The 113,655-nt window shown below is 32.7% G+C and overlaps 13 protein-coding genes, 1 long non-coding RNA gene, 3 other non-coding genes and 3 pseudogenes across 18 annotated transcripts; 10 read left to right on the top strand and 10 right to left on the bottom strand.

The window, feature by feature from the left end:
- The first annotated feature begins 10,060 nt into the window (after positions 1-10,060).
- On the top strand, positions 10,061-12,274 carry LOC106374905 (LOB domain-containing protein 12-like). The gene is made up of 2 exons (XM_013814826.3): positions 10,061-10,543; positions 10,790-12,274. Exons 1-2 carry the CDS (start codon positions 10,379-10,381, stop codon positions 11,195-11,197), a joined length of 573 nt encoding a protein of 190 aa, XP_013670280.1. The 5' UTR covers positions 10,061-10,378; the 3' UTR covers positions 11,198-12,274.
- Positions 12,275-18,745: 6,471 nt separating this feature from the next.
- LOC106373864 (zinc finger BED domain-containing protein RICESLEEPER 2-like) lies at positions 18,746-20,255 on the bottom strand. The gene is made up of 6 exons (XM_048778199.1): positions 20,249-20,255; positions 19,570-20,075; positions 19,319-19,492; positions 19,080-19,241; positions 18,915-18,993; positions 18,746-18,834 (listed from the first exon to the last, which is right to left on the bottom strand). The coding sequence occupies exons 1-6, from the start codon at positions 20,253-20,255 to the stop codon at positions 18,746-18,748; spliced, it is 1,017 nt and encodes a 338-aa protein (XP_048634156.1).
- Positions 20,256-24,615: 4,360 nt separating this feature from the next.
- LOC125608062 lies at positions 24,616-25,273 on the bottom strand. Its single transcript, XR_007339113.1, has 2 exons — positions 24,965-25,273; positions 24,616-24,875 (listed from the first exon to the last, which is right to left on the bottom strand). It is a non-coding gene; the product is annotated as an uncharacterized LOC125608062 (long non-coding RNA).
- Positions 25,274-26,452: 1,179 nt separating this feature from the next.
- Positions 26,453-29,002, top strand: LOC106375129 (mavicyanin). The gene has a single exon (XM_048777861.1). It carries the CDS (start codon positions 28,336-28,338, stop codon positions 28,912-28,914), a length of 579 nt encoding a protein of 192 aa, XP_048633818.1. The 5' UTR covers positions 26,453-28,335; the 3' UTR covers positions 28,915-29,002.
- A 152-nt stretch (positions 29,003-29,154) lies between these two features.
- Positions 29,155-31,612, bottom strand: LOC106376992 (subtilisin-like protease SBT1.7). Its single transcript, XM_013817134.3, has one exon. The coding sequence runs from the start codon at positions 31,561-31,563 to the stop codon at positions 29,290-29,292; it is 2,274 nt and encodes a 757-aa protein (XP_013672588.1). The 5' UTR covers positions 31,564-31,612; the 3' UTR covers positions 29,155-29,289.
- Positions 31,613-43,174: 11,562 nt separating this feature from the next.
- Positions 43,175-44,148, bottom strand: LOC125608063 (annotated as a pseudogene).
- A 205-nt stretch (positions 44,149-44,353) lies between these two features.
- On the top strand, positions 44,354-44,932 carry LOC111215375 (annotated as a pseudogene).
- A 641-nt stretch (positions 44,933-45,573) lies between these two features.
- Positions 45,574-47,272, top strand: LOC106410026 (mavicyanin). The gene has a single exon (XM_048777862.1). The coding sequence runs from the start codon at positions 45,831-45,833 to the stop codon at positions 46,407-46,409; it is 579 nt and encodes a 192-aa protein (XP_048633819.1). The 5' UTR covers positions 45,574-45,830; the 3' UTR covers positions 46,410-47,272.
- On the top strand, positions 47,264-48,857 carry LOC106350581 (annotated as a pseudogene).
- A 225-nt stretch (positions 48,858-49,082) lies between these two features.
- On the top strand, positions 49,083-50,564 carry LOC106434854 (mitoferrin). Its single transcript, XM_013875706.3, has 2 exons — positions 49,083-49,994; positions 50,080-50,564. Exons 1-2 carry the CDS (start codon positions 49,221-49,223, stop codon positions 50,284-50,286), a joined length of 981 nt encoding a protein of 326 aa, XP_013731160.2. The 5' UTR covers positions 49,083-49,220; the 3' UTR covers positions 50,287-50,564.
- A 519-nt stretch (positions 50,565-51,083) lies between these two features.
- Positions 51,084-51,154, top strand: TRNAG-GCC. Its single transcript has one exon. It is a non-coding gene; the product is annotated as a tRNA-Gly (tRNA).
- Positions 51,155-51,426: 272 nt separating this feature from the next.
- On the bottom strand, positions 51,427-52,212 carry LOC106352050 (E3 ubiquitin-protein ligase RHA1B). Its single transcript, XM_013791740.3, has one exon. It carries the CDS (start codon positions 52,131-52,133, stop codon positions 51,654-51,656), a length of 480 nt encoding a protein of 159 aa, XP_013647194.2. The 5' UTR covers positions 52,134-52,212; the 3' UTR covers positions 51,427-51,653.
- Positions 52,213-54,290: 2,078 nt separating this feature from the next.
- On the bottom strand, positions 54,291-56,779 carry LOC106348411 (malonyl CoA-acyl carrier protein transacylase). The gene is made up of 10 exons (XM_013788149.3): positions 56,429-56,779; positions 56,142-56,227; positions 55,987-56,053; positions 55,718-55,860; positions 55,411-55,459; positions 55,167-55,304; positions 55,003-55,083; positions 54,751-54,927; positions 54,571-54,657; positions 54,291-54,478 (listed from the first exon to the last, which is right to left on the bottom strand). The coding sequence occupies exons 1-10, from the start codon at positions 56,711-56,713 to the stop codon at positions 54,416-54,418; spliced, it is 1,176 nt and encodes a 391-aa protein (XP_013643603.2). The 5' UTR covers positions 56,714-56,779; the 3' UTR covers positions 54,291-54,415.
- A 1,788-nt stretch (positions 56,780-58,567) lies between these two features.
- On the bottom strand, positions 58,568-61,096 carry LOC106352049 (laccase-3). The gene is made up of 5 exons (XM_013791739.3): positions 60,773-61,096; positions 60,501-60,652; positions 60,175-60,419; positions 59,013-60,098; positions 58,568-58,933 (listed from the first exon to the last, which is right to left on the bottom strand). Exons 1-5 carry the CDS (start codon positions 60,869-60,871, stop codon positions 58,803-58,805), a joined length of 1,713 nt encoding a protein of 570 aa, XP_013647193.1. The 5' UTR covers positions 60,872-61,096; the 3' UTR covers positions 58,568-58,802.
- A 13,141-nt stretch (positions 61,097-74,237) lies between these two features.
- LOC106415680 lies at positions 74,238-76,779 on the bottom strand. Of its 2 annotated transcripts, none has more exons than XR_007339114.1 (6): positions 76,197-76,779; positions 75,842-76,118; positions 75,125-75,458; positions 74,949-75,038; positions 74,674-74,876; positions 74,238-74,592 (listed from the first exon to the last, which is right to left on the bottom strand). It is a non-coding gene; the product is annotated as an uncharacterized LOC106415680 (transcript). The 2 variants fall into 2 exon arrangements; XR_007339115.1 differs by having other exon boundaries at positions 74,949-75,059; positions 75,170-75,458; positions 76,197-76,771.
- A 3,850-nt stretch (positions 76,780-80,629) lies between these two features.
- On the top strand, positions 80,630-80,748 carry LOC125608430. The gene has a single exon (XR_007339326.1). It is a non-coding gene; the product is annotated as a 5S ribosomal RNA (ribosomal RNA).
- An 809-nt stretch (positions 80,749-81,557) lies between these two features.
- LOC106352047 lies at positions 81,558-82,422 on the top strand. The gene has a single exon (XM_013791734.3). The coding sequence runs from the start codon at positions 81,672-81,674 to the stop codon at positions 82,209-82,211; it is 540 nt and encodes a 179-aa protein (XP_013647188.2). The 5' UTR covers positions 81,558-81,671; the 3' UTR covers positions 82,212-82,422.
- Positions 82,423-85,003: 2,581 nt separating this feature from the next.
- Positions 85,004-90,552, bottom strand: LOC106352046 (cation/H(+) symporter 13-like). Its single transcript, XM_048777864.1, has 4 exons — positions 90,094-90,552; positions 88,982-89,986; positions 87,905-88,300; positions 85,004-87,243 (listed from the first exon to the last, which is right to left on the bottom strand). Exons 1-4 carry the CDS (start codon positions 90,349-90,351, stop codon positions 86,410-86,412), a joined length of 2,493 nt encoding a protein of 830 aa, XP_048633821.1. The 5' UTR covers positions 90,352-90,552; the 3' UTR covers positions 85,004-86,409.
- A 194-nt stretch (positions 90,553-90,746) lies between these two features.
- LOC106348410 (probable WRKY transcription factor 25) lies at positions 90,747-92,672 on the bottom strand. The gene is made up of 5 exons (XM_013788148.3): positions 92,244-92,672; positions 92,050-92,166; positions 91,539-91,972; positions 91,292-91,453; positions 90,747-91,211 (listed from the first exon to the last, which is right to left on the bottom strand). The coding sequence occupies exons 1-5, from the start codon at positions 92,460-92,462 to the stop codon at positions 91,073-91,075; spliced, it is 1,071 nt and encodes a 356-aa protein (XP_013643602.2). The 5' UTR covers positions 92,463-92,672; the 3' UTR covers positions 90,747-91,072.
- A 10,927-nt stretch (positions 92,673-103,599) lies between these two features.
- On the top strand, positions 103,600-106,105 carry LOC106350580 (protein NUCLEAR FUSION DEFECTIVE 4-like). Its single transcript, XM_048777865.1, has 2 exons — positions 103,600-104,799; positions 105,086-106,105. Exons 1-2 carry the CDS (start codon positions 103,694-103,696, stop codon positions 105,516-105,518), a joined length of 1,539 nt encoding a protein of 512 aa, XP_048633822.1. The 5' UTR covers positions 103,600-103,693; the 3' UTR covers positions 105,519-106,105.
- The last annotated feature ends 7,550 nt before the right edge of the window (positions 106,106-113,655 follow it).

The raw sequence follows: 113,655 nt of genomic DNA on the forward strand, positions 1-113,655 counted from the left end.
ATATTAGTGTTTTTTAACCAAAATTACTTACGTTTTGAAACCGATACTAAACTAGAGATGAAACTCTAAAGTAACTAAGATGAGGCGGCAACTGCTAGAGTCCAAGTCACGGAGTAGCACGAAGCTCTGATGTTTTAGATTGCTTCTTTTTGTTTCTTACAGAATCTCACAGTTACACATTAAATGTCTTATAAAATGGTCTTTACTTTGGAATTCTGACAAAACAGAAAATCATTTTCACTCATTCAACGTTTACACACAAAAAAACTTTCAGGTATTTTTTTCCACCTCTTCAACATTGAGACTTTAATAATTTTACTGAACTCGTCAAACATTGCTTCTTGTCTCCTCAACGTTTTCAAAGATTTTAATTTTTCTTTTGGTATGGAAAAAAAAAACAAAAGAGCAAATACCGAGAACCGAATCTTCCATGTCATCTCGTAAAGCATTTAATGATGTGCATCGAGTCTCACATGCTTATTTTTCTCCGAGGTGCCCAAAGATGTCTGTTCTCTCTTCTTTATTTCGTTTTTTTGGGTTTTAATTTAATTTCAATTTAGTGATTTTTTTGTTCTTTCTTATGAATGAATCCAAATTACATTAACAAGAACCACTTCCCAATGTGACAGTTCTAATTCTAAAATATATCCCTTCATTAGCACCTAAACTATTTATTCATCCTATGGAGTGGTCCTATTAATAGATGTAGAATGCAAGAAAAGTAGAAAAAAACTCTCCCATTAAGTATATAAGGATTGTTGACAAAAATAAGTATATAAGGATTTTATGTTTCAAATTTCAAAATATATTTTCATTCACGTACGAGTTTTTGTGGTTCCTTACTGTAAGAACATAGGGAAAAACTGTTTACCAAATTAGGCTTGTAGTAGACCTCAGTTTTACTTAACACTTCTTTAACTTTACTCTTTCAGTTTCTTATTAAAATTCAACTGCTTTATTATGCTACTGTAAAAACTAAGACTGAAGTCAAAAACCAAACACTGAGATTTCAATTAAAAAAAATCATTTCGTTGACAATTAATGTTGGCAATCAAATCGAAAATTTGTTATTCAACTACTAGGATATTCATTAGAAAAGATCTGTTGATCGACAGGTGGAGTGGAAAAATGACTGAGGGCCTAAGCTAGGGGTTGATTGTGATTTGGTCACGAACCACTTCTAGATTAATTAAAATATGTTAGTACGGCTTTGGATGCATTTATAAGTTGATATCATTTTGGAGGGGAAAACAGACAATTCTTGATAAATCTGATGCATCATACATTGATTGTGGGTGCCTAACACATCCAAGTTGATAGATGTTCGTAAATAAAAACTACTCATTAATTAACATACATTTATAAAAATATATATGCAAAATCATGCTATCAAGCGAATAACTTAGTAAAGATTATCGTGGGCGATGGTCACAAACTAGTCAAATGGTTTTTCATGAATGTCCCCGGCATTTTAGGGTTAAAAACATTCCTTAGATGCATCATATGAATTTGGTATATTTATTAAGAATCATGACCTCTTTAGAACACTATGGTTTCTAGGGTTATGGTATGGAGTATCTTTTCCCTCGTACGTAGATGAAACTTTATTTTTAAACAAAATAAATATTGAAAAGTTGTGCTGATTGGGTACGAGCTCAATTTTTGTTAGACATATATTTTACTCATCGAAATATTTTACTCACTACGAGCTCAATTTTTGTTATATACGTGACGATTGCAATATTTTTGAAATTAGTATGGACTGATCATACTATTTCTTATAATGAAATGGACAAAGAAGATATAGTAACTTACTTACTTTGTTCCTAAATGTAAGATGTTTAAAAAAATTAGATGTTTTAATGTTTTCATATTTCTAAATAAATTTTAATTTTATGAAAAATTATGCTACCAATTATATTTAATAATTTATTTGTTATTAGTTAAGTTGTTTTTAATTTATAGTTAAATGGTTTTTGAATAATTTTTTTAATATGTATGTTTTAACTAAAACATTTTATATGTATGAACTAAACGAGTAATAAGTAAGACATACTCTCTCTGTTTTAAAATATTACATATTTTAGATTTTTTAAATATTTTAATTAAATACATTAAATTTACATAATTTTTTTCATAATTTTAAACCAACAAAAATTTAATAAATGTAATTAAGTTTTTTTAACTTTGTAATTAATTTATAAAATAAAAAAATATTTTTTTTGAAATAATTTTTCTCTCTAAAATATGTAAATTTATGAAACGGAGAATACTTCTTCATATAACGAAGGAGAAGAATGAGCCAAAGGAAAGCTACGATAGTAAAAAGAAGAGTAACATTTGGGAAACAGTGGATTAGGAGCTTGGACTCATGTGGTATTCATTTATTGTGATGGTTGAAACTTCTCTTGAGGCTTTTATCAAAAAAAACATTTACTTTAAGAATCTGTACAGACATTAATTAGGGGTTTCTTTAAAAAAACTCTAATTAGCTTTGTGTCGGATCTCGTTTCGTGGGTCTTGCATTAACTTCCTCTGGATTTATGTTGTTATTTTAGTTATATCACACTAAATATTCCTTAGCTAATTTCTCTCGACATCAATATAGTTCGTGTATCTTCGGTTTCCTCACTAAGTATGTATGATATGAGTAAATCGTTGATGACTAGTCCGAAGCTTGTTAGTTACAAGCATACCATATGCAAATTCAGACTAAAATTTAGAGTCAACTGTCTCAACAAATGTGTATATGTTTTGTAGTAGCCGTATCTGAGAGAGGAGAATGGCCAAACTTATGTATCGCTCCAATTTGGTGGTAACTGCGAAGTTTTTTTATGGTTTTGAATTATGATTGTTCCAAATTTATAGCAACTTCCAAGTGTTGTTCAAAAAAAAAAAGCAACTGCTAAGTTTTTGTATGACGTTTTTAAAATTTAGTTTCATCTTTGAACATATTTTTGCTGATATATATGTCTAAAGATATAAAACAATTGAATAATAATGTTAATTTAGCCATGTATATAATTGGGAACTACAAAGAAGATATGTGAACTAACTCGTCCTGTTGGTCGAAATCACATATCAAATTCCATGGACTACATTTTAATAATTTAAATGTACTATATGTTACATTGTCAGGATTAATATGTGAATTAGTTACGGATTTTCCCGATTATAGGAAAACATATAAGATATGTTTATTTGTGCTATGTATGATTGATATAAACATATACAAGTTTGCTTTTGTTGTACATGCCATGGCATATGAAAACAAGTTATTAAAACATGAACCTCGCCCAAAGGAAATAATTCGTATAACACAATGACTTTATAAAACCATTAAACTATATCTAACAAGGAAAAAAATTATCTAGCAAGGAAAAAAATATTAATTCTTAATGAGAAATAGTCACTTTTCTGTTTGTTCTAACCAAACTAATTAAATAAATATATCAGCTAAATAGTTTGTGTTTTTTTTTCACTCTAAATTGATAAAACATCTTATTAAATTAGCTTAGCGTATAATACTACTGTTTTCCTGTATCGTTACTAATTACGTCGGGTAATTATAACATTTACAAAAAATATTCAAAATGATACCATTTTGTGCTGTTGACAATAAGATTTAAATTGTAAAATAGTTATCAACACAGTATATATTCTTATTTCTATTGACAATGATCTTTATGTCTTTGGTACATTGATAGAGAGAAGTAATATTGGTCTCGGGTAGAAAATCGAAGAAAAAGTGCACACATACTTGTTCTTCTTGGATTCAAAAAGGTTAGGTCTTTGAATACTGTGTAAAGAAACTACATCTACAACTTTTGGACGTTAATTAGGTTATTAATTAGGTTGTTCAAAACAATGTTCGAAGTCTGTCTTTTTGCGAATTCTTTTATGGATTAAATATTAGTCCCCCATGTCCCATTGTGTTTATCAGACCTCTATACTCAGGGCCGGCTCAAAGATATCATGGGCCCTTGGCCAAAATAAATTTAAATATTTTTTTTACGTGTATTTATCGATAATTTTAAAAAATTTGGGCCCTTATTCCTAATTTTTTTTTAAACTAGACCCCTTTTCCAATACTATTTTTGCAAAAAAAAAATTGGGCCCGGGGCCCACGCCCCTTTGCCCCTACCCTAAAGCCGGCCCTGTCTATACTTCACATCCGTATTATTAACAATGGTGATAATTAGGTCGACTGGCTGTAAACATTTAGCTTTAAAAATTTAGTTATAGGTAAATTGGTTGCATTTGCATGTGTAAAGTTCTTATTGTAGCTTTTTCTTGCAGAAACTTTTAATTGATTTAAATTTGTTGTAACTGTAAATATTTTAAAATAAAATATGTCAAATATGTGATGTATATATAAAATAATAAGTATTTTTATCAATTAAAATAATTTATATTAATATATATATATTTTTATAAATTATCAAAGTTTACTATTATTTAAAATTTGATATGTAAATAATATTTATGTTATTTGAAATATTTGAATAATTTTAAAAACACCAAAATTTAAATTAAAAATATATAGATGTTTTTATTATGATTATCTAATTTATTTGATATTATAGGTAATTGTTTTTTTTTTCATTTTACTATTCTGTAGCTTATAAAAGAAAAGTAGGTTTTTTGCTAAAATACAAAATAAAAAAGTTTATTTTTTGTTGTTGTGCAAGATGTTTGGTAAAATTTAATATAAATTCTATGTAATCTTTAATTTTTAAAAATAAAGCTATATCATAATTGGTAAAATTTAATGATTTAAAAAATAAATAAAGCTAAAGAAAAGAGATAAAACCTAACTAATCATCGTGAATGTCATTTGACCCGCATAGGGTATTTTGTATTTTTTCTTTCCCTAAATAAATATAGAACAAAAGAGATTATAATATTTTTCACCGAAACAATTGTCTTGGCTATTAACATGATTAAAAAATAAGCACACTTATCAAAAAAAATCATCGAAACAATTATTCTATCCGTTTCTTAATAAGTGTCATTTTGACTTTTTTCGCACAGATTAAGAAAGTGATTGAAATATATTTGAATTGTTATTAATTACACCTCTTTGACCAATAGTATTTTAAATAAATAAAATTATTTATAAAATCAGTACAATATATAATTAATTTTCAGCTAAAACTAAATTTAATTTGCACTGAAATTCTAAAGTGATATTTTTTGTGTAACAAAAAATGTTAGAATGACACTATTATAAAATAGAGGGAGTATCTGATTTCTGTTTTTTTTTAATCATTTGATTATGTATTATAATGAACTTTTCAAAACATTTTTATTGAGGTGATGATTGTTTCAATAGTTTCTAGTTTTGTTTTTTGTTTTTATATTTTAGTTTTTGGTTTTTAGATTTGGTTTTTGTTTTCAGTTTTTGGTTTTTAGTTTTTGACTTCTAGATTTTGATTTTAGTTTTTGGTTTTGCTGTATTTTTTTATTTTTTTAAAATTAATTAATACAGTACATTACTTTAAAATAATACAACAAAATAACAATAAATATTTAGATTTACAAATAATTTATCAAAATATTGTGATTAATTATTAAAATAAAATACAATAACATATTTTAAATATTATATTAAAAATTATATTATAGAATATATATATAAAATTACACAAAAATAAAATATTTAAAATTTTGAAACTACTTAGAAATTTTTCTTATATAAATTATTTTATAGTTTTTAAAACTTGAATAGCGAAATTTTTATTATATAATTACTATAAATTATACAAATAAAAATACTCAAAATTTTGAAACTAATTATAAAATTTTAAATTATTTAGATTTTCTTAAAGATGAACGGTTATTTTTATTTTTCAAGACTAATACAATATTTTGTATGAATAAAACATATTATGTTGTTTTCTAATTTTTAGTAATTTTTAATGTGACTAATAATTATTAAATATATTGAATTATTTTATTTTTAGAAATTAATAAATATTAAAATTAATTAATATTATTTATAAAATATATAATTTTATTTTAGAGATAAGAAACACAAATAAATTATTTCACATTATTATTTAAATGATATCTAAAGTACAAAAAATTGTATGATAATTTTATATTTCTACAAATATTATTAATTAATTATTAATTATTATTTAATTAAAATATAGTAGTTTCTTCAAAAAAAAGAGTCAAAATTCGTTTTTTCATAAAAGCTAACAAAAGTTAGTTTTTGGTTTTTCTTCATAAATTGGTTAAACTTTTTAAAAACTAGTTTCTCTAAATTTTAGGGAATCATCTATCATATGTATCAGTGTGGATCAGTTGGTTCGTATCATTGACAAGGCGATACGAAACATAATAACGTCACTCCGGTACAGGGCTGATCACAAGTATGCCGGCTTAATGCAGAGATGGTTTGTTGTTTCGGACAACACCTAGATAGAACTTCTATTTGCAAAATTTGCCTTGTAAATCTTATAAAAGGGCACTTTAGAATTTTGTAAATGTTCATTCTTTTTACAGTATCAATAAATTTCAAATTTCATCAAAAAAATTTTTTTTTTAGGGAATCTATTTGTTAGAAATCTTGATTGACAAATGAAATGGTTTTTACAAAAACAAAAATTAAAAGGTAAAACTTGATTGGAGGAAAATAGTTTTTGAGAAAACAAAAATCAAAAACTAGTCTTAAAACTACAAACAATCAACCTCTGAAAAATGACAGAATTTCCAATCTGACAATATTTTTTTGACTATCAAAATTTTGAGCTAGAAACATAAGATATAATGTGTTATTACGTGATTCATATAATTTATGTAGTTTTTAATACATTACTTTTCTTTATATATATGATGTTCATGTAGCTGGTAATTATTATTAATTTATGACCATTAATATAATATATCTTTCCAACTATTTATTCATAAATCGAATGATCTTGTGTGAATCATATTGTGAATAAAGTTAATTAAAGTATTTCAAGTGTTAATCAAATGATATCACTAAATGTTTTTATGGTATTTGTCAAACGTTATCCAAAGCTTACCAAATAATAGTATTTCACTATTTTCATACGTATTTATAATCCTGGAATTATTTCGTATAAAAACTAAACTATTTATGTTTGCTAAATTAGTCTATGATATTTTCATCTAGCTTTAGTAAATCGATAAGCAAAAATTTATGTGCAAAAATTCAGTCTTGTTTTCAAGCCAGTGGTAAAAGCAAGACCACTTTTTGACTACTATCGTGCAACAAAACTTTTGTTTTACTAGAAATGTGTGAAACCACACTCATTCGTTAATGCCTACATAAACATTATTTAATTAGTTTCATTGTGTGGTGCCAGGAAATAAACATTAGTCTGTTACAGTATATTCGTATTTTGTTTTTGTTTTGTATCTTAGACTTATGGAAGAGTCCATATTAATCTCCAACGAGATGTGCAGTTCATGGCTAAACCGTCTCTTTAGATATTCAAACGGATCGAAAGCAATGGTACATATCCATGTAAGGTATCCCGATAACATGTGATTTAATTTCGTATAACAGATGGATCAAACCAGAAATTGTGTTGATATCTTAAACTCTTCCCTTTACCACTTGACCACAAGCTCTCAGACTATTTGTATTTTGTTTCCTTTCTGAAAAACTTTTTAGTAGATAATTTTTTTTCTATTTTTCTAAAAACAAACTCTATTTAAAAAAAAAATCCATTTTGGAGTTTTTATATGTATTAAACATATTGAATTTTAGTTATAAATATATGATTTTTTGTGAGTATCTACTTATTACAATATTAAATTAAAAATTTCAGTTGTTATATAATGTTTTTAAATTAACAATATGCCATTACTATTAAAAATGTAGAAAAATATAACAATAGATCTTTTTATTTTTATTTTATAAAACATGTATATTTCTTAAAAGGGAAAAATATATAACAATTGTTTACCATAAGACTTGTCTCACTTTGGTTTTAGTTAAATAAGACAAGGTTTATCGCCAAACAAGTGTTGCTTTCAGGCATTGAAGTCGCTGACCTAAGATGCTTTGCAGAGATTCTATCCCGATTATTATATATTTTCATTTTAAAATCAGGGGAGAAATAATGATAATTATCCCAAGTTTATAATTTAATCAGTGTCTTCCCATAAAAACACGAGCCTCTCCAACATTATTATTCTCATAATCACTTTACAAAGTTTAAAATAGTGTGAGTGTCTCGGTCCAACAAACATTCACGTTGGAGGTCATTTCTAAAGGAGTCTCGGTCCTAATTAGGGTTTCACGTCATTCTCACTTCCATAGTGTATTATCCTAACATTACACGCGCACACACACACACACTCTCTCTTAACTATTACTTTTATTTTATTTATATAATTAATAACCTAATAAACTTTTTTTTGTTTCATTTTTCCGTATGTGATAGAAAAAATCAAACATAGGCCGCCATAGGATTTTCTCCAAACCATATATATATTTTAATTGTTGTGGGTGTATAGAAGGTGGATTTTCTTTTATACTACACAAAGAAATAATGGTTTTAAAAATTGTATATATATTTGAAACACCTACTAAAAATATGTAAAGTCATGTTGCTTATATATGGTTGGTTCTTTTCACTTTTGATGTAAGATTTCTAACTCGTTTTCCAAACGATAAACATTGAATATTTCTTTCATTTTAAATCGTGTACCTGTTTGGACTATGATAGTATATGATCTATGGTATATTAACAATTTTTTATTTATAAAAGATATGGAAGTAGTATATAATCTTTATGAAACAGAATATATATATATATATATATATATATATATATATACAGTTTGATTTTCCAAACGATAAACATTGAATATTTCTTTCATTTTAAATCGTATACCTGTTTGGACTGTGATAGTATATGATCTATGGTATTACCAATTTTTTTATTTATAAAAGATATGGAAGTAGTATATACTCTTTATCAAACAGATATATATATACAGTTTGATTGAATAGTATCTGTTCAAAAGCCCTTAATCACGATATAGTAAAGAGACATAAAGGGTAGTAAATATCTTTCCTTGTAAACCACCCATCTCACGTCCTCGATTTTGTAATCTTTGAAAGAGAGAAAATTGAGACACCGAGAAACTGGTTAATATTTTTGACAACTTATTTTATAAATACTATAAGGAATAAAGAAATATAAGAGATTCGTAATATACGACTGTCGTGTGAAGGGAAGAGTCAAAGGACAACGTGGGGAAACTTCTCAAACAGCATCGGACGCCAACCTATCACGCGCATGTGCGGTGCTCACTGCATTTTTCTAATTTACCACATTGCTCACCATTTTCAGAGTCAATAACGTCTTTGCAGACGTCTATTTTGAGACGTTTGATTATTTACCTGTAATGTGCATGTATTCTGTATAGTCCAAAATATGGACTTATTTACGCATGTTATGAACATGATAAAATACAAAGTATATTCGAAGTCTTCATAAATCAGTATAATTTGTTAGATTTAAATGTGATATTGCATCTCTACTAAGCAATGTAATGTAGCCAGATCTGAGATTTTGAAGATATAAGAATTTACTAAAAATAATTTTTTTAAAAATTATCTTTTATAATTTAGAAGTTTATGTATATAATGGCCAATATTTTTTGGGAGCCAAGATCAATATTTTACTGGATTATGCTCTGATCCGGTCTTTGCTACTTAACAAAAAACGGGTTAACCATTTTGTTACCATGAGGTCCATGATGGTAGTAAACCCCAGTTATATCTTCAAATTTATAAGAGTTACAAGATAAATTAAGATTGATATGAAATATTTACTCTCAAATGATTTTTCTCTCAATTGTTGACCAAACTTTTTGTAAAAATCTGTGAAGCATAGTAAAAATATTTAATAGAATTAGATAAATTAATGAATCGGATATTCAAATCTTAGAATTCATAAAATTAAATTATAAAGTTAATGTAATTGTTAAAGATAACCGAAAAATTTCTTGTTTGACCAAAAAAAAAAAGATAACCGAAAAATTATTAATGTAAATTGTAACACAAATACGGAAGAATATTGGAAGGAATATGGCTAAAGGGATTCAATAAACTTGGTCGTGAGAATGGTTACAAAAAATGTCGTCAGAAAAAACCCAAGGCTGGTTGTTTTCTTGATTAAAGTTAGAATTAAATGAACACATGTGAACACCAACCTCGCTCTCTCCAAAGCCTTCAAAAACCTATTATAAATACAGAACTCTCTAACTCTCTCCCTTTAACACTAAGCTTTTCTTTCTTCCTTCTATATTCTCAAACTTAAGAAAACTCTATACTTAGGTAACAATTCAAATTAATAAGACAGGTGTGGTCGTGATCAAAGCAGAGATGGGCGGTCCAGGATCATCATCACCATGTGCTTCGTGTAAGCTTCTTCGACGACGCTGTGCAAAAGATTGTATCTTTGCACCTTATTTCCCTCCTGACGATCCTCACAAATTCGCCATTGTTCATAAGGTCTTCGGCGCAAGCAACGTCAGCAAAATGTTGCAGGTTTCATTTTCCCCATAGCTACATTATATTTAGTATGTGTTTGGTCAAGTATCGAACTTTTTACACCCATTTTCAAAAAAAAAAACATGTGCGTCCATGATATACATATCTAACAACCCTTATTCACTTTGATATTATTATGAATTGGTTGGCTAAATATGCTTGGAAAACTATATGAACATATTAATAATAACAACTTCCTTATATATACAAAAATGGTGACATTGTTGGTATAAATTGTCACAGGAACTACCAGTTAATCAAAGAGCTGACGCGGTGAATAGTCTGGTTTTTGAAGCAAACGCACGAGTTAGAGATCCGGTATATGGCTGCGTAGGAGCAATCTCCTACTTACAAAACCAAGTCTCACAGCTTCAAATGCAACTAGCAGTGGCTCAAGCCGAGATTCTCTGTATCCAGATGCAACACGAGCAACCTTTACAATCTCATCATCAAGTACTTGAACTAGACCAAGACGAAAAAGCTCTCTTGCTAAACAACAATAATATCAATAACTGCAACAACGACAATAACAACTTGGGTTATGCCATGTCTTCTGGGCAGTTTAACTCTAACTTTGCTTCTCCAAGTAGTATAATGCAGATGCAGATGCAAATGCAAGACCCTCTTAAGCAAGAATCTCTATGGACTTGACTTAAGCCATTGTTATAAAATTAATCATCGTTGTTTGGAAAAACACAATGAAGACTCGACAAGTTTGCTTCTTGGCTATGTTTAAAAAGAGAAAGATGGGAACAAGTTTCGTGTAAGCAAAGTAATATAAGTCAAAAGCTTTAATGCATGCATGTGGTGGTGATGAGTTGTGGTTAGAAGCTTTAGAATTAGAGATCTGTTTTTATTTCCCTCTTAATTTGGTTTCTCACTGTATTTTTCTTTTTACATCGTTTGAACAGTGAAATTAGATCTAATTCCAAACCCTGTTTAATTTTCTTTCAAGTCTAAGAATTTCTTTTTTGGCTGAAGTCTTCAAGAAACTGCTCTATCCACACACGCTTTCATTCCCAAAGAACCGACTCAAAACGGTTTCGAGTTCAGATTAAGAGAAAATTTACCCGGTTCAATGGATAAGTTTAAAGAAGAGAGATGATCAGTATTTTAAAATTACATTGCTTAGAAAACAAAAGCAAGTTTGCTTTACCTGGAATATATTTATATATACATATATAGAATATCCTAGAAAGCAGTAGATTTTGTTTCTACTTGCCACAAAGTGAAGTCGAAATCGAAGAAAAATCAAGTTGAAATCGACATTTTATTCAAAAACAAATCTACATGATTCAACCTTTATAATTCGTTTGACATACTATATAGATTATTAATATTATTTTGAACATTAAGTTACTATATATTTATTCGACCGACTTGATTTGATTAATCATAAGCAACACGTTATAACGTAAAGTCGCATGTACTGTTGCTTTTGTTTAGCAAATAATTTTTAATTCATAAAATTCAGTTAGAAAAGAGGAGGTGGTGTTGAATTTGATTATGTTATCTCCATTGCTAGTGTTCATGTGATCAGTAGACAAAAAAAAATCAAAATATTGCCTGTCAACAGGGGAAAGAATCTTTTTTCTAACAATAATCTATGAATCTATCATGTTTTTGTCACAATTTTTATTTTGTGAAATTGCATCTTGTATACATATTTTTTTTCCTACTTAGATCAATACTTTAAATTCCACACACCATGGTGTCTTCGATGATAGATATAAAACTTATCCATCAAAAGTAGTTGGCTAATTTCATCGTTTTTAAACAATTCAGTCTTTAATTTAATTATTACAATAATTAAATTAAATTAAATTAAAGACTGAATTGTTTAAAAACGATGAAATTAGCCAACTACTTTTGATTACAATTCAGTTTTTAAACAATTCAGTTGGAGTGATGGATATTACAATAATTAAATTAAAGACTGAATTGTTAATGAAAAGTAACTCTTCTTGTGCGGGCTGGAAGTAACTTTTTTTAATATAGTCCTTGTTATATTGTGTTTCCAAAAAGAATTCTTACGATCAATTTAGTATCATCTATGCATTGTCTACTCTTGAATATATAAATATATATATTTCTGAACAATTAAATATTAAAATATTTTAATGGTATAATTTAAACTTGGGTCTCTAGTCAAAAATCAAAACTTGTTTCCAATTTATATAAAGAATATTATTTTTTTGAATGAGCAAAGATTTAAGGATGGTTATTGTTTTAAGAACATTAACTTGTTATTTCTGAACAATTAAATATTAAAATATTTTAGTGGTATAATTAAAACTTGGGTCTCTAGTCAAAAAAACAAAACTTGTTTCCAACTTATGTGAATAATATTATTTTTTTGAATGAGCAAAGATTTAAGGATGGTTATTGGCAAATAAATATTTGAGAACTTTAATTTTTTTTTTTGAGATTCTACTGCTATAATAGTTTAAGGGTTTTTTTAAATATTACTAACTAATTGTTATTGATTCGGAAGATTTTCAAATTTCATCAAAATTCTTTATTTATTTACGATAATAGTTTTTCATTCTATTTTAATAAAATTTAACGTTATTAAAATATAATTTACCTTTTTATTCATAAGATACAACTTCCAAAATATTTTGGAAACTAAAATAATGGATGTAAGATTTAAAATCCGCTATGTAATTTATTATTTGAATATCACAACAACAAATTACATAGCGGTAGAGTTTACGTTTTTTTAGCTTTAAGTTCTGAGATTATTTTTTAGTGTTTAGGGTTGGTAGAGTTTTAGGGTTAGATGGAATTTATGGTTAGGTTTAGGTAGGGTTTAGGGTTATTAGGTTTGGGCATGGTTTAGGGTTAGCAGGGTTTAAGGTTAGGTAGGGTTTAGGGTTATGTAGAATTTTTAGGGTTAGGCAGGGTTTAGGGTGGTTAGGTAGAGTTTAGGGTTAGAAAGGGTTTAGGGTTAGGTAGGGTTTAGGGTGGTTAGGCAGAGTTCAGGGTTAGAAAGGGTTTAGGGTTAGGTAGGGTTTAGGGTTAGAAAGGGTTTAGGGTTAGGTAGGGTTTAGGGTTCGGTAGGGTTTAGGGTTAGGTAGGGTTTAGGGTTAGTAGGGTTTTAAGGTTAGGTTTGGTTTAGGGTTAGAAAGGGTTTAGGACTAGGTAGGGTTTAGGGTTAAGTAGGTTTGGGTAGTTAGGGTTTAGGGTTAGGTAAGGTTTAGGGTTAGTAGGGTTTAGGGTTAAGTAGGGTATAGGGTTAGGTAGGGTTTAGGGTTAGAAAGGGTTTAGGGTTAGTAGGGTTTAGGGTTAGTAGGGTTTAAGGTTAGGTAGGGTTTAGGGTTAGAAAAGGTTTAGGGTTAGAAAGGTTTTAGGGTTAGGTAGGGTTTAGGACAAGGTAGGGTTTAGGGTTAAGTAGGATTTGGGTAGGTAGGGTTTAGGGTTAGGTAGGGTTTAGGGTTTGTAGGGTTTAGGGTTAGGTAGGGTTTAGGTTAGTAGGGTTTAGGGTTAGTAGGGTTTAGGGTTAGGTAGGGTTTAAGGCTAGAAAGGGTTTAGGGTTAGAAAGGTTTTAGAGTTAGTAGGATTTAGGGCTAGAAAGGGTTTAGGGTTAGAAAGGGTGGGTTAGGCAGGGTTTAGGGTTAGGTCAGGTTTAGGGTTAGAAGGGGTTTAGGGTTAGGTTGGGTTTAGGTGTTAGAAAGGGTTTAGGGTAGGTAGGGTTTAGGGTTAGGTAGGGTTAAGGGTTAGTAGGGTTTAAGTTTAGTAGGGTTTAGGGTAAGTAGGGTTTAGGGTTAGGTAGGGTTTAGGGTTAGGTAGGGTTTAGGGTTAGTAGGGTTTAGGGTTAGGTAGGGTTTAGGGTTAGGTAGAGTTTAAGTTTAGTAGGGTTTAGGGTTAGTAGGGTTTAGGGCTAGAAAATGTTTAGGGTTAGAAAGGTTTTAGGGTTAGGTAGGGTTTAGGTTAGGTAGTGTTTAGGTTAGGTAGGGTTAGTAGGGTTTAAGGTTAGGGTTAGGTAGCGTTTAGGGTTAGGTAGGGTTTAGGGTTAGGTTTTAGGTAGGGGTTTAGGGTTAGGTAGGGTTTAGGGCTAAATAGGATTTATGTTTAGGGTTAGGTAGGTTTACGGTTAGAAAGGTTTAGGGTTTAGGTAGTAGGTAGGGTTTAGGGATTAAGGTTAGGTTTAGGTAGGGTTTAGGGTTAGATAGGGTTAAGGTCTAGGTTTAGGTAGGGTTTAGGGTTAGGTAGGATTTAGGGTTTAGGTAGTAGGAAAGGTTTAGCGTTTGGTTTAGGTTGAATTTAGGGTTTGGCTTAGAATAATGATTAGGATTATAGGGTTTTGGATTTGTTTGTTTTTTTGTTTATGCATTTCGTGCTGAACTTATTGGATAAAATTTTATATTAATATTATTGATTCATAATTTTTTCTAAAATGTTAAAAATTTTAACATGATTTTTAATGTTCTTAAAACAAAGTATGTATTTTTTTATTAAGTTTTTGTGACAATAAGTTGAATATATCTTAGACCACAAATCATAAATATTCTGAGTCTTATATATTTTGTTCTTCAAGTTATTGTAACTTTTATTTTCTTTTATACATTTCTCTTAATATTTATCTATGCATCCTTAATATTTTTTTAAAATGATTTTTCATTAACTAATGTATTTATTGTAGTTTTAAATATATTATAGTTTTCGTGCAATTGATTAAATTGTTTTGGCGTTGGTGGTATTTGAAGTGGTTGAGAACCTGAATGGATATTTACTTTAATAAAGTTTTTGGTGTATGTTTAAAAATAAAAATTTGTAAAGGTTTTTGAAATCGTATGAATATAATATTCAACACACTACTGGTGACTGTTTATATACTTAAAATTCTGACGTATGTAATTGCAAATTTACTGAATTCATAGCTTTGTTGCTACTTTATAAATTATCACAGGATGATGTACATATGGTAAATATTGCTTTGATGATAATATAACGTCTGTATCGTAATGTGTGTTTTTTTTTGTTTTATTTACTATGTATTAAGAAATAATTAACACATTCAATAATATTAAAGACTAAAATGCTCTGTCAATTGTTCATAATATAAGCCTAAAATTAAATTCAAGTTCAGCCAAAGAAATAAAACCCAAAGACACGTGTCGACCTGTCAGAGAGTAACTTTCCACGTGGATAACTTAGAAGAGAGGCAAACATAATTTATATATATAGATATATGCAGATTTTGTCAGCTTCGGAAAACATAGAGCAATCGTCTGTTATAGGCTAACGTATTTACCACTTGGGCCGAACTCCAAATTCATATTGGCGAAATAGTAATAATTTAATTCGTGTGAATAGTCCAATTTATGACTAACATGGATACATACAAAACCCTAAAAAATTACCACTATACTATGACAACTTAGGAGGTGTTATTGGTTTATGTATTTTTATTGATTTAGAAATACAAATTTTCAAATTTTCTCGGATTAGTATTTACAAATTCGGAGGTTTTCCTTCGGATTTGGGCCTTTGTATTTTTCACAAAGAAATCCATGCAAATCCATTCAAATACATTATGAAATCAAATATATTAGTAAATCCGTATGATTGAATAACACTTGATTTGAATTAGAATTTATGAATCATTAAACGAATAACACTTGATTTGAATTAGAATTTATGAATCATTAAACGAATAACACATGATTTCAATATATATTTTAAAATTATAGAACCAATAACACTAGATTTAGTTTGGATTTTAAAATCCATCAAAATACACCAACCAATAACCCCCACTTAGTTAACTAGAAACTGTCCTAAAGTTCTTAAGCATATAAACAGGTACGTTAGACCATGTATATATCTTGGCCTTGATTGGTAACATCAATAACTGCGGATTGGAAAAATTAATTAAAATGTGGAAAATTTAAATCTGTTTAATGAAAACGTATAAAATATTTTTGTATGATTGGAATATTTTTCAGAATGGTAGAATATAAATTATATTAAAACTAAATTTTGATATATTATTTAATCAATTAATAAATATTAGTAACTACAACGTTATTATAATATAAAATTAATAAACATTAATAATTAAAATAATTATTATAATACATAAATTATCATAGAATTAACTAATATGAAAATAATATTTAGTACTCCCTCCGTTTTTTAATATAAGTAGTTTTACTGCTATGCACATAGATTAAGAATATCATTAATTTCTTATATTTTCTAAACAAAAATAGCATTAATTATTTACCTAACCACAATTCAACCAATATAAAAATAGAAGATATATTATCATTGGTCAGACAACATCCCCTATATATTATTTGAGAAGCATTACAATATTTTTTTGTAGTCACGTGTCATCACTAGAATGATTCTTAGAATTCTTAGAGAAATATGTTGGTCCATATAAATATATAATAAATTTTTTATTAAACTAACCATAAGTACACTATTAATGTTCTTCATTATTTCCTGAAATAAAATCACGGAATTTCTTAATATGGCTAAAGTATATATGAAAATTAATGATTTTGAATGATAAAGATTTGATAAAAATAAGTGTATATTATATTATATTTGTTTAATTTTAAACTATAAAAATAAATTAAACAACCATAGTAACCATATAATAAACATTAAAAAATTCTTTATATGTTATATTTGTGGTCCATGGTTTAAATTTTTTGTTATGATATGATACAAATGATTAAGAAATCATATAAGTTGAAGTCTCATTTAATAAGTATTAAAAATAAAAGATATATATATATATATATATATATATATTTATATATATATCATTTTAAGTTAATTTATATGCCATATAAAAAATACATAAATATCTTAATTTTGAAATTTAGTTTGATCAATTTTTTAATAAAAAATTTGAAAATATATTGACAACTTAATTTTTTAAAATATTATAAATTACTTAACCTATTAATCCTACAGTGAAAATTTTGTTATCAGTAATTTTAATTTTTTGCTATAACATATACAAATGATAAGAAAAACATATGAGCGAAAAACATCTCATAAATATTAATTTTAAATATACTATATATATGTTACTATCATTTAAATTTAATTATATACCATATCAAATAGAAAAAAATATTTTTTGGATTAATAAAATTTATATATATATTCGTACCAATTTAATTATATAAGTATTAGTTACTATATTTTAATTTATTTAATATATCTTTGTTATTTCATAATATGTTAGAAACATATAATATATATGAAATAATTTATATATATAACGTTTATCCCGCGCAAGGCACAGATCTTAACCTAGTTAATTATTAATAGATGTTACATAGAAAACCAAAAACGACATATAATTTGGAACAAAAAAATTTCTCTAAAACGACTTATATTGAAAAACGGAGTGAGTAGCTTACAATATTCATTATTATATAATTAAATATAATGAAAATTTGATTTTACAAGCAATCTAATAAAACCTTAATTTTCACTTAATGATTTTTTTTTGTATTTTGTCAGCGAAAACACAAAAAATTTCTTTTTTATTTTATTTCACAATTTTTCTAATTTGAAATTTTTTCATGGAGTCACGTTTTTAGATGTAATTAATTTCATCAGTCCACATTTTACCAATCATATCCCTTAATAAATTTATATTTTGGCCATTTGTAGTGTTGTCAAACGGGTTGTTCCGTCCCGTCCCGGCCCGGACCGCTGCGGGTTTTCTCTTGTGCGGGTTACGGCGGGTCAAGCCCGCGCGGGATGCGGTCTCCAATAGCTCGGCCCAAGCCCGCCCCGCCGAAATGCACAGGCCTTTACAGGTCGTCCCGCGGGCTGCGAACCATCAGGTGCACCAATGGACTTCTAAACGCTGTGTGCTGTTCCATAACACTTACTGACGCTGCATGCTGCTCCAGGAGACCAGGACACTTCATCTTCGTGTTAAAGATGTACAATTCAGGCTTTTATACTACATATCTAAATTCATTTTGTCCTTGTAGTCAAAATTTCAATTCATATAAGTTCTTGAAGTCACTGATGATAACCAAGCTCGAGTTATTGATGATAACTAAATCTTATAGTGCATGTAGAAGATGAGATTTTAGTCTTAACAAATTTTAAATAAAGAAAAACACCAAATCAAAGCAGTCAAAACAAAACCAAGCAAGTAAAACAAGATGTAGCAGATTGTAAAAAATAAAAACACCAAATCAAAATAACAATTCAAGCTTCCTCATCTTCATCTTCCCCATTGACAATGGACTGAAATGATGGCACTTTCTCTTCTTCACCATCACCATCGATTTCTTCATCTGTAAATATCAGAAATTTCATTTACTTAGGACTAAGGGATAATGATACTCTACAAGAAATAATAATGTGAATTAATTACCATGTGCATAAGATTCGTATCCCTTGATCCAATTTCTAGTGCATATCAAAGCTTGCACATTTTTGGGAGAAGACGGCTCCTGTATTTGTTAAGAACTCTAGATCCAATGCTAAAAGAGGACTCTGAAGCCACTGTTGTGATTGGAATACTTAGCAGGTCACATGCCATTGCAGGCAAATCCCCATACCGATGGGCATTATCCTTCCACCAATCGAGGATGTCCAAGCTCTGAAAATTAGTAATGTCCAGAGGTGGTTCATCAAGATAAGCTTCTAGAGGTGTTTTTCCAGTCGCAACCCCACTGACTTTGCGAAATGCAAAGAAATCCTAAGAAGGTTATTTAGAAAAAAATTAGAAATGAAAAGAGAGATGAACAAAAGGTTTAAAAATTAATAAACACTCACACCGTAGTTCTCAAACAGTCCCATTGTCCCTGCTCCAGAAGCTTTTTGTGAAACAGTCTCTCGTGGCTCTGTAGACGGTGAGCTATTCTTGGATTTTTTGTCATACGACTCAAACAAAATACTAAGCTTCTCACGCAAGTTCTTTAGCTTTGCATCACGTGTACTCATGTCAAGCTTTTCCAAACAGCATTCGACAATGGAAAGCTTAAACCTTGGATCGAAGACTGCTGCCATTGCAAAAGACCACTGACTTCATCCCAATATTTATCGAACTTCTCTTTCATCGGTGGCACCATGTATCTCACAATCTCATCTTCGCTTCCCTCATTGATCCGAAGCCAATTATGGATCTGGAAAACCTGATAGAAATACAAGTTTGAAGTAGGATAGTTCGAACCAGACATCAAGGTCGTGATTACAGCAAACGGACCCAAGAAATTGCAGATATTCTCAGCTCTTGTCCATTCCTCAGCAGTGGGAGCCATTTTATAACCCTTCTTATCAAATGTCTCCAACTTGGCAAAGGCTCGACGGTACCTGATGGCTCTTTCAAGCATAAAGAAAGTGGAGTTCCATCTTGTCGGAACATCGAGGAGTAGACCCCCAGTTTCTACTACACCCGCAGCCGCAACGCATTTCTGGAACAAGTTTTCACGTGTTTCCGATGACAGTACATACTTAACACTCTCTCTTACTTTGTGCAAAGAGTCTCCAATTACCTTCAACCCATCTTGTACTATGAGGTTAAGAATGTGCGCTGCACATCTCACATGGAAAACCAAGCAGTCCAAACCCAAGTAAATTATAAATCAGAAGGAGTCTCCAGATTAATGCTTTGACGACAGTGGCAGAAGCAAATTATGCTTACATACTTGACACATAAATCCACACCCGTCGGTGCTTAATTAATTTATTCAGACTTCGACGAACTTTCCATTGGAGGGATAACGAAATGTTTGTTTGCTTGAAGACAGTCGAAAGACAAGTTAGAAGAATTGATGTGTGCATATTTCTTGGCTTTTAGCCATGTAAATAAAGTGTGGTAGTCCTTTCTCATCCACTTTATTTATTTATTTATTTATTTTTGAATTAACCAGTGACCGAATTAAAGTCAACAGACTAATCTGTGGATCCCAGCAATACCGACATTTGTAAATCTTCTGATGATTAGTGGGAATCGAACTGCAAGTTCACCATAATGAGATTATCCCTTAAGCGTCACTAGCCAACTCCATTGGTTTTTCTCATCTCCTTTAGAGTCTGAATTAAGCAGTTTGCATTCATTTTCTCCATGTTATCCATTTTAAAGTCTTAGTTGCATTTCATGAAATTTTCATATAGTCTTTGAGTCTTGTTTAGGTCTTCTTAGAGTTATGCAAGAGTGGAGAACTTGGAATAGTGGAGAGTTCATATGCAGAATCTAGAATCTATACTTGAAAAATTAACTAAGATGGTCTTAAATATCATTTATGAGGTTCACCTTTTGGCACAACATAGGAAACTGATTAAGAGTTATGAGTTCTTACATTTTTGTTTTTTGAACACCAAATATATTAAGAAGAAATCATCCCATGACTAGGATGAAATAGCAGTAGCGGTACAAAGAGTAGACTTAGCAATCAAATCAGCTAAGGAGTTCAAAAGCTTTGCAATAAACTTAAAAGAAACAGGGTAGAAAAAACGGAGATAGATATTCAATATCCTGGAGATAAATATTCAATATCCTGGCGATAGAGCTGTCAAATGGTCCGTGACCAATTGGACCATTTCAATTTTGGGTAGTAATGGGTGGTCTATATTAGACAATGGTCCAAACAAATGTGCAAGACCAATAGAGACCATGTCCAAATGAGCATGCCCATGGACACCCAATAGTATTTGTAATTATTTTTTCGATTATTAGTTTAGATTTTTTACTCTCTATAATTATGTTTTCTCTTCAAAATTATAAAATACCTTCTTCTTGCCAAAACCGAGAAATCATGTTTTCCTGCCAAAACTGAAAAATTACGTTTTCCCGCAAAAACAAGAAATTTATGTTTTTCGGCCAAAACCAAAAAATTACATTTTCCCGCCAAAACCGAGAAATTACGTTTTCCCACCAAAACCAAGAAATTATATTTTTTTGCCAAAACCGTGAAATTACATTTTCCCACCAAAACTGTAAAATTCATTTTTTCGTCAAAAATGTGAGATTATGTTTTCCCGCCAAAATTATAAAATTTCTCTTTAAAACTGTAAAATTACGTTCTTTTTGCCAAAATTTTGAAATTATGTTTTCCGTCAAAATCGTTAAATCTTGATTTCCCGATAAAACCGTTTTTTTTTGCTAAAATTGTAAGCTATGTTTTTTTTTGGTTAAAATCATGATAGTATGTCTTTAAGAAGCCCATGGACACCATTGTCCATTTGGTTTTTACCTAGTTGCACCATGTACCAATTGGTCTTTTGTCCAACTGGACCATTTATTAATTGGACGAATCCATATCCCGCCAAAAATGAATTAGACTGAGTTAGCCCAAGTCAGCCCCGCCTAGTTGACACCTATACCTGGAGGATCCCACAGAGGTCAGCCGGAAGAGATTTCGAAGAAATTGCTACTAAGAGCGGTTGATAATCTGTGATGAAACAAATTCTTGAGTAGCCCCGTGTTTGGGCGGTGAGTACTGCACAAAGCAGTGCTAGAGCTTCGGCGATGAGACTTGTCTTTCCACTCGAGAAACCTTGTAGATGATTCACCCTTCTTTATTTTTAAAAATACATCCAAATGCTGTTATGTTGCTTTCCTTCTTCCATGCTGCATCTGAAAAGCAGAGTACTGAATCATCCAAGTTGGGTATGATCAATGACTGACTGCATTGGTGGGTTGGTGTAGGCAGCAGGGGTTATGCCATCTTCCATTCCCGTGCATTCCTTATGGTTTTGGACAGTGTTTCCTCCGGTGAAACTAGCTTATCTTCGAATATCATTTTGTTTCTCGCTGTCCATAATTCCCAGCATATCCAAGGATAGATATCAGAGGTAATACCATTAGGGGGGCAGGCATGTAACCTTTTTTACATATATTTAAAGCTTCAACAAAGTCCGAGCTTTTTTCAGGATTTAATTTTGTAGCTTGAAAAGAGAAGTTGCAAAATCACAGCGAAGGAATAAATGCGTAACAATTTCTAGCTCTCCGCATCGAATACAAGTAGTTTTATGCAGTAGACCTCTTGTTGTACGTTAGCTCCAGTGGGTAAAGCTCCTTGTGTCGCTTTTACATGTCTAGTCAATGAAAATTGATGTTTAAGGTATTTAATGGTTATTAGGACATTAGATTATTGTTTGCTCATATTGTGATATTAATGGAATTGGTGTTAAATTCATAATTAACATATGGTTAGTATGATGGAACTGGATAAGGTCAAATTAGTGATTTTACTTAGGGATGGACGCAAGGCGAGTACTTGTTTTTTATGTATACTTGATATTTGGGTTGCTTTAAAACGAGTAATAAATTTTTGGATTTGTACTTGACTTGTCGAAAACAAGTACTTGTTATTTCAAGTACTTGTTTAAAAATATTTTACTTGCAAGTTATTTGCCTCGTTCGATTACTTGTTACGCATAAGTATTTATAAATTATTTGGACATATTTTTAAGTTTCTGAGAATTACTTTGCATATAATTTTATCAGAGAATGTTATGAAAATTCATTTTGTTTACTCTGACTTGGAAAAAAACACAAGAATTATTTTAAATAAAATATTTGCGCCTAATATAAAAAAGAATAAGAAACAAAATACATAGATTTTTATAAGGAAGTTCAGTAAAAAAAGTTTTTGATAAGAAAGTATTTCTTACATCTTACAACAAAGAAATATATGTTTTAGGGCTTTGGTTTTTCTGGTTTAGTTAACAATTTTCAGTAATAAAACAAGTAACGAGTAATATCAAGGCGGGTCGTTAATTGTTTTTGCGATACTTGTTACTTTCCTTGTACTTGCAAGTAGCAAAACTTAGTGACTTGATACTTGACAACGACGAGTACTAGAAAAATCGAAGCGACTATGGACCAAGTAACATATATACGGCGAGTAACGAGTATTTATGTCCAGCCCTAGATTTTAGACCTAATATTATCATTCAATGATTGTATTGAGCATCTTAGATTGACCTTTGGTCACCCAAAGTCAATAATCTTGATCCAAATTTTATAAATTGATCAAATTTTATAACTAGATCAAATTTTACTAATCATTTATTCTTCAATTCCTTTTAAGTTGAATGAAACTTAGAAGCATATGACCTAATAATAACAAAAACGTGTAGATATATGTGTACATGCAAAGATTTTGTTACTTTTGTCAGGGATCATTATCATGTTAAAAAAAATATTTAATAGAATTTCTTTTATTAACTCAATATTTTCCCATTTTTACATCTCATATCTACATTATTATTTCTGAAATATTTTTTTTTGTATTCGAGCTTTCATGTTAAAAAAAAATAGAGTGGTAAGTCGTTGTTACACTTAATTAATGAATAATTTATTTTATTATTTAAATAATCGAGTAATAGTTTTTATATTTAGGTACTTTCTGTTTTTATTAATTCTGGATAATAACACAATAAATAATAATTTTAGATAATAATAATACAATAGATAATGATAAGATAATAATAAAGATTGTTATTATAAAATCAAAAATATATATTATATCATATAAAATGTTCAGAAAATATAAATATATTCTATTCATACACTTTTCCATGATAACCAACCGTTTCACAAATTCTAATCACGTCAAATTGCAGAAATTATATCATATATTTGTGTACATATAATACAAAAATTAACATACTATTGTTTAATATTCTACTGTTCAAAACTAAATAATAATGCGTTCACGTAATTACTTCTAAAAAATTTAAGTCAAACAAAAATATACAGTATAACAATGTCTTTCCAAGTGTTCGACAAGTGTTGGTTCTTTTTTTTTGTCAACAACAAGTGTTGGTTCACTTAAAACATATTTGCATTGATTAAAATATCTCTAACTTATTATATGGATAAAATTCCAATAATGTATAAACTATGACAGATATTCAGTTGTGATAAATTTTTAGTTTTAAAGTTATATCTTCTATGAATATTTTTTGCTGATTTTTTCCTTCATAGATGGAGATAATAGCGTTGAAATGTGATGGTTTTTCAATTGATAATGATGTAATAATAAATATTTATAAAATGATTATTTCTGTATGTGCAGATAAAACACTTAATTATTTAAAATTCAAAATAAAATAATTCCAAATTAAAATAAATTAGTAACTTAATATTATTTATTATTTTCATGCAGTAAATAAGCCCTTTTAATACATAAAGTTTACTATATACTCTAAGAAGAATGAGGACGAGGACATTTTGAATCACATGCGGCTTGGTCGGGCCAACAAGGATCACCTTTTAAGGCTACACAACACCAACCCCATTTCTTAAACCATTTTGTACGCATACAATTTGAGTCTATGATTAGTTTTGATTTATCTATATCTCTAATATCTGTCCTTGCACCTACACATAAAAATCACACATCAACCAAACGTTAACAAGATAAAAACGAAAAAAACATAAGTACTATAATTGCAAAAATCTATACATACACTGATGTAAAGTAAATAGGGAGATGATGAATATGCACATGAGAGCTGTATGTATCTTCATGATTTTCTTAAACAACAATGTGATGTCCTTAACTTGTTTAGTAGTCTTGTTTCAAAAGAATGTGAATTTTGTCTTCTTGTAATTTTTTTTTATAAAGTGTGCTATTAAATGAAAATTTAAAATATCTTGTGTAATTTAATAATTTTAAAGAAGTAATATATATGTAATCATTAATTATTAACTAGATTTCACATGTTTATATTTTATCCAAGATATGTGTGTATATATTTCTTGTTATAATTATTTAAAAATATTCCTATTAATATTAAATACCAGAAAAATAATTAAGGAACAAAAACAGAAAAAAGTTTATATGTTTATAAAAAAATGATAACATTTGTATGGCTTTAATAAAAACTAGGTTAAGATCCGCGCCTTGCGCGGGATGAATATATATAAATTATTTTCAAGTATTCTATATTTTTTACATATTATGAAATAATAAATATATATTGAATAACTAAAAATTTATTAACTATTACGTATATAATTAAATTGGTACAAATACTTAAATAAATTTTATCAATCCAGCCAAACATTTTTTTTCTATTTTATATGGCATAAAATTAAGTTTAAATGATATTAACATAGATATATAGTACATTTTTAATATTGACATCTGTTAAAAAATATTTTGTACTCATATTATTTTTGATCATTTGTATTTATTTATAAAAAAATTAAATCAATGATAACAATAAAAAAATTGTGGGATGTTTAATAGTATTAGTAATTTATAATTTTAAAAACATTCAATACAAAATTTAAAATCTAAATATTAAGTTGTCAATAACTATTCAATATGTTTATAAAAAAAATTCAAAGCAAATTCGAAATTAAAATACTTATGTATTTTATATGGTATATAATTTATTTTTAAAAGCTATTAATATACATATATATATAATATTTATTAAATGAGACTTCCTACTTATATAATTTCGTAATCATTTGTATCTTGTTATAACATAAATTTTAAACCATGGATCACAAAAATTTCTATGTGAGATTTTTAGCAACTTAAGTCATTTATATTCGTTTTTAAAAATTCAAAATATATAATATACGAAAAAATCTATATTTTTATTATATAGTTAATGTGGTCGTTTAATTTATTTTAATAAGTTAAAATTAAAAAAAATGATAGAGAATAGACTAATTTTTATCAAATCTTTATTATTCAAAATCATTAATTGTTATATATATACTTTAACCGCATTAGATAATTCCGTGATTTTTATTTAAGGAAACAATGAAAAACATTTATGATTAATTTATGGTTAGTTTAATAAAAAGCTTATTATATATTTATATGGACCAACATATTTTTCTAGGATTCTAAGAATGATTGTGGTTATGACATGTAGCTACAAAAATATTTTGTAATGCTTCTCTTTTAATATATAGGGGATACATATAACAAATTAGTTATTATATTTATTGTTATATGATGTATAATTTATAATTTTTTGAAAATATAGAATAATGTTTTAATAAATTATAGAGGTTTCTTACATTTCACCTAGTTTTAACTACTTACGGTCATCTAGTATATTTTGGATTTTATATTTGTTCTATTATTACTAATCTATGATTTTAATTTTTAATTTTTTTATTGTTGTAATAGTCTAAGATTAGAGATTTAAATTATAAAAATATTTTTAATCATAATATTAGTTTTTTTATATTTATTTTGAATATATTTTATTCTCTTTCAGTCTATGTTAATTAAAGTAATTATCATAATTAATATATATTAATTTTGCATTAAATTAAATTTAATATAAATTTTCACATAATTTAACTATTATTATAATTTGATATCTTTAATCTTTTCTATTACTGATTATTTATTTTTAATTTCTGTTCACATTTTACATATTCTTTACTTTCTGAAAGTTAATTATAAAATTATTTTAATGATATAGTATTTTCATAATACTTAGATTTATTTATTTATTTTGATAATTCTTTACTCTTTAAATTTATATATCTCAGGCGGGTTTTCTTTAGGCTGAGGCTCAGTTGGAGAAAATATTGGGATTTGGGAGGAGTGAGTGACAGCAGAGTCAGGTTCCTTTGGGTATCTCGTGGAACACGCGAGTCAAGGCTGAAGGAGGCTATTGAAGGTAGTTTGGGTGTTGTAGTAAGCTGGTGGGATCAACTGCGCGTGTTGTGTTACGCAGCTATAGGCGGGTTTTGGACGCATTGTGGGTATAATGATTAACGAGACATTGGAAGGGATGTACTCTGGAGTACCAAAGCTGACGTTTCCTTTGGTTTGGGATCAGTTTTTGAATGCTAAGATGATTGTTGAGTAATGGAGGATTGGGATGAGGATGGAGAGCAAGAAGAGTACGACAGAATTGTTGGCAAGGAGAGACGAGGTCAAGGAACTGGTGAAAAGGTTTATGGATGGAGAAGACTGAAGAAGGGAAAGATATGAGAAGAAGGGCTTGTGAGATCTGTCGTGGAGTTGTTGCAAAAGCCGGTTCTTCAGATGTTAATATCGACGCTTTCATTAAAGATATGATCGTGTGAGTTTGATGTTGTATTTTGGTTAACAAGAAAATAAACAGAACTCAACGAGTTATATCAGTGACGATGAATTAAATAAACGAAACAAAAGCACTAAACGAATAACTAGAGAATGCTTAGTGCTGATGAGGTAGCATACGCTTGAGTAATTAAACTGGTCCACAGGTGCGACTACTAATGGAAGCTTAAGCCCATCCTTACTACAATGAGCGGCCGTTGAGCTAATAAATTAAAGTAGTGGATTCCAATTATAGTGAGCTTGACAAGATCGTGGCCCCGTCTTGTACACAGCTTTTGGAGAAGCAGGGTCGCAGGATTTGAATTCAAGGTTCTTGCTTGGAGGTGGTGGAGGAATCAGACGTTACGGTTCATTCAAAATGATTCTACTATTTTAAAAAAATATTAAGCAAATAAATTAATATATCATCATTTAACAGGAATTGAAAGGGCAGTTTACGACAACAAACAAGAGAGAAAAGGGAAAGCTGAAATAATACAATTTAATATTCGATTAAAAATATATGAGTATACTTTCAAAGTTTTCAGTCTGTAATTACTTGAGGGAAAAGGTAAGTAAAAACGAGAAATTGCATTAACCTAAACGAATAAGGAAAATAAGGCGGTGCACCAAATCCTCTATATAAACACTCTACCACCCCCTCTTAATTTCCATAAAACAAGCTCAAAACTTCAACAGATCTCTCTCAAACTGTTGTCCTTCACATCGTTTAATTCTTTTGTTCCAGAAAAAAAAAGAACCAAAACATCGATCATGGCTTTGATTAAGAGCAACACCTTCTTCACTTCTTTGATGATTCTTCTCGCTCTCTTTGGAGTTGCCGTTGGAGGAACAGTGCACAAAGTGGGCGACTCAAGCGGATGGACCATGATGGGTGTTAATTATGAAGCCTGGGCTTCTTCAAGAACTTTTCAAGTCGGAGACTCTTTGGTTTTTGAATACAACAACGGTTTTCACGACGTTACTGAAGTCACTCACAATAATTTCGAGCTGTGTGAACCGTCTAAACCATTAGCTAAATATCAAACAGGATCAGATACGATCAGTCTAACAAAACCGGGATACCAAAACTTCATATGCGGATTTCCTAGTCACTGCGACATAGGACAAAAGCTTCAAATCCTCGTCCTACCGGCCTCGTTGGGTCCCGTTGCAGCTCCAGTTCCTGGACCAGTTCGATCACCTACTACCTTCTCGTCATCTCTTTCACCGGTTAATAATGTTCCACAACATCAGATGGGTCCACCACCAACTCCACATAGCGCAGCTGCAACCTCTAGTGTTTGGATCGGATTCCGCTACTTTCTACTTTCTCTTTTCATCTTAGTTTGATAGTCATTCACGTACGTTGTGATTCCTTTAGGTCATATTTCTAACTTTAGTACGTTTGAGTTGTGTTGTCTATTTATGTATATATAAACTTGCACTGTTATAGTTTGAAATCAATTTTTAATTAATTTATCATATTTATTAATTTATCATTACATAATAGTTTACCTAGAGACCAAGCTATTGATGTGGCCGGAGAATGTTTATTGTTTTGTAATAGAGAAGAAGTAAAAGCGAAGAAAGTTTCCAAAACAAACTAGATTAGCCCTTAAAACAGACTGCATGTGATTATGCTAAACAGAACTCTTATGAAAAAGGAGCATTATAATATCGTTGACTTTCTTCTTTTTCAAGAGCAAAGTTTGTCATAAAATACCACTATGCCCAGCTAATCGCCACGGGACTGCCCACCACGTGTATTCCGTCTGACCATTGGATGCTCCCGAAGCTGTTAGACCCAGACGCCTTAGATGAGTCTACATTAAACGTTACTGAATACGATTTCTTCTCGTTTACCTCTTTGAAATTCAAAACAGCTGGTACGACCGATATATTGACTATAGTTGTCTCCGAGGTTACTTTAACCGAGTATGATCCAGCTTCTCCAACGTTCGTGACTGTGCGCGTGTACGTGTACGCGCCGGATCCCTGGACGTTAAGGGCGAACGACGGATAATTTAGATTACCTACAGAGTACGTTTTGCTTGGATCGCAAGTGTAGTTGCGTCGCGATACTTTCATGATCTGCGACGATGTGTAATTCAATGCGCAGAGGAAATCTAAATAATCCACAGTCAATATGTCGTAAATAAGTCCTGGATTGACGGCCATCGTCGGTGACACGTGTCCTGCACCGTGATCGAACGGAGTTGAAGGTTTTCCCGTTGCGATGTCGATTAACGGTTTCCCGTCTTTGTAGGTACTGTAAGCGGTTGTCATGAGAGCCGATCGAATTGCCGCCGGACTCCATTCTGGATGCACAGACTTGAGAAGAGCTGCTAAACCGCTCACGTGAGGGCAAGACATCGACGTTCCTGAGATGATGTTGAACTCCACGCGGCGTGTGTCAGAAGCCAGTTCGGTGGGTCCCTTAGCTCCGGTCCACGCGGCGAGGATATTGACCCCCGGAGCTATCAAATCCGGTTTGAGAATGTTTGGCGTTGTTGGATTAGGCCCTCGCAAGCTAAATGCTGCAACTACTGGAGATGGCTGGACATTGACAACAGTTCCTTGTGTCAAAATCGAAGCAGTGGGATTCGGATGGGTGATGACATAATGCCGGATGATTTCTCCGGCTTTCTCTCCAACAGCGGTCGCGGGTAACAAATGAGCATCCGCCACAAGCTCTTCTCCGTTCTCCGCAGTATTAGCCAGAATCATTCCGAGTCCACCAACAGCTTTCACCACCTCCCCTTTCTCAACCCTAAAGTTCACTCCCCTGTCGCACATCACGATCTTCCCCTTAACTTTCTCCGGAATTAGGGTCCCGGAAACACAAAAGTTTCCATTAGTAGCGTTACTAGCATTCCCGGCGTAAACAAACGGCAACAGTTCAGGAAGAGCATCTCCTTTAATCAACGAAACTCCAGAATAATTATTACCGTTGCCTAGAATCACTAGTGCCGGAAAATCCCGATCTATAGTACCAGCACCTACAGTAGTAATCCACGGAGCTACGTTCGATATATCGGAAGATCTGGGACCAGAATTACCCGCAGAGCAGGACACCAGAATCCCTCTTTCCATGGCAGCAAATGCTCCAATGGCAATATCGTTTCTATAATAATCCAACGTTAAATCGTCCATAGATATGGATAGAACGTTGACGTTATCGTCGATGGCTTTATCAATTGCAGCTAAAACATCTGAATCGAAGCAACCACCTTTCCAACAAACTTTGTAAACTGCCAGTCGAGCGCCTGGAGCCATCCCACGAGCTGTCCCATTAGCGAAGCCTAAAAAATTAGCTCCTTCCACGACGGATCCTGCCGCGGTTGATGACGTGTGTGTTCCGTGACCGTCATCGTCTCTAGGCGATCTCGATTCTTTGGATTCGTCGATTGGTCCCTTCTCTGCTTCGTAACCACGAGCAAAGAATCTAGCTCCGATCAGTTTTCGGTTACAGAGCGAGGCTGTGAAGTTAGTCCCAACCTCACATTTGCCTTTCCAGGTAGACGGAATGGGACCGTATCCTTTGTCGGAGAAGCTTTTTCTCTCTGGCCAAACACCGGTGTCGATAACTCCGACGACAACGTCGCTGGACGCTTCAGTTTCAGGGAATAGATCTCCGTTGTGTACGTCCAGACCGAGGAATAGTGGAGTCCGGGTGGTGTGTAACTCGTACTGTTGCTCTGGTAGAACCGAGATGACGCCTGGTTGAGTCATAAGCGAGTCAGCTTCTTGGGGAGTAAGCCGAGTGGAGAATCCGTGAATCGCGTTGTTGTAAGTGTAGAGCAACTCAGCGGATTCTGAGACGGATTTGAGTGAAGAAGCGTACCAGAGAGAGTGGAGGTCGAAGCTCGAAGGCATCTGAGATTTTGCCATGTGAACGATGTAAGTTGCTTGTTGAGCTCCATTGGACACGTGGCAGGAACCCAGATAGAGAAGAACGATAAAAAAGGATGCAGTGGAGAATAGAAACGAAGAAGACATCTTTTGTACTTTTTGTGGTATCTCCCTGAGTTGAAGAAAAAAGTGAAGATGTGTGAGAGTTTATATAGAGAAAGAGGGAGGATATATTGAAGGGGTTAGATTTCGAATGTACCGCCACTCTTCTGTTTTGAAAGTTTAGTATAGTATTGATTTTGAAAACTATCCTATGTGTTTATGATACAACATATAATCAATATTTTAATTTATTTTAGTTAAATTTTGATGTTAAATAATTAAATTGATCCATTGATCCCTTTCGCATTGATCAATTTTTTTTTACATGTTTCATATAATAACCTCTAAAAACTATAATTGTATAAATTATAATGGTAACACGATCCACTCTATAATTAAATGATATATGTCTTTACTAATTTTCAATATTTTATTTTTGTCAAATTACTTAGATAAATGTTATAATTTTTCATAAAATGAAAATGATGATTTTAAAGTTAAAATATCAAAATATATTTTTATTTTTGTATTTTTATCTACACAAAATATAATGATTGTATTTCCAGATGAGCACAACATTCTTATGCACCCATTTCCATTAAAAAGTTTAGGATCCATAAAGAACAAGAACCAAAATATCGAGCTGTTATTTAACGAAAAATGTCTGAAATATTTTGTTGCAATGAATATTATTCAGTAAATAAATAAAAATAAAATAATAAGTAATGCATTGACATTTTGAAAACTATATTTCAAATATGTGTACAGTATTTACAAAGTAAAATACATAGTATATATTATATCTATTATATATCTATTTATATTATAAACTTTAATTTTTCGTTTTAAAATTCTGTAACATTATTATTTTAAAATATTTTAATTCCCCCTGAATTATATATTAATTTAAATATTTTATAATATTAGCTTTTTAAAATTATGGTATTTTAAACATAAACTAGATTTTGAGTTGCGCATTCAAAGTGCAGAATTTTTTTTTGTTGAAAAATTAATTAAACTGTTGTTTGTTAACAAATATGTTTACCAATGAACTTTCGATTTTCAGTTCGGTTCCATTTTTTTTTAGGTTCTCCTTCAGTTGTATTTTTGACTTTTTGGTTATTGTTCGGTTATTTATGAATATGAGTTTGATTCAGTTCGGTTACTTTGGTTATGAGAACAAACATTAAAGTATAATAAACTAGGATTGGCTAGCCCTACGGGCGAGATATTAGTTAATTTGATATTCACTAAATGCTCGAGTTGAAATTTTTTTTAAAAATTTAAGAATTTGGTTATCTGTTATGTGTTACTTATTAGTATGCAGTGGTATAGTTGTCTTTCGATTATTTTTGCTTTGGTATTGTATCAAATTAACTAATTATCCAACTCATAATTATAGATGTACAAATGTGGATTTGTGATAAAGTTTGATGACAACACTGTTTTTTTTTAATTTTTATTCATAGTGGAGTGTGCATGTGTCAGAAAGAGACCTATATTAACTTTTATGTTTTTGTGTATGGATTTTAAATATATATTATTTTGTATAATGCATACTTGCTTTACAACATTTACTTGTAGACTAAAAAAATTGTTTTCTATATTGTTAAAAGAGAAAATATTTAGTCTAGAATATAACATGGACATATGTATTGACTATATATAGATGTTGGGTGTTATTTTAAAATGACATATGTATAGATGTTTTTCAACCATTACTTCATTGGCACAAAACATTTATAACTGCAAATACCTTCTTTTAAAAGCAAAACTAATAAAAGCGTGTACAAAAAATGTATTTTGATATATATTATATGCATCAAGTTATAAAGGTTGGAAACATTGCAAAACTGTTTGGAGCAAAGTTTTTAACTTCACGATCTTCATCTTGACGTCAGTTCAGTGCCGGCCCTGGCCACAAGCAGAAAAAACATGGGCTTCCAGCCGACACGATAATAAGTATTCTCGCGGCCACATATTTATAAAAAGTGACTTTAGCCTATTGGTTCTAAGAGAAATTGCCAGTGCTGGAAGGTGCTGGGTTCAATTACCCCTGACAGCCTTTTGTTTTATTTTGGCCCCAAATATAAAATGGGACACATGTCATTCCCATAACGCATGACTTGATGACGTGGCATCACATGAGTGAGAGGAACATATTTTTATATATATAGATTATGTGATTGTTATTATGGCTTTTTGTTTTGTTAATGGATCATGGCTTTTGATATAACTAAAATATTGCTAACACCAAAAAATCTCTTTTCATTATGTTCCAATGCGAGATTATAAAATATATTATATCGAATATTATTAAGGGTAATATTGACTTTAACCGCTCTAACTTTTAACGTGAGAGCTCGAATCCGAAAAAACTATTTTGCAAATAGTAGTATTGAAGATTCATTAAAATTAAACTGATGTATTATAATATGAAGGTTTTAGCAATATTGGTTTAACTTAGTTTTCGAATGAAATATCAAAAGAAGAATTAGTTTTTTGAATGAAATATGAAAAGAAGGAATTAAAAACTATGTTCTACGAAAGAGAGCATCGAAGTGAGATCACTAAAACTGAGATCTTGAAAACCAAGATGAGTAGGGACTACTAACGGCAAGCCAACGACGAAGAAGACAACATCAAAGACAGCTAAATCTGATCCAACCCAAGGAGATGCAGTCCCTAGCATCAGCCAAAATCTAAGGTAAAAGAGGAGTGGCCAACATTGAGCGGAACATACTACAACACAATGAGAAACAACCACACAAATGTGAACTCATAAACCGGATCTACAATAAATACCAGATAATTTCACAAGAGAAGAAGGAAAGAAAAAATAAGAGCACATAGGTGAGTCTTTTTCGGTGATGGTGAGTAGCATCGCACACCGAAAAGGTAAATGAAATACAGAAATAGTGATGACTCAAGGTCAAAATATAGGAAGAAGAAAAAAAAGATCTTAAAATAACAATATACAAAATTTTGAAAAATTAAAATATATTGACGCTGAAACCGTAAATCTCAGAATCAACAAATGTCTAAATTCAAAGTTATTGAAATTCAATATGCTTTACATCATAAGCTTACTTCACCACTGATTAGTTTTAAATTAATTAGGAAAACCGTGTTGAATATTGGAGAATTTTCATGTTTACTATATTATTGGTACTATTATTCATGTTTACCTTCACTAAAAATACATTCTTCGTTAAGAGGTAAAAAACTCTTATACTTGTTGCTCTATATATATATAATAAATAATAACATACAAAAATTAAAAAAAAAATTAAAAAATATATGTTTTCAAATTATGATTTTTCAAATTCGAACTTTTTTTATCAAAAAGAATTTCTAATTTTTTTTTGCAAATTTTTTTTTCAAATTTTTTTAAAATTCGAAAATTCTCTTTGGAGCATTTTTTAAATTTTAAATTTTTTTAAAAAAATTTAAGTATTTATTTATATATCTATTAGAATCTTAAACTCCACATTTTAAAAACACTACTTCACCCCTCAACTCTAAACCTATGTCTAGATTAGTTTATAAAAATATTTTATAGTAATTAAAAATATATTAAATTATTTTAAAATAGAGATTAAGTGATTTTTATAAGCTATTTAAAAAAAAGTAAAAGATATTACAAAGTTATTACATAAAAATTAGAGATATTTCTTGAAATATGTTAAGTTGCTACCACTTTTCAAAAATACATGTGGTGTTATTCAATTACTGATTTCAAATCAATTATTAATGTTTTATAATCTATCAAATTTTAAAATTTTAAGTTGATGGATTCTAAAATCTCTGTAGTAGACCTTATATTTTGAATTCATTCACTTGTTCATGAAAATCCATAAGAGATGACTTGAAATCAATTTAAAATATAAAAAAAAAATTAAAATCTTTGAAAGTTGAATAACACTAAATTTTAAAAGCTATATTTAAATCATTCACTGAATAACACTAGATTTTAAAATAGAATTTTAAATCATCATTTGAATAATAGTGAATTGTGTTTAGATTTAAATTCTATTAAAATACATGATTGAATAACACTACTGTAATCAAAAATATCCTAACATTTGGGCTAAGGATTTAATTATTATTATTATTATTATTATTTTATTATGTAACTGAACCACAATTATATTTTGGTAGCAACAGAATACGAATGTAACGGAAGCTGCCACTGAGAAGACGCATAAGACTAGATTTGGATCTAGGTACTCGCCACTCTCTTCTATTTGTCTGTATATATGCAATATTTACCCATGTCCACTGTGGGATAGCAATTGGGTCCACATTAGACATCATCAATCCATCAACATGTCTTTATGTATATATTTCCCATCAAAACCGTATGCCACGGTTTGTCCAAAAAAAAAAAAGCGTATGCCACGGTCCGTGGATAACTTGAAGTTTGGTTCAGCAAGTTGTAACTTAAGATGTTAAGCAAAAAAAAAAAGTTGTAACTTAAGATGTTAAGAAAAGTAAAAGTTTTGAATTAAGATTTTTGTGGTGGGTCCATAATACATTGATTACGTACATAATCATGATTTATGTTTGGTAACTTATAGTTTGTTTTATATTCCACGTCATTTAATTTAAACTAGATTTTGACCCGCGCTTTGAAATCGCGGGATTATTTTTATTTATAAAATTATTAATCTGTTTGTTAGTTAAAAAGAAAAATAAAAAAAAATATTTGTTCAACCAATTGTCACTTGATAATTATTTAGTATATTCAATGAAATAACCTGGTAAAACGGTAATTGAAAAAATGTCTAACCATAAATTGCAGTTTTTTTTAAATCAACATTATTTTAAGTTTTTAAATATTAATTTAGAAAGAATAACATTTAATTTAAAAGATATCAGATAAAACTTATTCTAGTAGGTTTATCATTTTAAATTTCATAATATTGTTAAAAAACTTGAAAATTTTGAACCGTATTAATTCTAGTGATAAGAACCATGGCTACGGCGACCACATTTTCCTCTCCCTCAAATAGTCTTCCATTCCATATCTTGGTATTTAATAGGAAGTTTTATCTCTCTCCCACCTCTTGTCAAGTTGAGCGAGCTGGATGGCTCTCTCACAACTTCATCTACATCACCTAACACTTCGAACCGAGAAGGACTCTCAAATGCGCAAGGGTTAGATGATGTGGTTAAGGGATCAACAACTAAAGTTTCACAAACCTTAGTGTTGGTAATGATTGATGGAGGAGACTCCATAACAGGTGTTGTAATGGGAGTAGATTGTAAATCTACTAATATGGGTAAAGTGGTGACAGAGTTTGGCAAAGCAGTGGAGTTCTCCTGCTCTAAAGTATGTTGCAAAGCCGGAGTGATTTCAAGTTCATATATGAGACCTTCAATCTCTGTAATATGATTCTGAGGATCAGGGGCATTACAATCTGGAGTTGGAAGAGAGAGCTTTGCATTGGGATGTATTTCTTTTTGATGGATAGCTGCTGAAGATGAGTCAACATTATCCTTTTGCTGAAGGATATCAATATCCACTATAGGGACCTCAGAACATGTGTCTATAGAAGGGGCAGCGAACTGAGCAGTTGTAGAAGGTAGGAGAAATCTCTTCGCTTTGTGCCCTAGATTACCACACCTCTCACACATAGATGGAATCCATGTATACTCAACATTAACAAGAAAGATGTTACCTTGTTTATCATCCACGGCAATAAGCTTTGGAAAGTCTCTATCCAGCTCCATCTCAACTAAAACCTTTGCTTCACCCATACTAGTAGGATCAAGCCAGGGTTTATGCGTAAGAATAGGTTCTCCAAGTCCTGAAGCAACATGACTTATTCCTAATCTTGAGTAGCAACAATCAGGAACATTCTTCAAGTTGGCCCAAACCGGAAGCATAGAGATTTCAGGGATATTAAAAGAGTCTTCTGGAGTCCATGGCAGTACGAAAAGTAAGCAATCATCAATATGCCATACACCTCGCTGAATCACCCAATGACAAGTAGGTTGGTGCGAGATATGAAACATGAAAGCCGAATGGGTAGAGAACACTTATGAAACTTGCCAAAAATATACTCATCCTTATTCTCCGGACCTAACCTAAGCACTTTCGAAGGAATGGATACCTCAGGTGTACCATCAAGTCGATACGTTGGTGTGGCTGCTCGGTAAATATTGACAACTTTTAACCAAAAACAAAAATTGACAACTTAATATTTAAATTTTAAACTTAGCCTTGTACTTTTAAAACATTTATAAATTGTTATAACTATTAATCACATAATAAATTTTTTGTTATCAGATTTAAATTTTTTGTTATAAAAATATACAAATTATCAAAAAACTATATGAGTCGAAAGCATCATTTAATATACATATCAATATTAAAAATACACTATATATATGTTAATGTCATTTAAATTTAATTATATACCTTATAAAATAGAAAAGGTGATTGTTTGCATTTATGAAATTTATTTATGTATTCACACCAATTTAATTATATATATAATAGTTACTGACCTTTTAGTTATTCAATATATATTTATTATTTCATAAATATATAAATGAACATATAATACATAAAATAGTATATATAATGTTAATCCCGAGCCGTCTTAACCTAGCTATGGTTTATATTTCATATTGATAAAACCGATTGTACTATGTGTATATAAACTAGGCCTGAAACTTTTTATCCAAAATACGGATTCGATCCGGATCCTATCCGAAAATCCGGATATCCGGAGGGGCCGAATCCGGATCCGGATAATAAAATGTTGGATCCGTCAAATCCAGATCTGGATATTTTAATTTTTTAGTTCGTATATCTGGATCCGTAAGTTTTATTAATAACTATTTCAAAAATAGTAATATCTATATATAAACATTAATTTTATTTAATATATTTTCAATTTTATAATAGTATATATAAATTTTATGTAAACTTTGTAATATTATACATAGAAATAGTTAAAAACATTATATAGATTTTTATTTTAAAATTATTGTTAATATTTTATATATATTGATATTATTTTTTATTTATTTTAAGGATCCAAATCCGGATCCGGATATCCGTCGGATATTACAATTTTTAGAAGGATATCCGACACTTAGATATCCGAAAACCCTGGATCCGGATAAGGATAGTAAAATTATGAATCCGCCGGATAAGGATCCGGATAACTTAAAATTGCTCGGATACCCGATCCGTCCCAGACCTAATATAAACACATTCTCTTCATGAACTAAGAAAATAGTTTACCAAATATCTAAATCTGTTTCCTGATTAGGGTATCAGAATTTATTATATAAGAAAATATTATTTTAATTAGTTTTTGGTTTATTTGGTAAATAATTAGAATTGACAAAAAAAAACCTTTTTTAATATTAAAATCAACCCATAAAGAGCATAACGGAACAAACTTCCGGTTAGCCATTGGATAAACAGTAAAACTCGATAATAGACTAGGCTTATCACTAAATACATGGAAAAGTAAACGAAAAAATAGTGGGAGGGAAAGAATCTCGGCTCAAGGAACCTGTCACCAATCATCGCCAGAGAAAACCTTTTGTTTTTGATTCTTATATAAATTAAATGACTATTTTGCTTTTAAACAACGTCATTACATCAACAAATTTAACGGGTGTAGGCTTTTGCCAAAAAAATTCGAAATCAAAAGTTTTATTTACATAATATTATATTTGATGTAAATTAAATATGAACATATTTTAAGTATGATTTGGATACAGTCGTGGATAACTTAAAGTCTGGTTCAGGAAGATGTTAATAAACTTAAGATTTTTGTGCATCATTCATTACAAATACAATCATATTTATGTTTGGTAACTTCAAATTTGTTTTATATGTATTTGTAGTATTTCAAATAGTTTGATTCACACTTCATTTTCTGAAAAATATTTACAGAAAGAAATGGAGATCTAAAATCCATTTCATCGTTGTCCAGTCACGACAACCGTTTTTTTTGGTTGGCACCATAGTGGCCTTGTGATTAAGTATTAGAGTAACATTATTAATTAGGTTCAAGATTTTTCTAGCCCCTTTTTATATGTGAAATTTTCATAGCGGCTCCTTTTTTTTGTGCATAATAAAAACAATAAATATATGAAAATTATAATGTCATTATTAATTAATTCCGTTTTTATTGGAGACTAAATAAATGGACTAAACTAGATTTCTTAGCTTATACAAAGTTCTAAATAGATGCTATTTTTTTATTTGGATTCTTTTTTTTGCTGAGCAGTTTTTTTATATCAAACAAACCTCTCCAAAAAGTAGAATTTTAATAATAGTTTTTATACATATTAAAAATTAACTTTTTGCAAAAACTTCTTAATACTTTGATTAATGTGATTATATACCTATTTTCAATAACTATAAATTAATAATATTTTGATAACTTTTCTTAGTTTTTAACCAGGTTTCATAAGAGTCATAAAAAATAATATAAAGCATATCTTATATATCTTATATCACAACACAACTTTCTGTATAATATCATATGGATTTTTGTATAAAAATAAACTATACCATAATTTTCTTCTGTTTATGGGTAAAACAAATAATGTTTTTGCTAATGATAATTTCCTTTTAAAAATATCATTCTTCTATAGCTTATTAGTATAATATAGATGAAAAGCTATATTTGCCTTTTTAAAAATAGTTTTTAGCTTATTAAAATAGCATTCTTTTACTGTATTTATTTATTCTTAATTCTTATGGCTTTGCATGTATAGAACTTTGTGTTAGGATCTAACATGAAATTAATTTAAATAGTGTCACAATTTTATATAAGTTTTGCAGATAATAAAATGATTATTTATTAAATTATTGTTGGCTATAGTTATATAAAAAACTATCACATAAAATAATGTATTTCTAGTTAAATTAAAATTTTTAAATAGTGGGAAAACTTAAGATCTTATATTAATCTGAAATAGGGGAAACAGTAAAACAAACTTTAAGTTATCAAACATGAAAACATTAATTATAACTATGTACGAAATCAATGTACTAACCAATGGTGGTAGTCCAGTGGCGCTTGAGAGAAATAAACTCAATACGGTAAACCCTGGTTCGAACTCCGATGGCCACACAGATATGGATTTTCGCTTTCGGCTCATTTAAATGTCTAGAAAAGAGTTTATCTGTGGGTTGGTTAAGTGTGTGTTTTTAATAAATTCAGGTTTAATCCGTTTTTTTTAATCAAAAAAAAAGTTATCAAACATGAATCATAACTATGTCCAAATCAATGTACGCTCCACAAAAAAGTTAAGTTAATATATAACTTGCTGAACCAAAATTTAAGTTATCTATATGGACCGTGGCGTACGCTTTGATGGGAAAAATATACAAAAAAAGCATTGGCTCATAATAAAGTGAGTACATAGACATGTATGATATGGACCTGACCAAAGGACAAGCTACCCAAATGAGCGATTATGACATATAGTTTGAAAGGATATATTTTTACTTAAGTTTTCATATTTTTTTAGCAATATTAATATGTAGACAGAAATTATGATTCATTTAATAATAGTAATATTTTAAAGAAGTTTTAACACTGTTTATAAAACCTTTTGATAAAAATAAATTTAGTAAAAGTATTGTTAAATAATAATTATTTTTAAAAGTGAAATTTTGTATTACTTGATTATGGTAAGATTATGATTGATTATATTCAAATGTTTATGAGAACATTGACTAACATTACTATACAATTAATTCCATGTAGCTATCTTCATTAATAGAGTTTTCGTAGTTTGAATTTTTTGACTCTTATTATAAATATATATATATATATATGATATTAGATATAAATATAAAAGATGTTGAAATTTTGCTTAGTGCATCCAAACAAGTAGAAGAGAGTAACGAGTACCTAGTTCCAGGTAAATAAAGGAACTGTTGAATTTATTGGATTAAGAGCATCTCTAATATATTTTCTTTTTTTTAAAAAGATGCATTTTTTGTGTTTTAGACATATTAAAAAGTTCATTTAAATTATAAATACAACAATGATTAATTATTTCTTATAATTTAAGCCAATTGAAATGTTATAAACACAATTTATTTTTGTGATTTTTAAATTTTTACGATAATAAAATGTGTAATTTTTTGTTGATATACCTTATTGGCTGATCCGGTCAGTATCAAGAAGAATGCACTTAGTGATATAGAGTAGATTAGCTATCACATTGTCTGATCTGAGTTTAGAATGCCTTTTGACTAATGTCATAAGGTGGATCGATCATCTGTTAGTCCACAATGTCAACCGCATGTGTAGAAGCCCAACCCAGACTAGCGGAGTAATGATAATTTAGTATATAAAATATAAAAAATGCATAAATTATAAAAATATATTTGAAAACAATTTTCGAAAACATTGATCTTTCTGAAACAGAAAAAAATTCCTTTATTTTTTTTGAATATGAGAATATCATAATAAAAATGTGTTTGTTTCCAGTGTATTTTATCTCTAATTTCCTATAAAAGTAATACTTTAATATATTCTATTGTCATTATAAAAAATATTTTTTATTTATAAAAGTTGAAAACTAACCTCATTATTTTAAAATTTTGCAAGAATTTTATAAAATTATGATATTTAAATAAAATATTTCTGTAAGAGATTATTATGTAAATAAGAGGCGTGACTCTATTTCATAAAATTGTATTCTCTAAAAATATTTACTATAATTATAATTATAAGAATGTAAAGCTTCACGGATCATGTAGAAAATAACAAATGTGTCTCTATGATTGAAAAATGTTGTGTTTTCTCTAAATTTGAGGAAAAGAGAGAAATCTCTATTTTAGAAAAGGAAGTAGAGGTGTATTGAATATATTTTCTTCTATCATAGAATTTAAAGGTGAAAATAGCAATGAGTTGAAAATGTCATAAGTATTCGTCTTTGAATGGTTTTATTGAAGTAAAGCATTCTCTCATTCTAGGCAGGGCCGGCTCATTGGGGGGGACAAGCGGTGCGACTGTCCCGGACCCAAGCTCGTGTCCCCCGTATAATACTAATTAAGGGGTTCAATTTTTTTTATAAATCTATATTTTTATATATAAAAAAATATAAATATAATAAATAAAATTAAAAAGGGTCCAATATTATTTGATATGTATATAATTTTATTTTTATTACAAAATACAAAATATTAACGATTAAATTTTAAAAATATTTTAAACATTATATGTATATAAATTTTAGAAGGTAAATTTTTTTTTTCTCTAGGGCCTTTAACACTGTTGAGCCGGCCCTGATTCTAGGGAGGGTTAGAGTCTAAGATTTAAAGAAGATGGTAGTATTGGCTTGGAGAGATGATTGTGAATTTAAGATAGGAGAAATATCAAGAGTCCATCAGCATGAGAAACGAGATGCTGCTAGTTCGACGGAGAACAAGACACGGAGAAGATCTCGGAAGCTGCGGGATCTGGGGAACAAGAAGAAGAGAAGAAGGATGAGAATAAAAGGGAGGAAGGCGCAGAGAGGAGGAGACATACGAAACCCTAGAGACGTAGCACCCTAGGTACGACCACCACTACCTCGAGCTCTCATTCTCTCACTCTCCAAACCTTGTTCTTAGTTCTTATTTCTTGTCAGTTGTAACCATATCTTTCTATAGGGTAGATTTTGCATGAACTACATCATGTAGATAAACTTGAACATTTGTTTGTAACAAAAACATTTGGCACATGTTGTGTCATATCGGCTTGATAGCAAAAAAGGAGTGATTTCACTGCCACAAGTGATTTCAGATACGCTTTCTTCCGTAGCACCTTTATCCCTTTCAGAGACTCTTTGATGTTTTCCCAGCAAGTATCCACAATGGCAATCAGTCCGGTTGAGCTGCGCAAGGATTTTTTGCTCTTTCTCAAACATGCCCATGCACATGTGGATTATAGCTTCTTTGCGTCCAGCGCGAGCGGCAACGGAGAAGTGATGGAGAGCAAGAAGTTACTGTCAGAATGAAAGTATTTGAGTATACCTCTGATGTAGTGGGCTTCTGGGTTGTTTTTTGCCAAGCATCTCAACATCAAACCGGTGTATCGGGTTGCTAGTAATGGTTTCTTAACCAGTGGTGAGAAGCTTAGATTTTGGCAAACATGGTAGTCCTAAGATGAGAGGTATAATTGGGAAAAAAAAAGATGAGAGGTATAATTCCTTGCATGAACAGGTTGTTGTGGCAATTTCTTTTTTTTTTTTTTTTTTTTGTTGTGGCAATTTCTCCAAGCAAACCTTGAGGCAGTGCTTCCAGCCGGCTCATCTCCGCCTTGTTTGGGTCCATGGTGCGTGAGTGTTTAGGTTTCTTCAATTTTGTTATCTGTATTGTGATGATTCATTTATATAGCAATATCCACAGCTGTTCAGACTCCTATATACGCGTAGCCACACAATGAAATGTAGAAAAGTGTCTTTGAACCTATGTTACTTAGCAATCCAAAGCTTGTTCTCTATAAAATGTTAGTATCTACTTTGTTATCAATCAGTATACACTTAACGACCTCTCAACTTATTGTAACAGACTAGTTTAGATGCTTATACGTGTACAGAGACCACACACTCACCTAGATTAAAGTATTGTACATTCTACTTTTAATGTTAATGAGAAAGATACATTCGATTACTTTCTATTATTTGTAGTAACTTTCAGAAAAAAAGCATTGAATCTTGCCACGTAGTCAAATCCCCACCCACACCAAGAGTCGAACATTGTAAACAAGCACCACCCAATGACCAAACATTTGACCACATTTGTTTGTTTACCTTAACAGTTCGGTGAGCATTAGTATCACATACTTCATACCACATGGATCCAATTTAACCTCAACTATTCAAATTTCAGCACGTGGTGGCCATGCCTTGGCCAGGAAGAGGCCACAACCTCTGCAAACGCCTCGTCCGGCGAGACCCTAACCTCCAGATCACATACGTTGTCACTGAAGAATGGCTCGGCTTCATCGAATGCGACCCGAAACCCGACCAAATCCATTTCTCCACTCTCCCCAATCTTATCCCTTCCGAACTCTCCCGGGCCAATGACTTCTTCGGCTTCGTCGACGCCCTCTAGACCAGATTGGAGGAGCCGTTCGAGAGGCTTCTTGACCGCCTAAACTCACCGCCTCCCACCGTAATCATCTCCTACATTAACGTCCGTTGGGCGGTGAGAGTCGCCACACGAAGGAATATTCCGGCGGCATGTTTGTAGACTTCGTCGGCCACAATTCTCTCAATTTTCCTTCACTCCGATCTACTCACAACTCACGGCCATTTTCAGATGCTGACGTTTCCTTTGGTCTGGGATCAGTTTTTGAATGCTAAGATGATTGTTGATAAGGAGAGACGAGGTCAAGGAACTGGTGAAAAGGTTTATGGATGGAGAGACTGAAGAAGTGAAAGATATGAGGAGAAGGGCTTGTGATCTCAGTGAGATCTGTCGTGGAGCTGTTGCAAAAGCCGTTCTTCAGATGTTAATATCGACGCTTTCATTAAAGATATAACCATATGATCGTGTGAATTTTATGTTGTATTTTGGTTAACAAGAAAATAAACAGAACTCTACGAGTTATATCAGTGACGATGAATTAAATAAACGAAACAAAAGCACTAAACGAATAACTAGAGAATGCTTAGTGCTGATGAGGTAGCATACGCTTGAGTAATTAAACTGGTCCACAGGTGCGACTACTAATGGAAGCTTAAGCCCATCCTTACTACAATGAGCGGCCGTTGAGCTAATAAAGTAGTGGATTCCAATTATAGTGAGCTTGACAAGATCGTGGCCCCGTCTTGTACACAGCTATTGGAGAAGCAGGGTCGCAGGATTTGAATTCAAGGTTCTTGCTTGGAGGTGGTGGAGGAATCAGACGTTACGGTTCATTAAAAATGATTCTACTATTTTTTAAAAATATTAAGCAAATAAATTAATATATCATCATTTAACAGGAATATTGAAAGGGCAGTTTACGACAACAAACAAGAGAGAAAAGGGAAAGCTGAAATAATACAATTTAATATTCGATTTAAAATATATGAGAATACTTTCAAAGTTTTCAGTCTGTAATTACTTGAGGGAAAAGGTAAGTAAAAACGAGAAATTGCATTAACCTAAACGAATAAGGAAAATAAGGCGGTGCACCAAACCCTCTATATAAACACTCTACCACCCCCTCTTAATTTCCATAAAACAAGCTCAAAACTTCAACAGATCTCTCTCAAACTTGTTGTCCTTACATCGTTTAATTCTTTTGTTCCAGAAAAAAAAAAAAAGAACCAAAACATCGATCATGACTTTGATTAGGAGCAACACCTTCTTCACTTCTTTGATGATTCTTCTCGCTCTCTTTGGAGTTGCCTTTGGAGGAACAGTGCACAAAGTGGGCGACTCAAGCGGATGGACCATGATGGGTGTTAATTATGAAGCCTGGGCTTCTTCAAGAACTTTTCAAGTCGGAGACTCTTTGGTTTTTGAATACAACAACGGTTTTCACGATGTCACAGAAGTCACTCACAATGATTTCGAGCTGTGTGAACCGTCTAAACCATTAGCTAAATATCAAACAGGATCAGATACGATCAGTCTAACAAAACCGGGATACCAAAACTTCATATGCGGGTTTCCTAGTCACTGCGACATAGGACAAAAGCTTCAAATCCTTGTCCTACCAGCCTCGTTGGTTCCCGTCGCAGCTCCAGTTCCCGGACCAGTTCGATCACCTACTACCTTCTCGTCATCTCTTTCACCGGTCAATAATGTTCCACAACATCAGATGGGTCCACCACCAACTCCACATAGCTCAGCTGCAACCTCTAGTGTTTGGATCGGATTCAGCTACTTTCTACTTTCTCTTTTCATCTTAGTTTGATAGATCATTCGCATAATATTTTTTCCTTTGTCATATCTCTAAGAATCTTTCTATTTTTGTATTTTCTTGATGATTAATAATAATTATTTAGTTTTATATGGTGTGAACAAATTTTAGTATCCATTAAAAGTTATTCAGATTTAATTTAATTTAATTTTTACTATTCATATAATAAATTTTAAACGATACCATTCATGTTAACGATTAGGGATAAGTTTGATGTTAGATTATCTTATCGAATTTCATAGTCTATATATCATTGTGTTTGTGTTAAGAGTTAATAAATCCTATAGTTAGTCATCTCAGGTACTTTAATTTTCTCATAAACGGCGTTGGTGTTAGGTACAATAGGGAGATAGATGCTCAAATATGTCATGATAACAGCACACCAAGTTACTCGTTTGCTTGAGTTCTTTACAACTATAGCAGTTTCTATTTTTTCAATAAACTTTTTTTCAACTATAAGAAGTATCTGTTAATTACAAAAGATTTTCTATATTGTTTTCTATTTATAGAGAAATATATTTTCCACAAAAAAAAAGAAAGAGAAAAGGTTATCTATACGGCCGGATATAATGAACAAAACAGTATTTTTAATGGATGTTTGGCCATCAATATTAGTTAAAACTTTATAAGATTTCTACTTCAAAAATAATATTAGAATGATATCTATGAATGTTATAGTGAGAAATATTAGGAGAGGTTCTCAAAATTATATAAAAAAAAAATTCAAAGTTGTAGTCTCTTTCTCTCATTCTTTTTATTTTTTTTATTTATTTATGAGAAACTTTTCAAAAAAAAAAAACTCATCAATGAGAATGCTTTATCCTTACAACTTGATTATTTATTCCCTCAGCTCTATGTTTGATCAAGTTACCCTAAAAATTTATACATAATATCTTACTGTATTGATATTAAGTAACTTGAGTGAAAAGGAAAATTAACGGAAAAGGAAAATTGTTAAAAGCGCTACACCAGGATCTCTATACCTCCCTAACTTACAAACTCAAAACTTCAATTATCTTTTCAACTCGTGTTCGTTCGTTGTGGTTAATTAATTCCCTCGTATCGCAAAATATATAAGAACTTACAACATTGGTTAATATGGCTTTGATCAAGAGCAACGCCTTCTTCACTTCTTTGATGATTCTAGCTCTCTTTGGAGTTTCTTTTGGAGGAACCGTACACAAAGTAGGCGACTCAAGCGGATGGACCATGGCGAACGTCAATTACGAAGCTTGGGCTTCTTCAAAAACTTTTCAAGTTAGGAGACTCTTTGGTTTTCGAATACAACAATGATTTTCACGATGTCATTGAAGTCACTCACAATAATTTCGAGCTGTGTCAACCGTCTAAACCGTTAGCAATATACCAAACCGGGTCTGATAGGATCAGTCTAACCAAACCAGGATACCAAAACTTCATGTGGTGTTCCTGGTCACTGCAAAATAGGACAAAAACTTCAAATCCTCGTCTTTCCGGTCTCAATGGGTCATGTTGCGGCTCCAGTTCCTAGACCGGATCACCTAGTACATCTTCGTCATCTCCTTCACCAGTTAGTAATGGTACACAGTATCAGATAGGTCCATCACCAGCTCCACATAGAGCAGCTTCAATATCTATTGTTTGGAATGGACTCAGCATATTCTTTCTACTTTCTCTTCTCATCTTAGGTTGATTAGATCAATCACAAACGTTTTATTTCCTTTCTTGTTCTACTTGATCCTTTTATGTCTACGTGTGAATTTTAGGTTTTCTTTAACATAATTTTGGATAAATTTTATATTTATCTTATTACATACTCTTTTAAATTTAAACTGAAAACATTATTTATAATTAAATTTAGTTTTTCCCCTACTCACCTTCTAAGAAACGACTGTTCTGTCGATTAAATTTTATAGAATTCATTAGTATTCTTGATCAAACAACTGAAGATTCAATTAGAAAATTATTATATTTATTACATTGAATATTTAGAATTTGATTTCGTTAATTAGAGAATTATTTTAATGAAATATTAAAAATTTAGATATACTAAAAATAAATAAGACAAATTTGTGAATTTTCACAAAAAACAATATTAAATTTAATTTAACTGAATTAGATTTGTCATATTTAAATTGGTATGGATCAGTTAAATCATATTTTAAGAAATTGTTTATTTTTATAGATTTTAATTTTTTTTTGTGATTTGTCACTAAAACCAAAAAAGTTAGACGACACCTAAAAGTATATAAAGTTATTTATTTTGAATTTTTAAGTTTTTCTGTTATTTTTAGTTAATATTTAACATGATTCCAAATATTTATTTTCCTCATTTCTATATGTATTATGTTTACTGTTTTTCGCTATTCATAAATTGATTCCTAAATTCTTAGTTGAATTATTTATATTTTAATAGAGTAATTAGACACTAGCTAGAACTTATCTAGAAACTGTATATATTAAAATATTTTAATTAATATTTTATTAATTTAAATTTATTAAAACCAGCTATGTATAATAGTATTTAAAAATAAATTCCATAAAAATTTGGGATTTAAGTCAAAAAAATAAATTAGACGTTCTAGATTAATAAACAAGCTTTTGATTAAAAAAAATATAATAGACATATTTTTGTCAGTTTTCCCTTTGTTTTTTCTCGTTATCTAAAACAAATTAAGACATAATAAATCCTTAGGGGAAATAAAAGGGATGTAAAAGCCCAAACCAAGTTTTAGTTTACCCGCCGCCCCCACCTTCCTCTTTGTCGGAGATTTCAGTTCTCCAATCTCCAGATTCGAGAACTGATCTCGGAACCCTAATTCAACAATGGCCACAACATCATCCAACGACCTCCGTCCAATCCCCCAACCACCGGATTTCCACCCCGCCGTCATCGTCCCATCGCAACCCCACGGACTCCGATTCTGGCAACTCATGGTCGCCGGCTCAATCGCCGGCTCCGTCGAACACATGGCGATGTTCCCAGTCGACACCATCAAGACCCACATGCAAGCCATCCGCCCCTGCCCGATCAAGCCCGTCGGAATCTCTCAAGCTTTCCGATCAATCATCAAAACAGAGGGCCCATCTGCTCTGTACCGAGGCATATGGGCCATGGGCCTCGGCGCCGGCCCAGCTCACGCCGTCTACTTCTCCTTCTACGAAGTCTCCAAGAAGTATCTATCCGGCGGGGATCCCAACAACTCCGCGGCTCACGCGGTTTCCGGCGTGTGCGCCACCGTGGCGAGCGACGCCGTTTTCACTCCGATGGATATGGTTAAGCAGAGGCTGCAGATCGGGAACGGGACTTATAAGGGAGTTTGGGATTGTGTCGGGAGGGTGATGAGGGAGGAAGGGTTCAGCGCTTTCTACGCTTCGTATAGGACGACGGTGCTTATGAACGCTCCGTTTACGGCGGTTCATTTCGCGACGTACGAGGCGGTTAAGAGGGGGTTGAGGGAGTTTTCTCCGGAGCGTGTTGGTGGCGGAGAGGAGGAGGAAGGGTGGTTGATTTACGCTACGGCGGGTGCTGCGGCTGGTGGGTTGGCGGCTGTTGTCACTACGCCGCTTGATGTTGTTAAGACACAGTTGCAGTGTCAGGTAAAGTTGAAACCTTTGTAACTCTGAAGGACTGGTCTATAGAGTTTATAGGTAAACATAGTTTTGTCTGTGGTGATGTTTTCAGGGTGTGTGTGGTTGTGACCGGTTCAAGAGCGGTTCAATAAGCGATGTGTTCCGGACAATATTGAAGAAAGATGGTTATAGAGGACTTGCTAGAGGGTGGCTGCCGAGAATGCTATTCCATGCTCCAGCAGCTGCGATCTGCTGGTCTACTTATGAAACAGTCAAATCATTATTTCAAGATGTTAATGGCGACTCGAACACAGCTTGAAGAAGATATAAACATGAGTTTGGCTTATATTTGCTTGCCTGATTCAGGTAAATTGATTCTTCATAGAGCTGCTGGTTGTTGTTAGTGTTAACGCACTCGCTCGTTAGAGAGTAGTATCTCTGTTTGTATAATGATTTGTTTTGAAGCAATAATAATGTTATCAGATTAGAGTCCCCATGCTTTTTCAGATTAGAGAGATCTTTGTTTGTATTTTTATTTGTTCTTTCTATGAGATATACTAAAAGGAATAGATAAAGAGTCAAATTTTCTGATGAAAATGTTGTGTGTTCTTTTGTTGCATTGAATTGCTTCACATGCCATTATGTTAAACTGCTTGAAGAAGTAAGTATGTTGCAGAGGCATGTAAAGTGACAACATATATATTTACCGATGCATCTAGATAGGTTTGAGCAGGCCCTTGAGAGCTTAGTTGGTAGGGACAGTCAAACTAGTATTCTTGTGGAGTAGTCGAGAAAATGATCGGACTGACCTGCAGAACGAGAAGTAATCAAGATCTCTTACTCAAAAGGCTGAACATGAAACAAAATAGCATCTACAGATGTACAAGAGAAAAGAAAAAAGAAAAAAGAAAAGAAGATTAAGTCCACAGTCTCCAACATTGCCTATATTCAGAACACCAACTTCCTCAAGCATGGCTACAATACTACACCAATAACCGCAACATCGAGCTACCCAAGAAGAGACGACAAAACAACATTCCTAGATAAACAACAAAGATGAGAATAATTTAAATCTGATATGTACTAAAACGTTTGAAGTAAACATCCAAACATCTAGCACCAGTGGTCTAGTGGTAGAATAGTACCCTGCCACGGTACAGACCCGGGTTCGATTCCCGGCTGGTGCAATAATTGTAGAAGAGCTGTGATGATTATTGGCTTAGCAATGGTTGGGTCCTTTGCATTTCTCTGATATCTCGGATGTCATTGCCATGTGATTGAGCTCTTACTTTTTTGTTTAATTAAGATGAAATATCTTTTTTTTAAAGCTTGTTTTCTGATTTGCTTTTTCAGATTAGAGAGATATATATCTGTTTGTATCTTTATTTGTCTCTATGAGATTATATACTAAAAGGAGTAGATGAGCTTAAACGAGTCCATTCAGAAGGATAAAATTCAATTTTTCTAATGAATTCATCTGTTATTTTATATCACTGAATTGTTCACATCACGTTTATACAGTACTAGAACATATCACGAAGACGTGAGAAAATTTTACCATGAAACAATCTACTTTTTTCTTTTGAACTTTTTGTTAGAAAACTAAAACTTAACACAGAATACTGAAAAAAAAATACACAGAATACTGATCAGATACCAAGATCTGAAGAACAGATGCAAAGGTCTTTATAGTAGAATATTATTACTTTCCGATTCTTCAATGTACCAAACCGAACCAAAACCGGAATTTATCCGCGCGTAATATTCGGCCGGTAAGAACCGGTCTCGACAAATCGGACATGTGATCTTGCGGCAGTCGACGATCCAACGGTCCATGCAACGTTTGTGGAACACGTGTCGGCAGTTCGGAAGCTGTCTAACTTTATCATCGTATGCAAAGTCGAAGAGACAAACCGTACAGCAGTCTTCGAGATCGGTCTGAAGATCCGAGAAACGAACAACCGGGGAAACCTCGTAAGCGAGAGTCATGGCCGTGTTGTCGGGTACGATCGGGCCGGGTCGAGGAATGCCATCGTCTAAAAAATGGGGTAAACCGATGTAAGGACAGAGAGCGTTGATCATGTCTCTGAAGAAACCGATGACGTGAAGAATGTTAAATATGTAATCCGGAATCTCAAGCTCCTTTATACCCGTCGGGAAACCCATCGCAGAGAGAGAGATAGAGAGAAGAGATGGAGCAAGAGATGTTTACGGAGACGAAAATATTTGTAAACATAGATGCTTGGATTTTAACTGAAGACGGCAAGTAAGGCTATGAAATGAGCAATTGGGAGGGGGGGGACCAATGATGTGTGGGTCTACGACAGTAATATACTAGTATAATTTACTACTTTCTGATTATTTTTTATTGTCTTGGTTAGGTGGAATAGGTGTGTAGATCAGATGGTAGAGCTCTCCTTTGTTGGCAAAGAAAAAGAGGGTTGAGCTCTAGTTTAGCATTCACACTAGATTATTCTTTTTTGTGGATCCTAAATCCACGCTAGGTAGCTTATTCTTTTGTTTAAAATCATTATGTGATTATATAGATTCAAATTCTAAGAGTATTTTTCAACAATCCCTTTGTTTGAAAAGAAAATACCTTTAAAATAAAGGGTTAAAGAGGTGGCTCTCCAACGATTTTTCTTTAATTTTTTATATATTACATTTTATTCTTGAATATTATCACTAATTAAATATAAATATAATCATTAAAATTTCAAAAATCAATAAAATATACTATTTGACATATATTAAAATATAATTTTTTTAAGAAATATAATAATATGTAGTAAAATATAACTATAGATAATATACAAAGTTTCAACAATATATTATTAATCAAAATAGTTTAAAAAAATATATAATGATAAGTACTAAAATATGATATATAAAAAGTTATTCATACAATTATGAGACATATAAATTGTAGGAATATTAAACAGTGAATAATATTTTAAGAGAATCAATAGTGTGCTTTCTTAAATTTGAAGGTATACTATTTACCTCTTTAAAATTTAGTAGAAATGGATTATTGAAATGCTAAATTCTATAAAAAATAAAGGGATAAAAGAACTATTTGAGATCTAAACAAGACCATCAATGCCTATCGTTCATGTTCCAATACCGCATCTTCTTTAGTCACTAGTGGTTTTAATTGATTTAGTAGAATTATGTAATATGTTTTGGCGTAACGCTAAATTTCGACTTCTTCTATCTATAAAACAATTTAAGAACTTATGCTACTACATGTTAGTTTATTATTTATTTCCTATAAGAGTTGAACTGAATGTGTATTTGTACAACAGTACAAGCTCGCTAGAAGATTATTTAATTCTATTAAGACGTCTTATAACTTCAAGATTATATGCATCACACCTGAGGTCTTGGTTAAGCTCTCCGGAAGATACTATAGCTTTAACTTCGAGGTAACTTCGAGATTATCTGCATCACATTGAAACGTTTTCCATAGTTTATTATAGCTTTAACTTCCAGGTAACAATGCTGTATTATTGTTTAGAAACCACGGCCACATATGTCTGTCTTCCAATAGTTTACTTTTGGTTTTTACAATGGAAGGGTTTTACTTAATTGTGACTTTCTTATGTATCCTGATTCTCTTTTCAATTTTTGTCGGTGGTTTTTCCTTGATATAGTTTCACTTTCATGGTTCCATTAGTTCAGCCGTGACGGAACTTCAGCTTAATATGTTGGCTTCTGTATTGTCGCTGCTTGCTGTTAACATGTGTCCCCCACATTTTATCCTATGCTTATCTTGTCTTCTCTCCTTCCCGTTCCCATGTCTTTGTATTAAGTAACCACTGCTTTAGCTAAATAGTAGTCTTTGTTCAACTTCAACCTGTTGCTGTCATCTTAAGAATTGTTGCTAGATAAAAATTTACGTAAGCACCAAAGCACCAGTGGTCTAGTGGTAGAATAGTACCCTGCCACGGTACAGACCCGGGTTCGATTCCCCGCTGGTGCAACATCTGTTGTCGAAGAGCTGTGATGATATTGGCTTCAGCGTTGGTTGGGTCCTTCGCAGCTTCCTGATAGTGGAGATGACATGCCATGTGACTGAGCTCTAAATTTTAAAATCTTCTGTTGTTATTAAGTTTTTTTTTTTTCAATTTTGTAACAACATTGTTGAAGTGTTGCCCTTTCAATCTTTGAAAAAAATGGTATCGTTTCAATCTTTTAAAGGTGGAACACAGTTTCTATGAAGTGTTGCCCTTTCAATCTTTCATCAACTGAAACTTCAAATCAAAATATTTCAAACATATATCGTGCTAACTGTTACATATATATTTGATACAAACAAAACTTTGAATTCCAAACAATGAAAACACCAGAGAGATTCCACATACATAATAAGACTTAATTTACTTATTATTAGTTTATTACTGATCCTCAACTCAAAATACAACATGAACAAAAAGCTAGCCAGAGTCTCAAGCATTGATATTTTCAACACTGGCGCTTTTATCCACTCTCTTGAATATCCCAGCAATCACCTGCCGTTTTAAATGCAACACAACTTAGACGAAAAAAGAAGCTTCAAGCTATAACAATCTACGAGGCTAGAAACAAAAACAAAAACAAATACCTTTCCAGGTCCCAATTCATAGCTGCTTTTAAGTCCTTTGGATAAGAGTGTCTTCACTGTTGTCTCCCATTGCACTGGAGATGTAACCTGGCGGTTTTCAACACCCTTTTGAGTCTTTGTTTTTATCTTTACCCACCACAAGAAAATAAGTAAACACAATGTATTGATTTTTTTTTATACCTGGCGTGCAAGTATCTTCTTGATCGTGTCTGGATCTGCATGAGGCTGTGCATCGACATTAGAGATCACTGGGATCCTAGGACTCCTGATCTCTGTTGCTGCCAATGCAGCTTCTAATCTCGACACTGCTGGTTCCATGAAACTCGTGTGGAAAGCACCCGCAACTGCTAGACGAACCTACACACCCAACAACCATGTTTCTTATAGCCTCTACATTAAGATAATGGAATAAGAGAGAGGGGGAGAGGTTACCGTCATTCGTGCCTTGAATGACTTAGCTTTGGCTTCAACAACTTCGATTCCTTTGAGACCTCCAGAGACTGCGTAGTTACCCTATAATACCAGACTCCATTTATGGAATGGTGCAGTTCGTTTTTTACAGGTTTTAAATGCAAAGAGAGATGGTATTGGATTACCGGACATAAGTAATTTGCGATCTGAACTTTGTCAGCTTCGTCTACTTCTTGATTTGCTGCATCACACAACTGCTGAACTTTCTCTGAGTCCAATCCTATGATACTAACCATTGCACTCTTAGCAGCATCCGCAGCAGCCTGAAAAAAAGGCAATTTATTAAGAACTAAGAGATTAGTCATTACAACCACAACATCAACCTAAACTTGACATAATTAATGAAGAATGAAGTTTATAAAACCTTACCTGCATGGCCTCTCCTCTAAGTTTTACAAGCTTTAACCCATCCTCAAAGCTTAAAATAAATAAAACAAACAAGAACTAAGGTGGATGGTTCACACTTCACACAGATATAAATGAAAAGAACAAAACTTTTTCTTGAAATATCATGTTCTCAATCAAGGATATCATCTCCAACAAGCCCACATATAAAAATACTAGATTTTGAGTGATCTGTTTACAATTAAACATATGGATTAAGTTGAAACCTTGTTGTCTACCTCATAAAACTCTCCTAATTTTGGTATCTTTTGTGAGATGAGTGTTAACTAACCTGAAGGCTCCAGCAAATGCGAGGGCAGTGTACTCTCCTAAGCTGAGACCACAAGTCACATCAACAGAGTTAATTATTTGTTCGCCGCCTTCACGAACACGAAGTAGTTCAACTGCTGCTAGACTTGTGACATAAATAGCAGGCTGAGAAAAATGACAAACCAATAACTTAACAACCATACATAATTTTACATACATAAATGAACATCATAAAATACTAGATAAAGGATTCAGTTATGCTAGATTTAAGTGACAAGAAGAAAGATGTACCTGGCTAATGACAGTGGAATCAAGCTTCTCTTTTGGTCCATTAACACAAATGTCAATAAGATCATACCTATAAGCCACCATTTAGTTTAAATTATTTAATCACTAAATGAAAAAAAAAAAAAGAATAGTTAGTTACAAGCAAAGGGAACATATACCCCAAGATATGGTTAGCTTTGGTATACAAGTCTGCAGCTGCAGCAACACTCTGAGCCTCTTTGCCCATCCCTATCGCTTGAGCTCCCTTATATATTAGTATATTTCAAAAAATCATTACACGACAACGTTACAGGTACAATATCTGACATGGTTCTGTCTCAACTGAATTTTTACAATCAGATTCATTAGACAAAACTTTCAGTGTAGGGGCATCGCAGAACCGAAGAAAGTCTCGACATTTCGAACTTTTTTCTATTAAAAACTCAAACTTTCGATGGTAGCATACCTGACCAGGAAAGAGAAAAGCAGAGGAGGGTTTGTAATGTGCGAACAAAGAGTCGTTGATCGCAGTCTGAGACTCAGTGGAGAGGCTCATTGAAACTCTAGATCGCGTGACGGAGAATCCGAGGGAGGAAGCATTTCTGGAGCTGGAGAGTTTGTTGAGAGATACGGATGGGAAGAGCAAGGAAGAGGAGGAGGAGGAGGAGGCTGTGGCCATGGTGCGCAGGTTTAGAGAATGAACCGGGAGAGGAATGCGTAGGATAGCAGGTTGGTGAAGCAGTGAGCGCATTCAGACAAGGGTTAAGTCATAAAAGCTCAAGGCGGAGCTAACCAAGGTTGTGCTAGATGGAGAATCAAATATATTTTGGTTTATTCAAAAGTATATAAAGTAAAAATTAACATTTGTACATATTTTATTTTTAACTAGATCTTGACCCGCCCGGTCGGGCGGGTATTAATTTTTTCGTATATTTTTTTGATTGTTTGTATTAATTGTTGCTATTATAAAAAAAAAACAGACGGTGTACATATAATTTAAGGTACGTATAGTATACATAGGAAACATAAAGTTGAATTTGGAATTATGATCAAATAAATAACTAATAGTTAGCATGATACAAACTATAAATAAAATATCCTTAAATTTTGAAAGGTATAAAACATTCTATTTAATAGTTAGCATGGTGAGTATTTTCCTTTACCCACACCGGATACCTTAAAGTTTTCAATCACACGCCACTTTCCTATCATAAGGTCTCGCTGGATCCGAAACATGTGTGATCTGTTGCATGATGCATGGATTTTATGACCTTGTAAACAAACAAAAATCGATTAGAAACTTTAAGTATAACCAACATTTAAACAATGTAGGTAAAACTTACAGTCTTATCAGCCAAAACCATTTCGACTGTTTCATCAGCATAGGGAGGGGTTTGTTTTCTTGATTAAATCAGCTTCACCTGCACACACCATTTACTCAACCTTGGCTTCAAGTAGTTTAACAATGTAAAACTCTTGTTTGTTGACATTATAACCTCTAAGAAGCGAACTAAAAAAATTGTTTAGGAGCTATTGAGGTGATGTTGAATATATATATGCAAGGTACAGTATATATATGTATATATAACGTGATTGTAAAACCCTAACGAAGAAAATATACCTAAACACTTTACACGATAAAATCCCTTGATTTGCAACAATTAAATTGTTACCAAAATATCTCCTACTATACGCAAATATATTCAATTGTTTGCAGTTGAAATATTTACAAATAATTTAATTAATGTTGAACTCTTCCGCAAGTTAGCAAAGAAAAATTGATAGGGAAATTTTTTAATGATAATTTATTATTCACCAAAATGTAGAAGTTAACGAAATTATAGGATACAATTTCTATATTTTATAGGTAAATTAAATATTTGAGAGTGATTATAGGTTAGAACTTAATTATTATCGGTAAAGATTTTTTTTTTCAACAAATGCAAAGATATTCTGTTTAGATTTTGAATTGATTGATTTGATTAGTTCAGAAAGATTAGATCATCGATTGGTATAGCTGATTTATATTTTATAAGTCATGTAAAATCTCTATTAAATAACTTCCTTTTATCTATTTTATTAATAATATGTATGCTGCTTTGACTAACGTGACTTCTTTTTATATGTATTATTAATTAGATTCATGTATGAAAGAATAATTGGATTAATGATTTTAGTTTTTTCAAAAAAAAACTAAAGTTATAATCCATCGCTATCTAAACAGGAATATCAAGTTCTACGTCAAGAAGAAAACTGCAGATTAAACTAAAGTTATAATCCATTGATTTACTTTTGAAGTAATTTGATTCATCTCATTGTAGGAGAAGAAGAAATTTTTTTTCGTTACAGTGGTAAGATATATTTATATTTGCCTGAGATTTTTCATGTAATTAAGTTAATTCACATATGTTTAACGTTTGAAGTTGTTTCCGTTTTTAATGCATAAATTAAAATGAGGAAATATGCATTAAATGATCGGAAAAGACAAGCTAATTTTAAAGAAAGAGTAATAATAGTTTCAGTGGCATTCAAAAGTAATTAACATTGAAAACTCAGGGTTAGTTTAATTTTGTACTCCTGTTTTAATAGATTAGATGTGCATAACTTTTTGTTGAACTATAATTATGTGACTTTTTAGTTATTTTTTAATAATAGAAAATGGTGATGTTCTATATAACGTGGAAAGTTACAAGCAAGAGTACAATGGAAACCATAAGATGAACTTCTTTTCAATAGAGCAGTTGTTGATCTTCAACAACAACACATAACAAAGACCCTCAAACCTTTTTGATTAAAATAAAAACAAAACAAAACCCCCCACAAATCCTTAGAGATCTATATTAGCATCTTGGAAGATCCAAAGGTGGAGCCTGCACAGATTGCAACTGTCCTCTTCCGTTCTCCACCAGGAAAACCATCGCTAAACCCCATCCCAAATGTGAATCAATGTGACAATGCATAAACCATGCTCCTGCGTTATTAGAACAAAGTTATATGGTTTAAAGGTTGAGGCTAACTCGCTTAATTCATAATTTAAGTAAATTAATTACCTGGATTATCAGCGACGAACCGGATTGCAACCCAACCACCTGGAGGTGTACCAACGGTGTTCCTCTCCGGTGGGTCATATAGGTTAAACCGAGCCGGGTCAGTTCTCGGGTTAAAATTCCCGAAACCAGACCCGACAACGTAGAATTGGTACCCGTGAAGATGCATGGGATGATTCTCAGTCGTGACAATACTCGTGTCTTGTAAAACAATCTGAACATTAGCTCTGTACTTAAGCTTGTAAGCTTTGGTTCCTTTCACGGGCTGCCATAGCCCGCGGCTAACGTTACCGGTGTAATCGAACTGGACTGGTGGAACAGGTGGGAAGTCCGTCGTGAAGATACCAGGCATGCCTTGGTAATAAGCTTGCATGATGGAGTTTCTTCGTGGTAGCACGAAGGACTGGTTGTTTATGCTGGCCGCGAACCGGGTCCCGTTTGGACCCTGGCAACGCGGACTGTTGGGGTTGGAGCAGTTGGTTAGCCCCAAACCAACGGTGAAAAAGAGGTTCTCGTCGACCTGGAGCGGTACTGGAGCTCGCTTCCAGTACCGCAGACGGTTTGTGAAAGCGGTTGCGGTTGCGGTGTCGTTGAACCCCGGAAGAACCGGGAAAACTGGGGCGATTTGACCACGGCCACGACCACGTCTAGTTGGAGCATTGACGTACTCCAAGATAGCAGTTGTGGTTGTGTTGTCGAAAGGGGCGTTTGCGCTGTTGTAGGCACGAGCTGCCATGTAGTAGCGGCCGGGTCGCTGGTTCGCGGTGAGGAGGACGTTAGTGGTTTGTCCGGGACCGATCATGATGACACTAGTGGTGAATGGTTTTGTGTAGGCGGAATCGGTTTCGACAACTGTGAGCTGATGGTTGGCGACTGAGAAGAAGAGCTCTTGGTTCAGTCCAGCGTTGATGACACGGAGCTGGACCGTCTCACCAGGGAAAATCGGAAAACGGACTGTTTCAGCTCGCGAACATCGGTAGAGATCTCCTGGTTGGCCGTTGATTGTGTAAGCGTCAGAGACATTAGCTGCTGCTCCAGTGAACTGTGCTTGCCTCAAAACGTCCATTGGGTTTCTATCCCACCATTCCCCTGTGTTCCCATGACAAATGTTATTAGTGATCATGAAAAATGATATATGGAATGATTAGAAGTTATAAAATATTACCGAGAAGAATTGGTATGTCACGTTTAGGCATAGAGAAGGGATAAGGAGAACCGAGACGAGGGTAAATGATAAGAGCACCGTAGACGGTGGCTCGGAGCCAGCGGCTATGAGCATGCCACCAAAGAGTACCTTCTTGGTCTTCGATTGTGAATCTGTAAGTGTAGCTTTGACCTGGACGGATCGGACACTGTGTTATGTACTCTGGACCATCAGCCCATGGATTCCTTAGCTGTCTGATTCCATGCCTGTCCCAAAAACAGAGTATAAAAACAGGCAGAACATAAACATATGTTTGTTGATAACGGTGATGAAATCATTTTAGTTACCAGTGAATGCTAATGTTGTAACGAGCTCTGTTGATGACGGTGATTGCTAGAGAGTCACCGTTCCTGACCTCGAGCGTTGGACCAGGGAACTGACCATTCACCGTGATGCTTTGGTGAGTTCTGCACAGCCTCTTCACTGGTTTTGGCTCGATCTAAAGTCATCCACAACGGACACAACACAAAAACATCAAGTAAGTTTGTATAAAGTACGTTCATTAATGCAAAGAACATAAAGAGAAGCTATAATAATGTAACGAGAACAGCCAGCTTACCACAAATTCACGGACGTGAAGTTCAGCTGAAGCGAGAAAAGCAAAGTAAGCAAGAAGGGCGATGAAGGATACAAAGGAGAGTCGCTGGAGAGACTCCATTGTTGATGTATTGAGAAGCTCTGTGTAGGGATGTGTTGTGTGAGTTTAGAGGAAGGGGAGGAGTGGTTTTTATACACATTAAGCGGGAAGCAACAGAGCTATTTGTGAATTCGTTAGCAATTTGACAAACTTATATTATATTATACTATATGGTACTGTTATTATACACAGGATTATACACAAATGGTTTAGTTGATTTGGTGCACCCACTGGACTAATTTGGTACTAGGATCCTCTAATTATTATCAATGATTCTTTTGTTTATTTGTTTTTATGCCATGCATAAAAATTTGTAAATTACGTAAACATAAACGCAATATATGTCACCTATACTCCAGTAAGTTTTAGGTTTTTTTTTTAAGTTTTTGGGTTATTACTGACTTTAAATAACATAACGCTCTAATCATTTTGCCACTCAACTTGCTTGCTTACAGGAAGCAAACTGGCTTTACACTTTCCATATAATTGTCTTTGGTAATGTCTGATAAATTCATGTAATTCTGTAGATTTACAAAAGCTTTTTGACTAACCATATGAAATGATCCATGCTAAATATGAAAATTTATAGAAGAAACATAACAAGTCGCAGCTAGAACTGGACGTGAAAAATATGTTTAAAAGATTATGGTATTTTTACGTATAAAAGCACTTCAAATTGACAATGGGGTCAGCTAATGGAACCAATAATGTGAAGATCAAACTAAGAAAGAAGTGGTTCGATGGGAGTTGAAATTTGTGGTATGGATTTGGTATAGAAATCCATAACTAACCTTTACCGATATTATTAATTTTAAACAAAATGGTTAGTTGACCTTTTTGAGCCGTTCCACATACACCTATGCTCGCAGTAGCAGTCACACTCGCACCACTTCTATATTATATTCTAGATGTTTGTTCAACGTCTTCAGTTATAATTTTAAGAAAAATAAGATTAGGATTTTTGATCAAAAAGAAAAATAATAATAAAATTTGGATTTTGTCAAAACATTAGATAGTTTAAAATTTATTACCTTAGGACTTTTTTTTTTGTTTTTTAATATGCCATATCGATTTGATCAGATTTTTTTTTTTTCATCAAGAGTTATATTATTAATTGAAGGGCCAAGCCCAATATTACAAAGCCCATCCACAAAGGCAACTAAGAAACATAAAACAAAGGCCTAAAAGCCCACATCTAAAACCCTAGAATCCACTAACGAAAGGGTCACCGCCGCTCCCGTGAGCCACCGCCTCGGACCACAACGAGACTCCCGCAACCAGCAAACCTCCGGTGAAACATCCATCGATCGATCCACCGGTACACACCCAAGCTCGACAGCTCCATATCATCTTCACTGCAACCGCCTTCAACACAGAGATTCTATCATCGGAGAGATCAATCGCAAATACGAGATCACCTCCGCTACCATTGATCACCACCACCAAGAAGAAGGCTTCACACAAACATCTCCAAATACCACCGGAGAGCATCAATCGTCTTCAGACGAGAGCTCCTCCATCAGAACAACACCGACATCACAAAACCAAAATAAGACCTAAAACAGAACTAGGTAAACCCGAGAGCCGGCGAAAGCGGAGCTGAGAAAGCCTCCGCCTCCCGGAAACAAGGCCGGCGGCGATGGAGCTCTAGAAACCTCCACCTCCCGAAAACAAACCCTAATCTAAACAGCCTATTTCCTCACACCGAACCCCACACAATCGCGTCGTTACTCCAGCCGCAGCACCACCGATGATGTCGTTACACTCTCCGAGGTGTCGACGACGGACGAGGTCCGGACCAGAGCTCCAACAAAGCGAAAGAGGAAGACCGCGTTGAAAAGGCAGGGGAACTCTTTCAGCGGGAGCGCGAAGGGCTCCGGCGACGGCACGCACGCTCACGCGTTGGCCGTACACCGGACCCTTCGATTAGATCTACTTTCTCTCTCTGTGCTTTCTCTCTCTTTCTCTCTCTTTGCTCGCGTTCCGATTTGATCAGATCAACTCCGACAAAATATTTAAGATTATAGAGTGGATATTTTTTGAATGGCCATCACACTGTCTAATCCAAATCCGCCTAATATAGTATCAGATAAACTATTTGGGTTAAATTCCAAATCCAAATTTTTCAAATAGCTGTCACTTTGTTTGAAGGAAGATTTTCAAGAGTATGTTTAACCATATTTTCAAATCTCGACTACCACTTGACAAAACGATGAGATAGTAGTTTGAATTGGATAGAGACATAGCGTGTTTCATGTTCTTAAAGAACGAACATATTTACACAGTTGGGCTTTTTCCAACGTTGCGTATACTGTCTAAAATGAGTTAATTATCTACTATATACTATCATTTTATAAGAAACAATTTCATTATCAAAATTGAAGTAAGTATGTGTATTGGGAAGATGCAGGTTTTATTTGAACTTTAACAGGTCCAAAATAATAGCCCCCCAACTTGAAAACTCACAAACTTTATCCAAAAAAAATAATCACTAATTAACTCATACCCAAATCGAGTAGACCTCTTAACAAATTAGGTTAGCAATAATTTGACATATTTAGTAATAATGCAACTAATGAAAGATTATAATGACTTGCGGAACAAGGAAGAAATACCGTATTTGCTACGGTTTTGGATCATGTCCATCACATGGTCATAAACATTGACGTATAGAAACTTGCTTTCTGGGAGAGACGCTTCTATTTGTGGAAATTTCTTCTTAAGTTTCTGCTTGAATAAGACTGAGTCTTTGTTCTCTTGTTCCAAGCAAGTTCTGCTCATGATGTGGTTTGCGATTTGGTGGTCATTTGGATCGGCAAACACCCATTGATGCTCCAACAATAAATTTTAGGCAGCCTAAATCGTAAAGGTCCTGAACAGACGTCAAATATACAAACTGAGAAATCTAACGAAAAAAAAAGAGAGAGAGAAATCTTTTTTTTTTGTCAAACAGAGAGAGAGAAATCTAACGAGCCAAATATAAAAGACAGAACAATTAGACCGAAGAATTTTATGAGACATTAACGATCAAGTCTCTTAAGCACAAATTCTTGGTAACTAGATATCTCAGGATACTTTACACCTCCTCGTTGGGGATATCGTAGAATTTTAAGATGAAATCGTTAGGCCCTGCGCCTGCGCTTATGACCACTAAAGCGTTTCCAATAATCTCCATAGCTTTGTTGTCTCCTACGATGCCTATGAGACGAGCAGTGTAGTTCTTTAACATGCTTGGTTGTTTTGAGACTGGAATCGCTTGGCTCGACAGCAAGGAGACAAGAATCACTTGCCCCGGGAACTCTAAGAAAATTGGTTACTCATGTCATTGTCTATCACAATAGCATCTCTCTTACACCTCAGCAGGTCTTCAAGCTTGTTGACAGGGATATCAGGCCTACCATAACGGCGAGACAACCAAGGCGTACATTCTTAGGCCTAATGGCGATTTGGATCAGATGACCACACTCTCAGATCAGATCCTCACACTACTTCTTTCCTTGTTTTTATCTAATTTTTGCCAAGGAAACAATATGTAGAGTCTTTACTAGCTAGAGACAAACTTTTCATTTTCTTTAATGATATTTACAATTTAGCAAAAAAGTTAACGCTATAGTTTTGTGAAAAAACGTTATAAATTTGGGGAATATGATCCTTAGTTTTTTCATCCATGTATCTGAAGGTTTAAAACTTTATTAATCGTTAAGTATTTGAATTTATACTGCCGTTGCAGTTTTTTTTATTGACAACCAAATCTTTGTTTCATTTTTTTTTTGCAGGCTAGTTCTAATCATATGTAAAATATGCTTTTGTATAGGTTTATTGACAAACTAACACAAGATTGGGTATATTTACAACCCAAATAAATATTTAAAATATAAACTAGATAGTATATATAAAATTTGAATAAAATTTTGTAATAGTTGTAAAAATATAACATGTTGACAAACTAACACACATAAAATTGGTATGGCTAGAGCCCAAAATAATTATTTAAAGCATAGCACTAGAGATTATATATCTAACAGTGAATAAGATTTCCAACAGTTGTATAAATCTGTTAAAGCTTTCATTGAATTAGATGCACAAAACATTGTGCATGCGTGATTGATGTATTCATGTATTGTTTCGGCGATTTTAACCAGTATAAATTTGGAGCTAGGACTTTTTGGTTGTAATTCTTAAAATAAAAATGCTACACTGGATTAGAATACATCCTCATCTAATAAATAAATAAGTGTGTGTTTATACAACAAATAAAAGAGTGTGTATGATCAGTACAAAGTGAAAATAAATATACTATTAAAGAAATCAAATGAGTTATCAAGGTAGAGAAACATATTTTGACCAATATGTAAGAAACACACCAATACATATTTTTCAGTTAAAAAGAAATTGGACTAGTAAAGAACTTCACCATACAACAATCCATTTCCTGGAAATCCTTTCGCTTACAGATTATTGTTCCAGTGGTAAGGTTATTTTCTTATAAAGTTTGGCACTCTATTTTCATAATCTACTAAGTGTGTCTTTATCTTCTAATATGAGACCTTTATCTGCAAATTTTGGTTTCTCTTGAATATTTTTTTCACCCCTGTTTTCATCTCTGTCTTTTCTTTCCTACTTATCTCGATTAAATACTTTAATTTTCCTTTATTTTTCACTTTGTTATACTATGTCTTATCAATCTTTGTTAACTATACCTAAACTGATTTGTCTATTGTAGTTCTTTTATCTTGGTCTGATGTTTTATCCACTGGTGTAACCAAGGCATCAGCTCTTTTACGATACGTCCAAATGATACACGAAGAACCTGAATTTTCAATGGAAAAAATCATTGGGTGCAGTTTATTTTCTTTTCATTATTATTCACACTAATAGAGCTATTAAAAAGATGTTTCTATAACAAAATTTAATATTCAATAGTTTTTTTGAATTCACTATGGGAAATGAAATTATTAGCTTATAAACTACAATAAATATCAATTAGTTAGCCTATATGTAATAATATCTTTAAGATTAATTAACTAAAATATCATCTTATTACATATATACAGATAATTCATAATATATATGTTAATATAAATTATGTTGAGGTAGCATTGCTAATATATTTTAGAAACAACTAGCTTAATTTTAAGTGAATACTAGATCTTGACCCGCCCGGTCGGGCGGGTATTAATTTTTTCGTATATTTTTTTGATTGTTTGTATTAATTGTTGCTATTATAAAAAAAAAACAGACGGTGTACATATAATTTAAGGTACGTATAGTATACATAGGAAACATAAAGTTGAATTTGGAATTATGATCAAATAAATAACTAATAGTTAGCATGATACAAACTATAAATAAAATATCCTTAAATTTTGAAAGGTATAAAACATTCTATTTAATAGTTAGCATGGTGAGTATTTTCCTTTACCCACACCGGATACCTTAAAGTTTTCAATCACACGCCACTTTCCTATCATAAGGTCTCGCTGGATCCGAAACATGTGTGATCTGTTGCATGATGCATGGATTTTATGACCTTGTAAACAAACAAAAATCGATTAGAAACTTTAAGTATAACCAACATTTAAACAATGTAGGTAAAACTTACAGTCTTATCAGCCAAAACCATTTCGACTGTTTCATCAGCATAGGGAGGGGTTTGTTTTCTTGATTAAATCAGCTTCACCTGCACACACCATTTACTCAACCTTGGCTTCAAGTAGTTTAACAATGTAAAACTCTTGTTTGTTGACATTATAACCTCTAAGAAGCGAACTAAAAAAATTGTTTAGGAGCTATTGAGGTGATGTTGAATATATATATGCAAGGTACAGTATATATATGTATATATAACGTGATTGTAAAACCCTAACGAAGAAAATATACCTAAACACTTTACACGATAAAATCCCTTGATTTGCAACAATTAAATTGTTACCAAAATATCTCCTACTATACGCAAATATATTCAATTGTTTGCAGTTGAAATATTTACAAATAATTTAATTAATGTTGAACTCTTCCGCAAGTTAGCAAAGAAAAATTGATAGGGAAATTTTTTAATGATAATTTATTATTCACCAAAATGTAGAAGTTAACGAAATTATAGGATACAATTTCTATATTTTATAGGTAAATTAAATATTTGAGAGTGATTATAGGTTAGAACTTAATTATTATCGGTAAAGATTTTTTTTTTCAACAAATGCAAAGATATTCTGTTTAGATTTTGAATTGATTGATTTGATTAGTTCAGAAAGATTAGATCATCGATTGGTATAGCTGATTTATATTTTATAAGTCATGTAAAATCTCTATTAAATAACTTCCTTTTATCTATTTTATTAATAATATGTATGCTGCTTTGACTAACGTGACTTCTTTTTATATGTATTATTAATTAGATTCATGTATGAAAGAATAATTGGATTAATGATTTTAGTTTTTTCAAAAAAAAAACTAAAGTTATAATCCATCGCTATCTAAACAGGAATATCAAGTTCTACGTCAAGAAGAAAACTGCAGATTAAACTAAAGTTATAATCCATTGATTTACTTTTGAAGTAATTTGATTCATCTCATTGTAGGAGAAGAAGAAATTTTTTTTCGTTACAGTGGTAAGATATATTTATATTTGCCTGAGATTTTTCATGTAATTAAGTTAATTCACATATGTTTAACGTTTGAAGTTGTTTTCGTTTTTAATGCATAAATTAAAATGAGGAAATATGCATTAAATGATCGGAAAAGACAAGCTAATTTTAAAGAAAGAGTAATAATAGTTTCAGTGGCATTCAAAAGTAATTAACATTGAAAACTCAGGGTTAGTTTAATTTTGTACTCCTGTTTTAATAGATTAGATTTACTTTTGAAGTAATTTGATTCATCTCATTGTAGGAGAAGAAGAAATTTTTTTTCGTTACAGTGGTAAGATATATTTATATTTGCCTGAGATTTTTCATGTAATTAAGTTAATTCACATATGTTTAACGTTTGAAGTTGTTTTCGTTTTTAATGCATAAATTAAAATGAGGAAATATGCATTAAATGATCGGAAAAGACAAGCTAATTTTAAAGAAAGAGTAATAATAGTTTCAGTGGCATTCAAAAGTAATTAACATTGAAAACTCAGGGTTAGTTTAATTTTGTACTCCTGTTTTAATAGATTAGATATATGATTGCTGTTATATGTCTACATCTTCTCAAATTTCATTAAATTTTAATTTGGATTCTTCTGACACGGAAACTTAGCTAGCTTGAAGATAGAAACAACCTGTACTGTTATATCATTTAAGATTATAAAATTTTGTGACTGGCCGAAAGGATCTTATACACGAGAGTAAATCTAAATCAACGTGTGTTATCGAATATCGACTGGAGATATCTCCAACATCTAAACTAAAGTCTTTATGTTATCCTCTTATTTTGTCGTTACACCATCAGGTTCTTCCCCCTTAAACACTATCACGTCTCATATTTTGATTGTTACTACGAAATCTAGTAATCTGTAACTTAATCTTTCCAGAATCTATAATTCCTTTTTTAATAGTAGAATTCAAAGTAATTCCAGTTCAGATCTGCTTTAGTGTTTTGTCTTTTTCGTACAATTAATAATCAATTAAATTGCCATACTAATTTATAGATCGAACCAATGAAACATTTATCTTAATACAAGTTACAATTTGTCTGGAATTTTTTCTTTCATTAGTATTTTCTAGGAAAACATTTCCTTTTTTTTTTTTTTTTTTTTTTGTGACAAGGAAAACATTTCCTAGAACTAAGTCCGCCATACATACATAGCTCCCAACAACTTGTGTTTATGTTTGGGATAACAGGATAACATTTTCATTATATTTTCCTAGAAATAAATTTCCAGCAATTAACGTTAAACTTCTATACATACGTTTGACAGACTTGGATTCATTGAACCGTTTGACCGAAATGACAGCTATACTATACATACGTTTTATTTCTTTAATGTCACCTAGCATTGTGATCACTAAGTTAATTATAGAGATATGATAAGCAACCATAAAGAAATCGGTTTTCTTGTTATGATAAAATCTAATAAGAACAATTATAGTTTCCCCAACATACGGCAGAAATGGTCTACAGAATGCAGTATAAAATATATTTACAACCAACTGGTTCCTACGTGAAGTATTATTATGATTCACGTTAATTCGATCTCAAATGATTATAAAACCGTTTAACCCTTTTGACTGACCTTATTTAACTACATGATTAATTATGCGGTCTATGATCAACCGTGATTGGAAGTACTAGTACTGTTGTCCAATTGAGGAAAAAGACAGAGCACGTTCTTGAATTAATTGACCCTTTCTAGTTTCATATTTAGTTAAGCTTCAATCATAAGTGAATACCAAAAAAGAAATCGTGTGGCACGCACGAGGCGTATTCACTTTCTTAATTAATCAATTTCAGCGCCGCTCGTACGTAGTCGGTGCCCGAAACATCCGTGCTACGAAGCTTCCTCTCATACGTCCTTGGTCCTTTTTTATCGGGCATTAATCATTTGATGAACGGGTTTACCAAAACCTTAAGCATCATTAAATTCATACAAAATTTATCATTAAGGGGGGTTAACGCCTCGAGAGAAATAATCAATAAAAATAACCCCGAGAATGGGAGAATTATGAGTACTAGCTAGATTCCTACGCGTACATTTTGGTACATGCATGACCATTCTATCTCACTGTAACAGCTTCATAATTAACATCGAATATAACGTACTAGTTACCAATGGTGTGGTTCAAATCCTGTAACTTTTGTCTTATCGAGATGAGACATGTGATAGCAAAAGTTTTCTAGATTTCTTTTTTTAGGAAATGAGGACAAAACACTGTTTCAATAATTCAACTTCAATGATGCTTATGTAATTCTATCATCTACTAAAATAGTTATAAACTTTTCTTCTTATAAATGTCAAAGTAACTAACAATTGCAGTATTTAATAACATCAACGTAAATACTCCAATTTACTCTAGTTATGCCAAAGAATCTCATAGCCATCATCCCTCCATAAATTCTTCGAAAATTAGAAAATAATTAATTCACCTGATTTTGGAGCACTTTATTTCATTTTCTAGTGATGCTAATTAAGTACTCCATATGTTCCTAAAAGATCCATATTCTATATTTTTCACATATTTTAATAAAATATATTAAATTTGCATAATTTTTTGTGTTTATTTTTTTCTAGTAACTTTAAGCCAATAAAAAATCAATTAATGCAATGAAGTTTTTTGAAGTTTGCAATCAGTTAATAAAACATGCATTGAAAAAGTAAAAAATGGTTCTTTTTTAAACAATTTTTTTCTCTATAATATATAACTTTAAGAAACGGAAGGAGTATAAATTTCGTTCGGAAGCATAACCAGAGGGCGTAACTCCTCTAACTTACCTTCTCTTCGTTTTTAAGTTTCCTTTAGAATTGTTACTTTGCATCTATCTTATTAAAACTCAAGTACAAAATTGGAGTGTTTGGAGATTTGAATAGGACTTTTAAAAATTTGGAGTGTTTGGAAACATGGATTGCAGTCTTTTAAAAAAAAATATTTTTGTTTGAAAACAAAGATAGTAGTATTAAGAAAAAAAAGTAATGGGCTTATGTTTTTTTAAAAAAATTGAAAGTTATCTAGGCCACTTTTAAAATATACCAAAATGGGTCAATCTAATTCCCTAAAAAAATTTTTTCTAAACTAACCATAAAACAAAATTTAAACTTTATATACATATTTCAAATCAAAATAATAATTCAAATTTGATTTATATCAAAAATTGATTCAAAAATATACATATATTCAAAAATGGATTTTTACTAAACTATTTTTCAATAACCATTATAAAAAAATATTGTCAATATATATAAGAAAAATATAATACAAAGCCCAATTTGAAATACCAACTCAAATTATGGTTTTCATATTTCATATTAAGTTTTAAAAATATAATATATGTAATTATTTATATGATGGTATGTATAAAATACTATTAATTATATGATTACTTATATGATGGTACATATAAAATACGATTAATTATATGATGATAAAATACGATATATAATAATGACTAGGGATAGGCTTTTGGATACCCATACGGGTTTAGTTCTGATCGGTTTGTATTTTGAGTTTTCGGGGTCAAAGATTTCAGCCTTATTAGAATGTTTCTAAATTTTGGTTTGAGTTCGATTTGGATCTTTGCGGGTTTGGTTTGGGTTTGGATAACTAATTTAAATTATTTTTAAAGTCTTAAATCATTATATATTTTAAATTTCTCAAAATGTATAAATAAAATAATATATTACGTATAAATTTGAATAACATATGTCATAATACTTAAGCTTAACATATCAATTGGCTTGATTTAAAATTTTGGATACGAAATCAATAATTATTTTAAGTATTTTTGGTGATTTGAGTATACTTTAACTATTTCAGATATTTACTTTTGACTATCTATATATATTTTCAAGTATTTAAACCAATTTAAAAGTATCATTTTTTATGTTTTATATACGCTAAATCTAAAAATAATTAATATATATAAGTATATAAATCTATTTTTAGATAAATTCGGATACCCAAATACTTCGGTTCGGATCAGATTCGGTTCTCTAAATAACAAAATTTTGAATAATTAGAATATTTAATCAATTTATGTTTGGGTTTGGTACTATATCTTTGGATCAGTATCGGTTATGTTCCTCGGATTCATTTTTCCAAATCCTAATAATTACATGAAAAACAAATATCAACATATTTTTCAAAATATACACCCGCGCGCCTGCGCGGGTCAAAATCTAGTTGTCATTTTAAAATCGTTACTCTGCATTATCTTTTGAAATGTTAATTTATAGTTATTCAGTTTCATTGACCAATGAGTCAATGACGGAAGCAGAATCTTAACTATATTCCATTTAGATAAAAATAAATTTGAAAATAGTAGTTTACAAGAATTAATCGTAAATATCGCCGTATGTCAGTTCTCTCGCCCCAACGTCACACTGCTAGCTGGGCTTGTCCATCGTCTGTCGAGAATTTTTGATGAATTACGACATGAATGTTCAAATCCTTTTATTATCACAAAAATGGTAACTCATTAAGAAAATTAAACCCTTTTTAGAAAATATGTAGAAGGCCATCTAAATATTTCAAATATTAGTTTATCTGCGTTATATACATCTTTAGAATTTAGAATCGGAAATGTGGGGTGATTAAAAATAGGAAAATGTAAGGTTATCTACTATTTATGATTTATAATTTGAAAAATACATCTCTATTTTAATTTTCTGAAAAGTACACTTTCTTACATGTGATAAGACAGTTTTATCCTAATTTTAATTAAAACTAAAAATTAAGAAATAATTTATGTTTGAGATAATATATGTTTGAATAAATACATATCTATACTATTAAAAGAGAATCATTCTGAAAAAATCTACTTAAACAAGGTTGTTGCACCTATTCATTTTTATAGCCCAACCTATAACATATAACCTAATATTATAAATAACCCCTATTATAGCAACCAAATAAAACTCTCTTAACATTTTAATAAAACCTATAATTGTTTATTGTCCTTAAATGTTATAATCAAAACCGACAACCTATAACCTTTTAAATATATACGTACGTTTTGTCTATAAACCATTGTTTCTATTAATTTCACAGCACCATTCGATACAAACATTTTATATAATTATTCTCTACATCATGTGGTAAACAAATGAAATACATAACGTTATATACATGTAAAACTGAAATAGTTCAACCCACCATCTACATTTATAGAATTGTGTTCTACCGTGAAAAGTGATATACAATGTTCTCAGCAATTCTTTTTTGGGAAACACTCAGCCATTCATTTGTCAGTCTTAGGTTAAACATTCCTTAAATTCATCTTATAAAAACGTTACATATGAATCTCAAAACCAAAACGATACTATGTTTTTAAAAAAATCGCCACTCAGCCCACTCTTTCGCAATTTCTCAGTTTAGGAAATTTAAAAAAAATCGAAGAATCAATATTATACATCATAACAAGACTTTAATGAGCCATGCAATCACTAATGTTTAAATATCTATCATTTAAGTGAGTCAGTATATCCATCACAATATTATAACAAACTTAAAAATAGATATTGACAATATTTAGTATAACTAGAGAATTTATCCGGGCTACGCCCGGAATTATTTAAATATCATTGTATTTAATATGTATATTACACATATACTACATCTATGTTATAAGAATATAAATAGTAAATTGAATTAAATATGAGTAAAACTCACAATATATTATTTTTACCATCTAAAATATGTATGGGATGATGGTCAAGTGTGAAATGAATAGACTTTGTTAAACTTTAGTTATTATCCAAAATATTTTTTTCTTACATATTTAGGTTATTATAAAAATATATTGTTAATCTCAGTTGATTAATATATTTTTTACTTTAAATCACTAAGCTTGCAGTTTTTACTTACAATTTAGCTCAAATTTACAGGATTATAAAATATTTATGATTTTTAGAATCTATATGAATTGATACACTTACTATGATCGATGTCTTCAGGACTTATGCCCGTTGTAGAACAACTTTCAAAAGTTGACATCAACATTTGGTTAATGCATATTTAAAGTGTTTATAAACTTAAAAATATCAGTATTTAAAAAGTAATAATTGTAAAACTGATTCTATAAGTTATTTTCACACATATCTTAGATCTTAGATTTTTAATGTATCACTTAGCTAGTATAGTTTCTGAAATATTCTAGTTTATTTTACGTGAAAATATTTTTTTGTCTAAAAATCAGTAAAAAACTAAATTGTATAGACTTTTTATTTTAGTTATATATACTTCATCTATTTCTTGAAAAATGTCATTTTAACATTTTTCTTCTTAAACAAAGAATGTCACTTTAGAATTCCAATGCAAAAGTTATACATACTTTCAGCCTAATATTAATTTCGAAATCCTAGTGACAAAAAAAAATATTAATTTCAAAATCCATTAATGCTGAAAATAATTTAATTTATCTCAAATAGTATTGGTCAAATAGATGTAATTTATAAAATAATAAATGAATTCAATTTTGTTTCTAAATCTGTGTGAACAATTTTAAGGTGATACTTTCTAAAAAAATAAGAAATGGAGGGAATAGTTTCTTACTTACTTATATTTGAAGAATATTCAAACTTTTATTTTACATAGATATATGTTGTGATGGATAATATTTTTAAACCAAAATGCATAAGTAAATTATTATTTAGTTCTTAACAATAACATCAACAAATGATATGAGTAAAGTATGAATAGTTATATAATTTTAATTATATATTTGTTCTAAATCTATGCACACAAACTTAAAAAGAATTATTTTTTAAGATTTAGAAAATAAAGCACATTAACTATTTACAAAATCACAACTCAACCAATAGAAAATAAACTATGGAATAAAAATTCACATAGCATTAAAAGATATAAATTTATATTGAAAATTAAAAACTTAAACCAGACAGCTGTGTTTCTTGTTTTACTATCAAGTTTTTGTTTTACCGAGCAGTAGGTGTTTCTGGCTCTTCTATGAAGAAGATAGTTTCCGTTTAAAGATCTCATTCTCTTTTCTCAGTTTCATTAGCTTCTGCTTCAATGTCTCGACCTGTCGATATGAAGTTGTATCCCTCTGCTTTTCGGCTACTGTTGTTCTACTTATAACCACTGCAAAGAATATAAAGGGACCTTCCATTAGGTTTGCAATAAAAAATCTCCATAGATTCACAAACATATCAAAAGCACAACATGAAAGCTAGTAGTCTGCGTCATCTGCATCGTTAAGCCGTTCTTGATCATGAACAGTGCCAAAGACATCAAATTCCCTCTCTAGATCAAGCATCTCCTCGAAATATCTCTTGTTCATCTCTGCCATCTTCTTCTCCCTCTCTCCCATAATAGTTTTCATCTCTTTCTCTTGAAACTCTATGAAGCTTGAGAACTCCCAAGCCCTGAAGAAGATCAAATCAGAAGAATTTAGTTTTCACCAGTAGCGCAGGATTTATGTAAGTATGTATGCATACCTCTTGCTTATATCAACAACTTTAGCATGCTCCTGCTGTTGGAGCCTCTGGAAATTATGTTCCTTTGCGTCTCTTTTGACATGCATCTGTCTGTTTTAAGCTTTGGAAAAACTGTCATGTAATCCAATCTTCAAACCATCAAGGGTTTTTTTTTTAAAAAATTAAAAAAAATTTACCAGTAGGAATTCAATACATAGTGTGTATTTTCGAGATTAAAACACCTCTTCTCTGTTCTGCGCATGCTGCATCTTCATGCTCTGTCTCAGAATTCCCAGAGATTCCTCAAGCTCCTTAAACCATGTTCAGAGCCTGCAACATCAACTAAGGAAAAACAATGCCTCCAAGACAACAGAACATACAGTTGCTTCAGCAACTTGACGCATTTCTTCAAAGAGAGTAGCTTCTTGTTTATGGCGACCACTGGTGTCAACAATAATAAGATCACAGTTTTCTTTCTTAAACGTATCAACTCCCTCAACAGCAATTTTCACAGGATAGGATTCCGTGTAGCTGCAAAGAATCACAACCCAGCATTAACAATTCTATTATCACAGTATGCCATATAGAATATTTTCATTTTTTTTCCATCTCCCCCTATTACTGTCATTGATATAAATCCAAAACTACAAACAGCATAGTCAACAGTTTTTTCCATCTCCCCCTATTACTGTCATTGATGTAAATCCAAAACTACAAACAGCATAGTCAACAGAAGACCTCAACAGAGCCAATAAAGTATGACAAAACCTACTAAATCAAACGATTTTATAAACTTTAGACACTTACCCCACCCTACCGTCACAACTGAACTTAGATCACTCCTATACGTGAGCTAATGTTATATTATAAACATGCAAGAAGAAATCTGTTACTAAGAAAAGAAATGTTTATACCTTCCATAAAAGGGGATCCTAGCCTTGGTGGCATTCTGTTTCAGCTGATCGAAAGCACCAGCCCTGAAAGTATCCGCACACACCAGAGCAGGTTTGTAGCCTTTCTTCTGATGATAATAAGCATACTTGGTACACGTTGTGGTTTTACCAGCACCTAAACATTAATAGTCCACTGAGATTACACAAACAATCAAGAAACCAACTCAATCTACAAAGACCTCTCCTTAAACGCAGGCTTTCCTGGATCCAACATCTTACACAGTTCACTAAAGATAGCCTGAAACAAACAAACAATACGATCAGATTCAATAACGAATCAAATCCGATTTCTAATCGAATCCCAAATTGAAAAAACCTGCTCAATGATCTGTCGCTTGTTGTGGCCTGCGGCTAGCTCCTCGAGGTTAACGATCTTCTTGATATTGTTCTGCATCTCCCTCATGAGAGGGAAAGAAACATCCGAATGGAGAAGAGCACGAGTGATCTCTTTCAAGCACTCGTTGAGAACCTTCTCGTCGATGTTCGTCCCATTGCTCATCTTCTGCAAGGCGCTGGCGATCTGCCCGCCGAGCTCCGCTAAAACCATCTTCGCTGCTGGGGGATTCGACTAAGATCGAGAGAGAAAGGATCGGGATTGAGGAATTAGGGTTTTGATTCGGAGATCTTTCGTCAGCGATTTGACTCAGCTCCCTTACTTCCTGGTACAATCTCATCCCGTCTTTGGATTGATGCAGTAATAATGGATATTAAAGAGTATTAGAACTGGGAGACAAACGTTACGAATGATTAGCAGAGGAGGTGAAATTACAGAAAACTGAAACGAAGTTCAATAGTCGGAGACGATCAACAATGAACGAAGAACATTAGGTTTTGGAGCAGTGCTGACGTGGTAAAAAGAAACCTTTCTATTGGTTGAATATTTGATCCTATGTGGACACCTTATCTGTTGAGTATATCTAACTTTTAGTATAGGATAGATTTCAAAAAGTGTTTGAAATTGTATTTGTATTTTTTTTATCACGTTGTTAATTTGTAACAACCAAGATATCAAAATAAATCAATCCTAATTTTTTTTCGTATATTTGCTAAGAATATACCTTATTTTCAAAGGCATCTAAATTTAAAAGATATCAGAATTGATTATTCTTATATTTTTACCTTATTTTTTAAAACCAATATATAGCATATATTGTTACAAATATTTTAACAAAAAAGAATAATGTAGATATGCTATTTAAATCCACTAACTTTAATAACTTTAATATATTTTGAAATTTATTTAAGAGTTAGCACATATCAATATCATACATCATATAATATTATGTCATCTTACATTATATAGTTCAAAATATTTACAAAATTAAATTTGATAAAAAACCTATATCAAATCATCTGTTAAAAACAAAATTACATATTTTACTTCAATTTTTTTATAAAATAATTTATAATAAAATATGTTATTTAAGATAAGTTTAAAAACTCTTAAAAACCTTACAAAATATAGACTATTAGATAAATCAAAATCTGCCAAGTAAATCTTAAGTTTTACCTATTCAAAAAATGTAGCTCTTATAAAATCCACACAAAAAATATTGAGAGAGAGTAAGTTTAGGCATTTGGGTCTTTGGGTCGGATACGGATCAGATATTTTTGTGTCTGGATTTTTCGGGTCTTAAACATTAATTTGGACATAACTAGGTCTTTGAAAAATTTTGGTTTGTGTTCGGGTCAAGTTTTCCGGGTTCATGTCAGGTTTTTTGGGTCCAACTCGGGTTTTTCGGGTTCAAGTCAATTCGGGTCCATAATTAAAATACCTGTAAAATACCAATAACTTTTGGATAAGTAATGGATCTGGATTGATTTGAGAATTTAGGACACAAAAATATATATTTTTAACCCAAAAACCCCAAAAAATACCAAAACACGAAAATACCGAAAACCCAAACAAATGCTAAAAATATATTCAAATACCCAAAAGACCCTGAAATCTGACGTGGTGAACCAAAAAATATCCAATTTTTTTCCAGAATACCGGAAGTATATTTTAAAAAAAAATTGAAATTTAACCTGAAACTCAAAACTATAATAGAAAACACGAACCCAAAAATTTGAAATACCAAAAACATAACTGAAATATCCAAATATATCTAATATACACAAAACATGTAAGGTACTTGGGGTACCCGATTGAGTCTCTGGTAGGACCATGACTCGAAGAGAGAGCCGAGGGTCCAAAAAAATAATGTACTTTTCCATGGATCCATACCCAAATCGCACCTATATTTCTGGGTCGATTTTGGTTTGGTTTTCCAGGTCCAATACAATGTCCATGCCTAAAAAAGAGTTACATAAGAATGTACATACAATAAATTAAATAAACTAATTGATAAATTATATAATTTTAAACATTTTTTCCGATATAATATGACTTTGTATTATAATAATATACAACAATTCTAAAATACTAATTCATAAACTTTGTTTACAATCCAAAAAATAATCCGCGCTTCCGAAGCGCGGATCAAAATCTAGTTAATATTTTAAAACAATTTGTTAAGTTTTCCAAGATATTTTAAAGATTATTTCTTAGCTATTCAGTTTTCACAAAACAGAAAATTCTCCAGCAGATTACAATCAAATTTATATTGCTCAATCACACGATTTTGTTAGCATTTTCTGTTAGAACAATATATGTTCTTTAATTTTGATATACGTTCAATTGATAACTGAATACGAGTTGTGTACAATGTCTGATTTGGAACTCATTTTCTACATATGTCATCTAGGTTTTTTTTTTGATGAATTTTCTACCATGATCATTACTTTTTGTATGTATTTTCTATACCCAGATTTATGTTTTATGACCTCTTAAATTTTGAAGAATTCTAAGATTGAAATTTTATTGTGTGTTTCTTTGCTGTTCGTCCATTTTTTGTATGGTGAATGTCCTTCAGTTAGTTTAACTTTTAGAAATAAGACATGCAAGTGGAGCTTGTAGATGTCAATAGTCTTCCGTGACTAACTAGACGATAAAGTCACAGATGTTAGAAGCATTAGTCGTTACTACATAAGGCATGTGGAGTGATGAGTTACCATGTGGATGCAAGATATGTTGAGATGGAGAAAGATAAACTGAGGGTTTATGTCTTGACCTAGTCGTTGTTGAGGCAGTGTGTGTCAGAGAGTGAACCAGGAGGCATGCGGAGAGGTGGAGACTATGTGGACGCAAGATGCTGAGCTGACGTAGGATAAACTTGATTATACCGTGGAAAAAAGACAAGAGATAAACTTGGGGATCAAGTTTATCTCTTGAGGAATAAGTGCATTTCAAGAAGATAAACTGTACTTATTGATATGGAAGTTGTCTATATCCATATTCCTTGAAAGTTAGGGTTTCAGGAACGTGGAGATCACTATAAAAGAGCTATGGAGTCATGTGTGTTCCATAAGACACTGACTATTATTATAAAGGAAGGGCAAACATCCCTTAGGAGTGTTCTTGGGTCGTGCTGAAGCAGTTGATGAAGTACTGACGACAGAGAAACAAATTTGGATAGATTAGGAATCTTTCAGTAGTAGCTGTTAGGGTATTAACAGGCTGTGTAAAGCTGATAAGCAAGTCTTGTAATAGATTGTTTAGGATGATTTCTAATAAAACAATAGTTGGCTGCTTGCATTTATTTTGTCTTTTAATTTATCTTATGCATTACTTTATTGTTGTGTCATCTTTGCACTAACACATAATTGTAACGTTGCAAAAATAGAACTATGTTTCAAAAACTGTTTAAGAAAAAGCTCTATGCTTTGAGTAAAAATGGAGAACACAAAAATGAATGGCGTTAGACATCTTCTATCATTACTCATTAGTCATTATAGTTTATTCTAATATATTATTGTTCATTTGTGTTGTTGATCTTTTTCTAAAATAATGTTTTCAATTGCATAGTTTAAAAATTATTTCTGTTTTTCATTAAACTTATCAATATAGATATTAAGATAATTATAAGCATAAACTTGGATATTTTAGTCATTTGATTTATCAATAAGTGTATTTTCCAAAAAGCTAAAAACTTCATGTAATTTTCAAAATATAATCTTTTTCGAAAGTATTTTTCTAAATTTTCCCTATATAGTATATACTAAGACCAGAAAAAAAAATTAATCTAAACGTCAATATTTTATTTTCTTAGTTCGTAGCTTGTACCCATAAACATGCATATATGTTTATCTATTTACACATCTACATACATGCAAACTTAAATTCATTCTTGTTTTTTTTTTAATATTTTTTGTAGATTTTGTTAAGATGTATTTTTATTTTGGTCTTATTAACTTAATATTTTATTTTCTAATAATGTTCCACCATTCATATTTTCATATTTTAAGTTATATTTAATTTTGAAATAAGATGTATTAAATAAAATATAAAGTCAATCTCTTAAAAATAAGGAGACTACATTACAACTATTTCTAGTCATTTTAGTTGACAAAAGAGCGCTATAGTTAGGTATTAGTTAGTTTGTCCAACTATTTAAAATCTTAAATCTTGTAGGGGGAATCTTTTAATCATATATATCTTTTTGTCATCTCAATTTGATTAATATTTAAGTAAAATATAGTATATACATATATAAAAGCGACGGAGTATAAAGAAATTTCTGAAACAAAAACCTAAAGAATCCCGAGAATATAACCACCCTTTGAAGAAACGAGACTAGCAATTACAACAAATATCTGTATATATCAGAATATGTATTCGTATTTTAAAATAGCTCTTCGTATTTTGGAGGGTGCGATCATACCAGCACTAATGCACCGGATCCCATCAGAACTCCGCAGTTAAGCGTGATTGGGCGAGAGTAGTACTAGGATGAGTGACCTTCCGAGAAATCCTCGTGTTGTACCCCTTTAAAAAAATTTGACAAAAAAATAGCTCTTTGTCGACTCTACTTGTTCTGCAAAATACTTCCATACATGAATTTAAGTCGCCAGAAACTTCATGTTATGCTAACATGAAAAAAACTAATCGATGTATCATGTTTTGTGGTTAAAAAAACACTAATGAATTTTGTACATAGGTAAGACTCACAGTTTTATCTGATATTTTAGTATGAGTTGACGTTCAAGTTAAAATATCTTATACTTTGTTGGCTTTCTATTTTTCTATTAAATTCATGTATAGTAGACTAATTGTGTTTCATGTATAAAAATAGTTAATTCGAACTGTCTTTTCTTTAAATAAATTATATGAACTCATTACAACTTCAAATTGTCTAAAGATGCAATAATATGAGGGTCTCCAATTATTTGTGACGAATTCATTATTGGACAAAGCATAAATTTTAGTAGACTTCGTAGTTTGGTGTAGAAAATAGGATAATGCTAAATTGTTATTTCTTTCTGATTAGTTCATAAATAATCATATTACCTAATAGTTTCAGTCATTTATAAAATGATAGATTTATTATAATAGTATTTAGTAATAAGAAGATTAGACAGCTTAATTTTAAGACCACAGGCCAATGAAGATCGGTGTCATTTTGTGGTTAGATAGGTAGTTTAATTGAGTGGAATAAAATATATAAAAATGAACACCAATAGGAGGACTGCTTAAGTTAATCAGTAATCACAATGAAGGAAGGCATTTCGGTAAATAAAACATACGTATACGTATGGTCAAGCTCTATCTTCTAGTCACTCTATATATATAACCTCATCTTCCCCACAAAAACATCACACGCAACAACAAAGAATAAACTACAAAAAGCTTGAAAACCTTTTGTTGTTGTTAAAGAATAACTTTTGAGATTTGTTCGCAAACGAAGAAGGTATGGGAAACAGTTTACGGTGCTGCTTGGCTTGTGTACTTCCATGTGGAGCTTTAGATTTGATCCGAATCGTACATCTCAACGGCCACGTCGACGAAATAACACGTCCAATGACCGCCGGCGAGATCCTTCAGGCGAATCCTAACCATGTCTTAAGCAAACCATGTTCACAAGGGGTTGTTCGTAAGATCTTGGTCTTGTCTCCTGAATCTGAGCTTAAGCGTGGATGCATATATTTTCTTATTCCGGATACTTCCTTGCCGGAAAAGAAGAAGACAAAGAACAAAAAGGATCATCCACGTCGGAAAAAGCCTCTTGAAAACGCCAACAATATAACTAGTGATCATCATACGGTAAGTAGTATTAATAAGGATCTTGATTTAACGTTGTGTGAGAAATATTTGGAAGATGTTATGTTGTCGTCGTCGGAGAAGAATTGTTCGGCCGGTAAAGAGAATCGTCACCGTCGGAGACATAGTCGGTCGGCATCGGTGTCCATGTGGCGGCCTCACCTTGATAGCATCTCTGAGGATCTTAACTAGTGTAATTGTTTTCATTCTTCGTCAATGATGTCTCTATTTTCTTTATTTTTTTTATTTTCAGATCCGGAAGTCGGATTTTATTAACATCCCCGGAGACAATATTTTCATTTTCTTAATTTATTTTGGGATGAAGTTAAAAACAAAACTTTGTAATGTACGACTGTGGATAAGATCTATGTTAAATTGAAAATCTAGTTTCGGTCGTCCGTAACGCTGAGGACAAGATCATTTGATCATTAATTTCTAAGACTATAAATATGTAATTGGATCTTAAGACAGGAAACGAATATTGTACTATTACAACTAAGAATGAAATTCTAAAATATAAAACAATTTTCATTAACCAAATAGTTATACGCAATGGTAAAATCATGTGTGGGTAACAAAATCAATAATTTGCTACCTCTGTTCCAGAAAGATGAATTTCTTAGACTTGACCAAAATATATTTTCAACAACAGAAGAAATATTTTGGTTAATTAATAGTGAAAGAGATAGAAATTTAAGGAAAACTAAACTGATTAATGAATCATAGTACTGACTAATTAGTTCAGTTATAGTTTCGACGACTATATTTAACCTGTGGTCATTATACTATCGAAATAAATAAAGCATTGTAAGAACTGCATGTTCAACTGTAATGCAACGTACTTAGACCAGTTGGTTTAAGTTTATACGTTCGGTGAGTATAAATATTATTTTGACATCTTAACAATGCGAACTCAAGACGGCTAATTAAAGGTTTAAAGAAAGAGTGGAGCAATCATGCAGATTGTCACATGTAGATGTAGCCATGTAGGTGGACCAATCGAAGCCTTTGAAGCTGAAAACAAACCATATGGTTCAAATAAATATAGTATTTAATCATATAAAGTGCAAGAAACTTAATACTATTTACTATATATGGATAAATTAACAAAGACCTCCATGATTTTACATGTGAAACCCATAAAAATGAAAAACAAAAACCCTCAAGATGTTGTGCCCCTTTTCTGTTAATGCTTTTTCCATCAAAAGAAATTGGCAAACTGTTGAGACAAAATTACAACTTAAAAAACGAAAAATGTATGCGATTTTTGAAATAATATGTTGTTAAATTCCTACTGAGTATTGATTTAAATTGAAAAATAATAAAATGTTTTTAGTCATTTCTATTTGCGATTTAAATAATATTTTGCTTAAAATTGAGATTTAAATTAATTGTCTTTCTATATATATTTTTTTGTTAAAGATCTTTCTATTTATTTATATACATGTAAACCAAATCATAGTAGTTTGTTATGTAGATTGTGGATAGAAAATGATTTGCAGTGGATAAAAATTCAGAGTTGTTGCAAGATTTAGGTATACTAAATTAAATTTCAAAATAATGGCCTCTTCAGTATATATACCTTTTGCATCTTTAGAAATATGCTATATTAAGATGTACCAATATATATCACTGATTACTCTAACTGAGATTTAGAGATTTATTTTCCTCAATCCGAGAATTTATAAGATCAAAAGAATAGGGAATGATTGCAAGGAACTTTTTTCTCCTTGCCAACATGATTCTGAGGAACTCAACGGTAATGACTTGGTAAAACAATTTGAATTTATAATCAAATTCAATTTAATATGATGGATTCTTTAGAAATATGTTATTTTGAACTTGCAACAGCTATCTGTATTATCTATATATATATATATATATGAAATAAACTTACATTAGGAGATAGTTACATATATAAGTAAAAAAATCGAAAATAGTTTAAATCTTTAAAAAGAAAATAGAAAATAATGAAAAAGGAAAAAGAAAGCTGGCGAGGGCATCTGATTCGGCTGCCTTCCACATGGATTCCATCCTTTATGTCCCGTCTCTCCTAAACACCTATCTTTTTTGTTTCTCACAACCATTTTTTATAGAAATTATTAAACTTAAATACTAGTATTATTCTTCTTTCTTATTTTATTTTTGTTTAGCATCCTTTTTCAGTTACAATTGCTAGTTTTTGTTACGTATTAGACTATGTACAATGGTTTTAAGATTCAACACCATCCACTTCATGTCATATTCTCTTTCTTACACATCATCATTCAACACACATTCAATTTTTATCCACTACAATGGTCTTGTTGAATAAAATTTAACACTCTATTTTATTAATTAATAATTATTTTTTTCTATATCCAAATTAAATAAACCTAGTCTCTATTTATAGATAATTTAAAATGATAAATTTTAATATAAGAAATAAAAATAAATTATTTAATTTATAATGAAATTAATTAGTTTTAAATAACTAAGAGAATATCAAAATATCAAAAATCTTTAGAAAGTGACATTTGTCGTCGGTGGTCCCCACTTTCTTCTAATTCAACATGTTGAATCTTTTCAACACCAATTAATCCACATCATCAAATTTCATTTTTCAACACCCTCATTGTAGGGATTCAACTGTTGAATCTTTTATTCAACACCCCCATTGTACATAGTCTTAGAACTTAAATCGGCACGCAAACACCTGAACAGAGTAACATGTTGTATTTGTTAAGAGCATCTCCAATAGATGGACTTCATTTCTATCTTTAAAAGTTCACTTTCTTCAAAATAAAGAAAACACTGAAGTAACATTCACTATGATGGATTCCTTCATTTTTTTCTTGTAAAAAGAACATTCCAAATATATTTTATCTCTATTTTATCATAAATTACAAATAAAATTTTATACTTTTTCATATTTACAAATTGTATCTAGCTATTTTGTTTTAAAAATAATCCAACATAATTATTATTTCATACAATTAAAAATTATCATATAATAAATTTGTTACACAACATGAATAAACAAACACAAAACATCATAATTTGGAAAAAGACCATATATATAATTTTTCTATAAGTGATTAACAAAATTGTTTAGAAGTAAGAGATGAACTTATTTATCTTAGATTTTTTCTAATCGAGTTGAAAATTCTTACAAATGAATATTCATATGCTTTTTGATATATACATTTGATTAAATGAAATTAATAGTCAAAAATTAAAATTAATTGGATAATATTAACGTATATAATTTATTTTGGAAAAATATAAGAATAAGTAAAAGTTAAGGACCAATTTACAATTTAAAAAATTTCATTTTCAAAAAATAAAATGCACAGTAGATCTTCAAATTTGAAATAACACTGTTCACTGTTTCATTTTGAAGCAATATATAAAGTAGAGTTGAAAAAAACTTACTTCAAAATGAAGCAAAAATGAAAAAAATGAAAATGAAGTGAAGCCGGAGATGGTCTGAGAATTATTTTGAAAGTTTTTTTGTTCTTTGGTAGAGCGTTTCGAGAGCTTTTAACATTAATAAAAGAAAGTGTGTTTTGTCTTGAAGTATAGTGATAGAAAATCTAGATGATTGTAATATTGTGCCATTTCTACTAAATTCTACATTCAGAAGTTATATATTTATGAGAATATGAGTGACATAAAAATATATATACATAATAAATTACGATAAAGAATGCATCTTTGATATAAAAAATGAATGCATTTAAAATATGCGACTAAATTGTGATAAAATATGATGTGAAACTTTACAAAATAAATACCTAGGATAAAGTTATGATGGTGTCAAAGCCTAGTCCAACAAAAACAAATTAACCAATTCTTATGGATATTGTTGTTCATGATCATTGGAGTGACCTCTCTCATAGGTCATTAAGGGATCTGCTCCGACTACTTATATAAGTGATTAGAAGTGCATGATATATGTTTTTAAATGGTGCAGTATCTTACTAATGTATAATAAAACATATATGTCTATGAATTATGGTTTTAAGTTACAGAATAGATGATGGAAGCGAGTATTTAAGTTCTGCCTAGACTCGATGGTCCATATTAATTAAGATGATTTTTATGGTGTTTATGTGCGATATGAAAGAAAAAACAACTATGAATTTGAGGATTCGAGTGAAACTATTTTCTCAATAAACTGTTTTATGCAATTAACTTACCGCTAAAAATTTACTAACATAAAACTAAAAAATAAAGGAAAAAAAATAGAAACTACAATTACAACACATGACATGTCTAGCGTCTTTATTTTTAAGGCTCAACTCAAGATTCCAAATACATCTACTTCTAAGAGATAAGTAAATATCTATAGTTATGAACTTATTAGAAAGAAATGTTACAAAAATCAAGATTAAGTCACTTGATTACACTAACTTTTGTCGAGATCAATGGTAGTGAAACCTTCTTCAACAGAGAATCGTTCTTGTTGTTTTGTATCTCCACTCTTTTGATCCTCGACAGGCAATTTATAACTATCGTCCATGGCCAGTGCATCCCCTTGCTGCTGATGAACAACGAGTACAGAGAAATGGAATTCAGGGGCCGTCAACATATCTCCAATCACGCCTAACTCTGGGCACTCACTCCAATCTGTAAGTCCGTACAAGACCGAAGACTCTAGGTCATGGTTTCGGCCCACAAAAATCATGTCATAAGCATCTCCAAGTGAGCTAATCGCTTGCGTGGTCTCCACGCCATCTTTCACTATCTCCTCTATGTAATGTACATTCCCTTTATTCGCTGCTGCATGGCTTTTGAAATCGTTTATTAGATTGTACTCAGCCATTTCGCTGTAATCCTCGTGCTGAAGGGAGCTTTTGTGACGGAAATGTATCACTGTGACGTTAAGCTCCGGTTTTTCAGTCATCCTCATACATAATGCGAGCGCCTCCGCGTCGTCCCGGCCTCCGATGAAGAGCACCGCCACGTTTTTCCATGTACTGGTCATCAAGACGGAGCGTCGTCCCTTGCACTCCCCTCGGTCTATGAATATGGCGACCGAACATGGTGCCGCTTCAAGGACGTTAAGGTTGATGTTCCTGATGGGCCCGTTGACTTGTCCGACCGTCCCGTCGATCGCGTATTGCTTGTGGAATGGAATCACGATTAGTGTCGCCTTCTTGTCAAGTGCGAGCGTGCATACGTCGTTGTTTATACTCGAGAAAGGCGCGGCTGCGGTGAAATGTTGCGCCATGAGTGTACCCTGATGCATCATACGTTTAAGATAATAAATGGGTAACGTTTCCAAGTTATATTTTATCTATAACAAATTTTAGAATACAATTCAGATATTTTTTTGGAAAAAAAAAACTGTTTAGGTTTTTATATCTCTTTACGTTTATATTTTAGAATGATATTTTCCAAATTTTGTTGATTAAGTATATTAGGCAAAAAAAGGTTGTTAGTTGGAAATGTAAACGCCAAACGCAAAACGAACCAAATCGTACACTTAAACGCCAAATGAATTAATATCTTCAAGTATATATTTCACGCATTGTTTGTGCTTATTGTAAACGTAAACACTAGATGTAAAACGAACCCAATCGTTCACTTAGACTTTTACATTGGCTCTTTGCACTTTTAAATGTTTGTTTTTGTATTTGCATTTAGGTCTATATATATTTTTTGAACTAAGGTCTATATCTTTAGTGTGTACATTTCTCAAATGGACTTATAACCTTCAACATTTAGTAAACTGATTTTGTCAATTTAAAACCAATCGTATATTTTACTTATGTTTGTTTATGTCTGCACTTTATAAAATCATTTTTGAAAATTTGAAAAAGGTTTTATAGAAATTTTAAATTTGTTTTTCTTGTACACGCAGACAAAATAAAAGAAAAGAAATTCTGTTTATAATTTACCTGATACTTTTGCTCAAACCGTTGGAGGGCACTGACAATGTATGTGGACTGGGCCGTGTTTGGGTCAAGTTTGTTCATCTGGTGGTGTGGCGTGAGGACTGCGTGAGATCGTCCTTTAAGCTCCACAAGGTGCAGCGTGAAAAATGAGATGGGGTTAAATCTTGTCGGGTATGTAGCTTCTAAAAGGTTCACCATGGAAGGAACGTTTTCGACGTTGTACATGCAAAGAAGAAGACGGAGCTGAAGATTGCGTTCCCTCGTGTTGAGGATCGTTCGTTTGCTTCTGCATTTGTAGCGTTTCGATGGATCGTAGAGGTACACCACGAGGTACCGCGAAATTCCGGTTACAAGTAAAAGCGTTACTATCACTAGATTAAAGCATTCTGTATCAACAACCTGTAAACAGAAACATTTTATAAGAAGTCAACTTCCTATTCTATTTTTTGGATTACCAGCACCCAAAAGATCTACTAAGAAAATAAGAAAAATGAGTTGAAAACCTAGTCCCCTACACCCAAAACCACTTCATTTAAAATTAGTTTCGTTGTAAAGTTATTCAATTAACTAGCCTCTAGTATTTAGTTATGATGCTTTATAAACAAAATTTTATGAGAACAAATCTTAATTTAGGTATTGGGATTATGAAGAGATTAGCAATGTACTTCAATCCCTAAAAAAATGTACACAATACAAACTTTCACATCGAAATTTCAGATGAGACATAAATAATATATATATATACATCTATTTGAAATTTTATATTCAGTATTATAAGTATATTGGTCAAAATCCATATTAAAAAGTGTGGATCTATGTACTAAACATTTTAGCACTAACCTAACTACTAAAAAGGTTTAGTACATCGATCAACACTTTTATAATCCAGACTTAAACCAATACACTTATTGGTAATTGGTTTTGAGTTGAAAATCCAAAAAAAATATAGATTAAGCATAATCCTAGGGTATGAAAAACAAAACAGTGACCAATCCATTTTTGAGACACTAAGCATCATATTATTCAATTTTATATTCCAAATTAATCAAAACCAAAGTAACCAACGTCTATATTTTGTACCTGAGCGTCTTTCCACACGACAATAGCGTAGACTTCGATGATACCTTGGCAACACATCAAGAACGCCAAACAAAGCGCGTCTCCAATCTGCGTTTGGCAGTAAGCAGACGCAGCCGTTGTTCCAAGGAACTTGCAGCCGTAAGTGACCAAGAGAATCACTTCAATCAACACCACATGGTTCTCATGGCTCTCCGTGATCTCAAAGAAATTAGTCTGTAACCCACTAATAGCTATAAAACACGGGAGAAGCATATTCGAAGCAACCAGCTCAAGTTTCATAGCAAGTTCCGTCCCCAAAGGCGGACCGTCAGGGAGCGAAACGCCTAGCCAAAACGCTCCAAACGCAGCGTGGACACCCATGGCCTCTGCACTAGTACTAGCTATAGCCAAGATCAAGAGGACCGGGAAGAACGGGACAATGTCTTTTTTGTTCATCGACTTGCTTTTCCTCTCGGTGAGGTATATGATCAAAGGTCTAAAGACTCCTACAATGACCCCAATAAGACCTCCGATCATTACAATCCCCCAAACGCCTTTTATGGTTCTCTCTCGCGTGTAGAGGTTAAACGCTAAAGCCACGAACCAGCTACAAGCTTCGCAGACCATTGAGCAGTTGGTGGCTAACCGTCCTAGCTCTGAGTTGAGGATGTTGAGTTCCGTTAAGACCGTGGTTGTTACCGGGAAGGATGTCATGGAGCACAAGAAGATCACCGTGCTTGCGCAGTGAAACACGTCTCTGTGAAGTCCCACGGTAGTATTAATGAAGAAGACCGTGAGGTGTCCGAGAGAGAATGGGAAGGCGTAAGAGGCTGTACCGATAAGTATTGCTTTGGAACTTGCTTTTTTGATAATACTCGCGTCGATTTTGAGTCCGAGGATGAAGAGATGGATGATGAAACCGACGTTTGATAGCGTTTGGATTGTGATCTTGCCTCCAGCGGGCAGGAACATGTTCATGTATGTCACGTTATGTCCTAAGAAAGACGGTCCAAGAACAATCCCAGCCTATATGTAAAATATAACAGAATATGATACACAACATTTCAAAACGTTTTATTTTATTGCAAAAACAATATGTTAAGACAATGAAAGCAATATCTAGAAAGTTATACCAAGACTTGAGCGGAGATCATTCCTTGTTTAAAAGGTTGGAGGAAGCGGAAGATAAGCCTAGAGGTGATGATGATGACTGACATTTGAAGAAAGAGAAGAGGCGTTGCGTATTTGAGAGGGTTACTGTTCTTGAAAATACCCTTTGAGATCATCATGTTTTGATTTTGGCACACTAGATCCTCCATCATGAATGGACCGTGCACTTTGCCCCAATGTGATGAGTTGATCTGTTTGCTGCCAAACTTCGACCAATCCATGGTCTTTTCTTAGAGAGAATGAGAGAGAAAATAGGCTTGGGATTAAACTATGAAGGCTATGTTTTCATTTCTAAGGAGGAAAATGTAATGGCTGATGCATTGAGAATGAGAGTGCAATGTGAACATAAGGAGATAGAGAAGAAAACAGAGGACTCTGTGTTTACTTGGGTTGGTAAAGGTTTACTTAATCCAACATGTTGGTAAGGTAAAAGAAACAAGACCAGAGAAAGAGAGAGAGGTATGTGAGACAAGAGAAGAAAGATTAGCCTATTTTTGTTTCTTTCTATTTTTGTTTGGTTGATGTTCTTTGTGCATAATCTCCACCGTTCTAAACTTGTGGTATTGGTTTCACTTTTAAGTTCTAATAATAATTTAAAAAACTGGGGTGTAAACAATAACCTGCAAAATGGACTATATAACATTATTATTTTCAATCTTGAATGTCAAATATACAACAATCAAGCAAAAGACCAAACACAAGAAACTATAATAGAATCTCAAGTGTTAAAAAGTCGAACATATGTATAGTGAGGTTCTCTAAGGCCAAGAAGATATATAAAAAACTGCTAATCAGTAATCACCACTCTGACAACACAAAGTACTACTGTGCAACAAACAAATAAACAAACTATAATGAGCACAAAAGACAGCCATAGTAAGACTTATTTTCCAAACCCTAAATGATATTACTAGTAACTTCAGCCCCAAGAATGTTCTGTTTTCATGAGCGACGTGGCGCGGTTGGGACATCATGATTGTGCCTTCCTTCATAGGTAGTGAGAACCGCTCTCTCGTCTTCTGCTGATCTTTCCACTTGCTTCCTCACTCCACAGCCTTGGTATGTGCACTTGTAATAGCTCCTGGCATAATAACCAAAGAGGATTAGGAACATGAACACAACTTTAATGAGAAATTAGTTTAAAATATTTGTAATAATAACCTTGGGTTGGTATTCCCCTTGACAACTTTTTGACCATACTTCCTCCATCTAAAGCCATCTATAAGAACATCAATCTCACTTATTGTCTGAACAACAACTCTTGGTTCCTTCACTCCTCTGCTTACTTCTACAGACATCCCTTCATCTTCACCTTCTCTTTTCCTATCACACAAAAAACGTCATTTTCTTAATTTCTTATAAACATATTAAGTTTCCATTAACTTAAAATTAAAAAAAAACTACTTACAGTCTCTTAATGTCAAGCTGTTCCTTCTCTTCATCTACCTCCCCATAATCAAACGAGATCGATGAACTCTCTGATTGTTCACTAACAACAGAAGAAGGATTAAACATTCTTCTCGCATTAGCCGCCGATGATGATGATGGTCTCTTGGTGAACTCAGGCTTAGGATGGTTATGACCACCTTTGTAGATGATCTCAGTGATCTGTCCATCAGAAGCAGTCTCAACAATCTTCTTGGAAACACAGTTGGGATACGTGCACTTGAAGTAACTCCTAGGGTTCTCGCTCTTCTTCACTTGCTTCTGACCGTATTTTCTCCAACCGTAGCCATCGTTAGAGTTCCTACTCACCATGTACGATGGTACCTTACCCTCACGAGGAACCGGATCCTCCTGCTTCTTCTGGAGATCTTGAACACCATATGTCTCTTGCAAAGCCTGTAAAACGAAACAAGTTTGGTTCAGTACAAAGGAAACTGTACATGTCACTGAAACGCTAAGGGGAAGACACATACGGAAGCAGCGTTTTGCGGTTGCGGTTGCGTTTGCGTTTGCGATGGTAACTGCCAGGGAAAATCCGATCCGTTGAAGCCTTGAAATGGAAACGCTCCGGTCGTTGGAGATATCAAACTCTGCAAGTAACAATACAGAACATCACTAAGAGAGCTTAAATAGATGAAATGATTGAAGAAAGATGGAAGCTTTATACATGTGAGGAGCTGAGGAGAAGAGGAGAGTCAAGCAACTCGGAGAAGGCGAAGCTGCGAGAAGATTGCGAGATCGGAAGAGGAGGCGGTTGAGCCGTCTTGAACTTAGGTAAACCCGACCCGGTTTCCTCCGGGTAAAACCCACCAAGAAAGTCTTCGTCTTGTTCGTAGGGGTCAACGCCGGAGGAAGCAAGGAGGTCGGTGAAAGAGGTGGAAGACATGGTTTTGGTAAAAGGAGACAACTTTAGAGCTCACAGGAGCAAAAAGAAAGAAAAAGAAACGAACTTTAATGTTGTCAGAGAAATGATCTGTGAGAAGAGATAAAGATGTGGAAGACGACGACGGTGGCGTAACGAGCAAGGTTTGTTTATCTTTTTACATTTTGTCTTTTTCTGCTTGTCCTAAATAAAAATTTTTGTTTTAATATTGATATAAATGGTTGACCAATGGCAATGAGATATTATTATTTTTTAGTTGGGTCGTCGCCTAGACTGTGTGTGAAACCGCGTGTTAATTGTCATTTTTGTCGTCGGCGGTGATTAAGACCAGTTATTTTGTATAAGCACTATACGAAGATGAATAAACAAGACAAAAAATAGTGAAAAATGAATATAGAGAAATGCCTTAAGATAGCACCAAATTTTAAAATAAATATTTTAAAAATAATAGTTATATTAAATGCATTATCTTTTAAAAGTAGCTTTGTTTTTTTTGCCTTTTCTAATAAATGTTATTTTAGTCATTTTTATTTATTATTTTTGTATAAAAACTAGATTCTGTATTTTTGGAGAATTGTCCATGAATATGTAAAACCAATTATGAAAATGAAATGAATATTTTTGTTTAATAACTCTTTTACCTCTTATATTACTTGTTATAAAAGACATCTACCAAGTTTTGGTTAGTTTTATTTTAAACACTTTTGACTCACAGCCGAAGACGACTTATTCTTAGGTCCACCCCCTAGGGTGAACCTCTAGGTTCACCAACCAATAGGATTCTTTTATTTTATATTCGATATCTTTTAAAAAAGGAAACAAAATATTGTCAAATTATATTATGTTTTTAAAATTAAAAAGTAAAAAAAAATAGTAATACTTACAAAAAAAAATATTTTACGTCGTCAGCATAACATTAAACCCTAAACCCTTAATCCTAAACCCTAAACCCTTGGATAAACCCTAAACTCTAGGATGAATCCAAAACTCTAAATCAAAATCACTATACACTAAAACATTCAAGCGTTTAGGGTTTTAGTGTTTTTTATTTAGAGTTTACGATTTATCTAAGGGTTTAGGGTTTACCCAAGGGTTTAGGGTTTACCCAAGGGTTTAGGATTTACCCAAGGGTTTAGGATTTACCCTAGGGTTTAGGGTTTATCCAAGGGTTTAGGGTTTAGGATTTAGGCTTTAGGGATTAGGATTTAGGGTTTAGTATTTTGTTGAGAACATTAAAAATATTTTTTTTTAATTTTTTTTTCTGTAACTATTATCTTTTTTTATTTTAAAAACATAATATAATTTGAGAATATTTTGTTTCCTTTTTTAAAAGATATCGAATTTGAAATAATGAAATCCTATTGGTTGGTGAACCTAGAGGTTCACCCTAGGGAGTGAACCCAAGAATGACTCGCCGAAGACTATAGCTTCTTGTCATATCATCATTAATTTGCTACAATAAAAACACCGGTAAGAGTATAGTCTCCGGTAAGAATATAGTTCTTGACCCCAACTAAATGTAGTCTAGTATTAACTTCTTTCTTGACTTTCGGTTTCTAGGACACAATAGAGTATAGTATGACCATGGAACAACAGCACCAATCATATAAAGACTCTCTAAGGAGAGGCAAGAAACTAGCCAGCAACTTCTGGTCCTCCAAGGATGTTAACCTAGAGTAAGATGAGAAAATGCACCTTCAATTATACTGTTTACTTCAAACACAGCTAAACTATTTCTCACTCTTAATAATTTATATATAAGATAACTTACACTGGTTTTTCTTCAACATCAACACGAATAACATCATAGAAACTACACCTCTCATGAAGTTCTTTATTCCCACTCCGCCAATTGCTCAAGCTGAGCATTCTGTGCAGCTGTCTAGCAGAAACAGTACAACTTTTGATTACACAAGTCTCGAGTTACCTAAAATGGTACTTAGACTTCTCCTAAGATGTTAAGAAATGTTCTCATGACCAAGAGCCAGTTACCTGTTGCTGCTGTACAGCTTTGGTCAAGCGCTGTTCCTTCCTTCTTCAAAGCAACTTTACGCTCTTCAAACTTTCCTTTGCTGCAACTATATATGCTCATTAACATGATGTTAATAACATCAGACTCCTACAGAAATAACACAACAATCAACACTGCATTCAAGGTCTATACTTCAACCAGAACAAAAAAACGTTGCCTCAAGCAAATAAAGAGTGAATGACATCAACAGTGACTGTCTCCAAGTGCCGCAAGAGTTAAGAGTACCTTCTTGGGCTTCACCACATGAACAACATTCAAGTCTCACCGAGTCCATACCAAGTACAAAAGGCCTGAAAATGATGTAAAAGGACATACCCTTCTTCCTGAAACTTGAAAAAGATAACTTTGATAAGTCCAGTAACGGCCGTTTGAATGGTCTTTCGTTGATCTCTAACCCTAATCGCCATAACGTTTTCAAGTCCCTTCCTTTCATTTCTACAGAAGACAGAGACTGCATAGAGAGAGAAGGAACTTACAGAAAGCATCGAGCAGAGAGTGTCCAACTTTACGTTTAACCCTGACAATGACAGGCTTGCCTCCTACTTTGACTTGGATTCTACAGAACAGATGTAACAAACTGCAATTTTCCATTGCAAGATGTATCAGATTCTCTATTTGCCTAACAATTCTTTTTGACCAAATCCTCTTTCGAGCTAAGATGCGAACATGTTGAAATGAACGACAAATCCAAACAATGATTGAACTTGTTGTTTTTAATTAACATTTCAACAATATCATTGTTCATTAATACTTTCTTCATTTGAATCCTTTTACTCTCACAAATAATATCACATATTTATGTTTGGTCATTTCATGACAAAACATGATTCTTGGCTAAATAGATAGCACTCAAAATGTTGCAATATATTGTATCCTGATCATGATTATAGACCAAACTCATTAACCAATACTCTCAACCAGATTCCTTTTTCTGGTAGCTTATGACAACACTTTCTTTGTTAGTAGACAAAGTTATTGTCGACTGCAAAATAGTTTTCTACCTGACAATGGAACCATCCAAAGTAAATACATAACCAGTCATATATATTTTGGTATCCACATTTTCCACATAACTAGAATTAAAATTTTCTGTAACCACACATATTCTTGTCTCCTGTCTCCGTTGACAGGAACAACATTAAATGTACCAAAAAATCTTTTAATCGGAAAATTCATTTTACACAGCCATTATTCTTTTCTTATGCCCCTTGAGTCTCTGAGGCACGGCGAAATCCCCGGCTAACTAATAGTACAAGTTATATCGGATTTTAAACATATCAATTTTTTTTGTGTGTTTTTAAAGTCCCTCTTTGGGTTTAAATAGCTTGTCATTCTGTTTTGATTGTCTGCATATCTTTTCATCACGTGCTTCTCCAACTTGTGCTGATTCTATTTGACCAACTTGTGCTGATCTTGGAATGAAGATAGTCGTCCTTCACTTATTCCGTGTTTATTTTTGTTTTTTTTTGGAACGCAACTTCATTAAACTTAAATCATCAGAGTACAGTGGTTACACCACTCGATACATGGCCTAAAGCCTGTTTTGCTAGTCGATCAGCATTGGAGTTCCTTCCCCGCGGAATCCATACAAAAGAAACAGAGTCGAAAAAATTACAAACAATCCTAATATCTGATACGATCCCGTACAACTCTGGGGGTTCCACCGTCGCATTTAGGGCCTTTATGAGCTGCGAAGAGTCCGATTCACACCTGATGTCTCGAAGCCCCCGCTCTAAGCACATTTTGATTGCTTCCCTCATGGCTAAGCCTTCCGCCGCAAGCGGCGAGTTCTTCCGTGTTTATTTTTGTAATCACTTATTTTTGCGTATTTCGTTACTAGTCATAGACACGGACATGGGGTCGACAAGGCATATATTAAATTTATTTCAGTATAAATAATTGTTTTCTAAAGTAGCAGAGTTATGATCCCATTGTTTCCAGTTTCATAGTTTGTACTCTGCAGGATTACAACTCATCCTCTATTTTTATTTTTCGGTTTATTTATGAGAGCGGAGAGAAAATTGTTAAAATTTGTTACAAATTTGTTTGAAATAAACCGTGATGCTAAAAAGGAAAAGAGCTAAGGTTTTAAATCGGTTTGTTTTAAAGAAGATTGCCAAATTTCAGTTCAGATATTACAAGGACAAGTACAGTATATTTCCATTCTGAACTTGATAGATGGCATCAAAGATTGGCTTTTCAAATTTAGCCACTGTTAATTGTGTTCTAAACGTTAAGCTTATGAACCGGCACACTTCTTAGCTAGCCAAGTTGATAATTTTATTTCTCTGGTTATGTTTATCCTTCATGGCTAACTAAATAAAATTTGTACTTTGATTATTTTTTTTATTTTTTTTTGATAAACCCTATCGGCTGATCTGGTTGGCCCCGGGAGGAACGCAATTAGTGCTACAGAGTGGGCTGCCTGACCCGAGTTTGAAATACCTTTTGACTAATGTCAAGGGGTGAATCGATCATCTGTTACGATCCACCATGTAAACCACTTGAGCCAAAATCCAAACTCAGACTGACCAAGTAAAGATAATTTAGTTCTAAATTGATTCGAGAACTGATATGGGTATACACTAGACCCTAAAAGATTGTACTTTGATTATGTTATACCTATTTATTATAGATGTCTTTTTGGAAAAAGAAAGTTACAAAGAAAATAATCTTATGGGTCCTGCCTCAAGAAGGTTGAAAGCTTCTCAAATGAATGTTGCAAATATTTAGTTTTGTGATTTTAAATGTGTTATTGTTAGTAGTCTCCAAAATGTGGGTGGAACTTGAAGCAGATCCAGCAATGGCAGAGCTAGCCAAAGTGTTTACCGGGGTCAGTTTTAGAGTCAATATATATTACATGGGTCAATAAGCCTATTTTACTATATTTTCTAAGTTTTTTTATGTAAAACACAAGTAAAATTTGTTTTTTCTTGATTTCACATGGGTCATATGAACCACCTCACAATGAACTACCTTCGCCACTGGATCCAGTTCTATGCATGTGTTACAGGCGCATTTGCACATGGTCCAAGCTCAATTTTGTGTGTTTCTCGTACTCTCTTTCTGTTATTCCTTTTCTTTTATATAGACTCCCATAGAAACTATGGCAACAAATGTTTTAGGATAAGCTCTTCTGTAAATCCAGATCACTGTCATTTCTAATGATATTTGCATGTTTTAGCATTTGCCATGGCGTTTCCGAGAAGCAAGGGCATCGTTAGTTAAAATTTATTATTTTATCATAAAACGTGGAAGAAAGTGAATCCAATCTGAAATTTAAAAAGACGATGGAGACCTTCTCATTGACCCGCATCCCACGAGTACAGCTTAACCAATTATCATCCAATTCACATTATTGAGCATAATTAAATGTGCTACATTATGAGCAAAGAAATGTTGGGTAGCGTCTGGACCGATTTTAGCACATTGATAAACTGCAATATACAAACTCTTTAGAAGATACATAATATGATACTTTCTAGACTTCTAGGAAATCAACAAATATATTAAAGAGGAATATACAAAAGATGTTAGATTAAAGTGTCTAAATAAGAGACGCATAATCCACGTATGTAAAACTTTTGAGTTCTAGAGAGGAATATACAAAAGATGTTAGATTAAAGTTATTAAAATCAGTCAGATAAATTAAAAATTCTGATTTAAGAGTCCCAACACTCCAAGTGGATTTAGTCATCTTAAATCATCTCAACTTTAAAAAAAAAAAAAAAAAAATCATTTCAACTCTGTTTGGGTAGGTCTAAATTAATTTAAAGTTTGTCAAAATCGGTTGTATTTCTGGTTTTAGTTTTGATTAATTTTTAATTATTTTGTGTTTTAAAATATTAATGTCTAGAAAAAAAAACATCAGAGTAGATTATGATACTAGGGCACCTCCTTTTTGCGGATGATACTATGTTTTTCCTCGAATCAAACCGGGAAAATTGTACAGCACTCAAGACTATCTTAGCCAAATATGAGGAAGCCTCTGGCCAGTCCATAAACAAAGATAAATCTGCAGTCACCTTTTCACGGAAGGCACCGCAGGACCTGAAACGAATGGTCAGAGATGAGCTACAAATTCATAAAGAGGGCGGCACCGGTAAATATCTAGGGCTACCGGAGGCTTTTGGCCGGAAGAAGCGGGATCTCTTTTCCTCTATTGTCGATCGGATCAAACAAAAGGCTCGAAGTTACTCCACAAAGTTTCTCTCCTCAGCCGGGAAACTAGTCATGCTTCAAAGTGTTCTCTCGGCAGTTCCCTCTTACTCTATGTCCTACTTTGCCCTACCAGTCTCCCTCTGCAACAGAATCCAATCAGCAGTTACACGATTTTGGTGGGACAACAATGAACACACCAAGAAAATGGCATGGGTTTCGTGGACGTCGATGGCTAAACCGAAGGCACTGGGAGGGCTGGGTGTCCGAGATTTCCAAACCTTCAACACCGCTCTGCTTGCGAAAACAAGCTGGCGCCTTCTACAAAACCCAGATAGCCTTCTCAGTCGAGTACTCTTGGGGAAGTATTGTCCTGACAATATTAACATACTCCTCGCCTCCCCAACTTCTACCATGTCCCACGGCTGGAGAAGTGTCCTCCTAGGCCGAGATTTACTCATTAAAAATCTGGGATGGCTAGTTGGGAATGGCCAGTCTATCCAGGTATGGCATGATGCGTGGCTGAACACAAGCAACCAAGAGCGCCCAATGGGACCGCCGAACCAGGATCATCTGGAGATCTTGGTCTCTGATCTAATGCTACCTGAATCCTGCGAGTGGGATGTTCTCAAAATTCAACGTCTGGTACCTGACTATGAAGAAACAATTCTGCGCATTAAGCCAAGTCAAACCGGGGCTCCGGATAAGCTCATCTGGTTAGGAACAAAAACAGGTTCTTATTCTACGAAATCAGGATACTACTCTGTGGTGAACAGAGAAGAAGGAGGAGAAAACGCCCTGATAAATGCAAATTTTAACTGGAAAAAGAATGTTTGGGAGCTTGGATGTACCCCAAAGATACGGACCTTTGCCTGGAAACTCTTGAAGGGAGCACTCCCCGTGGGAGAGAGACTTGCTGAACGACATATCCCGATCGACCCAAGCTGCAAAAGATGTGGAGCCCCTGAATCTATTATTCATCTCTTCTTCCAATGTCGGTTCGCGAGACAGGTGTGGCGACTGGCTCCGTTCACAACTGAGGTGGAGACTAGCGGAATAATAGATTTAGCTGCGCAATGGCCCTCACTCTGCTCCACTTTATGCTTACCACCGGCAGGAATCACCTCCAAATCTCTGGTACCTTGGATTCCCTGGTGTTTATGGAAGGCACGTAATAAGTTTGTTTTTGAAGGCTCCTCAGGTTCCTCTGAGGACACGCTATCTTTGGCTTTGACCCTAGCTAGAGAATGGGAATCTAAGCGAGAAGACGAGACCACCCGTAAACCTCTAGCGCCCCTGCCCGCCCCCCAGCGTCCTTCAGGCACGGTGACAATTAGATCTGACGCAGCATGGACCCCGGAAGGGACAACGGCGGGTTTGGGCTGGGTGATCTTCTCCCCTGAAGCACAACGGCCTTTCTCCAAGCGGGTGAACTTTGTCTCCTCGCCCCTAGTCGCGGAAGGCCTGGCTCTCCTCGAAGCAGTTAGATCGGGAGTATGCGAAGAACGGAGTTTGGTGGCTTTCGAGTCGGATTCGGCACAGCTTATTCGAGCTATAAACTCTGGCGAGGGAATTCCGGAGCTGTATGGAGTCATTGAAGACATTTTATCCTTTGCTTCTGTTTTCGAGTTTGTCTCCTTCTCTTGGATTTCTCGAGAAAAAAATGTGCAAGCTGATAGGCTAGCTAAACTAGCTCTGCATGCTGTTGAAATTGATGTTGTGAACTTGGTTGGTGTGGGTGATTTAATTGCCTCCAACTAACTTTCGAGTTTAATTTAAGTTTTATGAGTTTCAAAAAAAAAAAGAGTAGATTATGATATTATTTTCACCATCAAATTGCATGTGTATAGTCAAAGCTTATCCTTCTTCTTCCCAAGTTGGTTTGTTAGTGCAAATTCACAAGTTTATTTGGTTTTCTTATTTTGTGTACCTTATTTTGTATTATATTTCACTAAAATAATTTTATAATTAAGTATAAAAATTTAAAAATATATAATATAAAATTCATAATAAATAAATAAATATTCAAAAATGTTTACGTGATGTTTAGGCTCCAAATAATTGCACACAATTATCATATATAAATTTCTTTAACATTTCATATTTGATGTTTGCGACATTTTTTGTTGTGCAATTTCTCAGTGATGTATATGTTATGTTGATCATGCTCCCGAATATACACATAGCAAATAATCATAATTTTGCGAAAGGACTAAAACATTATGAGATTGGTTGTCATATGGTTCATAATAGTCTTAAAGAAGTGTTTTTAAGTTTTCTTCGTATTCGGAAAAAGCCACGATTGTTTTTGTAAGGACTAGGGAGTGCATGTTCACTAAACCAGCTCTTCATTGGTCAGACCATATTAAACTAACTTTACGTATGAGAATAATTCTTAAGGAGAATTGAACTTGTCACCATTTAAACTTTTAATAGATGATCCAAAAAGTTTATTCACCAGACCAGAGCTACAATTGTTGATGTGCAACATGTGAATTTTTAATGATCGGCCAATCCCAAAGCATCTGAAGTCTAAAGACCTGGTGATCAATGATGGCCAACTGATCAAGTAGATGACCGAACAAACACTATTATTGTTCGACCGATCACCACTTGTGTGGAAAAATAAGTGATTTTCCAAAAAAAAATCATATTCATCGTAATTTTATCAGTAAAAATCAGTCGACTCACGACTGTATACTCTATATTAAAAAGTACATATATATGAGCTACTAAATATAAAAACCTCCTCATATGTCAAAGACTTCCACATCGTAGCTGAAAAAGATGATAACCATTAACCATAAAATCGTTCTAACTACGACCTACATCTTCATTGCATGAGAGAGAACAGGAATACATATCTGAAAACACCTGCATCCGGCGCGAAGATATTGTTATCACCGAAAATTGGCCTTGACCATCACCTTAATTCTGAAATCATCTTTGAGATGATTATTCTATGTTTTACATTAGTTTTCTTTGTCACTGAACATACATAAATAGTACGAATCTGTAAAATGCCAAAAAAAATTAACGAGTATATAACCAGTATGTCAACATACTGTGACGCCCGATCATCAATTATAATAGGCAGGCTTTCTACTTCTATGTTTTACATTAGTTTTCTTTGTCACTGAACATACATGTATAGTATAATCTGAAAAATGCCAAAAAAAAAAAATTAACGAGTATATAACCAGTGTCACTGTCAACATACTGTGACGCCCGATCTTCAAGTATAATAGGCAGGCTTTCTACGTCCGTTCATTCCATCTATAGGCCTTTTATCGTGTGAAAGTCGGTACGTTAATAATATTTATTGGATTTCTATTGGCTAAAATGTATGAAAAATTGTTATTCACAAACACAATGCATTTACAATCAAATTTTAATATATTTTCTTAATATGTACGAAAAATCTAAAATATATATTTTTTGAAATAAATAGAATATTTAAAATAGCTTTCCAATATATCATTTATCATTCCACTATTAATTTTATCTCAAATACGTTTAACCTTTGAATTCTTTCTAGACAAATCAACAAAAAATAAAACATTTTAGTAATATAAATATTCAAATCAATTCTTTTAAATATTTATACGCTATCGTATACCACCAAGATGTTAGACATATATACATACATGATATATTGGCTATTGGAACTAGAATATAAAAGAAAAGAAAACACAGTTGTGGTATATGTGAGTTTTTAATCATAAAGTTCGTTCATTGGTTATATATTATACGTAACTTTTTTATTGTCAACACATTAAACGTAATTTATAACTCATAGTTAGTTGTCAGACTGTAAAAATAAAAGTTCAAATAAAATATAAATTTATACATATTGGATTAATGATTTGAATTTATTTGGATATATTCAAATTTTGGGAATATTTAGATAAATAAAACATTCTAAATTTTCTCAAATACCATATGAGATAGTTTCATTGTGTTTTTCTACTGATTTTTAACTTTGATTTCACTTAATTCATTCGAATTCTTTTATATACATTTTTATAAAAAAAATATTTTTTTTCCTATGAGAAGAGATTTTAAAGATTTTTTTTTCGGGAAGTATGGAGAGACCTGGGCACAATTTATCTTAAGCGCATAGCTATGTATCATCAGCTCTAATGGCTGAAGCCATTGCTGTTCGTTTGGCGGTTTCAATTGCCGTGTACTCAAACGTCCGATCCCTAGCGGTTCTATCGGATTCTCTATCTCTTATCAATCTTTTGAAGAAGGAAGGAAACCAACCTGAACTGTTCGGTATCATGTTTGATATCTATCACTACTTATCTCTCTTTGATTCCATATCTTTCCATTTCATTTCTAGGAACTTTAATGCTGAGGCTGATTCTGTGGCAAAATTAGCCCTTGCTATGTCTGTAACAAACTCCATTATGGGAGTGTAAAACCTTTTTCTTTATGGAATGAAATGTTAGTTTGATCCAAAAAAAAAAGATTTTTTAATAAATTACAAATTCAATAAACTGAATTTTGAATAATTTTACAAAATGTTGAATATAATAAGATAGGATGTTACGACATTTGGCGAAATCATGTATACAATAAAAAGAGATTTGGTAAAAAAATCAAACTCCTACCTTTGATCCAATGTACCTCTAATTGTTTATATAAAGGAAATATACATAAACAATAGTATACACATAATGTTTTATTTTCCCAGCAAAAAGTTATACTAGACTAAAAAGAATCCAAGCATGGTAGCCAAAACGGTAGAATTGAGTTGACATAAACCATAGTTGAAGGTAGATTTCTAGCACCGTGTGCTAGTTTGTCAGCTTTTGTATTTTGCAACATCACCACACTTAATTAAAACAATAATTAAGCCCTAATTTCCTCATTCCTTTTTCTTGATTACTAAACTGACCACACCTTTCTCATTACCACAATACTAAATGCCATTAGAATATAAAATCGACATCAAATGCCATAGCCTTCATCAGTTATAACTTATAAGTACAAACCCCCTTAACGAGTGATCTTCTCAATATTCACAATCTCAAGTAACATGTCTCCCAACGTTCTCAGGTGGTTTAGCCTCGTAGCTCTTCTCTGGCTTCAATCTATCAACGGCACCAACTTGAGTTTCCCTGCTTACTCTTCACAGCTCAAAGAGTTTCTCTCAATCTCTCAGTTTAAACTAAACTACCTCTCCTTCGCCTCCGACGCCGGAAAAGTCCTCGGTTTCATCTCCGGAATCGCTGCCATTCATATTCCTCTACCGCTCGTCCTTCTCGCCGGAGGTTCTTTAGGTTTCGCCGGCTACGGTCTCCAGTATCTATGCATCGTCAAAAAGATGTTCACGTTATCGTTTTATCAGATATGGGGGCTGAGTTTCTTGGCCGGAAACAGCATCTGCTGGATCAACACGGCTTGTTTTATCGTCGCCATCAACAGTTTTCCGTTGAACCGTCAAGTCGCCGTAGGGATCACGGCGAGTTATCAAGCTTTGAGTGGAAAAATCTACACCGACATAGTCCACACGTTCTTCTACTCGTCTCAACGCGAAGCTGCCTCTGGTTACCTTTTGCTCAGCTCTCTAGTTCCTTTGGCTTGTTGTCTCGTGACGGCTCCTATGTTGATGAGAGAAGCAAAAGCGATGTCGTTTTCATCTAGGGATGTTAACGTGGGCTTTATCTTTTTGTTTGTTGTGACTATAGCCACGGGGATATACTCCGTGGCTACGAGTCTTCTCTCGGTTCCAGCGGTTTTAGCACTCGTAGGCATTGTTTTGTTTCTTCTTGCTCCTCTGGCTATTCCAAGTGGAGTTAGGTTTGAAGAGCTTATGTCCTCAACTAGAAGTCAACAAAAGGTATACAACTTGGAAGCTCCTTTTGAAGAAGATCAAAAGAAAGAGGAAGAAGTTGACGAGAAGGCAATAGTTGGAGTTAGAGAAGAGGTCGAGTGGACAAAACTATGGAAGAGACTCGACTTTTGGATATATTTTGGACTTTATTTGTTCGGTCCGACGGTGGGGATAGTGTTTATGAACAATCTTGGTCAAATCTCTGAGTCTCGTGGCTGCGCCGCGACCTCTTCCTTGGTCGCTCTCTCGTCCTCGTTCGGGTTTTTCGGCCGCTTGCTTCCTTCGTTACTCGACTACTTCCTCTCTAGGTACAATCACTTTTTAGCTTTGTCCTTTTACTCTTTTTGTATTAATTAGGAACATACTAATTAATAAAAAACCTTATCAATTATTCCATAATAATACAACTACGTTGACCTAGCACGTACCATTATAACACATGTTGCATCCCCTGCATCTACGTGTTTGGTCTAATTCATTGAACAATCTGTGGACAAAGCGATCGAAAACCATCTTTATAATTATTTTCCCTGATTTTCGGAAATTATTCTAACTTTCGAGAATTATTCTAAATTTATTTTTTATTCATTACAGGAACAGATACATGCCATCAAGCCCGGTTTCTATGGCGGTCTCACTTGTAGCAATGGTTGCTTCGTTTCTCCTCCTCCTCATCGACTCTGACATTGCTCTCTACGTCAGCACGGGGATGATCGGCGTCTTTTCCGGAGCATTGACTTCTCTCTCCGTCACAATGACTGCAGAGCTTTTTGGGACAAAACATTTTGGAGTTAACCATAACATTGTTGTCGGAAGCATTCCGATTGGTTCTTTTGCTTTTGGTTTATTTGCAGCTAAAGTTTACCGCGATGGAGCTGCCTTGGACGGACGTTTTGACGGAAAGTGTTTTGGGATGTATTGCTTTCAAACCACTTTGATCTTTTGGGGAATGCTATGTTCTGTCGCCACCGTTCTAGCCACCGTTTTATATCTACGCAACCGCAAGTTCTACTCGCAGAAGTTGTAGAAGAAGAAACATAACTAATTAGGAGAAAACGCAGCGTTTTGTTGGTTTTTCACGCAAGCTTTCACTTAACCAAAGGAAAGTTTTTTTGGTACCAAACGAAAATATTATTGTATAGTTATGTATCTGGTGTTAAACTGGTGGTATGCATGAGGCCATGAGGGTAAAAGTATTGTATAATATAGACGAACAGTATAAATAGATATACAGAAAAGTTCTTTTTCAATAAAGATCCGTTTTTTCTTATAAGTTGTATGATAGTAAATTCAATCTTTTTTGTTAGATTAGTGTAAGATCATTAATAAATTAAATGCTGAATAATTTAAAACGAGTTTGTTTGAATATAAGTGGGAAATATGACTTCACGAAATTTCGGGTGAGTCCCATTAATATACTCAACAAAATATTATGTGGGTGCGTAGCTGATGTTCTGTTGGTTCGAACGTGGGCCAAGAATCTTGATCATGCATCTGTTATTTAAGTGATTAGTTTCTAGTGTGAACAAAGTTTCTAATTACGAGACTCCAACAGTTATTAATATATTCTCAGTACATCAAATTATTTGTATTATTCAGTGGTGTCCATATATTTTTATTAGACGTCAGAATAAACATTTTGAGAGAGAGAGAGAGAGAGAGAGAGAGAGAGAGAGAGAGAGAGAGAGAGAGAGAGAGAGAGAGAGAGAGAGAGAGAGAGAGAGAGAGAGAGAGAGAGAGAGAGAGAGAGAGAGAGAGAGAGAGATGACGGGACGTATTCGACCACAAGAAGACCTCCTAAACCCATAAATGGTCGAGATCATCAAGACATGCATGTTTTATGCAGAATTTAAGGTTTTAACTTCATACCTATATCTTAGTTCAAAGAAAAAAGCTTCATACGTATATCTAATAGCCTTAAGCATTTCGCTGTTATTGAAGTGTATGACACTTCTTACGGGAAAATTATTTTTAATGTACTAATAAACCGTACTAGCTCAAAATTTTGGCATTTGGGTTGATGATTTGTACTATTAATCAATGACAACACTCATTTTGAAGAATTTATCAACTCATTTAAAATAATTTGCTAGAAGATAAAAACTCCTTGGTTATCCAAACGTGATACTTGCAAGTTTTAATTGGTTTAAGATTATAATATAATAGTAAAACCATATGTATCCATTTAATTAATTATGTACTTGTATACATAAGCTACGATAAAAGTGAGAGAAATTAAGAGAGAGATTGAGAGTAAATTAAAATAATACATATATTAAAATATAAGATGTTTAATTTTCAAAATATATTCAACCATGTGCCATATAGCCAGATTTCAAAAACAAATGAAGAAAGTAACAATGATTTTGACGTAATTCACTGTCAGACTTTTTGGCTTGATTTTACCCGGTTAAGCCCTTTACCATAACAGGTTGCCGGTTCGTTGTTATAAAGTGAACGACGTGGAGAGTTTGTCTGCCACAGTAACAATCACATAGGGATCGTTGTACGCAGCTGTTTTGAACACGTATGAGAGATGATATAAATCAAAAGTAGTGACGAACAGATGTGAGGAAGATAGAATCTCTGTTAACATAACGGCGATCCGAAGATGATGACATAAATACTATTCTGATTGTATTGCTTTCCATACTATGTCACGTACGTGGAATGGTTTATTGTAAGTTCATTTACAATGGAGTGATGGTATTCTTAATTTTAGAACCGTAATAAGATGCATAGTGAAAGTAAAATACGAAATGGTTTATATAAAGTCAAGCCGAGTTCAGTAAAACCGTCCAATTTAGACAACGAAACTTTCCGTTTGACATGAGTCAGATGGAATGTAATATATATTATGAACGTACATAAACTACACCTTAGCAACTATCACTAAACCCTACATAAAAATATAAACCCTAATCCAATGTTAACTCCAATCTTCCATAAACTAAACCCTAGCCACTAATCACTAAATCCTATATGGAAATATAAACTCTAATCCAATGTCAACCCCAATCTTTCATAAACTGAACCCCCAAGTAACATGCATTTCCATTTTAAATAAGCTATAGAATATAAAATATGACAAACGATATAGCACAGTACATATATATATTGTTCAAATTTTGAAGTGTCTATGATTGTAGTATTAGGATTATAACTCTACTTACAACCCCTAAATACTAAACATATCAGATTCACAATCCTAGATACTAAACTTTATTTCAATCTTACCCTAAGCCCTAAATACTAAATCCTAAACTCTAATCAGTAAACCCTAAACCCAAATATAAATTCAAAATCTACATTGAATAGAACAAAGGAAATAACATAGTACCTATTAACGAATTTATGGCATGTACATGATTGTATGGAAGAAGTTAATGTTGATCTTAACCATACCGTCTCACCTTCTACATAGTAAACCCTAAACTCTAATCACTAAACTCATCCAAATATAAAATCTAAACCCAAATATAAAGTATAAACCCTAAATCCAAACAGAATGTAATAAAATAAATAACATTGTACATATTGGTAAAATTATGAAATATCTATGATGGCAAGAGGAAGTTAATGTTGACCCCAACCATACCCTCTGACCTTCTAAATATTAAACCCTAAACTCTAATCACTAAACCATAACCCAAATATAAACCCTAAACCCAAATATAAATCTTAAACCCAAATAGAATGGAACAAAATAAATAACATAGTACATATTAGTGAAATTATGAAATGTATACGATTGCATGTAAGAAGTTAATGTTGACCCCAACTATACCTCTTCACCTTATAAATACTAAACCCTAAACTCAAATCACTAAACCTTAATCCAAATATAAACCCTAAACCCAAATATCAAAATCTAAAAAGTGCATGTGTAATATTAAATTATATTATGTAATATTACACTATATAATATAGATTATAGTACAATTTTTACAGGTTCAAAAACATGTAACGATAGTTAGAACTTAAGGAAATTACAAACTATATTTCTAAACAAAATAGAGCACTTTTTAGTAATCGTCAAATGAAATGGAATCTGATGAAATAGTATAGTAACATAATATATCGCATAACAAACTATGCTTTCATGTTTCGTCTTCACACAGTGACAAATCTTGGATTGAGAAGATGGATGCGCGGAGCCGTAACACTGTCGGTCGGGGTGATGCTCCTCGCCGCCTCGGCTGTAACTGGGGTGGCGCGCTGGTGGTTTTGGAAGCAGAGAAGGTTAGGATTTTGGGAGAAGTTTTTCGACCGTAAAAGACTCCCAGAACTCAGACAGTAGTGACAATGTCGATCTAATATGTGAATGGAAGCTCCAACTCATCCATGACAAATCTGACGAACAAAAGCAGAACGCCAAATTAATGGTAAGTAGTGTATGTTTATCAAACATAATATGCAGTGAAAAAAATAGCAGTGATACGAAACATAATATAAGATGTAATATTTTACATAGTTTAGCTACTTTCGGTATAGTATGGAATAGAAACATACACGAAATAGAATAGCAATGTTGTATACTTATACTACGATACTTCATGACGACTAGCTACATGGAATGGAACAATAAGACAACTACAAGATAAGATGTTCCATTTCAAACATAGTTATTAAGCTATTCCATTTGATACAGTCAATCAATATAGTTCTACCCCACATATGTTCCTTTCAATTCCAAACATAATTTACCCAGGAGGACTTCGCAATAAACATAGGAATCCGACAAACCGGGGAACTTAGACACTCAATCAATTCAGGGACCTCTCTCTACCAGATCCGACATGCAAATGAACCGTTGGGTTAGATTTAAGAAATTAGATTAAGCTAGAGCTACAATATCTGAATAGGGAGAAAAGCAGTGCAAGCATAGAATCAAAGCCAGACATATGAGAACTTACAGTATTGCAACATATCTCAGTCGAATCGCCTATGTAAAAGAGAAGACTAGAGGTTCGCAGCGACTCCGGCCACAAAAACCCCACTTCAAGCATAACTTAGAATAAGAACATCAGAGAGAGAACCACAACCGACCACAAATTGCAGCAAAGCAAAACATAATAGCAAGTGATAATATCCTCAGTGGAATAGTTGAATGGGATAAGTATACTATTACATTTCAAATGGAAACCGGATTCAAAATATCATAATATGTGTACCGACTGAGCATTTCTAAGCAATGATATTCCATGCATCTTCCCTTAAATTACTATACTACTTATTTCGCAACACAGAGAACTTAGAGACTAATTCTGAATCGGGAACGATCGAATTCACATCAGCCGATGATACAGACCTAGAAACTATAACACTTTGATTATGAGACGAGCCCCAAATTGGAAGAAAATAAGCACATAGGACGACACGGTGAAGAGAATCTACAACAGAGAAGGAGAACTTACGGGGGGTTCAGAGATCGGAGAAGAATCGAAGGGGTGAAGTTGGGTAGAAAGGGTTTTTTACTACCACCGCTGAAATCCTAACGAAGAACTGTAACGCCGGAGAAGATTAAAAACAGAGGACGGAGGAGTTGGAAAAGATGTTGATTGCATGCAGAGTGGAGGCGATGGATGAAAGCGGTGCCGGAGACCGTTCGACTGCAACAAAATTACCAGAGAAGTTAAAAGGAGAAGATGTGAAGAAGGATGAGACACGAGTTAATTTTGAGGGATGAATAATCAAAATATTTAATTATTTTTGTATCAGGTTGAGCCGGTTGTTTTTAGGGGTATTACAGTATTATTTTATATTTCTAACAGCGTCTATAGAACCGTTAGGTTAAATAGCTACATGGTGAATATTGGTTTTTTTCGTGGTTATAGCCCCCAATTACCCAAAAGATAATATATCATTTTTTCTTTAAGAAAAAAAGAGAGGGAGAATATCTCATGGGTTAATTGGCTTACTAGCCACATTTCGGTGAGAACTCAAGGAAATGGACATGATTTTGACATAATGCAGTCACTAACTTTTTGCCTTGATTTCTGCCGGTTATAGCCTTTTATGTAATAGGTTGTCGGTTCTTTCACATGGAAAAAACAACGTGGTGGTTTTCTGTCCCCTAATAACAATGAAACACTTTTGGAAGCACGTGCATAAACCATATTCAAAATCAAAAAAAGGAAAAAAAATGCAGAGAGAGGAATTGATGATAAGTAAGTGTAAAAGACAACGTTAAACAAACGGAGAATCCAGAAACTGTAGTTCCATACTATATATTGTAGATAGAATAATATAAAGACAAATATAGTTCCAATTGAAAGAGCATTTACATTGGACAGTTGAAATATGCATGATAGACGCAAAATATGTAATACTTTATCTAAAGAGAAGTCATATATTGCCAAAATAAATCAGATATTGCAAAAATATAAGTTACTATCTTATGTTTCCTTCATAACACTGCAAATAAAGTTTAATTTTCATTTCACAAGTAGTACTACACATAATAGAGAATATTATTTTTTATATCGTAGAACTATTCCATATGGTAACATAACCATATCATTTATGAAGTTAGAAGCAAATCAAACACAACGTATTGGTGGCCAGTAAAATGCATTACCATTCTACATGAGGCATATAGAATAGAAATGGTAAAAATGTATTTGCAATCTAAAGATCATCTTAACATATTTTTTAAATGTTGATATGGTCATGCCTTCATGGAAGCTGGTAATGCATGCCCCAATGCCAACTGTAGTCGTACATAAACTAAACCCTATCAACTATCACTAAACCCTACATAAAAATATAAACCCTAATCCAATGTTAACTCCAATCTTCCATAAACTAAACCCTAACTACTAATCACTAAACCCTATATGGAAATATAAACCCTAATCCAATGTCAACCCCAATCTTTCATAAACTAAACTCCCAAGTAACATGCATTTCCATTCTACATGAGCTATAGAATATAAAATGTAACAAACGATATAGCACAGTACATATATATATTGTTCAAATTTTGAAGTGTCTATGATTGTAGAGGCAAATATTATGTACTATGTTATATCGGTAAACTAAATCCACGTGCAATAATACAGGGACATATATTTACATTCTTCATTAGTCACATGAAATACAAAGCTAATGGGAATGATAATATAACATTTGAGAGTAAACACTAAACCCAAGTTAAGAAAATATAAACCCCAATACATAGGTAACCCAAATCTTTGTGAAATTAAATCCACATGTCATACTATTGAGAACATGTATTTATATTCCTCATGACCAACATGAAATACAAAGCTAATGGGATTGGTAATAGAACACTTGATAGTAAACACTAAACCCAAGTTAAGAAAATATAAACCCCAATACATAGGGAACCCAAATCTTATGAAAATATAAACCTCATGAGCCACATGGAATTTGCAGTGGGAAACGTAGGTACAATCTCATGCGAATGTTATTCCATATAATTGTGCTATGTATTTATTATTTTAAATGTTCCATTCCATATACCGTATACTATGTTACTTGGATACAAATCTAATGGGGGAGTGGTAAAACTACACTTGACATTAAACACCTAACACAAGTTGATGACAGCTATTACATATGAAAGAGTAAGAGGATGCCACGTACACCTCTTGATTTACCAAGATATTTTCACCGTGTAACTTTAAACAATGGGTATAAGGTAATGGTTACGAGAAGGAAAATGTGTGTTATAGGGTTACAAAAAGACTTTTATTCCATTGGAACGGTACTATTTCAAATGGTACTATGTGTATAGTAGATCAAGCATTGAGCACCATGATATACAAAGATAAAGGGGATGGTAACCAAACAATTGATAATAAACACTAAACCCAAGTTAGAAAAATATAAACCCTAATCCCTAGACAGCTCAAATTTTACTGAAATTAAATCATGGTAAATACTTCATATATGAACACCAAACGTACAAACTTACACAACCCAATTCCAAATTTAAACAGAGAGGGACTACAAATAAGATCATTTTCATTTCATATACACTGAATCAAATAGAAATAGAAGCAGTTACAAGTGCAAAGTCTTGAATAACATACCGAATTGGTTTCCCCACGAAAAGCCACCAAAATTCGAAGTCCTTCTCATTGATCAATTGTCGTGAAAGAAGGTAATGAAGAAACATAACCGAGAAGGTATGGGACCCCATCTTTAGTACTTGGTCAAACTGTGAAGCACTCAACATCGTCAGGTCCTCATCATCTAATGCACTATTTATCACTTCAATCCAACGGAGATTGAAATAGTTGTTAACCCTTTTCTTGCCACTGGGTTTGCAGCCTGTTTCAAACAATCTACTTGGAAGCTCTAACTCGTCCATAACAAACCTGAAGAATGGAAAGTAAGAGAGTCAAAGAGTGAAGATGGTTCACAATGTCATATGCAATATATAAATAAATAATGAGCTAAGCAGGGTAAGAACCATCAACCGAAGGGAACAACATATCATGTGAAAGTACCATTTCATGTGAAATGGAATATTATGAATAACATACTATTCCAGTTAATATGACACTCATCAGGCTAAATATACAGATACAGACGTAACATATATGTAGTTTGGGATTAGTGTTCCACAAAATAATCGATATTTCTAGACCATGAACAATGGACCACAAAGACAGAAACCCCAAAACAAGCATAACTTAAATTAATGACATCAGGCTGAGAACCACACTTAAACACAAAGTGAGACAAATCAAATATTATCGCAAGTGCTACTATCCTACATGGAATGGTTTAATGGGATACGAATACTTACGCTGTTGTCAAAGCAGAGAAACAGAGACGAATCAGAAAGCCAAAAAACTTACGATGTTGTCAAAGCTCTGAGAAAACGCTACTCTGTGAAGTTGGAGATTCCGGCGGTGTTACTCCCCTCCGCCGAAACCGTCGCGCAAAACCGAACCACCGACGCCTGATATCTTGCATATTTGCATTGTTTTATCCATTCATCCATGAGCATTTTCATCATATAGATTAGGATTCAGACATGTTTAGGTTGCATTTTGCATACATGAGTCTCTATTAGGTACTGGAGTACCACATAAGGTTATTTGGAGCTCAAAAGAGGTGAAAAGAGTGATCTTTGGACGAGCACAGCCGGAGCGACCTCTCGGAGCGACGGCATGAGGTCGTTGTGC

The sequence above is a fragment of the Brassica napus genome, chromosome A4 (assembly GCF_020379485.1).
Source record: "Brassica napus cultivar Da-Ae chromosome A4, Da-Ae, whole genome shotgun sequence".
Taxonomy (NCBI): Eukaryota; Viridiplantae; Streptophyta; class Magnoliopsida; order Brassicales; family Brassicaceae; genus Brassica; species Brassica napus.

Excerpts from the sequence above, each read along its gene's own strand:
- LOC106374905 (XM_013814826.3), top strand. The coding sequence starts at position 10,379 with ATGGGCGGTCCAGGATCATCATCACCATGTGCTTCGTGTAAGCTTCTT. Across the intron at positions 10,544-10,789 it reads ACGTCAGCAAAATGTTGCAG|GAACTACCAGTTAATCAAAG; the intron begins GTTTCATTTTCC and ends AAATTGTCACAG.
- LOC106373864 (XM_048778199.1), bottom strand. Across the intron at positions 19,493-19,569 it reads TCGATAAATATTGGGATGAA|CTTGACATGAGTACACGTGA; the intron begins GTCAGTGGTCTT and ends TGTTTGGAAAAG. Across the intron at positions 18,835-18,914 it reads ATACGAATCTTATGCACATG|ATGAAGAAATCGATGGTGAT; the intron begins GTAATTAATTCA and ends TGATATTTACAG.
- LOC106375129 (XM_048777861.1), top strand. The coding sequence starts at position 28,336 with ATGGCTTTGATTAAGAGCAACACCTTCTTCACTTCTTTGATGATTCTT.
- LOC106376992 (XM_013817134.3), bottom strand. The coding sequence starts at position 31,563 with ATGTCTTCTTCGTTTCTATTCTCCACTGCATCCTTTTTTATCGTTCTT.
- LOC106410026 (XM_048777862.1), top strand. The coding sequence starts at position 45,831 with ATGACTTTGATTAGGAGCAACACCTTCTTCACTTCTTTGATGATTCTT.
- LOC106434854 (XM_013875706.3), top strand. The coding sequence starts at position 49,221 with ATGGCCACAACATCATCCAACGACCTCCGTCCAATCCCCCAACCACCG. Across the intron at positions 49,995-50,079 it reads AGACACAGTTGCAGTGTCAG|GGTGTGTGTGGTTGTGACCG; the intron begins GTAAAGTTGAAA and ends TGATGTTTTCAG.
- LOC106352050 (XM_013791740.3), bottom strand. The coding sequence starts at position 52,133 with ATGGGTTTCCCGACGGGTATAAAGGAGCTTGAGATTCCGGATTACATA.
- LOC106348411 (XM_013788149.3), bottom strand. The coding sequence starts at position 56,713 with ATGCGCTCACTGCTTCACCAACCTGCTATCCTACGCATTCCTCTCCCG. Across the intron at positions 55,084-55,166 it reads TCGCAAATTACTTATGTCCG|GGTAACTACGCAGTCTCTGG; the intron begins GTAATCCAATAC and ends CTGGTATTATAG. Across the intron at positions 54,928-55,002 it reads CATTCAAGGCACGAATGACG|GTTCGTCTAGCAGTTGCGGG; the intron begins GTAACCTCTCCC and ends TTGGGTGTGTAG.
- LOC106352049 (XM_013791739.3), bottom strand. The coding sequence starts at position 60,871 with ATGGAGTCTCTCCAGCGACTCTCCTTTGTATCCTTCATCGCCCTTCTT. Across the intron at positions 60,420-60,500 it reads TACAACATTAGCATTCACTG|GCATGGAATCAGACAGCTAA; the intron begins GTAACTAAAATG and ends TTTTTGGGACAG. Across the intron at positions 58,934-59,012 it reads GTTCGTCGCTGATAATCCAG|GAGCATGGTTTATGCATTGT; the intron begins GTAATTAATTTA and ends CTAATAACGCAG.
- LOC106352047 (XM_013791734.3), top strand. The coding sequence starts at position 81,672 with ATGGGAAACAGTTTACGGTGCTGCTTGGCTTGTGTACTTCCATGTGGA.
- LOC106352046 (XM_048777864.1), bottom strand. The coding sequence starts at position 90,351 with ATGGATTGGTCGAAGTTTGGCAGCAAACAGATCAACTCATCACATTGG. Across the intron at positions 89,987-90,093 it reads TGATCTCCGCTCAAGTCTTG|GCTGGGATTGTTCTTGGACC; the intron begins GTATAACTTTCT and ends TTTTACATATAG. Across the intron at positions 87,244-87,904 it reads GGTTTGAGCAAAAGTATCAG|GGTACACTCATGGCGCAACA; the intron begins GTAAATTATAAA and ends ATGATGCATCAG.
- LOC106348410 (XM_013788148.3), bottom strand. The coding sequence starts at position 92,462 with ATGTCTTCCACCTCTTTCACCGACCTCCTTGCTTCCTCCGGCGTTGAC. Across the intron at positions 92,167-92,243 it reads TTCTCCTCAGCTCCTCACAT|AGTTTGATATCTCCAACGAC; the intron begins GTATAAAGCTTC and ends TGTTACTTGCAG. Across the intron at positions 91,212-91,291 it reads AAGGGGAATACCAACCCAAG|GAGCTATTACAAGTGCACAT; the intron begins GTTATTATTACA and ends TTATTATGCCAG.
- LOC106350580 (XM_048777865.1), top strand. The coding sequence starts at position 103,694 with ATGTCTCCCAACGTTCTCAGGTGGTTTAGCCTCGTAGCTCTTCTCTGG. Across the intron at positions 104,800-105,085 it reads CTCGACTACTTCCTCTCTAG|GAACAGATACATGCCATCAA; the intron begins GTACAATCACTT and ends TATTCATTACAG.